The sequence below is a fragment of the Heterocephalus glaber genome, unplaced genomic scaffold, assembly GCF_053883595.1.
Source record: "Heterocephalus glaber isolate CG9 unplaced genomic scaffold, H.glaber_assembly_v1.0 deba00001428, whole genome shotgun sequence".
In the NCBI taxonomy this organism is placed as follows: domain Eukaryota; kingdom Metazoa; phylum Chordata; class Mammalia; order Rodentia; family Bathyergidae; genus Heterocephalus; species Heterocephalus glaber.
The window spans coordinates 8,921,145-9,065,323 of record NW_028258293.1 but is presented as its reverse complement, the minus strand read 5'-3'; the positions used below and the strand labels follow the sequence as shown (position 1 = coordinate 9,065,323).

The following is a 144,179-nucleotide window of genomic DNA, read 5'->3' as shown; positions in this document are numbered from 1 at the left end:
TGTTCTCGCTGTGCCTTGTGATCTGACTCACATTGACGGGATATCAGCTCCCTTTTATTGCCAGGCATGGATGTTACTTCTCACATACTTGGTCTCTTTCACTCTTGTTTCGCGTTCACATCCCAGCAGATGCTTGAGCCCTGCATTTTTATCCTGAACATAATAATGTTAGCAACACCTTCTCTGAAAACCACTATTAATTCCCATATCTTTACATTTCAATCCCTTTCAAGTTAAGCTTATTTGTTATTTTGACATAAAAAGGCAAAACAGGCCTGGGGGAAAGTGTGCTATAAAAACTTTAAACCAGGATTCAACTGATTTCAACAAGATAGGTTTTATCATTTAGAATTTAAATAAGAGAAAAATACAGGGATTCTTTTTAATACAGAAAACTGTCAAAATAAGATACTTTACAGTACCGTTTCTTTTCTGAATCCATTTCTATAGCTGCAGCAAGTGAGAAGAGGGAGCCTAATAGAAAATAACAAACAAAAAACAAATCATCAGTCAAATAGCAGAGGAAGAATGTGCCTGAGAATGGGAGAAAGGAATAACTGAGGTCTTATATGAAAAGACCATATATCTTATCAAGACCTCCCACAACTGGCTACAATTCAGGAAACCCAATCCTTGTTTTACACTGCATTTGAATAAAAAGCAAACCTGTATTTGGTCTGTTATTTTGTGTCCCCAAGAAACCTGAACCTGCCATCTAGTCTTCTTGATAATAGAGATTATGGGCTCTGGTGGCCTGCAGAGCAGTTTGAAGTTTACTCTATTTGCATATTTAGCTTGAAATAAGGTTTACTTAGGAAGGTGGACATGTGCTTTTTAAAGCACTGGAATAGATAAATAACAATTTTATGAAAATTTTCTGTTGCCTGTCAAGCCTTGTCTTAGTTACTCTTTTTCTCATTGCTGAGAGAAAATATCTGACACCCAAAGTTAGGGGGGGCGAGATTTTATTTACCTCAGTTTGTAGCAGTTTCAGTCTATAATCTGCTGGCTCTGTGGCAACATGGCTTGCCAGAGGGGCATAGCAGAGGGGAAACAGTTCATGGCAAGCACAAGATAGCAAAAGCAAGTAAGCAGGGACCTTAACTGCATCTCTCTGTTTATTTTTATCTTATCCAGACTACCTAGGTTGGGTAGCACTCACACCCTTAATCCTAGTGCCCTTGAGCCTACCATTGCACCATGAATCAATCCCAGATTCACACACTCGAGATCCAGCCATTTCTGAAAAGCCCAACCTTATGACTACCTGAGGCTTTGAGGGGACATCTAGACACAGCCATAACATTCTGCCCCTGGTCCTCCAAAGACTCATGCGCATCCCTTTATGCAAAAGGCAGTCCATCTCCAGGGGTTGCCAAAGTCAGCACTGCTGAAAAGTCTAAGTCCAAAGTCTCCTCTGAGATTGAAGGCAAACTCTTAGCTGCAAGCCCCTGTACAAATGGAAAGAAAGTTAAAACACTTCCAATATTCAATGGCACAAGTTACAAAAGTTACAAACAGGGAGATACAAAGGAATGGGACCAAAGCAAGTCCAAAATCCAGCAAGGTAAACATTAAATCCTGTAGTTCCACTTCTAGCATCCCCAGCAATCTGTGGCAAGATGTGATTCTCCAAATGGCTTCAGTTCCAGCTCCCATGGCTTCTCTCTAGGGCCGACTCTGCTCTCTCTTTGAAGTTTTCCTCAGACAGTCCGCACTTGCTCCTGGCTTCTCCAATCCTCAGGGTCTCCACTGCACCTTTGGCTTCACACTCACAGCTTCACACACTACCCTCTCAGGCGCACTACCTGGCCTCCCAGGCCTTCTCCTGAAATCCGGGTAGAAGCCTTCCTGAGCCCACAACTCTTGCATTCTGCATGTGCCTAAAACCAGCACCGTGGAGATGATTCCAAGGTCTGCAGCCAGCTGGAGCAGGAGCCAGGCTTTCTTCTCTTTTGGCTGTAGGGGTCCAGTGCCTATGAATAAATCCTGAGCAACAACTTCCCTAGACTGCCGCCCTTCTGGAACATGGTGCTCTGGGGCCCTCTTCTGAAAGCAGTCTTCCACCTTTGCAACTCTGAGGCTGCAGAGGCCAGAGTCCTACTGGTTCTTGTGATGTTCTCAAGCCATCTTTTCTGTTGTTTTCTTCTGAACTACTTGGGCTTTTCTTGCTAGTCCCCATCTTCTAACAGCTCATTCTGCTAAGGAATTCACCCATGGATTAATCCATTTGCTTAAGTTAGAACACTTATGATCCAGTCACTGGCGATAGCCCACCAGCTGGCCACTAACCTTTTGAAAGTTCTTGTTAAGGATCCCCTGTGGTTTTTTGAAATGTCTGTAATAGGAAACATGAACAGCTCAAGCTATATCATGAGTTAGTAACAAAATAATTAAAAGATAACTGATTGGGCCAAGCCAGCTAGTTAGACACTGGGAAGTTGGTGTTGGAAAGTAGCAGATGGTTAAATCCCAATGGCTTGAAGAATCATGAGTGATAAAATCCTAAACTCCCCGTGACCAAATGGGCCACAGTCTTCTGGGGTGAGTGGATTCCAATTATAAGAATCATTAGTGTTTCCTCACATTTTTTTTGGTACCGGAAATTGAACTCAGGACCTTATGCTTGACAGGCAGGGGTGGTGCCACTGAGCTAAATCCTTGGTGCCCCTCTCACATTTTAATATTCCTTTCTTAGTCCTTCTGGATAAAGCAGTGTTTCCCAGGGAGTATTCCATGGGATGTCACATGATGTTCTAAAGGTAAGGGAGAGGAGGTTCTATAGTTACTTAGGATAAATTTAATCAATTAAAAGTATAGTTAAATGGAATTCTTCCCAGGGTATATAATATATTAAAGTATAATTTGCTCTATGAATTTTATAAGATGATAGCTTCATTCATTCTCAACAAGGTCTGCTGTCATCCCCTAAGATTACTGAGAAATATATTGATTTTATAATTAATTTTTAGTATCCTATTGGCATTTAAAGGCCAAGTAGTATGGATGCTAAATGCCTTGCAATACTTGGGACAATCCCACAAAACAAATTGTAACTGCAAAATTCCCTAAAGAAATTTGACCACACAGCCTTTGAATTAGAATGGAATTTGTGGGACTAGTATTCCCTAGGTCCATTTTGGACGAATAAGGTTAAGATGTACACATAAAAACTTAGGTCGTACCATTAACCAACACTCCCCATACACATTTCTCTTCTTAACAGGGATGTGATGAAGACTAAAATTATTTAATCCTTTCAATCAAAATGAAATAGAAGACTGGACGTAAGATGCATAATCACAGGCAGAAAACCTGCCTTGTATTTTCTGAGTCAGAAAATCAACTTAATCTCTTTATAGTACTTATAGCTTCTCCTTTTTCCTCAAGTTTTAGCATGACTACAATCAAAGTTCTTCCGGATCACAGGAAGACTGCTGAAGTGGCTGCTGTCTATGCACTGGCCCTGGGGTCAGGACTTTGACCAAGGGAAGATAAGGAATTGGAAATATATTGACAGGAAATCGCAGTCTTCTCTTTTCCTATGCAGTCAGCTTTGGCACTTTACCCCACTTCCCTGCAGAGAAATGGGTCCTCACCACTGTCCATGGAGAGGTCAAAGTGCTACTACCATTTTAAGACTTCCTCCTCATCTTGACTGCTACTTGGGTATAGCTCATCCTTTGATTCTATCACTACATATAGAAAGGATTTTCTGGAGTGTAGATGGGGGATAGAGAAGATGCTTGATGGTCATATTCTTTTCACTCCGTCTTCAAATGATAGCAATTATCTTCTTCTTCTTCTTTTTTTTTTTTTTTTGGTACCGGGGATCAAACTCGGGTCCTTGCACTTGCACAGCAGGCAGCAAAACCACTGAGCTAAATCCCTGGCCCCAGCAATTACCTTCTTTACAAAGCCATTTAGCTGGGTCATCCTGGGCAAACCGCTAATACTTTAGTCTCAGTTTCCCTGTCTTTAAACTAAAGTTATTAAATATATCCACCTAAAGGAGTTTGTTTACACATGAAATGAAATCATATAGCTAAGCACTCAATAGATGATAAAACCTGTTATTTTGCTATTAATCTTAATGAAACAGGCCTTATGATTCTTCCTAAGTAAGACTTAAGCCTCTGGCTGTGAAACTCTCAACAAACTAGCAATATATTGGGCTTAAATTCGGAATGAAAGCATCTCTTGTCAGAGAGTTTACAAGACTAACTAGTACTATTTTGCAGCAAAACAAAACAAACCTCAGACCTTCCAACATGGTCCTCAGGAGCAACATCTCAAAGGAGAATTGGCCCAAGAAGTCCTCAAGCTCATGTTGGCCTTGAAGGGGAAAGAGATAGGGTATCTTATCAGGTTCTGGGGATCTTGGCCTTCTGCTCCACCTCTTACACTATTTCCTGTTGAATACTTTTATTTACAAAGGTAAAAATTATCTTCTAGTCACTTTAACACAGTGAGGACTTGCCGAAGGAGTTTATTGTCTTATCTGCATAGTTAGGAGAGGAAGAAGATTTAGGATGCTCTCCTTCATCACATACTACATATCTCTTCTCCTCAAAGGTTTTGTTGCTTTTCCAGGGTGTAATGAGAAGTTAGGGCTTGGGCATCCTTGTACTAAAATATTAGGATGCCTACTGTCAAGTCATTAGAATGACTTGACCTTCCAGATGAAGAAAAAGTTGTATCCACAGACCCATGAATCACACACTTTTCATTTTCTTCCCTCTGACTTATTTAAGGGAGACTTGCCTCTGTCTTCTATTTTTCACATCCACTGGCCTCTCTCATCAAACGCTAACTTTCCTTTCCATTTCTCTCAGTTGATGTTTCATCACCCCCACAGGCTAAGTTATTTCTCCTTTTTCTTGAGAGAAACAGAGTGTCCTCTTGGGAGGAGAAACACTGCAATTTCTGTGAATATCAAAGGTAATCAGATCAATTCTCTATTTTAAAATCATCTGAATATTCATATTCTGGCATAGTTGTAAATGTAAGTACTTGTAGAGGTATAAAATCCTAACCAAATTCTTCACCTTAATAAAACTAACTTACTTTCTGAATTCTTTGGGAGGGTTACTACTGGGTAAACTACCTCACTCCATTTAACCTTGAGTCTCTTTCTTCTTGTATTCCTTCTTAAAATTAACCTTTCCCAATCTTTAGGACAAACCAATGACCAGAGCAGTTCCCTTCTGTGGAAAGGGAATACTAATAGGATCTAACTTATCCTGTCATTATGAAACTTAAAAAAATAAACTTTTTGTGATATATTTAGCAAAGCATTTGGAATGTAAGTGCACAATAAAAGCTTGCTACCAATATACTTTTATGACAAAATTAGCTCTAGGTGGTAACCATATGGTTTTCCTTCTGGTGAAGAATTTAGCCTCTATGCACTTGAGATTATTAGGCATAAAATATATTATTTCATCTCTTTACTTTGGCTCCACCGAATATAAATTTAAAATAAAATTGAAACACAGACTCTCTTCCATTCACTTAAAAGGACCCTATTGTTAAGCCCCAGGGTAGAGAGAGAAAGGGAAAGGCAAACATTGAAATCTGGAGTTTCTAAAGTTATGAGAAATGGATAACTTAATTGGATGAACGGGGTTGTCAACTGAAGGTTATTTTCCATTTTTCTTGCTTCTCATTTGTATTCTGTAAAATTCCAAACAGAAGCATTATTTATAAATCCCGCTTCTCTGCTGTCTCCTGCCAAGGGAGTAGCTTCCGTCATGTCCCTGATTCAGGAGCTAATCAACAAGTACTGATTTATATATTCCTGTTTCTCCAGTGACCCTGTTTGAGTGGAATTACCCTGTGCTATAAAGTTCCCATCCCCTGAGACAGTTCCAATAAACATATTTTTTACTAAAAACTAGACTCAAAAAACTATACCCCCAAAATCAATAAATCAAATCCACTCAAGTAAACTGCTTGAGTGTGTTAAACACATGCATATTCTTAAGGAGCTGTCTGCCTATGTATAAACACTACAGAAAGTACTACATAAAGCACTACCTAAAATTTCACTATATTATTAAATGGTTATTGTCAATACAAATAATATTAAATATGAAACATAGCTCCAAATGCACAGCTATAGTTAGAATACCCTAGCATGAAACTCCAAAAAGAAACACAATAAATTTAAGAAGTTCCTAAAAGTAAAATCCAGATTCTGTAAATTGAATATTATGGGAGGAAAAAAGGGGGGGGCATCCAGATGGAGTCACTCAGAGCATTCAAATCAGCTCTGATTTTTTTGAAAACAACTGTGTAAAAGACAACCATTAAAGAAACAAATTGTACCAGGCAGGACGATCAGACAGCAGTTGATTTTGCTCCAATAGAATCAGCAACAGGAAAGAGAACACAGACCAAACCCGCCTACTCAGTCCCAGTGAGGAAAAGCCCCAGGGCCAGGGTCTTTAAGGGCTGGAGAGGAGGGGATCTTAGGTCCTGAGTCAGGGTTGACTAATCATTTGCTCAAAGAAAATGTGAATTTTCTTAGTCTTCATGACAGGAGGGATTTTACAGCTTGGAGCAAGACACCTGCTGGAGTTAGGCTCCTATCCTTCGGGAGCCTGGGAGATGAGGATACTGTTTATCTTGATAATTACCTGGTGAAGAAGTGATGTCCTACTCCTTAAGAAACACATTGTCTGGGTTGTAAAACTAGCAGGGGGCTGACTGGAAGATTTACAATTCAAAGGGAGCAGAGATAGTTTTTAAGAGTACAGATTTTTCTTTTTTTTGGTACTGGGGATCAAACTCGGTCCTTGCGCTTGCACAGCAGGCGGTGAAACCACTGAGCTAAATCCCCGGCCCTACAGATTTTTCTTAAGTAAATAATGCCCAAAAGAAAAAAGGAGGTGGGAACTTACGGATGGCAGGCAGCTTATTTAAATGCCGCTTGCTTTCTTTAGTGCTGGATCTAAAAACTGAGTGAAAATCCTGGCTTGGAGTTATCTAGGGGGTTTCCTTTTAAATACTACAAGCAATGGTACTTATACTGCATATGTATATTAGAAAATATATTCATATTTACTTCCATATGTATATTATACTTTATAATTTGAAACTGCATTTCAAGATTTTTAATCTACAATACTCGAGAAATTATTATCTCAGTTTTACAGAGGAAATAAATGAAGCTCATTAATGATAGTGCCCAACATCATCCCTAACAAATGCCAGGGGCACTAGGAGAAAAACGAGAGAAATAACTTACGGCGCTGGTTTTTGAGAAAGCTCCATTTGAACAGAGTTCTATTTTCCAGTTCAGAAATGAGCTGAGACGGGTGAGGGCTTGGCCCCTCTCAGCAGTGGGTTTGAGGTGTTGCTTTTGAGGTCTTTGCAATGACAGTTTCGACTCTTCATGCACAGTAGATTCTGTGGAGAGAGATCTGCATTATTTTATTTTTTGCTAAAATCCTTTTATTGGTACATTTTAGGTATACGATACGTTTACATTTATCATTGGGTGCTTGTACCTTTACATGATGCATCTTGGTTCTTATTTTTTCCCCATTCCCTGCCCTCTCTTCACCCCCTCCACCCTTCCCTATTTACAAAGACTTTGTTTCCATATTTTCCTTTTCTCATAATTTTTCCTTTCCATTCTTTCCTGTCCCCTGCCCCTCCCACTCCCCCTACACCTTTGGACCTTTTCTTCCTGTTTCAAATTATAAATTATTCCCTGCTGCGCAAGCACAAGGACCCGAGTTCGACCCTGGGCACCAAATATATATATATATAAATTATTTATTTTAATAATTTTAGTCCTTATTTACACTTTCAGTTTCTCACATCAGAGAAACTTCAGTGTTTACACATGCATCCTATTTATTTCACTTAAGAGTATGGCCTCAATATGCATCCATTTAGCTATAAATGTCTCTACTTTCTTATTCTTTATGACCGAGTAGTACTCTATTTTATTAAAAAAACCCCACGTCTTCTTCATCCAGTTTCCAGTTGATGGGCACTTGGGCTGTTTCCAAGCTTTAGCTATCACAAACTGTGCCTCTATGAACATGGGTGCACATATATCACTGTGGTGTGATTCTTTTAATTCTTTTGGGAAGATACTCAGTAGGGGAATAGCTGGGTCAAATGGGACCTCCAGCCTTAGCTCTTTGAGGTATCTCCATACTGATGAACACAGTGGTTGCATAAGTCTGCACCTCTACCAACAATGGAGAAGGGTTCCTTTCTCCCCAAAGCCCTGCCAGCATTTGTTATTGGTTGATTTCTTGATAGCAGCCATTCTTTCTGGGTTGAGGTGAAATCTCAGTGTTGTCTTCATCTGCATCTCTCCAATGACCAGTGATGTTGAACATTTTTTCATATGTTTATTTGCTGCTTTTACTTCTTTGTCTGAGAAATGTCTGTTCATTTCAGATGCCCATTTTTGAATTGGGTCTTTATATTTGTGGGGGCCCGATTTTTTAAAGTTCTTTATATGTTCTAGATAGTTGTCCTTTGTCTGAGGTACAGCTGTTAAAATTTTTTTCCCACATTGTAGGTTGTCTGTTAGCTCTGTTGGTGGTTTCTCTTGCAGTGCAGAAGCTTTTTAATAAGATGAGATCCCAGTTGTTGATTCTTTCTACTACTTCCTGTGCTACTGAGGTTTTTTTCATGAAGTCTTTTCCTATACCAATGTCTTCAAGAGTTCTACCTAACTTATCTTCCAGTAAGTTTACTGTTTCTGTCTTGATATTTAGATCGTTAGTCCACTTTGATCTTAGTTTAGTGCATGGTGATAGGTATGGGTCTAGTTTTAATCTTTGGCAGGTTGAAATCCAGTTTTTCCAACACCATTTATTAAAAGGCTATTTTTCCTCCAGTGAGGATGGTTGGCTCTTTTGTCAAAGATGAGGTGGCTGAGTATGTCTGGAGTTGTTTCTGCATCTTCCAATCTATTCCACTGATCCTCAGGTCTGTTTCTTTGCCAGTACCACGCTGTTTTTATCACAGTAGATTTGTAGTATAGTTTCAAATTGGGGATTGTGATACTCCCTGCCATATCTCTGTTGCCTAGAATTGCTTTTGGTATTCTAGGTCTCTTCTGGTTCCAAATGAATTTTTGGATTGTTTTCTCTAGTTCTGTGAAGTATATTGTTGGAATTTTAATTGGTATTGTACTAAATCTATATAGCAGTTTTGGAAGTATGGCCATTTTCACTATATTGCTTCTTCCTACCCAGGAACAAGGGATGTCTTTCCATTTTACTATATCGTCATTGATCTCCTTTTTCAGAGAGATGTAGTTTTTAGTGTAGAGGTCTTTTGCTTCCTTTGTTTGATTGATTCCTAGATATTTCATTTTTTTAGATGCTATTGTAAAAGGAATTGTTTCCCTAATTTCTCTCTCAGTGAGTCTGTTATTTGTGTAAAAGAAGGCTATTGTTTTTTGAGTGTTGACCTTGTATCCAGCTACTCTACTGAATCTGTCAATTAAGTCTAGAAGTCTTTTGGCGGAGTTTTTTGGGTCTTCTATGTAAAGTATCATATTTTCAGCAAATGATGACAGTTTAACTTCTTCCTTTCCTATCTTTATTCCTTTTATTTCTTTCTCTTTTCTAATGCTGTGGCTAGTGTTTCCAGAACTCTGTTGAACAGGAGTGGTGATAGTGGGCATCCTTGTCTTGTTCCTGATTTTAGTGTGAAAGTTTTCAACTTTTGACTGTTTAGTATGATGTTGGTTGTTGGTTTTTTTATAGATAGTCTTAATCAGGTTGGGACAAAGACCTTCTATTCCAATTTTCTGTAGGGTTTTATCATGAATCAGTGTTGGATTTTGTCAAATAATTTTTCTGCATCTATTGAGATAATCATACGTTTTTTGTCCATGGCTCTGTTAATATAGTGTATTACATTTATTGATTTACGAATGCTGAACCAGCCTTGCATCCCTGGGATAAATCCGACTTGGTCAGGGTGTATGATTTTCTTGATGACCCTCTGTATTTTGTTTGCTAGTATCTCATTGAGGATTTCTGCATTTATGTTCATTAGGGAGATTGGCCTGTAGTTCTCTTTTTGGGTTGGGTCTTTCCCTGGTTTGGGAATCAAAGTAACACTTGCTTTGAGGAATAAATTTGGAAGCCTTGCTTCTCTTTCAGTTTCCTTGATGAGTTTAAAGAGTAATGGCAATAGTTCTTCTTTAAATGTCTTGTAGAATTCACAATGAAGCCATCAGGACCTGGATTTTTCTTTGTTGGTAAATTTTTTAGTACATTTTCAATTTCACTCATTGTAATTGGGGTGTTTAGAATTTCTATATCTTCTTCACTTTACTTTGACAATTTGTATGTGTCTAGGAATCTGTCCATTTCTGCTGTGGTTTCCATTTTACTAGGGTACAGGTTCTCGAAGTAGGTATTGATGATCCTCTGGGTTTCTGCTGGGTCTGTTGTGATTTTACATTTTTCATTCTTAATTACATGGATTTGAGCCTTTTTTTCCCTTTTTTTGATAAGGTTGGCTAAAGGTTTATGAATTTTATTTATTCTTTCAAAAAACCAACTCTTTGATTCATTGATTTTTTTACATTGTTCTCTTAGTCTCCATTGCATTGATTTCTCCTCTGATCTTTATAATTTCCTCTCTTATATGAGCTTTGGGTTTGCTCTATTCTTCTTTTTCTAGGAGCTTGAAGTTCTGCATTAGCTTCTTTATTTGAGTTCTCTCTGTTTTCCTAGTATGGGCATTGACTGCTATGAATTTCCCACATAGAACTGTTTTCATTGTGTCCCATAGATTCCTGTATGTTGTACTGGCATTGTCATTTACTTGTAGAAACTGTCTAATTTCCTCTTTAATTTTCTCTGTGACCCATTGTTTGTTCAGGAGGGTGTTATTCACTTTCCATGTGATTGTGGGGGTTTTGAGGTTTCTTATGTTATTGATCTCCAATTTTATTGCACAATGGCCTGATAATATACAGGGGATAACTTCAATTCTTTTACATATATTTAAACATGCCCTATGAGCTAGCATGTGGTCTATTTTGGAGAATGACTCATGTGCAGGTGAAAAGAATGTATATTCTGATTTTGTTGGGTGGAACACTCTGTAAACATCTATTAAGTCCATTTGTTCAATAGCTTGGTTCAGTTCTGTAATTTCGTTGTTGATTTTTTGTCTAGATGATCTGTCTATTTGTGATAGTGGGGTATTGAGGTCCCCCACTACAATTGTATTAGTGCTTATTTGGCTTTTTTCATGCCCATTAATATTTATTTTGTATAGTTGGGACATTCATATTTGGTGCATATATATTTATGATTGTCTCCCTTCCTCTTGGATTGTTCCCTTTACAAGGATGTATGTAGTGACCTTCTTTGTCTCTCTTAATTAGTTTTGATTTGAAATCTACTTTGACTGCAAAAAAGATCGCTACCCCTGCTGTTTTCTGGGTGCCTGTTGCTTGGAGAAGTGACTGCCATGCTTTTACTTTCAGTCTATGAATTTCTTTTTGAGTTAGGTGTGTTTCTTTTGTACAACATATTGTAGGATTTTGCTTCTTAATCCCTTCTACCAGTCTATTTCTTTGATTGGTGAATTGAGGCCATTAACATTGATGGTTATAATTGATAAATATTGACTCATCCTTGTCATGATGTTTTACTGTTATTGGCTCTTTTAGTTTTTATTTTTCCCCCTTTCCCTTTAGTTTCTTGCCTTGCCTGGTGGCTTCCCTCAGTCAGGTCTCATGGAGTAGGACCTTCATTGTCTTTTTCTAAGATATTGTTTAGAATTGTTTGGTGTGCTGGTCTGGTGTTCATGAAATTTCTCAAGTGTTCTTTGTCGTGGAAGTATCTAATTTCCCCATTGATTTTGAAAGATAATTTTGCATGATATGTCAGTCTAGGTTGGAAGTTATTTTCTTTTAGGGCTTGAAATACTTCACTCAAGGGTCTCCTTGATTTGAGGGTTTGTATTGAGAAGTCTGCTGTGATCCTGATGGGCTTTCCTTTGTAGGTGGTTTGTTTCTTTTCTCTAGCTGCTTATAGGATTTTGTTCTTCTGTTGGGTTTCTGGGATCTTGACTATTATATGTCTAGGTGTAGATTTTTTTATTGTGGCTAGTTGGATTTTTGTATCCCTCACTTATTTGTATGTCCAATTCTCCACCTCTGTCTCTGGAAGTTTTCTACTATTACTTCTGTGGACAGTTATTTTATGCCAATTGTACTTTCTCCTGCTTTTTTGTGGACACCTATCAGTCTTATGTTATTTTTCTTTGCATCATCTAGCAGCTGCTGGATTGATTTTTCATGGTCCCTTACTATTTTAAAGAAATCTCTGTTTTCATGGTCCTTAACTACAATCCTATCTTCTGTATCTGATACTCTATCTTCACATTCCCTTAATCTGGTGTGAATACTTTCAATGGAGTTTTTAATCTCTTGGATATCTGTTTGAATCTATTTCATGGTTCCAATTCTTTCTTATGTTAGGTGATCATGGTTTCCATTTCTTTCTTAGGCTGGGCATTCATGCCTTCCACTATGGTTCTGATCTCATCTATTTTTTTTTTTTTCTGTTTCTGTTCTAGAGCCTCTAATCATATCTTTCACTCTGCTCACCATCTCTGTAGTTATCTGGGAAATTATTTCTGCTTTGGATTTTTCTAGAGCCTCATTCATCTGTTTTGTTACTTCCTGTGCTATCAGTTCAGGGTGTCCAGGTGGTTGGTTATCACACTTTTCCACCTCGTTTTTCCCAGAATTTGCCTTTGGTTTTGGTGGAAGTCTGAGTTTGTGCCTTGCTTAAATGTCTTCTCATTTTTGTTTTTGGTACTGTCCTTGGTTTAATTCCTGGTCTGATACTTTGAAATTGCTTATGTTAAGTATCTTTGTTGCTTGTGTTTAGAACCTTTATGGAATGATTGCTTCTCAGAGGTGTCTTTCAGATATAGCTGCTCTTTAGGTTTTGAGTCTGTAATGACTCTGAGGCTATCTCATTTTCATTATACCAGGAAGGACAACTGATTAGATCAATCAGCACCTTAGCCCAAGTGATACAATCAGCAACACCATAGCATCAAGCACAACTTAGAAAATGACCATTTTTTGGTAGTTATTAATCTATCACCTTTAACTGTGTGAATTAAGTCAAAATTCAGAACCAGCCCAATCTATGTTTATAGTGAAAAAACTCTTCAGTATTGTAACTTTACCCTTCAGGATGGGGAGTTAGAAGGACTTGGGGAGGGAGGGATAGATAGGCAGAAGGATAGGGGAAGGTTAGCAGTTAGGCCAGAGGACACAGGAAGATTACACAAACTCTAAGAAACTGTTAAAGACAAGAGGAAAAGACAGAATGAAAGAACAAAAATGAGAACAGAACAACCCAACAGCAATAGGGAGGCTAGAAACTAAATTTACTTTCCTTTAAAACTAATGGCAGTCAAGAGAAGGACAAAGAGAAGAAAAGAAAAATAAAGAATAAATTCAATTTAGGGCCAGAATAGGAACAAAAAGGGAGATGAAGAACAATGTGGGACAGCAAGAGAGTGAGTGAAAGAGAGAGAGAGAAAAGAAAGAAAAAAAGAGAGAAAAATAAAAATTTGAAAAAAGTAGAAAAAGAAAAATATAAGAATTAAAAATAAGAGCAAAAAAATATTAATATTGAAAATAACAAATAAAAAATAAAAATGAAGGGCCTCCTTCAGGGTATGTACCTGCTGTCACAATAGACAACGTGGATAGCAGTGTGCAGATAAAAGTCAATGAGCCTCGGCAAGCCAGTAGCAGACCTGTGAGATTCAGGCAGATTTCTGGCTGCAAGTCCCAAGTTGAGCTCCCTGTCCTCCTGCAGGGTTGAACTCTGCAAGGTTCTACTGCAGGTTCCGGCTGCCCTTCCCCTGAAGATAGTCCAGGTTCCGATGTGAGGTGATGATCCCTCCAACTTACCAAGTATGGTGGTCTGGTGTGCCCTTATTACAGAGATTCTCTTTGCTTTTCCAGTGGGCTTCAGTTTTCCTCAAGGAACCTGAGAGAGGCTCTCTCTCTGTTGTTCACTTCTGCTCTATCTTCTGGAGCTCAGGACTATGGCCTTTATACCCACTTTTCCTCTGTAGTGTGGAACCAGTAGCTGCACAGCCTGGAGGCAGTGGAGGTGTGTGTGTATGGGTGCTGCAGGCACCTGGCCAGGGTCCTCACCATCTGCCTGCTGGCTGCCGGTGGGCAGGGTGCAGATTGGACTGAGCTGAGATTTGCATTATTAAAATGCCTCTGAAATCAAAGTTGTCTACTTGAGGAAAAACTCAAATTTCACATTCTGCTGGCATGAAATTAAGACTAGATGAGAAAATGACCTTAAGATATTTTCTTGGTCTATTATTTTACAAAGTGCTTTGTAGAACTTCCTGATTTTGCCATCCCTGGTGGTTCATCGTGTCAACTTGATCAGACAGAAAAACCTAAGAAACGAATAAAACACTTTTATTGGTGTCTGTGAGGGTGTGGTCAGGAACGATTGGCATGGGGGACAAGAAATGATGGGGAGGCTTGTCCTGAACAGGGGCAGCACCATCCAATGGTGTGGGGCTTGGGTGGGACAAAAGCTGAGGGAGGAAGCGCTTCCTTGATGCCAGAGATGTTCTCTTCCACCACGTCCTCCTGCCAGGATGTTTCCATCTCCTGGTCAGCTAACAATGGACCGAAAACTCTGCAACCACAAATCAAAATAAACCTTTCCTCTTTTATTTTAGGAACAAAAACCGGAATGATACACTATCTCCTACTTCATAACTTGTTACCTAAATTTGCACATTTTTTCTTTGGAAATTTATGAGACTCAGAAGTGACCCGCCTGAGTCCGCCCCTAGTGATGAACCAGGAACAGCCTTTGCGGAACGAGGTGATTTAAACGTCGCCAATTTAGAAACAGGAAGGAGTTTCTTTCTGGCAGTGAAGTCATTTCATTCATTTCAGTGAAAATCATTTTCTATCCAAGGATTCAAAAGACACCACTATACAAGGGGGCCCTTTATACTCATTGCATGAACCCAGAAGAACTTGGCGAAGTTTCCGATGCTTCTGCACGGAGAATGGGGCTTGTAGGGATGTTATGAATCTAGAGGAACTGCTCAAAATCCATGCCCTGCCTTTATTTAAATGAGGTAGTTACTATGGCTAAAAGAAAAGGGGAAGCTTTATCCTACAAGCTCCAGGAGAGCCTTGCTAATCCTCTTCCCTGTCTTTGCTCCTACTTTGCCCTCACAGCTTCTGCTCAGCTCCCAGGAAAGAGTGTTTCCCTAACGTCCGCCTAACTAAACCCACTGCCGCACGCCGCACCCCTCAACTGCACAAGCACTGCACCAACCCAAGGCTATTAGCTTCCCCGCTGTGTTCTTCAGGACGCAGGGGCTGCCTCGAAAAATACATTCTTTTTGCTATCATTTTAAAGAAAATCATTCCGGAAGAATGTATCTGGAATTGTTTTTTAAAAGTTGCACGAACGCATCGCAAAACGTGGCTCTGGGCGGGGCCTGCGTGGGCACTGGAGCTGCCCCGTCCCAGCTCCTCACTGTGTAACGTCAGGCAAGTCCCTTAACTCCTGAGGTGGCAGCATGACCAACCGCTGTTGCAAGCAGGTACCGTGGGTAAAGAGGACTCGGACTCGGATGGCAATTCACACACTTATCTTATATTATCATAATTCATTTCAATACAATTACCACACAATGTTAAATCTGCCGATTACCACGTCCCTGTACCTGTACTGCGCAAGTCCTTAATGGGAGCTCGACGTTTCCTCCCGCAGGGTCAGAGGGTGCGATCCGTAGACGAAGGGCGTCGAGTCGGCGCTAGGCTGTCCGTCTCTCCGCTGGCCTCGTCCTCTGGTCTCGTCGGCGGCGATGCTCCTTCCAGCGGGATCAGGTGTGCAGATGTCTCCGTCGGTAGTCAGATCAGCAGAGTGACTGGTCGACTGGTCGGTGGGACGGATCGTCGACTTGCTTGGGGTCTTCAGCTCCTTTTATACTATTCTAACTGGGCATTTGTGGTATTGGTTCAGACTTATCACACTGTCCATTTCGGGGACCCTGTCCAGTTCGAGGGTACACCTTGTCCAGTTTAGGGCACACCCTTATCAGTTCCATACCGCTTAAGGTTCTACTTTCATATCTTATGGTTACACATCACTCTTACGATTGTGTTATACTTAGGTTACAGCACTCTTAAAGTCACAGCACACTTTAGGGTTACAGCACACTTAGGGTTATACAATTCCATCTTATTTTAAGGTGTTCTCCACAACTATACGCCTTGCAGCTTTTTCCAGTTATCATTTTGTTTCTTCTCAGCTCCAAACACAGCTCCTTGCAGTTCTAAGAGAACCGGGATGGGCCCTTTAAACTTATTTCCGCCCCGCTGTGGAAGCTGCACAAGGGTGACCTTTGTCACTAGAGGGCGCCGGAGAAACGTCGCAGAGGAGGCGCTCGGGCTCAGCTCTCTGCGGCTTTCCTGGCTCTCCAGGGCCCTGTTCTTTCAGCACATGCTTCCCTACGGCCACTTCCGGCTGCCAACAGGGCTGGCCAGGGCCTGGGTGCTACAGGAAGGAGACAGCTGACCCCAGGTCAAGACAACTTCCCGTGCAAATCTCCCCTTTGCTTTTTACATCTTGCTGTTCCTGTATTTCTTCCAGTTTTTTTTGCTTCTCCCTCACCAAACCTGGCTAGCTCCAGTCCCCGCTGACCTCTTTACCTTCCACTATCTCTATTTAAATTGCAGGGTAGTTTTCATCTTCTGATTGGACACTGACTGATACACTGAAGATTTGAAACTCAAATACAGTGCTAGCGACCCCAGCGGTGGTGTTGTTTTCAGGGGAAAGATTTTTATCATCTCACTGTACCAGGCCTCCCCAAGGAGCATTGTTTCTGGAATGAGACCTTGAAAGATAAACTTTCATTTCGCATGTAAAAGAGACTTCAATTTAAAATTTTAAAATTATCTGTATAATCCAGAGGGACATTCGAAAGTTTTGATTTGCCCCTGAAGAACCTGGAATTTGCAAAACTACAATGTATAAGGACTTGGTTCTCTAGAATGCCCAAGATTTCTCAAACCAACTCCAAGTTCAGGAGGCTCCCAGAATTACCCCTGGGCTTGGTAACTCCCTGCAAAGACAAACAGTTCTCACTGAAAGCTATTGTACTCCAGGGCAACTCACATTTGCAAGGGAAAGATACACATTAAAACCAAGGGAAGAAGCCTTGGGCAGAGTCTAGGAGGGGTCCAGACCTGGAGTCAGGGATGGAAACATTGCCTCTTCCTGGGCACTATGTGTTCAGTACATAGGAGTATCACCAACAGAGCACAAAGGACGCTCGCGGAGACCTGAGGTCCAGAATACTTACTGGGGTTTATTAGTTAGACACGATTGAGGGAATCGTGCTCACGCTGGACTCAATCTCCTACACCCACCCTCTCTTTGGAGCGTGGGCTGACATTAAAGGCACAGAGAGGCCTTGGTACCAGAAACTATCAGTTGGGGGGACCAGGGGTCCCACAATGAATAACAAGGGCATCATAATCACTGAGGTGTAGAGGTTACCTCTCAGGAACCCAGAATGAAGGCCAGGCCACTCATTGAACAGGCCAAATTTCTTATGCAATCCTTCTTACAAAGGCTAAAGTAAAAGAAACTATGATAGTTATTACACTGAAGGTAAACATTGCTGGAAACGAAGTTGCTGTTTACATATGGTCAGCATTTTGGGAAAGATAGCAGATTGCATAATAAAAAGATGAAACAAAAATAAATGTAAGATTTACTGCCTTACCATGTTTTACCTGGATTCTTTTCAGCTTTGGAGCCCAATGTCTCATAAAATGGCCTACAAACTGATTTAGAAGTGAAATGTGTCACATTAAATCCTCACTTATTTCCTTATACATAATGGTATTTTCATCTCTGTCCACTTGTTTGTTTCATCTTATGGCTTTGCCTCCAAAAGCATTCTGAAAGCATTCCTCTTTTTGCATATTTTCTCAATATCAGGAAGGGTTAGTATATCAAAATCTCACCGCCTCATTAGATTCTGTGCTCATATGGTCTCCGATGTCCTCTTCTTGTTCTAAATATTTTTAAATGCTCACTGATTAGATCACTATTTTACTTGTGCAAATTACACAATTACATGAGGAGTGGATCCAGGGAATTTTGACATGTAATTATATACAGTTCATGGCCAGGACATCATTCAGACTGTCTGAAATAGATGTAAAATGTTACTTCTGTGATTTTCTGCTTATTACATTTGGTCCTACTAAACTGTGGTAAAAAGAAAAATAGAATAAAAGGGAGTCAGTCAAGGAGAAAAAATTGGATACACTATAAAATCATGACAACCCTGATATACTCTCAACACAGCTAATCAATCCTTCCACATTTGTCTGGTCAACTCATATTTCTTCTATTATTTTGATCTTCTACTCCAACCTCCAACCTTAACTTCCTTTCTTACTTAAAATTAAACAGATAATGTCAACATGAACTTTATAGAGAAGATATAAATATCACATACATACATACAGACATGCACACCCTCAAAAATGCTTCCTTTTTTAAACAAATATTTAACTTTGCCATATATACATAACCTAACAATGCTTCTCCTTAGTCAGGTAGACATTCAACCTCTACTTCCTGTCTAAAAGCAGCCCCTACCTATATACTTCTGGTTTCATGATCTGGCCTAGGGAAAATTGCAGCTGATTAGTGCTTTTCTTTTTCTTTCTTATGTAGCACACCGTCACCCTGAGTTCTTCCATTGGTAGTTAAAGACACCTATGTTTTTCCCATTGAAATATAAAAATTCTTCTCTCAATGCTTCATCCCTCATCATGTGGCAGATTATCTCTCTTCTTATATTTAAGGACAAAATTCTCTAAGAAAATTTCCAACTATGCAAACTCCCTTGGTCTGCAGTTTTGCCTCAGTCATTTTACTAAACCAGATCTCATGAAAATTACTCTCAAACCACTTATTGCTCAGTGCCACAGATATTCCATTTTTATTTTTCCTGAAATTACTGTATTGTTGGGTCCTGCTGACCAGCCTTTCCTCCTTGAAACTCGTTCTCAGGATTCTAGAATATGTCACTTTCCTGATTTGGTCCAGCACCTTCCCACTGAGCTGCGGCCCCAGTCTTTTTCTGTGTTTTTTATTCTGAGTGAAGGTGTTGCTAAATTGCCTGGACTGGGGTCAGACTTGCAGTCCTCTTGCTTTACCTTACTAGAGTTCTTGGCTGATGGGTGTGAAACACCAGATATCTGGCTTTTTCCTTACAGCTTTGGCTGTTCACTTTTGCCTTCTTAGCCATTTAATGTTGAAGTTCATAACAGTTCTGTTAAATATTCTGTCACATTTTGATTTTGCTATGCTCACATCTTCATGGCTACAAACACAAAAATGACTCCCATATCTATATACCCAGCTGAGATAGAAACCTTGTCTTTCAAGTATGAAATTACAAGTCAACATGTGAACTTGTCTCAAAAGCTGACCCAACGTAACATGGCTAATCCAAGATCAAAACTACCTGCGTTCATCACCAATGTTTTAATCTTTTTGTGATAGATGATGTCTCATCCATCAAGTAGAGTAAGACAGAAAACTACAGGTTATCTTCTGTCACTCCCTTTCCCACGCACTCTACCCCCAATCAGCCACTGTGTTGGTCAATCGTATCCCTAGGAAACTCCTTGAAGACATCTATATCCACTTTTCTCTCTCCATTGACACATTTCTGTCCAAGACACCATGGCCCCTCTAATACACAATAGCAGCAGCCACCAGATTTGTCATTGTCTCCTCTTTGTGCATCGTCTCACCCATTCCAAGCAAATCCACTGCCATCCTATGGCCCAAACAATCGGATTGTGTCACCTCTGCTTGAAACTTAGTAGCTTAGGATACAGAGCAAAATTCTTGAGTAGCTCACAAGTCTCTGTCCCATCTCACACTTACCTCCTCCTTGCCCTAACACTTCGTTTTTAGTTAGAGCCACATTGGTCATAGTTCAGTTAATCAAAGCTCCATGTTCCTTCTTGCCCTGTGCTCTGCCTGGTCTGTACTTCTTCCTCGCTCTACCCAAACACTTTCTAAGTGGCCCTTAGATCCCATTTCACTCATCATCTCCCCTAGGAATCTTGAAATATTTATGTCCAGGACAAAAAGCTCATTGTCACACAGTTTTCTAGTAACGTTTACCTCTTTTCCATTCAGTGTTATCCCCTTAATAATGTTATTTTATTTAGTCATTTAGTGCTTATTCCCCTATGAGGCTGTACACTTAAGAAAGACAGAGAAGATAACTATTTATTATGTCTTTAGAACTTAAAATAATGTCTGTTTATCACTATTTTTAATTACATATATAAATGAAAACATTTTGCAAGTTTTTGAAATAAAAAAATCACTTAGAGGGAACAGACTTGCTCCATAAGAGGACAACATTTTGTGAATTTCCTTTTTGTTGCTCTTATTGAGCAAAACAAAAATATTCCTTAAGAAACTGAAAAGTCTCACAGGTTATCCAGAGGATAACTGAGGGTAGATAAAATGGAAAGTTAAAAAGAAGGAATGTTGATGCTCCCAAGCTTTCTATTCTACTCTACCTAGATGAATTTTGATGTTCTTCATGTTATATATTAGAATTCCTTGTAATATTTTATTTGGGTAAGTGTCAAATCCTCCCTTTTCCTCGAAAAAAGATTTGAAAATTACTGAAATAAGTAAATTGCAATGCACAGATGAGATAAACTAAAGCCCACATTAAACTGAAATGATCCAAGGCTGCAGAAATGGCTAGTGGAGAATCTCTATATTAGATGCAAAAATGAAAAGTCCTCAAGAATAGGGAAACCCCCTAGAAAAAGTATAGTATTTGTCTACTTGTAAGGAGAAATTGCTTCTGTCCTTCTCACCTTCTCCCCCTTGTGAGTTCCCTGCAATATTTGTTACACCAAGAAATGGCCTGCATGTACTTCATGTGAGGATTGCATTTTCTGACTTTGTAAAAGAGAGCCATTCTGCTAACTGTGCTTTAAAGGGGATTTTCATTCTTTTTCCCAAATGGAAATTCCTGGTATTTTTCAATACTTGAATTCCACCAAATTAACTAGTGAATCAGTAGCCATTCCTGAAATAAATTTAAAAATTTCAGGCATGAGCTCAATCTGTGTAGATACAATTCATGCCAAAGATTCCTAATCAGTGCCTCCCTCCAAAAAAAAAAAAAAAAAGAAAAAAGAAAGAAAAGAAAAAGGAAAGAAAGAAAGCCAAATGTAGTATCACTGTCTCTATGCAAACAGCAGAGGGCACTAAATACTGAGGAAAAATCAGTAATTCTGCAATGCGTTTACCAGTAGATCTCACTAGAGGGATTAAAGAAAAACTTGAAGTAATATACTGTATGTTCTCTAATGAATCTCTCTAAAATAGAATAGATATGGTGCTTCAGGATAGAGGAATGCATATTTATTGTAATCTAAAGAAACATCTGTCAGGAGAATATAATGAAAATCAACCAGAAAATCGATCTCTTACTCAGGAAACTTAAACCTACGGAAAAGCTACGTCTAAGCCTTACGGATTTCCTCCGATCTCTCTCTCCCACCCCTTTCCTCCCTCCTTCCTTCTATTTCCTATCATTATCTCTATTTCTCTCTCTACTCCTGGCTCTAGCTATAGCTTATCAATATACGTTTCTATATGAGCGTGTAATCTAAAACAATATTGAAAAACCCTAACATCACAATTTCAAGAAAAACAAAGCAGAATCTATAGAAGTAGCAGGGTTTTTCTGTATACAGTCCCTTCACACTGGTCCTGCTGTACTTTTTCCATGCTCTGTTTGTTTGTTTGTTCATTTGTTTTTTATCATTTCCTTACTTTGTAGCACCAGGGATAGCTCCATGTTCCTCTTGTATTTTTCCTTTTTCTGGAAAACTCTGGACATTTCCAGTCCAACCCTACAGAGCTCTTCCTAGCCTTCCACCATTTCCCATTTGCATATCCCGTTTCCTGGAGTGAAATTTCTGCTTCGGTCAGTCATCAGTGTCTTTACTCATTTGTTCAGTCCCGAAACATGGAGAAAGTAGCTTTAGAATTGTGACAAACACTCTACTGAGGAAAAATCAACCTACCCAGCACAGCTCAAGATGAGAGATGGTTCTTTTTATTTTCATATTAAGGGTGTAGGTTGCATTAAAACATTCAAAATGCATTTGGCTTAAGATAGGTGTTTAAAGTTATTTGGTCAGTACTTTTATCCTCTACAGTGTAACTATGTTACTAAGAAGATTCTGATTTACAAACATAATTACTTTTCATTAAATTTACCTCACCTGAAAAAGCCAATTTAAAGGTTCTTCTGTCCTTACTAATGCATTTTAACCTCATTTCAAATCAAAATATTATTACATTTACTCAGTTTATTTTCTAAAATTTATTTTTTGGGGAATATGAAGCATCATATAACCCAAAGTATACAGTAAATTTCTATGAGTTTATACTGATACAAATGATTAAATAAATAGATCAAAGACAATAGACACATTTCTTGTGCAGAAGAGTGTTGAACAGTTTATGTTACTTAGTCATCAAGGAGGTAGAGTAGAATTCTGCACTCTCTGTAAGCTGTGTGTGTGGCTCCATTCCCATCAGGAAGAAAAGAAGGAAGAAAAGAAGGAAGGAAGTGTGAAAAGAATGAAGAAAGAGTTAACTGCACAATAAAGAATCCACCAACATGCCCTCCAGCCAGCAGCAGTAACAATCAGATTGCATTACCTGGATACATCTGGATGAAAGCACTTTGCTTCCTCATGGATCATCTCCCAAATACACTACCTTAATCTGATCATGAAAAAAAATTCAGCCACTTTCCATTTGAGTGATAGTGTACAAAATACCTGACCAGTACTCTGCAAATCTACAGAGGTCATCAAAATATAAATTTCAATGAACTATCAATGACCCAAAGAGCCTAACTAGGGAAAACTGAATTTAAAGTGGTATTCTGAAAAGGATCCCAGAACAGAAATAGGGCACTAGATAAAAAGTATGGAAATCTGAATAAAATATGAACTCTTAATGACAATGTATCAATTTTGGCCAATTAATTGTGATAGTGTAGTAGATGCAATTGCAAAATGTGAATAATAGGAGGAACTGGTTATAGAATATTACAAGAACTCTCTCTACTATCTTTGCAATATTCCAAAAATCTAAAACTATTTTAAAATCAATTATTTTTTACTTTAAATATCATTGTAAAATATTTAGAAGATGCAAAATGTATGTAGAGAAAACTTAAATCATTTTTTCTTTCTGCATAAAATCTTATTTAAAAGTTTTAATAACTTAAAATTCTTTCTCTCTCTCCTGTTCTCTTCTCCCATCTTTCGTTTTATACTAATCCCTCTATTTCTCTCTCATCTTTTAATATTTTTAGTTGAGCTCTCTTTATCCCCTACACTCACTGATTCTCTTTGCCTCACACTCTTCGCTGAAGTCAAGCAGCTGCCACCAACACGACTGAGCGTGGAGGGAGGAATGAGTAGAAAAAGAAGAAATTTCAACAGGTACTGAGTCATTTGATTCATATCTGGAAATGGGCAAGTCCTAAGGACTGAATGGAAACCATGTTTTATACACGAAGTGATCTCTCAATTCTCTGTAAGTTAGAAATTTTTGGATTCTTTCCAAATGACTTTTAGATCCAAGAGACATTTACCTCCGTTAAATGTTTTAGGGACAGTGGAAAATTAGCATAAATTCGTTTTTAAATTGTACTAAAGCCATTTTGTCCATTATAGTCAGTATTACCTGTCTCTCATGAGCTGAATTATACACCCCATTCTCAAATTCATATGTTGAAGCCCTAACCCCTACTGAGTCAGAATGCATATTTAGAGCTAAGGACTTTAGTGGGGTGATTAAGGTTAAATGAGATCATGAGGAAGGAATCCTAATCCCTGAGCTGATGTCTTTTTATGAAGAGACACCAGGGCCATGAGGGAAGTGTGTGTACACAGAGGAACCACACAAGGGAATGCAGAGAGAAGGCAGCCTGCCTTGGGCTAGGCTAGGAAAGAGGTCCTAGGAGACATCAGACTGCAGCTTCCTTGATCTTGAATTCCAGCCCACAGAAGAGTGAGAAAAAAATTTCTATTATTGAAGCCACCCAATCAGTAGTATCTCACTACAGTAGCCCCAGGAAACTAACACCACATCTCCTCTGTACCTTTGGTGTATGTCTCCATCCTTTATGTTGCTATTACAAAACACCTGAGTTGGGGTAATTCACAAGGAAAGGAATTTAATTTAAAGCAGTTCTAGCTGCTGGAAATCCAAGATCAGGTCACCAGCAAGTCAGCAAGTCCAGGGACAGTCCATTCCCCATGGATGGCACCTTCTCATTGCAAAAATCCAAAACAGACCAAGTATCCTCCCTTAGACCTTCACATACAGACACTATTTCATTTGGATGGTGCAGCCTTCAGGGTCTAAGACCTCCTGGAAGCCTTGCCTTTCAATACTGCTACACTGGGGATTGAGGGTCAGGACGAGTTTTGGGAAGAACAAAAATATTCAAACCCTGGCACCATACTGCACTTAGTTCCCACACGTTTCCAATTCTGACTTGGAACTCATTCACTACCCTTTCTCTCACCACCTTTCCCCTGCTCTTCTTCTTGGTTTCTTTCCTTAGCTGCCATTGACATTAGGCCCCTCTCCTGCATTAGGCCTACATTTAGTCTCTATGGGTACAAACAATCAGATTTAAATGGATGTTGGCAACATTCCTAAGACCTTTCTCACAGGGCTAATGCAACCACCAGATTCTATCTTTTCCATTTTTAACCCGTGTGGCAGATGATACATCTGAGGTGCAAAAGCTCTACCTCAAAAACTTCTCCTCGACTGGAATCCCACCAAGGCAGAGAAGCACACTCCTCCTGGACAATGATGATGGTAGCAAGTCACACAACAGCTCAAAGTCTTTGAGGGCTCATGAGTACCAATGGATTGACCTGAAGAGTTGTTTGTCTCTGAAAACCTTACACTTGCTCTGTATCAACCATCTTTTCCTGCATTTCTACTCTTTTCTAGTGCATTGACCATTTTATCTGGAGTGGAGCTGCGAGTGGGTAGATGATACCCCTCGCTTTTGTCTAGAGTTTGCTTCATATAAGTTGTTAGATAGCTCTTGTTGTGACTGGAAGAGCAAGATTTTTCTGTACATGAGAGATGTAAAGGCAATGAAGGAGGTTAGAGAATAGAAGCAGTGGAATTGTGCTTGCTGCCCATAAAGTCCACCAGATTGTGCGAAAGATCTGCCAGAGAGGAGATAAGCCCAGGGCAGGAGAGAAGCTCTGACATGACGGACTTAGGAGCTTGCACTGCTGCTATGGGATTTATTTGCCAATAAAATAAGAAGAGGATCATTTCCATCCCTACTTTGACTTCCAGGGACATCATCTTTCCTTTCACTAGGTGGGTGGGTATATTATTCCAAGTATGGTATGTTGATATTCTTTCCTCTCCAGCTGTGAATATGCTGGATTATAATAAGTGTATTTAGTCAGTGTTTTGCAAGAGAGCAGATTTAATGCAGGATGCAGAAATATACAAGAGTAACTTACAATATTTAACCACAGAATCAAATGTAAAAGAATGGAAGAGATCTGTTCATGTGCTAGAGATCTGAAGAATCCAGCCGGGCACCTGAAGCCCACGGCAATGTCCCATGGAAATCCATATCTGGAGGCAGAGGAATCCAGGACGGAAGACTGAAGGATCTGCAATGGGGAAGCCCAAGGCCTGGAGTTGGAGGCTGAAAAGCCAGTGTTGGAAGCCAGAGAATCTGTGCTGAGATCCAGGAGATGATGCTTGAGGTGAAGGTGAAGACCAGAGCTCCTCCCAAGAGAACAGTAGCCATCCTCAAAAAAGGGAAGACCTGAGCTCAGTGAAGAGAATAGCCAAAGCTTCTCCAAGGGAAGTCAGCATAAAATTCTCCTCTATGTTCTCCTTTTAGGCCATTCAGACAACAATATTCTTTAGTGGGTCTTCCACACTCAGAACCTTGCTAAGGCAATTCAGCTGGGCTTTCCCACTCATGTTGATCATTAACTAATCACCACCACAAGGGAGGGTAGCACAAGATGCAGCAGATCCTAGGTGCTGCCCGGGGCTGAAATGAGAGAAGGCATTCTGAGCGTACACTATAGATGCTCTTGGAGCATCTCCGGAAATGACAAGGGGAGATGCTTTCCTGGCAGGATATTGTACAGGTGAGAATCATTTTGAAATTCTTTGCCTCATGTTTTCATGGAAGGGGATCTCTAAACCCAGGATGATCTCTTTCCCAGATCCTCCACTTAGTTATACCTGCAGATATTCTATTTCCAAATAATTTCACACTCCTAAGTGCTGGCCATTAAGGCATAGGTATATCATTCGAGGGCGGGGGGGGGGGCACTACAGCCCTCTGTACTCCCTTATGGAAGTGTTCCTTAAGTTGAGAATGACTATATTTTCTGCTCGTTTCCCCAGGCAAGATAATTGCATCCAGCTTCATTTTCTGTCATTTGCATTATCAAAACTTTAGTTTTTTATTATCTAAAAAAAATGTACTTGAATATTCTTTTTTGAAAATACATTTCCCGCTCAGTTCAGCAGCACTTATACTGAAAATACATTTCCTCTTTTCTTACTTCCTATTGCTTTAGGATAGGAAGCCCCAAATGCTTACCAGTTTTTCTGTGTTCCCCTGCTACCTACAAGAAAGATAGCCTGTCTTAGTTATGTTGTCATTTATTTTGGGAGTAAAATACCCAACACCCACAATTTAAAGGAGGAGAGATTGACTTGGGCTTATGGTTATAGAAAGTTCAGTTCATAGATCACTGGCCCCAAGGTGGGAAAAGCATGGTCAAAGAGTTTGGCAGAGGAAAGATGCTCATGTTATGGTGGCTAGGAAGCAGAGGGAGACGGGAGGAGCTGGGGAGGGAGCTGTACCTTTTCAAGACACATCCCTGGCAACCTCCTTTTAGGACCAGACTCCACTTCCTAAGGGCACATTCACCTACAAATACCCGTGGATGAATCCACTGGTGAGAACAGCGCTCCCATGATCCAGTCACCTTCCAGTACCCCCACCTCTGAACACAGGGGGCTTTGGGGGACATTCAGATTTAAATCATGATAGAGCCTCGTGCAATTCACTATGCAGGCTGTGATTGATGGAAGGGCTCCCCATCTGCCCTGCATACCATCCAGACCACATTTTCAGTCTCTATGCAGCCTGATGTGACCAAGTGACTGAATCCTGCCTGAAGGGATGTGAGAAAACCTGCTGTCTGTCTCTTCAGGTTGACCAGACACTCCCTGGGAGACTGTCACCTCTCTGCCCACAGGCTTTAACCTACCCTGAGCTGGATCTTTACCACACAGGGAAAACTTCAAAGCCATATAAGTGTTTTATCCATCTGGTCCCTAAGTGATTGAGTCAAACAGGGCTTCCCCACACTGATTAGGAGACCAGTTTGAAATTTAGTGGAGGAAGGAATACATTTTTCTTCTCAGGATCAAGTAACTGAGATTTCAAGGATTATCTGTCAGAGCAGTAAGCAGTCCATTAATTAATATAGGTGAATAAAGTGACTAAAGTGATAAGTAATCCATTTAGTTGGACTCTTGATATGTAGGAATGTTAGAATTCAGAGACAGAAAGTACAAAAGGGGTGTGTTCCACGAAAAGACAAAAAATAAAAGCCAAACATCTCGAAGGGACCCATTAGGCCCTACATAGAAAGGTCCTGTTTTCCACTCCTCCTTCCTCTCCTACACTTTACTGTGTTAACTTCTCATTCTCTCTCTCCTGGCCTGATACACATAGTGCTTTCTTTCTCCACCTAAATTACTTTTCTCTCCATTCTTTGCAAGATTCACTTCGTATACCTTTTCCTTTCTCTCTAAAATAATTCTATGCTGCACTGCACTATCCTGTGCTCTTAGAAACTAATATTCTTTCAAATCACTTATCTGCATTGTTTGATGTACTTTGCATAATAACCAACACATTTCACAAAGCAGGGAATAGCTAATGCTAGTTAAGGGTATCTTAACAGGATTGGAAGAGATGGTTTCATAGTCTGAGGATAGAGAACAGAGAGGAACTTACGATTCAACATTTAATGGGAGGGTCCAGCTTGGGAAACAAAACAAAACAAACAAAAACCAGGAATCAAAGCAGGTGCAAAGGGACAGAAAATAGGAAGGGTTTTCTGGCAGGTGTGGTCTAGCTGGGAAACCTGCAAGGCACTGTTGCCGCCCTGTGATGGAGATGAGCGCCATCCCTTGGTTAGAGTCCAGCTACCACCAAGGGGAATGGATTCTGGTATTCTTTCATTTTTGCATCATTTGCTCCAGTTTCAAAGCACTAACTAGGAGTATTTCATGGACAAAGTCTATGTCTGTGACTGGCTATTCACCTATGGCCCCATCAGCTTCTATGTTAGGAGGCAGGGGAGGAGCTCAAGTGAAAGAAGCATTTCAGAAAACCGTAGGCACTGAAGCACCAAGCACAAGCCCACATGGAGAGCAGTTGGATGCTCCCAGATCCCTGTCAGGTGAAGCAGAGTGAAGAGAAGGAAAGAATTTTGAGAGCAATAAGGAAGTCTGTATTTCAACCTGAATGAATCTTTCCTATCAGGCCCAAAGATTTGGGTGGTAGGCAAAAACATGCATGCTACTTCTCTAACCCGATAATAAGTTCCTTCAGGGTTTAGAAGGATGAACTGTTTATCCTTTGTCCCCCTGGCTCATCTCTTACTGCCAACTTCAAACCCACAGAGCACCAAGTACAGTGCTTTGTACATTGCAGTCAATCAATAAGGTCCCCTTCCCAGTACAGCAGAGTATGGGAAATATACGTTGATATCAATGTATACTAAGAAAATATAATTAAAAAACCAAAGAGCAGGGCCATCTGACAAAATTAAAAAGAGGTTTTCTTTCTCTGTGGTCTCTTGTTTTGCCCTTGGGGATCTTGGAAACACCTCTTTGGCCAGTTCTCCATAGAAGGTACACAGTAGTGGAAGAAATGACACTGGAACACATGGGTAGACAGGATTTCCAATCCAGACTTTGCTGTTTCCACCTGTGTAGTAACGGGCAAATCTATAACCTCTCTGATTTTCAGTTTCCTCATTTACAAACTGGGATCCATAATACTGGTCTCAATGCTGTGACATTTTAACCCGATAGGCAAGTCTGTTTCTGCCCCTTCTGTCTTCCCATTACCAGGTAACAAATCCAGCCCTGACCTCCCACCAGTTGTCCAATACTCCAGAGTTTAATTTCCTTCTTCTTTGCAACCCTAGGATCCTGGCCTAACCTTATGTTCTCACGTACCATGTGCATCTTAAATGAGGTTACTTGTGATCCAAATGAATGAAACTTTAATGGTGCAATTAAAGGCAGTGAGAGAGTCAACTTTGTCAGGGAACTCTCTAAGGGTATTTCTGTAACATTACTTGGTATTTTTCAGAAAGGGTTGTTACAAAAGAGCAAGCCTGGCCCCATACTGCTCTCTGCTCCTGGTACAAGCTGTAGCTGTTCACTCTTGCACACATTCCCACATTGCTACCTGACTCAAGCGAAGTAGCAGTCCTCAGCCAGCCTGTGCTATGTTGTTCAGACTTCTAGCTTCCAAAATGGGAGCTAAGTAAACCTTTTCTTCCTAAGTATGCTATGCCAGGTATTTCCTTACAATGACGAAAATCTGACTACTACAAGCATCTATGTTCTGAGGTTGTGATAAGAATTAAATGAGGCAATAAAGTTCTTAGAATAGTACCAAAGTCAGAACTGAAATCACTTGATTAAAATGATTAAGGGAGACTGACCATCATAAAAGTAAAGATGAAGGTTAGGCTGTAGCTCAGTGGTAGAGTTCTTTTCTAGCATGCCTGAGGCTTTGTGATGGATCCCCAACCCTGTGAAACAAATTCATGATCAAGAGAGGAGATATACCCTAGACTGTCATGCCTCTTTTATTCAAAACAGCTAAACCTATAATGTGCACAGATTTGTAAACTCTGACTCAGAGATAACACACCATGCTTCTACTAAATGAAAGATTGGAACACAAAGATTTATGAAGTATGACACATTAGTCTCTCACTCGTGCAATGAAAGAAAAATAGATGACCCAAGCCATCTTTATCCTCTGTCTGTCTGTCTTTCTCTCGCTCACACACCCCATCATCATTCTTTTTCCTTTCTCCTATACCAGCTCCACATCATGGTGTTGGAGGAACTTGTAAATTAGTAAACAAATTGAATTTTTAGCCACTATTAAACACAAGCTCAAACATCACATAACTTCTCTTATGTGAGTAACCCGAAGTGTAAATAATTTAAAAAACAAAATAAAAGTTAGACAACAGGAAACAGGGAGACAGATATTTTGCAAATGGAAAAGGAATCTGGAGATGGAGGGAGGAGAGGATGAGGGAATAACAATATTGAGATACGTTACAGAGCCGGGGATTTAGCTCAGTGGTTTTACCGCCTGCTGCGCAAGCTCAAGGACCTAAGTTTGATCCCTGGTACCAAAAAAAAAAAAAAAAAAAAAAAGAAAAGAGATGTTACATACATATACCTACTTCCTACCATGAATGTAAACATAATGTACTGCAAACGTGTACTATTAATAAATAAATATTTAAAAGTCTGGTTTTAAAATCTGTGTATATGATAATTAACTGTATGAGTCTTATCAGTAAGTTAATCTGATGCTGACAAAATAGAAGTGGGACAGAGGGAAGGGGGAAAAAGAATTGAAACGTGTTACGCACATGTACCAATTCTCTACAATGAATGCAATCATTATGTAATCCAAACTTACTACTAATAAAGTTTAAAAACCCTGAAAAACTATAGTGTAGTCTATTTTAATAGTTCTGATCATGATGTGAGCCACATGTAAGTTTCCTTATCCGTAAAATGGGAATATTAATAATCATAACACATACCTCTTATTACTATTGGGGGAATTAAATAATATAGCAAAATGCTTCAAACTGTATTTATTACAAAAAGCCCATAATATATATTTTGTAGATTGCGACAAAGAAATATTAAGATGCTTCCCTAAGATGAGTTGAGAGGAGGTTCTACTTTTATGAGTCTAGAATTTAAGGTCCTCAGCTCACCTAAACCTCACATAGACACTCTGAAGGGCATCGTGCCCACTTAAAACCGAGGAAACTGAGGCCCCATACTCATTGCAAGCTTGTACAAGATTATAAAGCCGTTAACTGACAGAGCTTTGATTTAAACTCCAGTTTGATTACAAAAAATGCCATGCTTTCTCCTGGGTTTGTGGACCTTTGTCATTCTGCAGTAGTTGGATTACATCATGTGAAACTGACGTGAAATCAGTAAAAATAGTCAAATTTGGTAATCACATATAGTTCAATGTATATCATGAAATAAGCTTTATAGAAATCATCACAACCATTTACTACCATTCTTGCTTTCCTACCTTTTCTTCTCTTGCTTTCCTCAACTGACAAGTTAATATCCTAGAGGTAGCAACACTGATTTGTTCAGAACACCACTAAGGAATTTGCGTGACTGTAACATGTGGTCTCAGTTTTCAGATGCATCATGGTGTAATTGAGGAGATAAGACAATCACACAAGAAACTATCAAGCACCAAAAAATGAAGGAGGAGAGATTTGACTAACCATTAGTTAATGACTGTTCTTGTGGTGAATGTAGTGAGAACTAAAAGGCCTGGTTCTTGCCCATAAAGCAATAGTGGAGAGAAACAAAAAATGAAATAAGGAACAAGCTAAATAACTAATGATTGCAGCTGTAACATGCTTTTGCAGTACCCATCAGTTCTTTTCTCTTATGGCAAAATGTACTTTCTGGAGAAGCCTGGTCATTGAGACCCTGAACTAAGGCTGATTGTAGGGCTGTCCCTGACTGTAGTGAGGTGGATGGTAACTAGTTAATTTTAGAAGCAACTTGGATTGATTCTAAAGACTCCTACTTCTTTGTCTTTGAAGATGACTTTTCTGACTATTCTGGATTAGAGCCCATCCCCTCAGTGCTAAACAAATATGTAATTAAGCTGGGTGGGTTCATTCTCTTCATGAGAGACATTTTACTTACAAATACATATCGAGCTTTGGAGAAGCTAAATAAAGATCATGATTAACAACTTTCTCCTTAAGACATGAAATTACAAACCACAGCAGGCTCAGTTAAAAACATGCCCAGCCCTTGGGGTCAGTCAAATATCTTCTTGCTGCTTCATACACCCCTGGTAAGAACCATGTAGACACGGGGCCCCTCACACAAAAGAGGGTTGAATGAGACAGATTCAACCTCAGATATAACCACTGAGGCAATGCAACTCTTTAATTTCATTCTCGTTGTACTGCATGGTGAGATTGTACAAAAACTAGGCACTTTGAAAATAGGCTGTGTGTTCTTAAACATATTTTATAAATGGTCTGGCCAGTCTTAGCATACCTAAATTGCATGTGTTCGCTAACTGGAAGCTTTTATTTGAGTGTGATCATCTATTTAGACAAGTTTCAGGGACCCTTTCAGAGTGTTAGTGGTAAGTATGATATATTTTAGGAAACATGGATTGGCTGACAGCTGTTTGAATCCAAGCATGAACTCAGCTTTTAATGGAAACCTAGTATTTCTTAGAAGCTTTTATTTCAAAGCCATGGCTCTGATGATCATGTAAATACTGCCTAATGGAGCTCTTTAATCAATATGTGAGTCCATTTGGTCTTTTAGTTGTTTCCCTTGCTTCAAGCCTTATTTATATTTATATTTGTATGCGTCATGTGTCTGATTTTAAAGTTGGGGAATCTTTGGGTTTGCTAAATCACTGGACATCCAGACTAATAAAATAAATTATCCTGTGAAAATTAAAGAAACAAATATGCACCTAGTAATAAAAAGTTCTCTCCCCTTTAATACCTTACTACTTAAACTCAACAACGTGACAGATGAAATAAAATAAAAATGCCATCCTGTGTTTTAATATTGGGAATGAGGGAAATAAAAACAAGAATTTTTATAGTTAATCAACCAACCAACCTTGTGAAGGAATAATTATTTTCTTTGTCGGGTAGATAAGAAAACTGAGACTCAGAGAAGTGGAGACTCAGCACCATACATCACACAGTTAAAAAGTGAGTAGGCTAGGATTTGAAACCAGCTCCTCAAGCCACTGCGTGATCAAATTTTCAATATCATTCCATTAGGTGGTCTGGCTTGGTAGGAAGAAAGAAAATCAAGTAACAGACTGTTTTAGGAATTAATGAGGGAGGCAGCGAGGTAATAGCATTAGGGAAGGAGAAGCAGTAATAAATTTTGGATCTCTCCCCAAAATTACCCACTGTGGCTTTCAGCTAGATGCGATTATGTTTAATTATTGATGAGTGAGATATTCTTAAAGAAGAAATGACCAAAAGCCTGAGAGTTGAGTTATATTCTTTTCAATATTGGACAAAATAAGAGCTGACTTGCTTCTACCTTAAAAAGCAATACTGCTTGGTGATGAAGAACATGAACTGTGGTGTTGGACTATCTTGGCCCCTCAGGATTGCAGGCTTTCAGTAGTAACACAGATCTGAGAAGTTACCTAACCTCATTTAGGCTCAGTTGCCTAAATGATTGTTTTAAATGATGTCCTTTTATCCTGGATTTCCCCTGATAGTGGAGCCTGAGATAAGACTTGGGTAAGGGAAGATTATTTTGGGAAATGATTCCCAGAAAGAGGAGTGGGTGCTGGGAAGAATCAAATATTAAGAGAAAGCTACCAATCAGAGAATATAATATAGAGATAAGGTAAGATGGTGTCCAATTACATGTGTTCAGAATTTACTGCCATAATAAAGACTTTAGGCAAAATCTGTGCACCCCCCCCAAAAAAAAACCCCTGATGAAGAAGTATTCAAATAATAGTAACTTTTATAATTATTAATCACTGACTTCAGCTAGTCCTAGTGATTCAAGAAGTAGACGGGGTAGGAAGCTGAACTAGTTTGAAGAACATTGATCCTTAGGATTGTTCAAGAGATAGTAAATTTTGGGCTATATTAGTGACTTTCGGATTCAGTAGGAATTGAGAAATTTTTCAATGAGACAAGAGGTGAATATCTGAGAAACTCAAATAAGCAATAGTAGAAAAGAGGAAAGGAGAGTAAGAACGGAGACTTTGGTGAAAATAAATCATGGCAAGTACACAAGAAAGATGAAAATTTATACTCATTTAAAGTGTGCCCAGCAAAGATTAAGTTTGGTAACTACATAATTTTGTGCCTATCATTGTTACTATTGTGCAGATTACAATTTAGAGACATTGAACCGCTACTTGAAGGTTACATAGTGATGAGGGGGTTGGGTAAGTCTCAAAACCAGAGCAGGTCTGCTTGCTCCAGACTGGCCTAACTTCAGGGTCATCTTCTTCCTTCTAAATGGCACTATTTGAAGAGCAGAGAGTCAGAGTTCCAGGAAGAGGCTATGATTGGTGCAAGTCATTGTGGAAAGTTTGAAAAGAGGCCCCGGATTTAGGGCAATGAAGGATGACGTTTTCATTTTTAGTTTCCTTTTTATTTTCATAGTACTGAACAAGGAACCCAGGGCCTTTGCACTGAACTACATCCCGAGATCTTCAACTTCTTATTTTGAGACAGTATGTCACCAGGTAGCCAAATTGACCAAGCTAGGTTGGAATTTGTAATCCTCTTGCATTACCATCCTACAGTGCTGGAATTGCAGGTGTGTACGAGCGCACCATGCTGAAGGATGACTTTTGAGAGAATTGTCTCTTTTGGTGACAGAGTAGGGTTCAAAAAGTTTTAAAGGTAAAGGAAATGTAGAGCCATTGGGTGTTGACTCCACTGTAGTTTACTGGTGAAAAATCAGAGGGAATTTGTAATACAGATGTATCTATCTATTCAAGGCTTGGATTCTTATTAGACACAGCCAGTGTAAGACATTAGAATTCATTTTCGGGCCCTGTTTAGGTGTATGTCAGAGAAAAATTGCAATTGTGTTAATCAGCTTTTTGTTGCTGTGATCAAACACCAGAAACAGACAATTTAAAGGAGGAAAGATTTATTTTGTCTCACGGTTTCAGAGTTTCCAATCCCTGTTCACTTGGATTTGCAACTTGCAGACCCGTGGAAATGTGGAAAGATGATGGCGTAAGAGGCCAAGTACAACATAGGCCTTTCAAAGCCATGCCCCTGGTAACTTGCTTCATCTAATTAGGCCCCAGGTCCTAATAAGCATTCTCAACTAATGAACTCATCAGTGGATTAATCTAATTGAACTAGATGGCTTATGATCCAGCCACTTCCCAAAAGCCCATCAGCAATCAGGCTTCCAACACAGTGAGGCTTTGGAGGGAACATGCTGAGTCTCAATCATAGCAACAGTGCCGTCATCTCCCAGCTAGACTCAAGGACGTAGTCACAGTACAGGGCGCTCTGCCCTGGGGACGTGGTAGCGCTACAATGAGAAAGTTCTCCGTGAGCCTCTCCCTGCCATACCCTGCCCTTGCCTGCTTCCTTCAGAGGGAAGCGAAGAGGCTGGCATTTGGTGAGGTAAATTCCTGAGTTGGGATCTGACTCTAACAACTCAAATAGTTTCTTTAGGTAAATTCTAATCACCTTTCCCATTAGGAGATTAGTTTTCTCAATGGCACTTGACAATTTCCAGAGCCAAGAGCCACTCCAAGAGTGTAGCACAATTACACTCAGCTGCTTGAAAATCAGAGGTGTCGGAAAAATCAGCTCTGAGCTGGACTGTGGCAGGAGTGATGTTAGAGTTTGGTTGCGATTTCTTCAACAGATATTTATTAAGAACTTCTCTGCATCGGGCCCAGTTCCAGGTGCCACAGATATAAGTGAAGAGAGAGGACAAAAACCTCAGCTTTTGTGTGGCTCATAGACAAATAAACATGCACTAGCACATAAATATGCAAGTTACAAGGAGATACCTGGTCTGAACACTGATGACACAGGCTGGGCAGTGCATGATGTGGCGCAAATAAGGGTGGTTAGTGATGTCCTTTCTGCAGTTCCTGTCACAAGGAGATTTGGGAATGCATGATGTCTCCTTGTTCCTTGATGTTTTGTGGGACAGTTCTATAACCTCTTTCATTTGGGAATTGATGCTGTTTTTCCAGCTACCAGGCAGAGCTGCCCTGGCATCCTCAGGCACTGAAATGTCAAGTAGGCATGCTAGTGCTGAGTATTAAATTGGCTTTTCTGTTGCCAGCTACGGTTCTCCAGATCAGCCTGTAAAGTGTGCTTTTGCTAGCAACAGAGGGAGGCACAGTGTTAGGCAGAGATGAAGAGAACAATAAAGAAAATGAGGGCTTCTTGTAAAGGTTCAGAGCCTAAAACGACAGGATTCAAGTAGTGAACTTTGAAAGCAAAGAAACTTGGGGCCGGGGATTTAGCTCAGTGGTTTCACCGCCTGCTGCGCAAGAGCAAGGACCTGAGTTCAATCCCTGGTACCAAAAAAAAAAAAAAAGAAAAGAAAGAAACTTGGCCCTTTCCCTAAGACCAGGAGGGAGTGGATGTGTAAATTCAGAAACTGCCTGAATGTTCCTCATAAATAGTTGAAGCAGCATTTTATAGGAGAAACAAAATCAGTATCTAGGGTTTCTGTCTATGCACTGGTAAATCTATTACTTCCCCTCTGGCAGTCAGTAAAACTTTCTTATGTTTGTTACATTTTTATTGTTTCCAAAGTCCTCCCGTAGGTATGATTTATTCGGCTTCACCACATCCTTGAGAGAAGATTAGAACAAGTAAATCTTTAATATTCATAAAAGAGAGCAGACCAGGCCTTGAAAGAAACCAACTCACCTGTCCATGATAATTGAGCTGCCAGAGGGCTAAAATGAAAAGACAACTTTCAAGTTAAGTATAATACTCAGTTCTGTGTTCAATTACATTAAAAAATTATTCATTAATCAGAACATAAATTCTGGAAATGTATAATTGAATGTTTCAAAAAGACAGCATGTAGTGTTGGAGGAAATGGACAGATACTAAAATTATGAATGGATAAGTGACAACAAATACTTTAGCCATTTGAATACACAGTATATTTCTCAAGGTGTAAAAATCTGTGGGTATTCAATCAATAAGCGGGCAACCAAAATGAATAGACTCTTCTCAGAAATACAAATGGCCAATAGATACATAAAAATGTTCAACATTGCTCACCATTAAGAAAATGCGGTTAAAACTATATTGTGATACCATCTTACCCCACAAAGAATGGCTATTACCAAAAAAATTAAATAGGAACAACTGGGGGGAAAGTATTACTGCTATATTGTTGATGGGAGTGTGGACCAGTACAACTACTATGGAAATCAGTGTGGAGATTGCTCAAAATCTGATAATAGGAATTCCATTTGACCTAGCTCTTGCCCTTCTAGATATCTCCCCAGAAGAGTTTAAGCCATCATATTACATGGATCCATGCACATCCATGTTTATAGCAGCACAATTTATAATAGCTAGATCTTAGGAACAGTGCATATGTCCATCATCAAATGAATGGATAAAGTAAATGTGGTATTCATACACAACGGAGTACTACTCTACCATAAAGAAAGACAAACTTGAGGCATTCGTAGGCAAAGGGATGTAACTTGAGAACATAATATTAAATAAGTCAGACACACAAACTCAAATATTGCATGGTTTCTGTTTCATGGAAAGAAAGACAAAGAGTGAATAGAAGATAGAAAAATAGAAAGCAGAGCCGGGTGTGGTGGTGGATACCTGTAATCCCAGCACTCAAGAGGCTGAGACAGGAGGATTGCTGCAAGTTTGAGGCCAACCTGAGCTGCATAGTGAGTTCAAGGCCAACCTGAACTACATAGCAAGACCTTGTCTCAAAAAGCAAAAAACAAACAAGAAACAACTATAAATGTAGAAAGTAGGAGGAATTTTAAATATTTCTTCATATTATATATTCCATTGATTCAAAACCATTTTAATATTCATTTATATTACTAGTTTCTCTTTGTTCATTGAAAAGAAAGTTTTGTCTTATGATTTGTTTGGTCTTTCCTTGAAAGACAGAGTCTTTTTTGTGTATGATTTGTACTCTGAGCAACATTTTGGACATTCTTCTAAGACTATGATATACAGTGTGTTAAATATTGTTCTTCTCTAATAAAAAAAACCATGTGTGGGTAAGATACAGACCTTTATCAAAAGAATGCAAGTGGTTTGCAACTTTTTGTTAAAAAGGTTTAAAGAAAGTTGATAAAATATTTTTAAAAATTCAGCATCAAAATATACCATGTAATTTTCCACACAGTCATTAAATAGATAATGTCTCCTCATACATGACACTTCAAATTTGGTATGGAATCGAGAAATATAAAATGAAATTACATGAATTACAGAAAAATAATTCTATCTTTAATCTCTGTAAAGCAAAGAATCTAGCTATCTGTTCACTCACAATATCAACAGCACCTTACCCATATGCTGCCTACCTACCATATTAGAAGAGGAAATAGACATTCATGTTATAAAAATGTATTAGAATTAAAAGATGCTTACTGATCAAGAGATAAAAATCAAACACATCTACAATTAGCCACTTATTATAATTATGTGTGAATCCCTACTCACATACACTCACCTTTCAAATACAATTCCCAACACACAACAAGAAGGGAATTGCTTAGAGTCTGCAGTCACTTTGCCAGACCTGATGAATTACTAGAAGGAAGGAGGGAAGAGGTAGATGGTATTTAATAATAATAATAACAATAAAAAATGTGATCCCAAGTGGGAATGATGTCACAGGCCTGCAATCCCAGCTCTCTGGGAGCCTGAGGCAGGACTGAAAGTTCTAGCCCAGCCTGGGCAACTTAGTGATTTAGCAATACCATATCCTAAAATACAAATTAAAGAAAGGACTGGAGATGTAGCTCAGTATGAAGGCCCTGGCTTCCACCCTAGTAGTGGACCAAAAAAAAAAAAAAAAAAAGATTCCAGTTCCACGGTCAAGCGTGACCATGACCCAATTACTTCTGGGTCCATTTCCTCGCATTTCCTCACTGGCAACAGGCGGTTCTGCAGTTCTGAAATGTCAGCAGAATGGGGACGCAAACAGTAGTAGAAAAGTGCCAGAAGTTTTCCTCGAGGGCCGCTGCCTTTCTCTCAAATCCCCCAGCCCTGCCCCAAACTCAGTGAGACCGTCATGCTCCCAGGTCTCTGCGGGTAAGTCTTCCGCATCCTCGGCTGGTTATCATCTAGGTTTAGACAGTCTTCCCTCCTCGCCCACCAGGAACTGGAACTGGCAGTTAGTTGACAGGGTCCCCAAACACAGACTCAGCTCCCGGGAGGGGGCACCTGCCGCAGGCTAATGTTGCACTGAGTGAGCAGAGCTCCCGGAGCGGAGCGAGGCTGCTTCTCACCCTAGCGACAGCAGCCCCTGTGTCGGCGCCCTGCTCGGCAGCCCCAGGAGGTGGGTGCCAGGCTTCCCCTCTACACCCGGGCTCAGCGGCCCCAGCGTGAAGGAGCAGAGGCTGACTCCAGTCTCTGGCCGCAGTGCAGACCTGAGGACCCTGCTGGGAGACCCTGGGAGAGCCCTGGGAGAGCCCTGGGATACCCCGCCGCCCCCGGGAGGGAGGAGGGCGGGGCAGGGCGAGCTGGGCCCTGGCCGTGGGGTGACGGCACCCGGCACCCGGGCCCGTGCGGACCGGGCAGGATGGAGGCGGGGGTCCGGGGCGGGGCGGTCCGGGGCGGGGCGGGGAGGAGCGGGGGTCCCCAGGGCTGCAGGCCCGGAGCCAGGCTGGAGGCTGGGCCGCCCGGAGGGGGCGGTGACGAGCAGGTGGGACCGCCAGGCCGAGGGCGAGGCCAGGCTGGGGGAGCCCACGGACGCCAAGGAGGACTGCAGAGGCCGAGCCGCGGGCCGCGATCCGGTTCGCTCTCGGCGCCGGGCCCGGCACCGCGTCACCGCGAGGATGGGCGAGCCCGGCCTCCTGGAGCTGGTGGAGGAGGAAGGTAGGAGCCAGGAGCCGAGGGCCGGGACAGCAGGCTGAGCCGCCCGAGGGAAAGGGCCCAGCCGGGCGCAGTTCTGGGAGCGGGGCCTCCGCTGCTCCACCTCTGCGGGCGGCCGATCCTCAGGCCCCGCGGCCCAGCGGCTCGAGGTCCTTAAACTCTTGGGGAAACGGCTGCTTAACGCAGCCTTGGTTCTGCGGAGAAATCGTTGTCCGAACCGCTGAGGGCTTTGCACAAACCTGTGCTCTGTGGATCTGTTTTCCTAACAGGTTTTCCTAAAAGTGCATGCATTTTTTGTGCTGCTATCTCAGTCCCCTCAGTGCCAGTATTTTCGTGTCCTGTTTAGTATGAGAGCAAAACCTGAAAGCAGGTTTTTAAAGTAGTGACAGGTCTGAGCATAGATTTACTCTTCGGTCTGCGAAAGGACCAGGGAGGGAGAGCATTACTGTATCCGCCCTTTCCCCCTTTAAAAACAGCTATATTGAGCTATAAAGGTCAATGGTTTTTAGGACATTTGCAGAATTTGGTAGCCAACACGACAAAGTTATTTTAGAACACTTTCATCAACCCAGACAGAAACCTCCTAGCCCGCTTTCTCCCACCCCCACCCTGACTTCTGGGAGCCACTAATCAGCCTACTCACTGTGGCCGGAGATTTGCCACCCGGGCACTTCACAGCAAGGAGGACCACACAATAAGAGATGCACTGTAGTGGGCTTCTCTCTCCCTGTGTCTGCACCAGCTCATTGTTCCTCGTAAGTCAAAGTAACATCCCACTGTAGAGCTATGCCTACCTATCATCAAGGAGACTTTTGAGTTATTTACATTTTTTGCCACCATGAATAATCATCTACAAGTTCTTGTAGGAATATGTTTCCATTTGCCTTGGGAATATACCAAGTGGAGACTTGCTGGATCACGTGGTAGCTCTATAGCGCTCATTTTGAGACACCATCACACGGATTGCCAAGTGTCTGCAATATTTTCCATTTCCGCCAGTAGAAAAGTTCCAGTTTCTCCACATCCTCACTAACATTCATTATTGTCTGTTTTTATTACAGCTATTCTAGTGGTTATTTATTTATTGTTTGATACCAGGAATTGAACTCAGGACCTTGCCCTTGTCAGACAGGCACTGTGCCCCTGAGCTAAATCCCCGGCCCCTATCCTAGTGGTTATCAAGACCTATCTCAGTGTGATTTGAATTCCTTTTTTTTGATGACCAATGTGGCAAATATTTTATATACTTATTTGCCATTTATATATATGTTGAGAAATATCTATTCAAATCCTTTGCCCATTTAAAAAGTTGAGTTGTACCGTCATTATGGATTTGTAAGATTTCTTTATATATTCTTGGTACAAGTGCTCTTATTAGATATATGAGTTACAAGTATTTTCTTCCATTCTGTTGGTTATCTTCTTTAGTTGTTTTGTTCTACGTGGGGACATGTGAAGCTCACCTCTCTGCTTTTTAAATAAAAATAATTTGAAGATGGTAGAAAAGGAAGCTATTGAAAACTTTAAGCTATGATAAATGACTCTGATAAACAATGAAATAAGTGCATTTGCTAAGGAAAACAATTATTGCTTAGCAGTGCAAAGAAAAAAACCAAATAACTTTCAGATGTATAAAACCGGAAGTCTCTTTCAATATTTACTTGATAGTTTTGTCCTTTGCTGAGAATTATTTCATGTTATACTTCTAGTAATCTGAAGGTCGAAATAGATATTTCTCCATTTAAGGCATTCAAGAATTCCTTATAGTTGGTTTTTCTGAGATAAAACTATGTGTGCTTTAAAAGTTATTCTTCACTGAAGGGAGAGTAGAGGGAAAATGTTCTCTGTATGATGAAGAAAAATATTTCAGCATGGCGTTAGAGTGATTAACCACTGTCCTCTTCCAGTTGTTTGAAATGTGATGTAATTGAGCCTCAAGATGATTTTACCTACCAGAATCTATACTTAAAAAATTCATATCACTTAAATTTGAGGTCATATGTAGCATAAACCCATCCCAGATAGTTTTAGAGCTTTTCCCCAAAGCATTTCAGTTTTCCTTTTCTTGGCAAAGGGTTTTGCAGGTTATTGATTCTTCTCCTCGTGATCAAAGCTGAGCTTCTGATTTGGATGGAGATGGAAGAACAAGTGTGCTTAGTGGAGTCTGGTTACCATCTTCTGCCCAAATTTCTGTGTCCACATCTGTTCCTAGATTCAGAACTCTGGAAACAGAAACAAGGGTCAAAGAGCAGGGCAGGTCAGGTCACTCAGAGGATGCTAACTTTTCTAAATGTGTGATCGAAATGTCAGTTATATTACTGGGTTGTTTTCCTTCTCATTGTCTACACCTCCGTTATAGAGTTTTGTGAAAGTTCATTAAAATGAAGACACGTTTCTTAATACCAACAATCCAGTGGACTTTTGGAAGCCCACTTTCAGATATGGTTCCCCCCAAACTTAATTGACACAATTATAAAGACAGCCAAAGAAGGCTAAAAATGTCGAGGTTCCAAAAATCTTTGTAAATAGGGAGGAATGGAGGGGTTGAAGGGAGGGCTGGGCAAGGGTGAAAAATAAGAACCAAGAGAGACTATGTAAAGGTGCAAATTTCCAATGATGAATGTCATTATATTGTATACCTAAAATGTACCAATGATTAGAATGAATAATCGATAATGCAAAATAGGAAGAAAAGGTCCAAAGGGGTAGAGGTAGTGGGAGGGGCAGGGGAAAGGAAAGAAGGGAAAGAAAAAATGCTGAGAAATGGAAAAAATGGAAATAAAGTCTTTGTAAATAGGGAAGGGTGGAGGGGGTGAAGGGAGTGCAGAGAATGGGGAAAAAATAAGAACCAAGGTGCATTATGTAAAGGTACAATTCCCAATGAGAAATGTAATTGTGTTGTATACCTACAATGTACCAATAAAAGAATTTAACAACAGCAAAAAGTCTAGGTTCCATAATACCTGATTTTAGGAGCTACTTTCATTTTTGCACATTGAAATGTATATAGGTTTCTTACAGTAAATTTGTCATACAGGTAAGACTCAATCTTCTGTTTACATGTTTCCTAAATCACCTTTGAAGATTAAACATGAAAGAGCCGGCGTATTGATTTACATAAGGCTTATTTCTAGAGAGATAATTAACACCTTGCATTTTAGAAATAATAGTTAATGAGGTGTCCCTAGAATTTTTCACATTTCACCTGAGTCTGTTCAATCACAGTAGAACATGTAAGACATCAGTGATCTCTAGCTGGATATTTCCCTATTATGTACTAATCCTTAACATGCAATTCTAAAGGCAAAGTGTAGTAGACACTTGAATTGTTCTGTAAGTGAGCACTCCTAGTAACATGTCAGTGTTGGAATCGAAGTCTTTCTTGGTTGACACTGTAAGGAAATTCTGACTTGCAGTATTCATTCTTTAGTTACGTTAAGAAAAATCAGGACTGAAAAAGACAGTGTAGGAAGTTAGCATTGGAAAAGGCAGTTTAAAAGTTGAATGGAAAGTTGCAGACATGTTTATAACCAGATCATGTGCCATATTGAATGAAGCCACCTGCCTTTCCATAACGTAAGCATTTGTAAAGGCCTTCATGAGCACTTTGGCAACAGGACACCTTTAGTGAGAAATGTTTAGTGATTTAATGGTTGTGAGGACATTACAGAATATACTTACACAGAGCTGTGTGGTATAGCCCACTACACACCTACGCTGTATTATAATCTTTTGGGAAAGGTGTATTGTATGTGTTCTGTTGTTGACAGAAATGTTGGTCTGTGACCACCTGACCATATTTTATTTTATGCTGCTCGTATGAGTGTAAACTGAGAAGACCATTGGGTAGATGCAAGGGCTATTTCTGGGTTTGGGGTTTGCTGAACAGTATATTCTTAGCAATGTGCTTTCAGTGAAAACTCACAGCTCAGGCTATGGGCTGACTTTACTTTTTAATGTGCATTTTCTGATTCTCCCTGGCAATTAGTGCCAAACCTTTACTAGCTCTGGTTTCTAGCCTGCAAGGAAAATACAGTTATTTGCATTCCTCTTAGAGAAAGCTGGAGAAGTACCAAGAAGCTGACGTGGAGTTGGTGGCTTCAGATCCTGCCTCTTCAGATAAGCCTGTTTCGAGAGTGGTTTGGTGATTATGCGTAGTTAGCACATCCTTCTTTTCTGTGAGTGTGAATCTGTATCTAAGACTATTCCATGAGTGTCCATGTGCCTTATGGCTCAGAGAGAGAGAGAGAGAGAGAGAGAGAGAGAGAGAGAGAGAGAGCTGCAAGAAGTATGTGTAAGAGGCAGCAGAGCTTGTGAGGAAAGCTCACTCTATGGGGTCCACTCTGCTTTTCACCAAATGACAAAACTTAGAAAACCTGCCTTTGCCAGTGCTCAGCAAAGCCTGAAAGGAGAATGTCTAAATTAACATAATGTGGACTGCAAGCAAGCATTAGCAAGAGAAGAGAACAATTGCTCATTCTAGAAAAAGTGGAGGCTTTAAAGGGGACAGTGTGAGAGGGGAAATACAGTGGTCAGGATGGGAGGTCGTCTGGAGGTTTTGTGTTTCCCCTCAAATGACGTCCAGTTCACATAACATTTGAAACTATTTTTTCACCTATTTGTTTTATGTTAAATGGAACAAAAATAATTGGAGAAGGGAAGGGATCGTGCTTGCAGGTTTTCAAATTTCTCTTCATAAAAATAGAATTATAAAATGCCCTATAAACCTAGCCTCACGCCTCTACTTATTTGACGGTCCTGTGATTGGAAATACATTTTGTTTGATGCACTGTTCTTGGAGTAATAGTGACACTCTTTGTCCTCAAGGAAATAGAAATAAATTGAGCATAAATAAATTCATGCTCAAGGACCATACCTTGAGAAGCAAAATATGCATTCTTTAGACTCCTATTCTTTATTGATTCATTATAATGTGTATTGGTTTATTTTGTGTTGTTCAACCAAAATACCTAAGCCTAGTTGTTTTACAAAAAAAGAGATTAATTTAACTTACAATTTTAGAGGCTGAAAGACCACAGATCATGTTGACCCATCAGTTCTTTCTGATGTGGCACTGGTGCATTGGAGAGGGAGGTATCAGGGACCAGAGTGACTCGGGGCAGAGCTTGCTCTTGTTATAACTACTTGGTCTTGAGGGAACTCACCAGGGTCCCTCCAGAACCACTTTAGTCTCTTCCAAGAGTGATTCCCAGTGGCCAAATTACCTCCGACCAGCCTTACCTCTTAAAAATTACCCTGCTATCTCTCAGCACTGCCGCACTGGGTCCAGGATTCCAGCACAGCAAGAATTAGGGGACAGGGTCTAACTATGCCCCAAACACAGCACAGGCTATGTTAGGTCGACATTCATTTCACACATGAAGCCAGTGTCTGGACATTGTGGAGGTTTTTTTGGTTTTGATACTGGGGATTGAACTCTGGTCCTTGCGCTTGCACAGCAGGCGGCGAAACCACTGAGCTAAATCCCCGGCAAGGACATTGTGGAGTTTTGAGATAACATCCATGGAAGAACTGCTTTCATGATGGTACTGTATAATATATATTTTGGGGGATATATTAATTTATATTTCTGTCTTTTACACCAGAAAGACTGCATTCAGAAAAGTTGTGGTACACCTGCAGTGGCTTAGTTTCCATACTTTGCTTAAAATAACTATTGACAGTTTAAGAGCAGATCTTGCAGTGGAATGTTCTGAGTCCAAAATGAATTATTTCACCTGTATTCTGATACTGTGAAAATTAGCCCAGAGAATTTAGAACAGTTTTAAATATTAATGAGGAACAGAGCATATCCTAATATTAATATCAACAGAACAACAGTTTGACCTGCTTTGTGGAAAGTATAGGTGTATGTCATCCAGTTCTGGCACAGACATGGTGATAGACATTCTGTCAGTCATGTAGGAGTTGAGAGCTTTGAATTCATATTATGCTCTTGCAAGGAAGGATAGGGAATGTTTTGTTTTCTTTCCTGCAGCACATTGCTGTGGCATGTATAGTATTGGCTCCATTTGTTGCAAATGCATTCCAAGAGTCCCAGTGAATTCCTGAAACCGTGAATTGTACCAAATCCTATATATGTAATGTTTGTTTCTCACATCATACCTATGAAGTCATTTAATTCATGAACTACATACAGTAAGAGATTGACATCAAGAACTAATAAAATAGAAAAACCATAAGAATATATTTAATAAAAGTAAGTGTATGTGGTCCATCTATCTTATGCTCATTCTTCTTGTGATTATTCCGAATCATTAGTGGGTTGTGTAATTTGTTGTAAGTTTCAATTAATTTATTTTTTTCCTTAAATTCTTTTATTGGTACATTTTAGGTATACATTTACATTTATCATTGGCTACTTGTACCTGTACATGATGTATCTTGGTTCTTAATTTTTCCCCATTCCCTGTGCTCCCTTACCTATTTACGAAGATGTTGTTTCCATTTTTTCCTTTTCTTATAATTTTTCCTTTCTCTTCTTTCCTTTTCCCTTCCCTTCCCACTTCCCCTACCCCTTTGGACCTTTTCTTCCTATTTGAAATTATCAATTATTCATTTTAATCATTTTAATCCTTCTTTATACTTTCAGTTTCTCACACCAGAGAAACTATTCAGTATTTATACATGTATGTACTATTTATTTCACTTAAGAGTATGGCCTCAATATGCATCCATTTAGCTATAAATGTCTCTAGTCTGTCATTCTTTATGGCTGAGTAGTAGTCAGTTTTATTTTAAAAAACCGCATCTTCTTTATTCAGTTTCCAATTGATGGGCACTTGGGCTGTTTCCAAACTTAAGATATTACGAACTGTGCCACTATAAACATGGGTGTGCATGTATCACTGTGGTATGATTCTTTTACTTCTTTTGGGAAGATACCCAGCAGAGGAATAGATGGGTCAAATGGAACCTCTAGCCCTAGTTCTCTGAGGTATCTCCATACTGATTTCCACAGTGGTTGTACCGGTCTGCACAGCCAACAAAAATGGAGAAGGGTTCCTTTCTCCCCACAGCCCCACCAACATTTGTTATTGGTTGATTTATTGATAGCAGCCATTCTTTCTGGGGTGAGGTGGAATTTCAGTGTTGTTTTCATCTGCATCTCTCCAGTGACCAGTGATGTTGAACATTTTTTCATAGTTTTATTCACTGCTTTTACTTCTTTGTCTGAAAAATGTCTGTTCATTTCAGATGTCCTTTTTTGAATTGGGTCCTTGATTTGGGGGGGTTTGATTTTTTAATGTTCTTTATATATTCTAGATAGTAGACATTTGTCTGAGGAACAGCTGGTAAAAATTTTTCCCACATTGTAGGTTGTCTCTTAGCTCTGTTGGTGGTTTCTCTTACAGTGCGGAAGCTTTTTAATAAGGTGAGATCCCAGTTGTTGATTCTTTGTGCTAGTTCCCATGCTACTGAGATTTTGTTCATAAAGTCTTTTTCTATTGCCAATGTCTTCAAGAGTTCTACCTAACTTATCTTCCAGCAAGTTTAGTGTTTCTGTTTTAATATTTAGATCTTTAATCCACTTCAATCTCAGTTTAGAGCATTGTGATAGATATGGGTCTAGTTTTAATCTTTGGCAAGTTGAAATCCAGTTTTCCAACACCAATTATTAAATAGATTATCTTTCCTCCAGTGAGGGTACTTGGCTCCTTTGTCAAAGATGAGGTGGCTGAGTATGTCTGGAGTTGTTTCTGGATCTTCTAATCTATTCCACTGATCCTTGGGTATGTTTCTTTGCCAGAATCATGCTGTTTATATCATAGTAGATTTGTAGTTTTAGTTTCAAGTTGGGGATTGTGATATCCCCTGCCATGTCTCTGTTGACTAGACTTGATTTTGGTATTCTAGGTCTCTTCTTGTTCCAAATGAATTTTTGAATTGTTTTCTCTAGTTCTATGAAATATATTGTTGGAATTTCAATTGGCATTAAATCTCTATAGCAGTTTTGGAAGTATGGCAATTTTCACTATATTGGTTCTTCCTACCCAGGAACAATGGATGTCTTTCCATTTTCTTACATCCTTTTGAATCTCTTTTTTTCAGAGTGCTATAGTTTTCAGTGTAGAGGTCTTTTGCTTCCTTTGTTTGATTGATTCCTAGATGTTTTATTTTTTTGGATGCTATTGTGAAAGGAGTTATTTCCCTAATTTCTCTCTCAGTGAGTCTGTTATTTGTGTACAAGAAGGCTATTTTTTTTGAGTGTTGACCTTGTATCTAGCTACTATACTGAATCTGTCAATTAAGTCTAGAAGTCTTTTGACCTAGCTTTTTGAGTCTTCTATGTAAAGTATCATATCATCAGCAAATGATAACAGTTTAACTTCTTCCTTTTCTACCTTTATTCCTTTTATTTCTTTCTCTTTTCTAAATGCTGTGGCTAATGTTTCCAGAACTATATTGAACAGGAGTTCTGATAGTGGGCATCCTTGTCTTGTTCCTGATTTTAGTGTGAAAGTTTTCAGTTTTTGACCATTTAGTATCATGTTGGCTATTGGTTTTTCATAGATAGCCTTAATCAGGTTGAGATAAAGACCTTCTATTCCAATTTTCTGTAGGTTTTTTTTATCATGAATAGGTGTTGGATTTTGTTGAATGGTTTTTCTGCATCAATCGAGTTGATCATATGGTTTTTGTCCTTGGCTCTGTTAATATAGTGTATTACATTTATTGATTTACGAATGTTGAACCATCCTTGCATCCCTGGGATAAATCTGACTCGGTCAGGGTATATGATATTGTTGTTGATCCTGTGAATTCTCTTTGCCAGTATCTCATTGAGGATTTTTGCACCTGTGTTTATTAGGGTGATTGGCCTGTAGTTCTCTTTCTGGGTTGGGTCTTTCCCTGGTTTTGGAATCAAAGTAACACTTGCTTTGAGGAATGAATTTGGAGGTATTGCTTCCCTTTCAATTTCATTGATGAGTTTAAAGAGTAATGGTGATAGTTCTTCCTTAAATGTCTTGTACAATTCAGCAGTGAAGCCATCAGGACCTGGGCTTTTCTTTGTTGGTAAATTTTTAATTATGTTTTCAATTTCACTCATTGTAATTGGGGTGTTTAGAATTTTTATGTCTTCTTCATTTGACTTTGGCAATTCGTATGTGTCTAGGAATCTGTCCATTTCTTCTGTGTTTTCCATTTTACTAGAGTACAGGTTCTCAAAGTAGGTATTGATTATCCTCTGGGTTTCTGCTGGATCTGTTGTGACTTCACCTTTTTCATTATTAATTGCATGGATTTAAGCCTTTTCTTTCCTCTTTTTGATAAGGTTGGCTAGAGGTTTATTGATTTTATTTATTCTTTCAAAAAACCAACTCTTTGATTCATTGATTTTTTTTGTATCATTCTCTTAGTCTCCATTGCATTAATTTCTGCTCTGATCTTTATAATTTCCTCTCTTATACAAGCTTTGGGTTTGTCATGCTCTTCTTTTCCTAGGAGGTTGAGGGTCAACATTAAGTTGTTTATTTGAGCTCTCTCTGAGTTCTTAATATGGGCATTCACTGCTATGAATTTCCCAAGTAGAACTGCTTTCATTGTGTCCCATAGATTCCTGTATGTTGTACTGGCATTGTCATTTACTTGTAGATATTGTCTAATTTCTTCTTCAATTTTCTCTGTGACCCCTTGTTTGTTCAGGAGGTTGTTATTCAATTTCCATGTGTTTGTGGGAGTTTTGCGATTTCCTATGTGATTGATCTCCAATTTTATTGCACTATGGTTTGATAATGTACAGGAGGTAACTTCACTTCTTTTACATTTACTTAAACATGTCCCATGAGCAACCATGTGTTCTATTTTGGGGAATTACCCATGTGCAGCTGAAAAGGATGTGTATTCTGATTTTGTGGGGTGGAACACTCTGCACACATCTATAAGTCCATTTTTTTCAATAGCTTGGTTCAGTTCTAGAATTTTGTTGTTGATTTTTTGTGTAGATGATCTGTCTATTTGTGTTAGTAGGGTATTGAGTTCCCCCACTACAATTGTATTAGTGCTTATTTGGTTTTTCATGTCCTTTAATATTTGTTTTGTATAGTTGGGGCATTCATATTTGTTGCATATATATTTATGATTGTCATTCCTTCCTCTTGGATTGTTCCCTTTACAAGGCCATAGTGACCATCTTTGTCTCTTTTACTCAGTTTTGGTTTGAAATCTATTTTGTCTGCAAATAAGATTGCTATCCCTGCTTTTTTTCTAGGTTCATGTCACATGGAGAACTGTTTTCCATCCTTTTACTTTCAGTCTATGAATTTCTTTTTGAGTTAGGTGTGTTTCTTGTGTACAGCATATTGTTGAGTTTTGCTTGTTAATCCATTCTGACAGTATTTCTTTTTTTTTTTTTTGACAGTCTTTCGATTGGTGAATTGAGGTCATTAACATTGAGAGTTATAATTAATAGATGTTGATTCATCCTTGTCATGATGTTGTACTATTGTTGACTCTTTTATTTTTTATTTTTTCCCCCTTTCCCTTTAGTTTCTTGTCTTGCCTGGTGGCTTCCCTCTCTTGGGCCTCATGGAGTTGTGATCTTCCTTGTCTTTTTCTAGGATATTGTTTAGAATTGTGTGGAGTGCTGGTTTGGTGTTCATGAAATTTCTCAGCTGTTCTTTGTTGTGGAAGTATCCAATTTCCCCATAGATTTGGAAAGATAATTTTGCAGGATACAACAGTGTACGTTGGAAGTTATTTTCTTTTAGGGCTTGAAATACTTCACTCCAGGGTCTCCTTGATTTGAGGGTTTGTGTTGAGAAATCTGCTGTGATTCTGACGGGCTTTCCTTTGTAGGTGGTTTGTTTCTTTTCTCTAGCTGCTTGTAGGATTTTGTTCTTCTGTTGGGTTTCTGGGATCTTGACTATTATATGTCTAGGTGTAGATTTTTTTTGATCTTGGCTAGTTGAAGTTCTATGTGCCTCACTTATCTGTATGTCCAATTCTCTACCTCTGTCTGGGAAGTTTTCTACTATTACTTCTGTGAACAGTTTTTTAATGTCAATTGTACTTTCTCCTGTTTTTTCGTGGACTCCTATCAGTCTTATGTTATTCTTCTTTGCATCATCTAGCAGTTGCTGGATTGATTTCTCATTGTACCTTACTATTTTGAAGAAATCTCTGTTTTCATGGTCACTAACAGCAATCCTGACTTCTATATCTGATATTCTATCTTCACATTCCCTCAATCTGCTGTGAATACTTTCAATGGAGTTTTTTATCTCCTGGATATCTGTTTGAATTTGTTTCATGGATTCCATTTCTTTCCTATTATGGGTGATCATGGTTTGCATTTCTTTCTTATGCTGGGCATTCATGGCTTTCAGCATGGTTCTTAGCTCATCTATTTTTTTTTTTCTGTTTCTGTTCTAGAGCCTCTAATTATGCTTTTCACTCTGCTCACAATCTCTGTAGTTATCTGGGAAATTATTTCTGTTTTGAATTTTTCTAGGGCCTCATTCATCTCTTTTGTTACTTCCTGTGCTATCAGTTCAGGGTGTTCAGGTGGTTGCTTATGAGAATTTTCCACCTCATTTCCCCCAGAATTTGCCTTTGGTGGGGTGGAAGTCTGGGTTTGTGCCTTGCTTAAATGTCTTCTCATTTTTTGTTTTTGGTACTCTCTTTGGTTTAATTCCTGTTTTGATATTTTGAAATTGCTTATTTTAAGTATCTTTGTTGTTTGTATTTATGGAATGATTGCTTCTCAGAGGTGTCTTCCAGATATAGCTGTTCTTTAGGTTTTGAGTCTCTAATGACTCTGGGTTATCTGATTTTCTTTTTACCAGGAAGGACAGCTGATTAGATCAATCACAACACCTTAGCCCAAGTGATACAATCAGCAACACTATAGCATCAAGCACTGCTTAGAAAATGACAATTGGTAGTAGTTATTAGTCTATCACCTTTAACTGTGTGAATTAAATCAAAATTGAGGACCAACCCAACATAAGTTTAAAGTGAATAAACTCTTCAATATAGCAACATTACCCTTCAGGATGGGGAGTTGGAAGGAGTTGGGGAGGGAGGGATACATAGGTAGAAAATAGGGAACATTTAGCATTGAGGCCAGAGGATACAGGAAGATCACGTGAACTCTAAGAAATTGCTAAAAGACAAAAGAAAAGCCTGAATGAAAGAACAAGAATGAAAACAGAACAATCTAACAGCAATAGGAAGGCTAGAAACTGTATTTACTTTCCTTTAAAGCTAAAGACAATCAAGAGAAGAAAAGAAAAATAAAGAATAAATCCAAGTTAGGGCCAGAACAGGAACAAAAAGTGAGGTGAAGAAAAATGTGGGCCTGGGAGAGAATGAGAGAGATAGAGAGAGAGAAGGAAAAGAGAAAAGAAGAAGAAAACAGAGAGATGAAAAAAGAAAAATTTGAAAAGAGTAGAAAAATAAAAATTTGAAAAGAGTAGAAAAAAATAAAAATTAAAAATTAGAGAAAAAAATAATTTTGAAAATAAAAAATAAACATGAAGGGCCTCCTTCAGGTATGTCTCTGCTGTCGCAATAGATAACGTGGGCAGCAGTGTGCTGTTATAAGTCAATGAGTCTCAGCAAGCCGGTAGCAGACCTGTGAGGTTCAGGCAGATTTCTGGCTGCTAGTCTCAAGTTGAGCTCTCTGTCCTCCTGCAGGGTTGAACTCTGCAAGGTTCTACTGCAGGTTCCAGCTGCTTTTCTCCTGAAGATAGTCCAGGTTCCAGTGGGAGGTGATGATCCTTCCAACTTACCAAGTACAGTGGTCTAGTGTGCCTTTATTGTAGGTTCTCTTTACTTTTGCAGTGGGCTTCAGTTTTCATCAAGGAGCCTGAGAGAGGCCCTCTTTCTGTTTTTCACTTCTGCTCTATCTTCTGGAGCTCAGGACAATGTCCTTTATGACCCCCTGTGCCTCTGTAGTGTGGAACCAGGTAGAGGCACAGCCAGGAGGCCAGCAGCAGGGGTTGGGGGGAGCTGCAGGAGGCCATGCAGCTTAGCTGGTCACTGGGTGCTTGGCTTGGAAGGGAGGGAGCCCCCTCAATTAATTTCATTTAATTGGTTTAATTTTTTTAAGTGAATTGCATTTCTTGGATTTTAAAAAAACTATGCAATGGAATATTTATATTTCCTATATTTTTTGAAGATATAGTGGCTTTTCACAAAATTATAGTTCCATGGATGGCCTTTAAGTGGTAGCAACATTTTATTTCATTCCTACTGTGGTATTTTCCGTCCTCTAACAAATTTTATGCAGAACGTTTTCTTAACTGGAGAAATATTTCTGAGTGTTTTTCCACATTGGAGTCCCTAGAGAATAAAAAGCAGAATTGTCTGTGTAACACATTTTAGTGTCAGAAACTTAATCGAACGCATATTTCAATCCAAAGGACTGGGCACATCATAACTACTCTAAAGATACCTGTGTGAGGAGAGAAACCAGGCCTCTTCAGAAACGGTCCTGCTCTGGGAATGTTTTCCTTCCACCTGCTCTGGTTCACTTCCTGGAGATGAGTGAATGAAGGTTCAGTCTCTCGGTTGAGTGCTGGGACCCAGCCATGAGCATGGCTGTTGAATGTTTCCTCTCAGTGCTTTTGCTCTGAGTTCATAGCTGTATTGATCAGAGTCAAATTTCTTGCCTCATGGGTGAGATTATTTTGTACCTATCAGTATTTGTGCTTTCCCCCTAGTGTATAAACAGTCCTCAGTGAGGTGCTTTTTGGAGGCTAGTTGGAACAATTTTGCTCCAGGAAGGTCTTGCATGCTTTCTTCCACTGTTTTTTTGTCCTCTAAATTTTGCTTATTTATCAATTTTTCATTTGCTCCTAACACAGATTTGCAAACATAGTCGGACAGGTTGGCAAATATAACACGATTTTCTTTTTCTAATTTTGTCTAGTGAGAAGCAACAGTCAAGACACTGGCTACACCTTCCAAATGAGTGAGGTAAGTTAAATATGTGTGTGTGAGCTTTCCTGTAAGTAAGGAGCGAGAACCAAGGCCAGGTTAGCAATGCACATCAGAGGGACAGTTAAATCTTTGCTTATTTGCTCATAATATACTGCATCCATTTTGTCTTCTCATCTATTCATTTTCAGTAAGAAAGCAAATTTCATGTTGTATGCACATTTAATATTATATACTTCTTGATGTTAGAATAAACATGTTTGAATTTCTTTTAAGGTTTCTGGTTAATTAAACTCAAATATGCCAGGGTTTGATATGCAAGATAGCAGTATTCAACCCATCACTTCGCAAGACATAATTGAGGTTAAGATGTGACAGAATTTGTAATACGTTACTAGTCTATGTTGTGTTTTTATCAGTAACTATGCCAGGGTTCAAGTGAGCAGGATAAATGAAGTAAGTACCTTATACAAGACAGCATGTAATAAAATGTAATGTGGTCAGCCTCTGTATCTGCGAGTTCTTCCTTGGTGGATTCTGTCAAGCACAGATGAAAAGCGTTGGGAAGACTACATTTTCATTGAACATCTCTACTACACTTTTTTCTTTGTTGTTTTTCCTAAATAATGCGGTATTAAAACTACTTATACAGCATTCATGTTATGTTGGGTATCATAATTAATCTAGGAGAAACCTACAAGCTTACAGAAGGTAATGTGCAAGTTATAGGAAATACTGTGCCATTTCATGGGGGAGGCTTGGGTGTTCTCAATTTTGGCCTCTACTTGGAGCTCAACTTGTGTATGTACAGACTTGTTTTAACCAAAGGTATTTTTTTATTTATATAAGATTTAAAAATACAATTCGCCAGATGCTGAGACTCCACCCTGCTCACTTCTCCTGGGTACTGTGATGAGATTTAAGTAAAAGAGACAATTTCAAGACATAATACCCCCCAAATCCATGTTTCTGTAAAAAATAACTCCACTTCCCAGAATCAGAGGGATCTCAAGGAGAATGCAGAAAGGTAGTCAGTAGCTGCCAATGCTGAGATGACAGCAAAAAGAGATGTTATACATTATCGAAATACGGAAACTGTAGAATGGAAAAGTATAGAAACTGAAAAATCTCAGTGGAAGAATTTAAGAGACAAAAGAAGGAAGCCTTGAATTTGAAGATAGAAGAATGGCATGGACAGCAGAGAAAAATGGACTGGGAAGGAAAAAAGTACAGAGCAGGAGAGATATGTGTTAGATACCAAAAGATCTAACATTTATGTCCCGGGAGGCCGACGAGAGGCAAAAGAGAAAGAGCTGCCAAGGGAGAGAAATCATAGCTGGGAATATCAGCTTGCAAAAGTCACACAGACCTCAAAGACTCAAAGAGCAGAAGCAACCACCGTGGGATAAACCCAAGGAATTTCACATGCCTCAAACTAAACTTTAGTTGTTCTTCTTTTCCTTCTTAACACGTTCATTCGTACATGTTTACAGCACAGTGGCTACGCTTCTCGTGGGGAGTTGGTACATGCCCAGAACACATTCTCATCTCTTTCACCCCTTTCCCTTTCCTCCCCTTCCCCTTCCCTCTATCTCTTGGTCCTCTTCTTTTTTGTAAAAAAGAAAAAAGAAAAAGAAAAAGAAATCCATCTCCCTGCTTCCTATTGTCTTTTATTTTATTCTTTGCTTTATTTATATTTTGCATTTCTCGTATAACGGAAGCCACATGACATTTAACTTAACATTATGATCTCAGAATGGATCAGTTTTCCTACAAAAGCCTCGAGTTTACCATTCTTTATGGCAGAGTTGTACTCCGCTGTGTACAAATACCACATTTTCTTTATCCGTCCATCTGTTGATGCGTATATAAGGCACTTCCAAGATGTAGCTTTTATGAATGGTGCTGCTAGAAACATGAGCATGCGTGTATAACTGTACACGAAGTCTTTAGCTTTTTCAGGAAGATACCTAGAAGGGGTGTAGTTCTGAAAAGCAGACTAGGAAAAATCTCGAAAATGATGAAAGAAACCACAGCTTAATATTATGAGAAAACTAAGCAAAATAACAGTAGATTTTTTTTCTATCAGAAATCATGAAGGCTGAAGAATTGATAAACAGTTTTTCAAGTGCAACCCAATTAAAATCTAGAACAGCATAGGCTAGCACTTTACTATTTAATATTGTTCAGTACATTCTAATCAGTGCAGTGAACACAATAGAAAGCTTTGCTTTTGCCAAGACACAAAAAATATTATGTTACAATTGTAGACAGTTACCTTTCTAAACAAAACTTATGTAGGAAATCTGGTTTTTAGAAATATTTCACATTCTGTAATGTATTTAACACCCCAATTCAATAATTTGGAATGCTACTGTCATCATATACTATTTCTAATATATAAGCGTACATATGCATTGGGGGGGTGTGGACCGGGGATCGAACTCGGGTCCTTCCGCTTGCGCAGCAGGCTGTGAAACCACTGAGCCCAATCCCCAGCCCTATAGGCATTTTTATACGCGCACGTAACGTTATCTCCATCCTATCCAGAACTCCGCCCCATTACCCTCCCTTTTTTCTTTCTTCTACCCTTTTCCCTGTCCCTTCCATAGTAGTTTACCTTCAACATGTTCTGAAATGCAGGAAAACTTGGGAAAATTTTTTACTAGCACATCTACCCTAAAAGATTAACTAAGGAAAGTCTCTGAAAAAGTTCTTTTTGAGAAAGAAAAAGATGAAAAATAACACGGGGTAAAAAGAAAGCACAAGAAAAAGAGTAAAAATATGGTCAATTACTTGATTTCCTTTTTCCAATTGAGGGTTCTGAATTAATACTGGAATCAAAAACAATTTTAACACTGTCTAATGTGATTTAAAATATCTGTAGGGAAATATTTAACAGGGAATAAGTAGAAAATAACAGCACCGGTATTTATGAAACACACACCAAGATATTGTAAGCTACAAAACAAACCTCAAGAAATTTAAGACTTAGCATAAGAAAGAATGCATTCTTTGACCACAGTGGAATCAAGCCAGAAGTAACAGAAATATAACAGGAGCATCTCCAAACATTTGGAAACTAAGCAATATGCTTTCAAATAATGTAAGCATCAATGAAATTATCAAAGGAAAACCAAAAACAAATAAAACTGAACTGAATGAAAGTTAAAATGTAATAGATCGCCGTTTGGGAGGTGGAACCAAAGCATTTTTGAGAGGGAAATTTGTAGCACAAAATATTAATGTTAGTAATAATGAAAAGTCTGAAATGTGGAATAAGCTTCCATCTCAAGGAAGTAGAGCAACAGAAACCCAAAGAAATCAGGAGGAAAATAAACATAAGAATAAGAGTGGAAACCAATGAATTGAGAACCAAACTGTTATTAGAGAAAATCATTGAAACAAAACCTATTATTTAAAAGATCAATTAAATAAAAAAAAATCCTCCAGCTAAAGAGAGAAAGTGGAAAAAGGCTAAGGGAACAGGAAAACATATGCTGTCTATCAGGAGTTAATGAAGATTTGTCAGTATCTGTGAATATGGTGAATTCATCGTATGGTCATTGGAATGAAAGTAGAAATTAATTTTAAAAAGCCAATCTCACTGTGTGAAAGTCATGATAGAGAGAGGTTAACATGCTCAGGATTACAAACCTTGTTAGTTTTACATAACTGAAGAAAAAGTTTATGAAGAGTCTATAAAATGAAACTATAAATTGGTATGTTATTATATCTACTAAGTTTTGGAGCTGAGATTCACAGGTCATCTGATTCTAGAGTTTGCTTTCTCAGTCACTTTATAGTATAATTTCTTTAGGAACACAATGTGTGAATGTATATAAGTATGGTAAATCTCATTCATTGGTAAAATTGATCTGTATTAATAATTATAATAATAATTTTAAAATACAAATATTTTAAACTGACTTTTCCCATGTCAGAATTACTTTACAAAATACTAACAATTAATCAACAGTTAATTTTAAAAAATACTCATCCAAGTATTGCCTTACAGTTACTCACTATTTTAAGAACCTTACGTAAAGTTCAGCTGTGAAGTCGTCCTCTTGCTGGCCTTTGTTTGTTGCTATTTTTATTTGTTTGATTTTTGGTGCTAAGAATTGAATCCAGGGTCTTATGTTTGCTCGGCAACCACTCTACCATGAGTGTAAATCCACATCTTTTCTGGTGGGTTTTAATTCTTCAGTCTCTTTTATCCCTTCCCTCACCCTGAGGATTAAACCCACCCAACAGGGCCGTTACACTTCGCTACACATCCTTAGTCATTTTTATTATTTCTTTTGTCACGGGGGTCTCACTAAGTTACTAAATTGCCATGCTAGACTCAATCATATGATCTTCCTGCCTCAGCATTCCAGAAAGCTGGGATAATATATGTGCCCCACCACCTCCTGCTATCTTCAATTTTTTTATTTTTTATTGATCTGTTCAAGTTTTCTGTTTCTCTATGATGTACTCTGGTCGTTATGTTTTTTTAAAATTCATTCATTTCCTCTACATTATAATGTTGGCATATAATTGTTTATAATATTCCCCTATGATCATTTTATTTCAAAATATCTTCACTTTTATTTCCGATTTTATTTGAGCCTCTTTCTCAGTATTTGTTGATTTTATTTTTTCAAAGAACCTTACTTTTACTGATTTTTCCCTTTTTTTACTTTCTCTATTTGATTTATTTCTATTCTTTATTATTTCTGTCCAATAACTTCTGGTTTATTTCTTTTTCTAGCTCTTTTAAATGTAATATTAGAGACTACTTATTTGCGATCTTTGTTCTTTCATAAGTAGGCATCTATTGCCTAAACTTTTCTTTTTGAACTGTATTTGCTGCCTCCCAAAAGGTTTGATATGCTTTGTTTCCATTGCTATTTGTTTCAAGATATTTTAATTTCCTTCTGATAAAATTTTTGATCTGATGATTGTTCAACAGCTTGTTTAGTTTCTAGGTGTTTGCAAATCTCCCCATCATCATTACTGATTTATAAATTCATACTGTTGGGGTGAAAAGCAAAACCAGATATGATTTCAGGCTTCATAAATTTGTTAAGACTTATCCTGTGGGCTACCATCCAATCTATTCTGGAGAATTTTCCATCTGCATTAAAGACTCTATATTTTATTATGGCTAGATGGACAGTTCTACGTATATTAGACCTATTTGATATAATGGGAGTTAAAGTATAGTATTTGCTTGTGAATTTTCTGTCTAATCTATCCATTGTTGCGAGAGGTGGAATGACGACCTTTACTAATATTGTATCACTATTTCTTCCTTCATTTCTATTCTACATGCTCTTTATATTGATCTAGCTTACTAAGATTGAATCAGAAAAAACCAAATCTCTTAACAGACAAATAACAAATAGATTGAAGAATAAATTTAAAATCTTCCAAGAAGGAAATGCCCGGGATCAGATAGCTTCATGGCTTAATTCTATCAAATATTCAAAACAGAATTGTTACCAATGTTTCTTAAACACATCCAAAAATTAGAAATAAAGGGAAAATTTCCACATATATTTTATGTAGCTAGCATCACAGAGAACCTAAGGCAAAAAAAGACAGAAAAGCACAGGACAATACTGTATCTCTGATGAATATTAGTTCAAAGATCCTCAAGAAAATATGAGGAAAGCAAATCACGCAACATGCAAAATATTGTACTTTATGACCAAGTAGGGTTTATCTAGGGCATGCAAGACTGTTTAGCATGTCTAAATCAAACAATGTGCTATGTCACAATAACAGAATGGAAAACTATATATAAAGCATCTCAATTCATGCAGAAAAAAAGTCTAATGAAATTCAGCATCTATGGTTGCTGTTGTACAGCATGATACTATAATTAATAATCATATATATTTTATTCTGGATATCTACTAAATTAATAGATTATAGCTACTTTTATCATTGAGTGGGCCAGAGAGAGCAATAGGTATCTACATGAGGTGATGGATATGTTAATTTGTTCTATTACAGTAACTGTTTTACTATATGTGTATCTTATAACATCATGTTATATATCTTAAATATATGCAAAACCAAAAGAATTCTGTGCAGAAGTTATGGTACTTGTTTTGTGAATTTCATTGTTGGAATATTGCTACTTATGTTTGCAATAGTCAGGATAAATACTTGGATAGATCCTCCAAATATTACTACATTTTATTCCTAGTATGAGTTTGTGTCACTCACCCATTTACTCATTTCATTCCATTTTGATCATTTCCTTAACTTTTTTAATGGCTGGGGTCAGGGAAGGGAGCAAGCACCTGGGATGTGAAAGTCCTGGGCACTGCTGAGGGGAACATAGAATTGAAAACAGCATGGATTCTCCTTTTACCTCATCAAGGGCAATGAAAGGTGAGACAATGAAATACTTGTCCAAAGGAGATGAATCCTGGATAATTTTATTTTATATTTATCACACTCAACATGTAATGACAAGATTTAATTGGAAATTACAGCAAGTTATTTTTACTAAAGTTAGAGATTTTAAAGTGACTAGCCAGGTTGCTTTTGGAATATTTATTGTATAGTTTCCTTATACCATTTTATAAGCAAAACAACTGATCTTTCTGTAGAATAATATAAAAATATGAGGAGTTAATACAAAAGGAAAGTATTCTATGTTTATAGTCTTGATGGTGGAAATGTAGTTGCACAATTTATTTTTAGAGTCTGCTATTTCACTAACTCTATTTGATATCTGATATTCTTAGAAGAGTTAAGGGAATTCATGCAAGGTCCACCTAGCCAGAATCATGTGTAAGTGAAGGAGGATTTGAGCATGTATTTATTCATAGACTCCCAGTCTATGAACTCTTTCCACCTGGTTCAGTATCCTTTTAATTTCAACTTTTTGTGTAATAACCTACTCTGAATAAAGTACTATGAAAATCGTTGCATGTTCAAAATCATTTCTTCGTCCTCAAGAAGAAAAAGATATTATTGCTTCTTTGTAGCATGTATGTTTCCATGATGCTCAGAAGCATTTGAAAAATTATGTCCAAGGCAATTTTTACTTCCTTTTTTTTCGAAACCTGATTTTTCCAGCATCATTTAGTCATACTGAGACATTGGTTGTCGGTTAAGAGTTTTCCAAGAACAAGGTAAGTGAGCTCCCAGCCCGGACAGGGATTGCAGGCCAATTCTGCCAGCTGCTGCCTCTCCATAGTGCTCCTCTGTCCCCAGTCACTGCTGACAGGTGAGGAGGTGTGACCACGGCAACATGTTGTGTGGCACACAGGTCACTATAACGCCAGGACTGGAAGAATCCATCACACTAGGGAAGGCTTCGTCATTGCTGTAATTATGAGAGAGTTGTGTGTATTCATGGTCACCTATGGATTTTTCCCTTTCATTATAATTGTGAAAATTCTTAAGCCTACTTGATGATGCATTTTCCAAGGTCTTCATTTTCATAATTTCAAACCAATATTTAAAGGCACAAAATAACCCATAAGCCTGCTCTTCCTTTTGATCTTGATCAGAATTCAGTATCAGTAGAAGACTAGCGCCCATTTTTATTTCTCTGCATTGCAGTAGTTTTTACCCATTTGTTGTGTCACAGATTCTTCTATTGCTTAATAAAGCTAACTCCCAATTTCTTATTCTTTATTAAGTACCCTTGCAGTTTCCATACAGACTCATGTACAGATTCCTACACCTACATGTGCACACAATTTTGCACACATGTTAAGGTGTTTCATAGTCCTTTCGAGTCCCAGGTTTAGTATTTTGGCTTGGAGATCCTCGATGTTTTGTTATGGAAACTTACTTGTTCTACTTACTTTACTTGCACTATTATTAACAGAATTATTTCCTTCCCCTGGTGCTGTTAACAGAGCCTGAGTAGCAGAGAAACCAGCTTTCTCATCAATGAAGAATCAACGGTAAGCAGTGACTAGTACTGTCCTTCCTTGCGTGGACAGACATAGACATCTTTTCGTAGTCTTCACTAAGGATACTGTTTTTCTCAATTCAGTTTTTCCAGGCCCCCACACATAATATTTGAGAATTTCTTACTCTTGAAAAAATAGTTTATTTAGGAAAAAATATATAAGGGAATGACATTTTTTATTCATTAAGTTCACTGGAACATTTTAGGTATACGATACCATGACACTCATCATTGGAAATTTGTACCTCTACATGATAAATCTTGGTCCTTATTTTTTCCCCATTCCCCTGCCCTCCCTTCAACCCCTCCACCCTTCCTATTTACAAAGACTTTGTTTCCATTTTTTCCTTCTTTTCTCATACTTTTTTCTTTTTTTTCCCCTACCCCCCTCCCCCAACTTCCCCTTCCCCTTCCCTTTTGGACCTTTTCTTCCTATTTCACATTATCTCTTATACATTTTGGTTCCCATTTACACTTTCAGTTTCTAACACCAGAGAAACTATTTGGTATTTACACATGTGTGTCCTATTTATTTCACTTAAGAGTGTGTCCTCAGTGTGCATCCACTTAGCTATAAATGTCTCTAGTTTATCATTCATTGTAGAATAACATATTTAGCAGAGTGCTTTGCTTACAGTTTTATAATTCCCAGTTTTAATGACTTGACCAAAGTTATTTTTATGTTGAAAGGGTAGATCCATAATTAAAACTCAAGTTTATGAGGCTGAGTTCGGCATCCTTCCTCCACTGTATCTCACTCGTCTAAGACTAATCGTGAAGTATAATTTATTTGAAAATTAAATTTGATATCAATTAAGAGTTTAGGAAAGAAATCAAAAACTTTTTCAAAGTTTGCTTAGTAAATAAAAGATGGTGATTGAAATAGAGGTGGAAGAATAGAGTTGATGATTTCAACATAGATGGCATTTTGTATTTCACCATCGCACTAATCTTAGTATTTCGAATTAGGATTGTGGGTTCATTGAATTGAAATAATTACAATTTTGTTGTTTTGTTTATTTTTCTTGTTTGTTTTTAGCTTGTGTAAAACTTTTACATTATTCCAAAGATAAAACCATAGATAGAATAAGGTTTAGTGAAATTTATATAATTTGCTGTCACTCCTTAAGCAAAATAATGGGAAAGTATTTCACCAACATAAAACATTATGAGAACCCTTCCTAACTCCTTAGAAGGGCAGGTGCAAGAGACTTTCTTGGGTGGAAGGTAAATCCATCTCAGGTTGAAATTAGCAGTGTTAGAGATTTTTCTTCTTGTTTGACCTCTCGGTTTTTCTGCAGTCGCCATTTTAAATGGGTTTATTCTTCCCATGTATTACACATATTGCTGCAATCAATGCCCTTCGGAATTAGTCTCAAACTACTTTTGCCAGTATATCTTCCTACAGGAGATTTGTCAGTTAAAGAATTCAGGCACATGTTCCCCTGCCCCTTACTTTCAGATTCCCTTCCATTCTGTACATATAACCAATGTATGAGTGCTAATTCTCCACTGTCGTGTTACTGGAGAAGTCAGGCTTTCTTGTCCCTCCTGCTGGTTAGTGAGAGAAGTAACATCTATCGGGGACTATTGCAGTTGGCTCAGGGTCTTAGTTTAAATTTGCATTTCTCTCAGCATGCACGAGATACTCAACTTTTTTTTACACCAAATGGGACCTTAATATATTTTTATATTACTCAATTTACATATGTTTCCCAATTTCTGTCAGTCACTTAGGTTTTGCTTTTTTCTTTTGAGCTCATTACATATTTATTACTATGTCTTGGCTTGTGATAAAATTTGCAAAGACTTTCTGTGATTACATCCTATTAATTTAAATGTTAAATTCTGAATGATATATGCCTTGTGAGCTGCTTTATGTTCACATTGTCTTTGGTTAAGCAACAAGTAGCTCAAATTGATCAGAAAATTTATTATTTTTATTAGTACATATTAATTACACAGAGGACTGGGTTATATTTTCACATTATGCATATATCATGCTTTGATTGTGTCCATATCTCTGGTTCCCTTTCCCCCTCTCCAATGGTCTCTCTTCTGAACAATAAGATTTTTAAGAAATAAATTTTATTTTAGTATACTTTTGGATTTACAGTTTTAGTATAAGTATAGTACACCAGTTTCCCTGAGCCCCACACCCATTTTCCCATTCCTTAGCCTCTTATCGTAGTATGGTGCATTTGTTACAATTAGTGAATCGATGTTGGTACATCATTGTTAACCAGAGCTTATACTTTGCTGAGATTTTCTTCATTTTACCTGAATGTCCTTCTCCTATTTCAGTATCCTGTAGAGGATTCTGGGTTGCCTTTAGTAGTCACCACTCCCTGGGTTCCCCTTGGATGTGGCAGTTTCATACACTTTTCTTGTTTTGCATAAACTTTGGTGTTTAGAGGAACACTGGTCTGGTATCATGAAAAACGAGCCTCAGTTGTGGCTGTCCTAATGTTTCCCATGATTAGACTTGGATAATGTGTTTTTGGAGGAAGACAGAGGAATTAAAGAGCTATGACGTCATGTTAAGGGTCCCTCCTATCAACGTGATTTGTCACGCCATCATTCAACCTTTCTTATCTGATTTGAAGTAATTTTGTCAGATTTCTCCTCAAGGAAGTTATTGCTTTTTTCTTTTCTTCCTTCTCACATTGTGCTTTTTGGAAGAAAGTCACACTGTGCATCCAGAATTAAGAACTGAGGTTTAAACTCTAACTCCTTAAGAGTAAATAAATTATTTGGAGATCTTAATAAAGATTTCTTTTCCTCTCTCCCTCCTTTCTTCTTCCTCTTTTCCTTTCCTTGCTCCTTTAGCATGAACTCACGACATTTATTTTATACTTTGGGTTATATAATACCAGTAGTATTTTATTCATTTTTGTGGCTCAGAATAGACTTGTGTTCTAGCTTTGGCTAACAGGAGATTTTTGGTTAACTCCTGTGTGCTTTTGACATACCCAATTATTTTGTTTTAATATTGGTGTTGTCTTCCTCCCTGACACTACAAGTTACTCCAGCGTATCTTGTGTATGTCCTGCCTCCTTCCTGGAATGAACTATTTCTCTAGGGAATGAACATTTCCTTTAATGACATAGAGATATTACAAAATGAAATCTGTATCCACCAGAGCCCTTTAAGTCATATAAACAGTAGGATAATTTGAGGAAGGCTGAATAAAGGTGGAGTGCGAGAGAATCCAGGAATGGTAAGTATGGATCTATTGTTATCCATAGGACTGAAAGGCAAAGGGAAAAGAGAAGCTGTTGGAATCAAGAAGAAAGTGAAATGCTTAAAACATTCTAGTGAGGCTTGGTGACTGTGGTCAGGGGGCCAAACTTCCTGAATCCAATTTTAGGAAGGGAGAGAGCCTCCTGCCTCCCTCTATCTGTGGAAATCCAGACATCAGGGGAGGACTTTGACTGTCATACTGGTCACCCTCAAAGACTAGGAAGCCCAGTGTAAAGGAGCATAGAAAGATCTACTCTGGCAAACAGATAATAACCAGTGGAGTATCACTGCACATATTTTATTTTTTGAAAAAAATGGAAACTGGTTGTTTTTTCACATTATTGTGATAGAGCTTCACTGCTAATGATTCTATGAATGAAGAAGAATTCACATAATTTATCATTTTGTTTGGAGTAGTCAATAGCAGGTTTGATCGGGTAACTTAATAGTTATCTAAATTCCCAGTATAGAAAGGTCTCTGACACCATGAAATAGAGAAACACAGAAAGATGGAAACAGAAGTGGCTAAGAGAACTAGTTTCAGAGTGAATATGTGTGTTTGGAGGAAATAATTTGTTAAATATATAGAGTTTAATGAAAAAGCATCAGAATTGAAGAGACTCAGTCGAAGCATGATGTAATAATGATGGATGAGCATTAACAGGTATTAAAGGAATGCAGGCCTTGTTAACCTAAGGGATTATATTCTAAATACTTGGCAACTGATGTGGCATAGACCTAAAACAACAAGAATGGAGCTTGAATAAATTGATCAAATGCCATCAGTGTGAATATATGCACAGGATTTACCATTGAAATTCTGTATTTAGATGTTATTAATGGAAGGCATTAGCATCTTAATTTAGTCTTCTAGTGATTTCATCCAGTTTCATGGCTTTCTGTACAATTGGCATACAATCAACTCTCAAATTTAACTTTCTAGTGAGTCTTACTAGAAATACTTGTAGCTGTTTTGTTTTGTTTTACTGCTGAGTAGTATCTATTTATGGATATATCAAAATTTGTCCATCTGTTTATGCACTTATAGTTATTTGGGTTGTTTTAAATTTTGGAACCATTATGCATAAATGTGTTAGAAATATTCACATAAGAAATGTTTGCATAATTCATATTTTTATTTCTTTTGCATAATTTCCTAGGAGTAAAATTTCTGGACAATAGGTAAATTATATGTGTAACTTCACATTAAAGTACAAAACTATTTTTGGAAGGGTGGCACTATTTTGCAATCTTACCAGCCATGTATAAAGTTCCAGTTGCTTTCTATTCTCACCAGTAGTTGATAAAGCTTTTTAATTTTCATAATTATAATGGGTATAAAATGACATTCTGTGAGTTTGTTTTTCATTTCTGTGATGAATAATGACTTTGACCATCTTTTCATGTTGAACATTCATCTTTTGCGAATTGTCTGTTCAAATATTTTGTGCATTTTAAAAAATTGGGCTGAATAACTTTGCAAGACTTTTGTTGTATATATTTATTGTGACTATTTTCTCCAAATTTGTGATTTGATTTTTTTCACTTACATAACAATGTTTTTAGAAAGACAGGATGAAAAAGTTTTGAAGTTCAGTTTCTTTTCTCATTTATCTTGTGATTCATCCCTTTTATGTTCTATCTAAAAAATGTATGCATACACCATTTAGGGGCTATTTCCTCATATTTTCTTTAGTCTTATACTTTAAGATTTTATCTTTAGGTCTTCTATTCCTTTTAGGCTAGTTTGTTAACCCAAAACACACAAAGGGCATAAAGTGGCCTTGGATGACCCCTTCATGTAGGACTTAGATTTCCCTTAATTCTACGTTGCATTTAGGGAAAAAAAACCCGAGGAAAAGCAGAAACCTGTAAATCTCATGAACGAAGTCTGGAAACAGAAGGACTGACATGAAACTCTTCAGGCCAGCAGGGAAATATAGTTTAGAATATACTTTATGCAATGACCAACATTCTTCTTGTATCTGTGTTATCTCTTCTGTCTGTAGCAGAAGGCTCATTACTTGGAAGAACAGGAAATTTCCCTCCGACAGTCACCAGTTGGTTAGGTCTATTCAGCCTGTTCCAGGGAAGGAATAATCGAATCAAAACTTTTCATGTCAAGAACTGAGTTCTTTTAATGCAAATTTTACTAGATTACTTCTCTAGTAAATTAGTAATTTACTAGATTGCTTTTCTTTTACTAGATTACTTTACTAGATTATTCCTCACTGAGGCTATAAGATATGCATAATACCAGCCTTTTTGTACTACAGATTGGGTTTTCTTTCAAATATTGATTATCATAGCTATTTTTAGATAATTTCTCTGATATTTTAAATAAGGACTATACAAATAGAAGATTGGAGACAAATTAGCATTAAAAATTGAGTAACTTAAAAAAATGTTGAGTAACTTTTCCTTCTTCCAGTATTTTGGGAAGCCATGTCATACTCCATATCATTTACTAGGAATTTTGCTTTTTTTGATATGTAGAAGCCTATTTGACAGAATATATATTTTTCTTAAGATTTCCATTACTCACATGTCTTGTTCATTATTTTTCCCTCTGTTTTGATGAATACAGTTTCACAATTATTTATTATTTAAAGTAATTTTGTAGGATTTAGAGAAATTTACTTTGAAATCTCTTTTTTATCCTTTATTGTTACTGTCTTTCTATTTTTTTAACTTCTTCCCTCCAGTTTTAAATATCACACACACGCGCATATTCAGAGAGTGAGCATACTGAAGTCTGGCGTGTTTGCATGCTTGTTTGAGGGGACCCTTAATGCTGGGCAGGAAGTGTTAATTCTCTATTGGTTGCTTCACAGCCTGCAAAACGATTCAATTTGTTCCTGAGGCGGCGTCTTATGGTAAAACACTGCTGAATGATGCTGCTTATGCTCTGGATGGCTGCAGTAATAACCTGACCATTTCTCTTCCAATGGAAATATTGATTTAGGGGACTTGGTCAGGGATGCCTAGCTCCCAGGAAATTGATATTTAAAAGCGGTGATTCTCAATGTTTTTTGGATATGGTGAGCCCTCCTCCTAAAATGTGTACACACACACACACACACACACACACACACACACACACACACACACACAAATACACATAGCATTTACAGTTTTAAGAGTTTGTTAACCCCTGCCAGCAAAATACATTTGTGAATTTCAGAATAACTACATCACTCAAAGAGAAGCTATTTGGATGTTTGCCTTATTATAAATGTGCATTTCTAAGAACGAACCAAATATAATACACACATGTTGAAAAATACAATCTTATGTCACATTGCGATGAAAACAAAAGAATGATGTGTTTTAATTTATGCAGTTATATGTAACCAAACTATCAGATTTTTCTGCCCTAGCTGTCTTTAATCACTTTTTGTCAACAACTGCAAGACTTGTACTTTATGGCTATTTAAAAAGCTACCAATAATTTTTCTCTATATTTTTAGAAAATTACAGTTTATAGTCAAGTTCTGACATAAACGTAGAAGTTTAGGTTTTCTCGGTAGCCCTTGATTTTCAGGAGAAGGGATGTATACATACCCATTTTGATAATATACTTAGGAAAGTATTGGAGTCACTGTTTTCTTAACTACTTTGTCAACTGTCTAATTTTCAACTACTATGCATGTGGTTTTTATTTATTTTGTATTTTTTCACTGAGATTTAACTTACCTAAACTAACACTTGTAAAAATATTAATCATTTAAAGAAAATTCTGCCATACAAAATATGGCCACCCCAGGCTTTGCACTTCATTTACATTTAGTGTAATTAGGGTTTTCTGCCCCATTGGATTTCATAAATTTTAGTGAATTTCATAAGTTATATTAATGTTATAATGACTTCTGAGAGTGCAAATGATATTTTTTTTGCTTCTCTTTTTCTTTTTGGTTTGTAGTCAAAATGTAGCATGATAGCAGTTTGCGTTTTCACTGGTTCTTTTACCAATAGGAAAGGATGATTATTACACATCCTTTCGTTGGCACACAGAGAACTCAGACATATCATTTGAGTTGCCATATTTTGACTCTTAATCTCTAGATTCCTTAGATGTTTTTTCTTTGTTCATTTCCCACTCATTTATTCCTTTGCATTATGAGCTAGCAATTTCTAAGACACATTAGCTATGAACTAACAGGTATAGTTGTTATGTTTGTAGAATACAAATGAAACGTAAGATTGTTATCTTATTTGTTTATAGTGTCTATTTATAGTTTCTAGTGTCTTTTATAGGAGGCTCACTTAGCCAGGTTTGAGTGAAAAATGGCACAGAATACCATAAAAGAATCTCATGAACTAATAAGAACACCTGTGGTAATAATCACTCTAATTTTCCATTACACTTTAGCTAAAGAAACTAGACAGTTGCCTTATTAACATCCACTGCATCATTTATTTGCATAATCCTAAGTATAATTTTTGGGCTGTTCATAAGTATTAGCATCACATATTACATATAAACTATGAAGAAGAACACATAAGTCAAACTTGAAATCTTTCTGAGTAGCCATATTGAGAGGAAGGAATTAATGCACTGCACAACATGTGAAAGTTGAACTTGTAAATTTGATTATTGTGTCAAGAGAATTCATCCAGATTTAAACAAAGGCTGTGGCTCACCTTGAGCATTTGACTTGGAAGGCAGATTTGCATGAGAATTTACTTGGAGTGAGGCCAGCCAGCTACCAAGCTACCTGCTGTCTTATTTTTAACTGCACCTGGATTCTGTTTTAATCCCTTAAAAGTTGAACTAGAAAATGGGAATTTTGTAAACATCTGTAAACTTTAAACATAAGTTTACTTTCTTACAGTGAGATTCCATTAATTGCTCTATAAGTTATTGTACCCTGAAAGATGGTGAAACTGTTATTTAGAGAACTCAGTGGTGTGCTGTTTGCCTAGGGTGACAAGGCTCTCTGCCTGAATGTGCATTGTGGACCAATGTTTGCATATATTCATTTTGTATTTTGGTGCAATTGCAACATTGTTGTGTGTGCATGCGGTTAATATAATTAACTTCCTCCTGAGTCTTTAATACATTTTATGGAATTTCACTTTTTTAAATAGGCATACTCTTTTGTTGATGAAAACTCTCATTACAGAATCTGTCTTAACTTTTCACCTCAATACTGAAAAACAAAATCAGGAGGTGAACTAATTTTACATAATCTTGATTTTTTTTTGCCATTTGAGACTAAGCAATAATGTAAAATCTTGTCATTTATGTCTCCTGCAGTTCCAAAAGAGCAAACAAAGCAAAGATTCTATCTTCTTCCGAGATGGGATCAGGCAAATTGATTTTGTACTTTCCTATGTTGATGACATAAAGAAAGACTCAGACATAAAGGCGGTAAGTGCTTAACTGAGAGAAAGGGAGATAGTTAGAGATAATAACTGTAGAATCACACCCCATAGATTGGCTTAGATATCTACGTTGAATGCCATTGTAGATGTCAGAGTCATCTAGGGTTTCACTGAAAGCTGAAACTGAAGTGACCACAAAATAGGCAGCCAAGAATGGATGTGGAAAGTTTATTTCACTTCTTAGATATTTGGGAGGCTGTTCTTCGTCTTCTTGCAAATGATTGATATGATTTTTACATACTAAATTTAGAGAATTTAAATTTTTATGTACTTATTTTAGATACTAAATATGATCTCTAAAATGTGAGGGATGTTCTAAATATTTACTTTTTGTATGAAATTTTAATTTTAAGAATATGTTTAATCCATCTGACCTGAAATCAGCTTTGTGCGGTAAACTCTTCTTAGTCTTATGGGGTTGTCATTGTTAACACTTGTCACTTTCTGAATTTCTATGCTTTACTCCCTTTTTTTTTCACTTGTTTGCTGTCTGTCATATCATGAATTAAATTCATGGGGCCAAATACTTTGTCTTCTTCCTCACTATCTAGATACCCAGAGTGGTGACTAGAAAATAACGGATGCTCATTAAGGGTTCCATATGGGAAATAATAATTAATCTATGTGTATAAGCTTATATATGTGTATGTATACACACACAAATACTTAATTAAGGTACTTACAAAGTCAGTGTCATACAAATAAATAGAACCATAACTGTTATCCCCACAAGATCCTGGACCTGTCCAGTTCTACCTTTCTTCTACCCTTTGCCTGGAAATCATTTCATAGACCACCATTATTGTTGTATTTTCTGAAATGTTCCTGTAACTCCTGGATGTTTGCTTTTCTGCTTTCTCTAACTTTCCTCTTAAGTGGTGGCTGTTTAACTTACACAGCCTTTCCATGAGATGGGCCAAATACTGATTACCGCCTTTCTTCTTTCCTTTTCCTTTTTTTTCTTGATTTGTTTGTTTTTGTGGTGATTGGGATGGAACTCAGGGTCATCCCTTGATAGTAAAACACTTGCCTAGCATATGCAAAGCCTGGATTTGATCCTAGATAGATGATAGATAGATAGATATAAAGATAGATGGATTGCCCTCTTCTCTCTTGTTGTTGATTAGACTGTTGTCCTTCTACCTTTTCTCTACAATTCCTGAGCTATGAATTTCATCAAATCAATTAGTGCCTTGAATTGTTATTATAATTGTTCTATTATCCTGGGTCTTCCTTTTGATTTGTCTACAATTTTAGCTTAGGCTCATTGTCAGTTTCTCCATCAATACTTCCTTGTAAATCATGGATGATCTCAATCCGTGCAAAGATAGTTATTTTGGGACTATGGCCTTTCTGTTCCTTGAACTTCCCTTTCCGCTAATCTTGGCCTCTATGCACTACCCTAAAACTTCTAATCACTAAAAACTGCAGTCCTTTGTAATGTCATTCCATGAGCTGAACTGTTTGATCAAATCCTTCTGGCCCACATCATTCTCCTTTCAGGCTCACCAGGACCACATGAGAAACAATTCTGCTACCACCATTTTACTGTTCTTAGGTCCCCTTCCCTATCCATTGGCAGCATAAGTCTGATAGTCAACACTTATATCCACTCTGCCTGTCAACTGTAATCCCTTGACAAAGCAGCCACTTTAATTAGACCCAGCTCTTAACCTGCTGCATGCTAGCACCCCTGCAGAAAGAGAAACCTGCAGCTTACTGTTTATCTTACTCTGTGCCCATGGACCTCGGTGGTCCTTCATGCTGTCTGGAAATCACACCTTACCACTTTTTCTCTTATCTGCCACTGTCCCAGATGGCTGTTTAAAAGCTTATTCTCTCTCCTCTCACCTCCAGTGCCTCCTCCCCAACTCCAAGGTAAGCTTTCCACACTTTTCTTCTTCACTGAGAAATCTGAAAGAGCAGAAGGAAATTCTGCACATTTCCTCTCATCAGATCTTACCACCCACCAGCATCTTCCCCTAATTAATCTGCTTCCTTCTTGACATCCTAGAAGAAGTATTTGTCCATCTGCCTAAAGCTAACTTCTCCACCTGGGCTCTGGGTCTAATTTTTTCTTCCTTACTATTCAGCAGAACCCGAGATGACCTTCAGGTTTAGTGATTCATTAGAAGACTCCCAGGACTCAGGAAACAGTCATCAGAGCTATATTTTATTATAGTGAAGCAAAGGAAAGGAAAAGCAGCAAGGAGAAAAGAGTCATGGAATAAAGTCCAGGGAAAAAGAGGAGCAAGGATGTCCTGTGGATACACTTAACTTCTCCAGCAGCAGTGTAGGACCAGGGTTTAGGCCAAGTGAGCCACTTTGTCAATTCTGGGGGTAGTAAGTTCCCACAGACAATCAAGATCCCCAGGCGCCAGGACCAACCTTTCTAAGGTTACAGGGTAGCAGTTTAAGCCTGCTTATTAACTCCTTCTGTATACCCACTTAAAGATACTGTTCTTGCAGTATTCCTCTCTCTTAAATTATGTTTTGTTGTTTTTACTAACTTATTTCCTTAAGCCAAAAAAGGCTGTTAATTTTTCCACATTAAAAAATAACAACAAATAGAATAAAAACCTATTGCTGGACATGGTGACTCAGGCCTGTAATCCCAGCAGCTTGGGAAGCTGAGATAGGAGGATCGAAAGTTGACTCCAGGATAGACAGGCCCCTGACCCCTTTTACTCATTAAAAGCATCGTGTGTGTGTGTGTGTGTGTGTGTGTGTGTGTGTGTGTGTTTCTGAAGCAGTCAGGGATTCAAAAGAATCTTTTGCTAAAAAACAATGATTCTGTACTTGGTCCTACAGATGCCCAGTAGGCAACTAAAAGCAGAACAAAGCTTGATTTTTATTTTGTATCTGTCTCCTTTATTAACTTAAAGCTTTGCATGAGATCCTTGCTCAACTCTGCACATAGTCACATTAATCATTGAAGGAGCATCTGTCTAAAAGTTGCCAACACAAGGTTGATCAGCCCTAAATTAACAACATATTTCATCCCCTTTCAAGACAGAGAACACCAATATGAGAGTTTTATAGGAACACAAAAATATCAATGAGTGTGAAGAATTCTCTTATCATTGTCCAGACATGCAGCAGCTTGGATTCAGCAGAGCATTGGCGTAACTGAGACTTTCCCAGGCACAATCTCATCTTATGGAGACCAGATTTAGCCATAAGGACTTCTGCTGGAGCCATTTTGCAAAACCACAACTGAGACAATGATCAAACATACCCTGGTTGACCCCAACTCTTTAAAAGCTGTGTCTTCCTGTACATGGAAGGGCCATTCTTACACTCTGATATGTTCCACCAGAACTGTGCTCCCTTCGGCTCCCATTTTCTCTTACTTTCTAACTCTGTCCATTACATCTGCCTATTCCTCTTACTGAAGAATCTTGAAATGCTTTTATGCAACGAGAGTCAAGAAACTATCCAGGGCAATTTGAGGTCTCCACCTACGCTTTAGGGGATCTCCTCAGGCCCCTCCAGTGACACTATTACCCATTTCTCAGGTTCCTTTCTGCCAATTTTTTCTTAAACCCTTTCCTTTCAAGCCTTCATCCCAATCACTCTCCTCATCTCCTCATATAAAGCCAAAGGTCAGGTCGTGGCCTTCACACTACCTGACCTCTAACATTTGACACAGTGGATCAGCCCTTCTTTGTTGAGTATGTTCTTCCCGAGGCTCCCAAGACTCCTCATTCTCTTAGTTTTATTTTTAATAAAAACTCTTAAACATATGTACCCTATTTATTCTGTTTCTTTGGAGAACCCTGATACAATGATCAATAACATTTTTATTTAGGGTAAAAGAAAATGTTTGTTCTTGGATGAAATGCCACTGATGATAATACCATTTGGATTATTTTTTCTTTAAATGTTAATATCCTTCTTAATTTTTTATTTTAATGTAATACAAATGCTTCTTCTCCATCTTTTCTTCTCTTGGACTCCTTGTTGTAGTGCTGAAGGGTATGGTTCTTAATTCTTAACTTACATTGATTTCTTTGATGATGTCATTCTGTCTCACAGTTTTAAAACCATTATTTGTGGTAAATACAACATTCACTTTTCCAGTCCAAACTTTTCTGTAAAAACACAAAGCTCAAAGACTAGCTATATCTCTATTTGGAAATCTAAAAGACATCCAAAACTCATAGTTCCACTCCTGAACTTTCTCCAACAGTCTAATCCATCTACAAGTCTTCTCTGTGCATAATTTTTCACCATACACTTCAATAGTTGCAAAGGATGTGACTTAAAATATGTCATTGATGCTCCATTAAATTCTTCTTCTAGTATCTACTCATAGAAAGCCAATACCATGGAAACTGGACACACACCATCACTCATTTAAAAAGTATTTGGAAATACATGTTCTTTTTTTTGGTACTGGGGATTGAACTCGGGCCCTTGTGCTTGCACAGCAGGCGGCGAAACCACTGAGCTAAATCTCCAGCCCTGATTTAAAAAGTATTTGCAGAAACTCTTTTAACAGTTGAAATTTTTATTGTTTTATTTTTTCTTCACTTAAAATTATCATTCTACTTTTCCTACATAATTTTTACAATATAAATACTTTATCCTTAGGAGCATTTTATTGTTCATTCAGTCATAAATTTGGTGTAAGAAACATAGTATGTTGATTGAAATATTTTTATTACCTTTAGCCATAACACTCTAAGCCTTAAACTTTTGATTTTACATTGAATTGTTTTTTATAATTGCATGAGTGTTTAGTTGATAAAATATCCTGAATCTATTACTAAATCTGCCAAGTGATGATTAAATATAAAATAAAAACACATTAGAAATGCATTGATTAATGAGACAGAAGGACCTAAAATTGTTCTCTATACTCATGAATGAATAAAACATATTCCTAGAATGAGGTGGTTCCAGCTTCTATTATATTCTCTATATACATATATATATGAATATGTGTTTATATATATGTTCATATATATATGTATATATGTCAACATATGTATGTATTGTATATAATATATAGATATTAATGTAGAGGAAGATTGTTCAGGTAAGTAACTAGTTTGGAATAGATATATTATTATAGAAATGTCAATATTTTTTAAATTCCTGACTTCCATCCCCAGATTACAAAGTGATTTAATGTTTAAAATTGTGTTTATTGATCTGTCAGATTGCAACTCCATTAGCTCTACCATCGATTTTGTATAACTCAGAGAATTGAAGACTATCTGATTTACAAAGGCATGTGTTTCTGTATTAAAGAAAGAGCTAATCGTTTTCTCAGTATTGAAAACAGTATATTGAATGTGTTCCCCCATTCACTGATTTTTTGCTTTTCAGAAGTTGCAATCTGCCTTAATTTGAAGAAAGCCATGTATGAAAAGTTAGTTGAGGGAGAAGAGCTTGCATCAGTATCATAAGCCTATTCTCATTAGTATTGGAGACAGATAAAAAACATATTAAAATTTTATTCCTTGTAAAGTACCGAGAAATCTCAAGGTAGACATGCCTATTTGAAGATGAATGTCCTAGAATTAATATTGGAGATTTAAAAAAATTCAGTCACTCTGAAGTTTTTCCTTCCTCAATCATAATTAAGGCCAAAGATAATTCTGACTGTCAATGCATTGCTTTTAAATCTCACAGTTAGGATTATTTGCAGTAATGACCTGTAGTAAAATTTATCTTTGCTTTTTCTAAGTGAAGCCATTCTGTCCCTTAAGAATAAGAAGTCATCTTGATAACTTAGTTTAACGTTGCATTAAAATTATAGCTTTTGAAGAGTATTGATTTTTGTAAGCATGAGTCTTTCTACCTAGGAGTCCCATATGGCTCTGTTTATGAGTATTTAAAAAATTTTATGTTATTGAGTAAATATGAGTATATTTATCTTCAAATAGAGATCCTGAATATTTCTTAGAGATTGTTTAGAAATATATTGTATTTTTATAGCTATATTTGATTATGTTACAGGTAAAACTTTGTTCATGGAAATTACAAGGAGAACCTTTATATACAGCATGGGGGGGCAGTCTAGTGGCACAGCTGTTGTGTGTCGAATCTGCTTCGCACTGAGCAAAGAGAACAGTATTTATTTTTAATAAAAGAAGACAGTTTATTTGAAGGTGGGGGAAAAGAGAGAGAGAGAGAGAGAGAGAGAGAGAGAGAGAGAGAGAACATGTTGGACAGCTATTCTGGACCAGTAGGGAGAATTTGAAAGTGCATTGCTCTGGGAATGGTATTTTGCAACATTCTGTCTTTTTGTTTTGTTTTGCCTAGGAAAGAAGAAAAGAATTTGAGCAAAATCTCAGAAAGTCAGGTCTTGAATTGGAAATCGAAGACAAAAGGGTAAATATAGTTGAAAATCTATGCAAAAATCTTATTTATTAAGTGTTGTTTTTCTTCTTCTGACCTTTGGCTAGCTAGATTTGGTGTTTGAGACAATATGTGATTCTTTTGACCACAGATTTGTGCCCTGGAAATAATAGCGCACAATTTTACAGGTCAGTAAATCAACCAACTGAGTAGGAGATGAGTAGTGGACACTTTAAAAAGTACAAACAGTTTCTGTTGAGAAAGTCAAAAAAGATGAAGACATAGTATAACCTACCATTTAAACTAGGATAGTGTCCATGAATATGCCATTTTCTTTTAACTTCACTTACTGTTTTTCTAGAATTTCCTTCAAAATTGTTTTTAAAGACCTATTTAAGATCTTATCCTGTCTATAACACTTCTAATGCTAAGTTTGATAAACTTATTTCTCTTTTATCTTTACTGAACCAAAAAATGTGTATTGTACCGCGCAATATGCAACTTATTTATTTATCTACATAACTAACCCGTGTTATCTAAAGCTCTTTCTCTCCATGTAGGCTGATACAGAAGCTGGGTAAGAAGAGTAAGAACGTCTTATAGTTTGTATGTATCTCTTATATAACCTATACAAAATTCTGAGTTCATATCTAGTCACTAAAACTCAAGAGATTACCCAGAACCACACATACAGCTGTGGATTTAGGGCAGAGTGTCCCTTGACCCTGAATTATATTCTTAAAAATATGATCTTTTTGTTTCTGGGTGCCCTTGTTTCTTTCTGTCCGCATCTATCTCTGCCTCTGTGTGTTTCTCTCTCTCTCTTTCTCTCTCTCTCTCTCTCTTTCTCTCTCTCTCTCTCTCTCTCTCTCTCTCTCACACACACACACACACACACACATGTATATCTCTTTTGGGAATTTCATTTTCTAAATTTTTGCTGAAAACTCTTAAATTGAAAATTCTGTGACATCTTCAAAAAATTTTTAACACTTTCTTTTCTTTAATCATCTCAGTAAGCTTTCTGTTTTCTTACCTCCTTTGTGCAGGATTCCGAGGATGGAAGAACTTACTTTGTCAAGATCCACGCCCCTTGGGAGGTGCTAGCTACCTATGCTGAAGTGCTGGGGATCAAAATGCCTATTAAGGAGAGTGACATTCCCCGGACGGAGCACCTGCCCTTTAACTGCATGTTCGCGCCTGTGAAGCTCCCAGAGACCGTGAAATATCCTCGCCCTGAATATTTCACTGTCCAGTTCAACAGGCGTCGGCAGGAGCTCTTCCTCATTGACGACAAAGCCACCTTCTTTAAATCCTCATCAAGAAACAGAATTGTAGGTAGAGAAGAGCTTGCGCCGGGCTCTCCTGGCATGGCATGTTGTGTCTTTGGATGTGTAATGAGGGATTCTAGGTCTGCACGGTGCTCTTGGGTGGAATGGAAGCATTGAACATTGGAAAGTCTCTTGGGTCCACTTCATCCCGTTAATCTCCCTACCTCTCAAACTATTGTTTAAGTAGTGGCTGACAGTGTTGATAGAGTAATGACAAAGGCATCATGCAATCCTAGAAGCACCTAACTGAAAGGAGAGCCTCGCTTTCTGGATAACTCTTTTAAAAATTAGGTTTATAAAACTAATGAGGCTTATTTCACTTTTTAAAAGACTTCGATTCATCTCAAAGGAAGGGAGAAGAAACTTATAATTACAAATTCTTTAAAGGAAATGGCGAAGAACAGGGAGGTGGAGGCACTTCTCTTTGGGAACCGGGGAAAACTCAGTTCTTTTACACCTATAATAAATACCCTTACAGTTTCTTTTGTAACTATTTCATAGCAATAAAAGCCAAGAGAATTCTTCCAAGTTCCCATTCCTTATCTCATCAAATGGTGAGTTGAAGTGTTTATCCCCTTTGATCTAGCAGCACAGGGCTCTTGTTGGCTGACTTGGCTAGATTTTAAGTAAGCTTCTCTCATCCTCATGGGGAACTGAGCCGTGACCCACTCAGCGGACCCACTCATGAGCACTGAGGCATAAGGCGGCTCCTCCCCAACAGGGGGGACCCTCCCTGCCCCTCCTGCTCACCAAGCAAGAGCCTTCTCTCCCTGACCTTTCAGATGACTGTAGCAGTCCCCTCCCACTTCCCATTCTCCCAGTAGTCTTTTTTTGGTGGTGGTGGGGGCAGGGATTGAACTCCAGACCTTGCAGTTTTGAGGCAGGCAGTGGAACCACTGAGCTAAGTCCCCAGCCCTCTGAATCGTCTCTTTTAACCGAAGTCTTTAAAAAAAAGAAGCCAAATCCACATTTCCTTTTGTTTGAAAACACCATACTTTACTTATTTCTATAGGTTATAATACATCTTACTGTCTGGTAAACATTCCACTTTGATAACAACCCACATCAGTGTTGTTATTTTGATGGCTTTTTAAAAAAAAATTTTAATTTTAATTTTTTCTGGTGATTGTTTTTTTAAGGAGATAATCCAAAGTATATAAAGAGGTTTTTATTTATCACATTAATCATGAAATGAAAACTGTAAATTATTGTTTCCTCATCAAAATGGAACATTAAGCTATCTTTAGGATGGATAAACTGGTTAGGTAGCAATGATTCAAGGACAAAATCTATTCCAGTCAACACCTTGAATGATGAAGTGTAGAAGAAAGATGGAAGTAAATATAAAAGAAAAGTGGGAAATATATCTCAAGTGGTGCTAAAAGGACCAAATTCAGTAATCAGAAAAGTTGAAATTCTGAACAGTTGCTGGAAGACAAGCAGCAGATGAGGTTGAATTGATAGAAATACGAGATCTGGGAATACCACAGCCCAAATTATATGCAAGAGAAAAGTGAAACAAAGATATAAGGAATCGCAAAGTGGCCATACAGAGATGATAATCTTGATGAATAAATTAAACTAAAGACAATAGCAGGTAAAGGCCCCATATAAATCATCAGAATAACTTACTGAAGAAATATCCAAAAGAGCATGGCTAAGTATTAGTTCTACCTCCTATTTCTCCAAGTGAACTATTTATTAGTAATGATATGAGACTCTAACTTGAAACCCTGATTATTGTTGGGATTCTGGCATAAAGGGCTCACAGAGAAGCTTGGGATGAAGGTAGCAAAATAAATTGAGATCCATCTACCCTCGCAGCCATCATTAGAATGGGGAACTCTCAGAGCTGTGGGCTAGAACACCTACGAAATTCACGCAACTCCAGTTTTGTCTTCTCTCAAACAGTAAAGGGACGCTTCCCACTGTCATTACCATCTGGGTCTACATCCAGACACATTCAGATACAATGTGAAATTGTGGCCAAAAAAAATGTGAAAAGCATCAAGATCTGAAAGGTGCTAGCGTCTCTTGGTATTTACCTTTTAGGTGTACTATATTCTTTCACGGTGTCCTTTTGGCATAGAAGATGGGAAAATAAAGTTTGGGATTGAAAGACTGCTAAATTCTAACACTTATTCATCTGCCTACCCGCTCCATGACGTAAGTATGATTTCAACTCTGAAATAACAAGCTTACTTCCTCACATGTTCAGAGACTGCCTTTTTTGAGAAATAAAACCTCCATTTCCTTTGTTTTTCTTTTTCCCCATCTTCTTACTTCTTTCTCATGATGGGAAAAAATCCCCAAGACTTGCTGCTTCCTAACTGAAAATTCCACTAGTCATGCTGAAACCTATTGTTAGTACCTCTTGAGATTGAGGTTTTAAAAGTGCATTTCTTGGGTTGGAAGCTACATGATATAAAATTTTATACCTTATTATTAAGTTTCACATTTTAAACCGGATACTCTTCAGTGTTGTCTTTAGCAGTTCAGTTGTCTACACAGAGAGAAAGAAAAATAATCTATTAAGTAGCTACTATGTACCCAGTACTTATATACCAGACAATATACTAGATACTAGACAATATACTATATACAATATAATAGCAATACTGCTATTCATTACCTAACAATGAGTAAAGAACTTACACATAAAATAACACTGAACCTCTCAGTGCTAAACTGTGCTGTAATATTTGAATTTGTTGGGAAGTGGGCAGCAACCATGACCAAAGAGTACAGCAAGCGTTTCTTTCTGTAATAGCTGGATAACTTGTATCAATTACTGAACTTTGCTAGGGGTTTAATTTTTCTACCTATTAAAAAAATTGCTGCATATTTCTAAAGTCCCAGCCAGCTCCATAGTGACATGAGTCTTTGAGTTGAAATGGTGCACACAGATTTCAGTAGAGAAGAAAGGGCATCCTGGGCTGAAGGAACAACCAGAATAAAGGCAAAGTTTCATGTATAAACTTGGACTTTTAGGTAATTGTTACAGACTTAATAAATAAATTGCTGTGATTATAGTTTTTGATAGACTGCAGTACATGAATGAAATTCCGTCAATGATTGATGGAATGTAAATACTAAAGAGGGCATTGTCCTAGCCCACTAGTGTTCTTTAAAAATGAAAGTGTTTATTTACTTCATTCTTATTTTTCCACTTTCTCTTTAGGGCCAGTATTGGAAGCCCTCAGAAGCTCCAAATCCTGTCAATGAAAGGCACATACTTCATAAGAACTGGGCTCGGTTTTCCTATTTCTACAAGGAACAGCCTTTGGATTTGATTAGGTGAGTTTGTGATAGGAGATCATACTGATTTAAACTTGATGGTATTTGTATTCAGAATGACATCCTAGGGCTGGGGATTTAGCTCAGTGGTGCCTCCACCTGCCTCGAAAGCACAAGGACCTGAGTTTGATCCCCGGTATCAAAAAACAAACAACAAAGAAACAAACAGAATGACATCATTGTATGTTATTTTTTACTGTCATTTTCAAAGACTGCATTTTACAGCGTTTACTATACTACTGATTAGTATTTCACTTGGAAGCAAAGCGTTGCTGTCCAAATCTATGAGAAAGAGCAGATATAGCAAGATGGTTCAGAGGTTAGCCCCTTGAATTTAGCCAGGTTGGATTCGAATGCAAATTCTGCCTCCAGAAAGCTGTTTTAACATGGGCAGTTTACTTAACCACAATCTGTAAAGTGGAAATGATACTAGTACTTTCATTGTGGGGTTATCTGCTAACTAAATAAGATGTGTGTATTTTGAGCATAGGAATGTTTTCATTCCCTATTAGTTTTGTTTTTATTTTACAGTACAAGAATTTAGAAAGTAGGAGAAAAGTAATGTATCAGTATTTGTCTGTGTGATGATCTCAGAGAGCTATAAAATCATTTCATTTGTAATCACAGTTCTTTAGAGTTGCATTAACTAAACAAAAAGATGATATTGCAGGTTCTTATATCTGAAAGGTGACTATATATATATACATTTGTATGTATTTGAGCATCATATATATGAATATATATGATGTTACGAGACTTGTGCTGTGATTTTGGTGAAGAAACAATGAAACTGCAGAGACTCCTAGAGGCTGTATTTTTCATTGGATTTATTCTTGTACTGCTATGTCTGTACAACAGCATTCCAGCATCCAGTTTATGAGACTGATTTTGATGCATCCACCAAGCCATTGGAAATGTTATTTGAACAGTTTGGATGGCAAATCTAAGAGACAAATAAGGCAACTAAGAGACATTTAAAAAATAAATAGGATCCTAGCCCGCTTAGAAAATGATGTTTTCTCTGTGAATCTTCATGAAAACTTTTTTTCTGGGATGCCTATTTGAATCATTTTGAATAACTGTATTTTAATTTTTAAGCTACAAAACAGAAAATTTATGAAAAAAATTAAGGAGTGGGGATATGTGTAAAATTTTAAGTGGAAAACCCATCTCCATTGAAGACTGAAGAAGTAACTAGTCTAGGGCTGGGGATGTAGCTCAGTGGCACAGTGCCTGCCTCGCAAGTGCAAGGTCCTGAGTTCCATCCCCGTTCCCCCTCGCCCCCCAAAATAGAAGTAACTACTCTAAATCTGGTAATATCCACTCAGTTCTGTGTGCCTGCACAAGAAATATGATTCACAAATGCAGTTTTGCCAAGGGCATTGTAGATGGGGGGTTTTGGCCACTCATAAAACAATTGTTTGTTGAAGTATCTATCATTATTTCTGACATCTTTTTCTCCTTTATTTGTGCTGAGGATTTCATTTCTCACTGCATATATTATTTATATCCTTTTCTGTAAACACACAAAGATCCATCTCATACTTTTGGAACAGAATATAGAATATTTTATTACTAATTTCTATACATCTATTAATTTTTCTATTGACAAATATTAGAGTGTCCCATATTTTTCACTTTTGGGTTCAACATTGTCAAGAACACCTGTGATATTTTGCTGTTGAGGAATATTTTTGGAGCATATGTTCAGACAAGCAAAATTTTCATGAATGGCTGCGTCTTTTACATTATTCAAAACATAGTGAGCATGTATTCACCTAACATTACTCAACTGTCTACTATACATGTTCAGTGCTACAAGTGTTCATCAGAAGTTGGTTTTCCTAAGCCCAGATATACACAGAAATGTTACATCTCCCTTCAGTGTGGTGTATCTGGAATATCTTGCTAGCAGCTGCTAACTTCCTTTTACTGCAAACACAAAGCTGGGGTGTTTCATTGAGTAGCAGTATGTTGCTCAAATTTAATAATTTTAAAAATATTTGGTCATTTTCTTATGACCAATTTGGATGTATAGCAAATTATACTGTTTCAATTTCAACCATGGAATGACTTTTTTAGTAAATGTATATTTTGAGAAGAAAATTTAATGTAAAGAAATAAAAACAGTATAAAATTTTAAGTAGACAACTGAAAAAGCAAAAGAGAAAGCCTTACATTGTCATAGAAGTAGCAATTGCAGGAAAGAGCCGTTTTGCCTGGAGTTTCTTTTCAGTGGTTATGGGAGAGAATATCTTCACTCTCAAGGATAGACAATGAAATATCCAGGGTAAAGGAACACAATATATTCAATTTATTTTCTAATGGTTCATGAAGATAGATGATAGATAGATGATAGACAGATAGATGCAAATGTAGCAAAATAATTACTTTTAAAGAACCAAAGCATATGTTGAGTTTCTTTGAATTATTCTCACAAGGTTTTGGATATTTGAGACAATTTACAAATGAAAACTTACATAAAGGAGAAGTTCAGAAATTGGCCCATGCACATATGAGCAACTGATTTACAGTAAAGGTGCCCTGCAATTCAATGAAGAAACCACAGTCCTCTCATCCAATGATGCTGGTTCAAATGTATATCCATAGGCCGAACATGAATCTCGAGCCTTGCCTATAGAAAATTTAAATTAACTGGAAGTGGATCAGAGTCAAAGTACAGGAAATAAAACTACAAAACTCTTTAAAAAGCATGTAGGAGAAAAATCTAAATGACCTGGGGTTATGTCTGATTTTCTCAGATAAGACAGAAAAAACACAATGAAAACTGATATATTTGATTTAAGCAAATCTAAAATGTTTGCTCTTTATGGGGAAGTTGCAAAAATCAAACAACAGACTGGTAGAACATATGTGCAGTTTCCATAAATGACTTTTATCTAGAATATATAAGGAAATCTTAAAACTCAGTGAGGCGACCAAATAGTTTAAAAATGGGCAAAGAATTTTCAGATAAGTCACCAAAGACTTGTGTTTAAGGATGGCCTATAAGCATATCAAATTTCAATATTATTATTCACTGGAGGAATAAAAGTGTCATTTAGATGCCACTACACTTCCTCTAGAACCGCGAAAGTGAAGAAGACTCACAATGGGAGACACTGGTGGGGACCTGGGGCTCTTTTTTTTTTTTTTTCTTTTTTGCCGGGGATTGAACTGGGGTCCTTGCGCTTGCGCAGCAGGCGGCGAAACCGCTGAGCTCAATCCCCAGCCCGACCTGGGGCTCTTGAAGTCTGCACCCTGCTGCTGCTAGGGCTTCATGTTGTAGCTGTTCCCGTGGCGGTTTCCGCAGCGGTTTGGCAGCTTCTTAGAAAGTGAAATGCACACTCTCCTTGTGTTCCAGCAATTCCAGTTGCAAGTATTTAACAACAACAACAAATGAAGCATTTGTGCGGAAACATGTTCATAGCGATTTAGGAATAATTTTTAAAAAACTGGAAACAAGCCTCCTATTCATGAACATATGACTGCATAAACAAAGTATCATACCTTCGAACAATGGAGTTCTTCAGAATTATAGAAACAAATTTATAATGAAACAACAGGGATGAAAGTGAAAAACATTATGTTAAAGAAAATAAGCAAACCACCAAAAGCTACATGCATTGTGTTTCCATTAAAAAATATTCTGCAGCCGGGGATTTAGCTCAGTGGTTCTGCCTCCTGCCCTGCAAGCGCAAGGACCCAAGTTCAATTCCTGGTACCAAAAAAAAATATTCTGCAAAGTGAAATAGTATAGGGGCAAAACCAGAATTGTGCTGGCCCAGGTGAAGATGTGGAGCGGAAGGTTAATGACAAACGGTACGAGGGAGCTCTGTGAAGAGATCTGAGTGCAGGCTATGTAATTAGGGTGCTGCTTCCATGCCCACCGGGCTTTGAACTTACTGAACTACACACTTAAACCAAGAATACTTTATTGTGTCTGGATTATATCCCCACAGATTTCATTGGAAAAAGTAAAATTAAACACTTCTCTTAGAATTTCCCTTCTGGGATAAGAAAACTGTTGAGGGCTGGGGATTTAGCTCAGTGGCTTTGGCACCTGCCTTGCAAGCCAAGGACCCGAGTTCAATCCCTGGTAGAAAGAAAAGAGAGAAAGAGAGAAAGAAAGAAAGAAAGAAAGAAAGAGAGAAAGAAAGAAAGAAAGAAAGAAAGAAAGAAAGAAAGAAAGAAAGAAAGGCGGGCATATTTGTATAGAATAAATGTATTTATAGTGACTATCATGATAGTTTTATAATGTGAAGATAATATATAGCAAAGCGAAAAGCTTCTTGTTGAGGAACGAAGCTTAAACATTGTGGAAATTACAGTTTGATATTAAGTTCTTTCATAGAATTATATGACAAGCTGTTAGGAGCCAAAAGGAATCAGCTCTGCCTGTCCAGGAAACTGGAGTCTCTCAGCTTTGGTCAAGTGGGCTCTGTTGCCATAAGGAGAGGGATTAATCAGTTTAACTCAGTGAAACTTGGATTTCTGAGGCAGCAAAAACTACATTCTTGGGTTCCTAAAGGGGACTCAGTTAAAAAAATAACAAAACTTAGATTTGAGAAGAACATTTATGCTCATTAATTCTATCACTTCTCAACTCTTTCTAAACAAAAGCAGAGCTGCGTATTTTATGGAATTTCACTTAGTCATTTTTAATTCCTTGTCACAATTCATGATTTATCACTCCAAGACCCAGACTGGGAAGAAGATGAAAATTCATACAGAGAGTGTGGTCAAATTGCCTTCTTCAGTTTCAGAAACGGAGGGAAAAGAAGAGCGTGTGCAGGTTTGCACTGTCATTTTGGTTCCTCGCATTCATCGGCAGACATTGCATTGCAGAATACACTATAGTTTATTTCAAAAATAGTTCATCTTCCTGAAGAATTGAGATGCTCTTCAAACAGTCTTACTATTCAGAATTTAAAATCCATTCAAGGGCTCCCTTCTTCTTTGTGCTACCTCTTCTAATTTCCATACCTATTCTTATACTATGGGATAAGCATCATTCTGTGCCTTATGATGTGCAAAGTAAAGTTCAGAGAGTTGAGTAACTTGACCAAAATTATGTGGGCAGAGGCAGTACAGCCCAAATGAGAACACACACCTGTCTAAATACAAAACTAAGGCCCCTTGGATTAAAACATTCTTCTAACCTCTGATTCTATTTTTACTCTCTTTCACAGGGATTATTATGGAGAAAAAATTGCTATCTACTTTGTCTTTCTTGGTTTTTACACAGAGATGCTGTTCATTGCAGCTTTGGTTGGCTTAGCTTGCTTTATTTATGGCTTATTATCAATGGGCAGTAACCCAAGCAGGTAAGGACCCCAACATGCCCAGAGAAAACATCCTTATCCTATGCTACCTGAATCTATTATTATTATTTCCTTGGTATTTTCCCGGTGTTTCCTTATGTCAGTAAATAATTGCTATTTCTGAGGATAGCACAACATACTCATTGGGTGGTTTAGGAAAGTCTCCTTCGGATTATGAGCTATGAACAATCTGTTCCTAAAAATATGCCTTGACCCCCTATGGAAATTGCTGCTTTATTTCCCCTTCTGTTATATGCAAGAAGCTATATAAATGGTTGTTCTGGAAAGAATAGCTTAGATTTTCATCTCAAACCTCATCATTTCTAAACAACTACACTCTTCTTTGGCCAGCGTGGAAATCTGCGACCCCAATGTTGGTGGTCAGATGATCATGTGCCCACTCTGTGATCAAGTGTGTGACTACTGGAGACTGAATACCACCTGTTGGGCTTCAAAGGTAAATATTCGTGGTGGTATGTTGAAAAGACTTGGAATTTCCCTTCTTTCGCACTGCATTGTATACTAAGTGTCTTTGTGTTGTTATTATTATTTTTACAGTTCTCCCATTTATTTGATAATGAGTCAACAGTGTTCTTTGCAATATTCATGGGAATTTGGGGTGAGTACATAGTCCCATAAAAACAGCTTTCTCACATTGCATGATAAATAGTTCATTCAAATAACGTATTCAGAGAGCATATTTTACATTTCAAAGGTGGTTTTAGACCATTGTATTTTTGCTATCAATACATGGATGGAGTCGTAGGCCCTTGGTCCTTGGTGTATAAAAGTCTTTATGAAAAAGTGCCCATTTCTCCAAGAAACAATATAATTTTGAGATGTGAAGTTATTAGGCTGTCACTCTGTTGCTGTGCCATAGGAAGAAAAGGTTCAGTAAGCACTTAACTCAGGAGAGACTAAACCTAAATATTTGATAACTGGAAGAAATTGAGTCAAAGGATCCTTGACTTATGAACTCGATCAGCTCCCGAGGGCTGGTTGTAACTCAAGTTGGTTGTAAGTCAATACAGCTGAGATGTTTACCTGGGCATATGCTTTAGGTGACAAGAGGCAGATGCATCTGCCATTAACCTATTAACCCAAGTGGTTCATGTGTCAGGCCGATTGTAACTTGAGGGTCCACTGTATTCTGGAACAAGATTCAAAAACAGTTGGGACGCTACTAAAGAATTCTTGACTCTCAGTTCCCTATGTCTAGTTCTAAGTCTAGCCTCCAGCTTCACTTGATAAAAATCTTCCCTATAAAGTAGAGTTCCCTTCACTTTGGAAATGTTCCACTCAGTGCTTTTTGTTTTCCATGTCAGATAGAAAATATCCTGGAGTTGTTCCTATTAACAGGCTTTTCAGGATCATGGCTAGATTCTATGAAAATCGAAGCTCAAGAATATATTTTTAGCACACATTCCTGTAAATAGTTAAGTTGAATGAAATGATACGTTTGTGGAATAGAAATGGAAAAAAGATCATACAGGTTAATGACTCAATATTGGTCCAAGGAATTGAGAGCAATAAATGAAAAATGTTTTGTAGTAGGGGGTAGAAAGTGCTTTTCTTTTAAATGTTTAGGGCATTTATAATGAAAATACATAACCTGCACAGGAAAATAAGCTAATGCATATAAGTGAAAAAAATGTTAACATCACCCAAAGTATGATCATTATTTCCACCATGATTTTTCAGAATCTTTCACTCTATATGTGTGGGCCTTATGTGTTCACATAATTTTACAGGAGTGACATAATATTGTACATACATAGCTTTAAATCTGCTTTTTAAACTCAAAAGCAAGAAATAAGAATACTCCTTCCACATCAATGAATATGTCTGAGTGTGTTGCACCCACACATGCCATATGGAAAGCTGTATTTAAAACTGAATTGAATTGTCCAGTGTGAATTTATCACATTTTACAGAACCAGTATTCTATTGTTGCATGTTTAGGCCACTAACACTTTTTTTACCATTAGGAACAATGTTAGAATAAACATTTTTTTTTATATGCACAATTTTATTTTAAGAATAAATGCTTAGGTGAATTTCTGGGGAAATTTTCTATTTACAATTCTAAAGGTTTGCTATAAATTCCTGTATTGACTTATATTAAGGCTGTGTACCCATCTAATTTTCTACGAGTATTCTGAGCTTTTTCTATGTTCCAGTCATGGATAAGCATGGAGATTCACATTTTTTTTGTCATTTACAATATAATAGATGTGATATTATCTGATTATGGCTTTTATCTACAGTTACTTGGTCACAAAGTAAGACTGAACATCTTTCTGATATTTATTGACCATTCATTAGCAATCCTAGGCTTTGGAAGTCCGGATATTTGTAGTAATTGGCAAGTCCTACTTCGTTCAGCTTTGGAGATTGAAGCCAAGTGTGCTCTGTGACTGAGCTAAGTCTCCAGTGCTTTAGATTTTTTTATTTTGAGGTGGATTCTTCCTAAGCTGCAGACTGCCCTGGGACATACCATGATCCTGCGTCCCTCCCCTGAGTAGATTCAGAGATGCCCTAAGTCAATTTTCTAGAAAACATTTTTTCCAAGTTGCTATTTATATTGCACTTTGTTCATAGTAGAAATTTTAATATGTGTAACATAGTCACAAATCTTTCCTTTATGACTTATTCTTGTTTCATGCATGTCTTTGGAAAAACCTTCCCCAAGTAAGATGTTCACCCACACTTTATTCTGGCAGTGTAATAATTTCATTTTATTTATAGCTTAAAATAATTCAGCAAGTACTTTTGAAGTTTCAATTTTATCACAGATGTTGTTGTAAAAAATAGTGATTAAAATATGCACATTTGGGCCGGGGATTTAGCTCAGTGGTTTCGCCGCCTGCTGTGCAAGCGCAAGGACCGGAGTTCGATCCCCGGTACCAAAAAAAAAAAATGCACATTTATGGCCCCATGATTCTAATTGTTTAAAGCCAATCACTAACTAGGTTACTTGTTACATTAGAGCAGTCACTATGGATTTCATCTCCACAGTTCCAAGTGTAAGAATATGTTATGTATTCAAGTGTATGTTAGATAAATGAATAACTTGGATGTTATTTGCATTCTTTCCTGAAAAAAATCAAGTCCTAGTCAAGCTCAATCTACAAGACCCAAGCCAAATGTCTGTTTAATTTTTAGAAATTCTTTCTGTGGAATACGTGACATACAAATGGCCAGCATTTATATGGAAAGATGCCCAATTGTTATTTGTCAAAAAATGCCAATTTAAGCAATAGGGAGATATCACCTCACATCTCTCAATGTGGCTGTTAAAAGAAGAGAGAGAGAGAGAGAGAGAGAGGAGAAAGAGAATATGTATGTGGATGAGAATGTGGAGAAACTGGAAAACATTCATCCTGCTGATAATAACTCAAAAGTGGCAGAGTCACTGTAAAACAGTATAGAAGTTCCTTGAAATTTTAACTATAGAATACTAGAGATTCAGGAATTATTTGTATTTATGCATGAGAAATCAGAATCTTGAAGAGATACTACCACTCTGGTGTTCATTGCAGCATTGCTTATAGTAAGAAGATATGAAAATAACCCAAATGCCTATTGATAAACAAACTGATAAAAAAATGTATGCAGTGGAGGATTATTTAGGCTTAAAAGAAGGGAATTCTATAATATGCACCAATATAGACAAAATTTGGGACCCTAGGCCCAGTGAGGTGTGGCAGTCACAGAAGGGAGACGCTGTGAGATTCAGCTTATGTGAAAGTACATGAAACAGTCAAATTAATAGAATCAAGAAGTGAACAAAAAGAACTGCCATTTGGGTGATAAACATATTTGCATTGGAAAGAAAATACATTTGATGCAGAAAGAGCAGCTAAATAAGTATGATGATCTTTTAATAAAGATATAGTTAGGACATACACATAGAATCCATTTTTTATAACTTATTTCTAGGTTAGAGGGAGAGTCAAGGAAGCTTTAAAAGTTGAATCTTTCATGCTAACATAATTTGATTTTTGTCTTAGTATTCTATTCCTAGACATATGCCCCAAAGAAGGATATATATATATATATATATATATATATATATATATATGCAATAGAGAAAATTCGCATTTCAAATGCTCATCCATAGAAGAATAAATAAAATTGTGGTTTATTCAAACAGTAGTTTTCTGCATATCAATGATAATAACGAACTTTTGCTGCACACAGTGACAAGGTTGATAAAGAAGCATGATACAAAAACTTTCAGTTGTGTGACACTGTTTGTGTAAACTTCACCATTAGGCAAAGTTTGCTTATGATTTTACTCCTGTCTGGGAAGAGTCAGAGGGAAAGTTTCTACAGTTCTGGTCATGTTCACCATATTTCATGTTGATGCTGATACCTAAGTGTGTTTATTTCATGAAAATTCTCCTAATTGTACACTGACGTTTTGTGTACTTTTCTGTATGTTATTTCTCAATTAAAATTTAACAGTGGACATACACACACACACTCAATATGTAGGAAGTTGTGTGTGCGTGTATGAAGGCAGGAGAGAGAGGGAGAGAAGAGAGAGAGAGAGAGAGAGAGAGAGAGAGAGAGAGAGAGAGAGAGAGATTGTGCTGAGAAATAGCTCTTATATTTCCCTTAAAAATGTTTCATAGAAAATACTTCTCTATGTTTGATAAAATGGTATTTTGACTTAAACGATTTCAATAAAGGCAGATGCAAAAAAAAAAAATCTTTAGTAAACTGTTAAGTTTAAATATTCCATCAAATAATTTGAATTAAGAAACAATGTAATGTGCCTGAAAACAATTCCTGCTTGATCTACTGTGTAAATTTTAAATAGGAATTATTTGAATGTTATTATATAACATTAAGCCAACATTCATAATTGGTAATTTCATCATCCATGACAGAACAGCCACCTGAAGTATAGGGGCCCCTTTGCAGCCAACACGAATGAAGATAGAGGTGGGAGAAAACTGTTTCCTCATTAGCATTTCTCTCTGCCTCTTGATCATGTTTGTTTTCATGCATTTCTTCACCGGTAGTCACGTTGTTTTTGGAGTTTTGGAAACAGCGACAAGCCAGACTGGGGTACGAGTGGGATCTGGTGGACTTCGAGGAGGAGCAGCAGCAGCACCAGCTGAGACCGGAGTTCGAAGCCATGTGCAAGCACAGGAAAATGAATGCAGTGACGAAGGTACTGTGGCCGCCGTGAAATGGGCCATGCCTTCAGATGGGCGTTGTGCTGTAGGTCGCTCCTCAATAATGATGCCTTCAAAATATTCCCCAACATAAGAGCTCTTCGAACATCCTTACTTATTTCTAGTACATACATGTACTCTTGCATGTATGTATATATATGAGAAATCTTAAACCTAAAGAATAGGAAGCAAGTACAGTATAGTAAACACCATAGACAGGACTATTACTCATCTTCGATCATTTTTATTTCATGTACAAAATACATGAAATTTTTCATCGAAGCCTTACAACTTTCTCTCACTAGATTAGTTTAAAGCAAATATGAGGCCTGAGAATATGGAATATGTAGCTTTAATACTATGTGAGAACAAGAAAAATAGTGTGTATGCTGTGGGCTGCTTTGTCTGTGAATATATAGACATAGAAGTGATGCTAATTTAATATGAAAAAATAAAATAGTTGTATCAAGTAGGATTATGAGTGAATGTTTTAGTAGAGCAAATTTTGTTCATGTCTCTTTCTACTGATTTTAGTGGGAAGATAATTGAATTGGTGGCTTTGGAAAACTGTGTTTGAGAGCTAGTCTCACTTTTTCTTCTTCCTTTTTTTTTTTTTTTCCTTTGTATTGGGAATTGAACTCAGGACCTTTGCACTGATCTGCATCCTCAGCCACTTTACATTATTTTTCTTGAAGCAGGTTCTCACTAAGATTCAAGACTCAAGAATCCTTCACTGGCAAACTAACTGTATACTCTTGACTGAGTCATTTAACTTCTTGATACCTGAGTTTTCTCCTGTGAAAGTGCAAGTTGCTTTGCCTTTGAAGACCAGAGCCTTAGCTACACATTCTTAGAATCTCTATTTTTCTATAAACAGGAATCTCTGTGTCATCTGCTCCTATTAAGACAAGGACATTTCACAGTTCGTAATAGCGAAAGCTTGGAAACAGCCCAAGTGCCCATCAACTGGAAACTGGATAAAGAAGATGTGGTTTTTTATAAAATGGAGTACTACTCAGCCATAAAGAATGAGAAACTAGAGTCATTTATAGCTAAATGGATGCATATTGAGGCCATCCTCTTAAGTGAAATAAATAGGACACACATGTGTAAATACCGAACAGTTTCTCTAGTGTGAGAAACTGAGACTGTAAATAAGGATTAAAAGGATTAAAATGAATAATTGATAATTTGAAATAGGAAAAGGTCCAAAGGTGTAGGGGTGGTGGGAGGGGAAGGGGAAAGGAAAGAAGGGAAAGGAAAAATTATGAGGAAAGAAAAAAATGGAAATGAAATCTATGTAAATAGGGAGGGGTAGAGGGGGTGAAGGATGCACAGGGAATGGGGAAAAAGTAAGAACCAAGATGCATCATGCATGGGTACAAGCACCCAATGGTAAATGTAAACATATTGTATACCTAAAATGCACCAATAAAAGAATTTAAAAAATAAAATAAAATAAAAAGAGGACAGAAGGTGAGCCTCGTGGCATGCACTTGCAACTCCAGAATTCTGGGAGGCAGAAGCAGGAGGATTGCAAGCTCTAGCCCAACTTGACCAACTTAGAAACTTACTGAGATCCTGTTTCAAAGTTATTATTTACATGTACCCACTCTCAAAGATGACTGTAAACTGCATGTGCTATACATGTACTAATAAAACATTAAAATAAAATAAATATTTTAGAAGTGGTGAGGACCTAGCTCAGTGGAAAGGCCCTGAGTTAAATTCCCAGTCCAGGAAAGAAAAAAAAAAGAGAGACAATGTCTCAAATACAAGCTTTTCTTTGTTCAAAACACTATTCTTGTAATCAACACTTACAATTATTTTTACAATTTACATATTCACCAAAAAATTTGTTTCCCTCTACTCCAAAAAGAATAGCTATCATTAAGAAGTAAATAATAACAAATGCTGGAGAGGCTACAGGGGAAGAGGAGCCCTTGTACATTGCGGTGGGAATGTAAAGTAGTCCAAGCATTGTGGAAATCAGCACGGAGATTCCTAAGAACACTTACCAGCTCCCACAATGAATGCAATCATTACCTATTGCAAACATGTACTTATAAAATAAAATATGAAAACCCTAAAAAAGTGAAACTACAAATTTCATTTGACCCAACTAATTCCTTTCTGGGTACCTTCGTAAAAGAGTTCAGGACATCATATTACAGTGACCTACATGTACTCATGTTTATAGCACTGCATCTAAAAAACCTACTTCTTGGATGTGGCCTATATATCAACTACCAGATGAATGGATGAAGAGAAGGTGGTGTTTATACACAGCCTATTACCTGTCAGCCATAAAGAAGAATGAACTTGAGTCTTTTGTAGGAAAATGGATGCACCTTGAGACCTTAAAGTTAAATAAAATACATCAAACACACAAGCTTACCTATCTATGATCCCTCTTATATGAGATACCCAAAATATAAATAAATTAAAAAGCAAAGTATAAAATAGTAGCAAAAGAGGAAATAGATCTTTTTCAGATGGGAAGGAGACCCAGAGAGGGATGAAGATAGGAGGGAGGAAAGGGAAGAGGATGAATTCATTCATTTTAATGAATGAAAATGTGTCCTGTACGTGTATCCACGACCCACAGTGTATGTATGGCAAACCTGTACTAACAAACATTCGAAAAGTAAAATTTCATTGGGAGATCGTGAAAAAATCAATAAGTGAATAGAGGAGAAAAACCCCAGAAAATACATCAATAATTTGAATGTTAGTTTGAAATTACAAAAAGGATATCGACAGAATAATGACATGATGTTTATTCCTATTTCATGATACCAAAAAAAAGAAAAGAAATTGGAAGCAAGATGCTTGCCTTTACCAAAAATTTAACATGGGAAATGGCATATTAAATGTTTTCATCTGGAAGTGGTTGAAAAGCAGTAACTATTGATTCACTGTGGTTCATTCACTTCACTTGAGTCAGGTTTGTAGATTTTGAAATCAAGAGGCAGAATTTGTTTTTTTCTTCTTACAGGGTTTTTTTGGTGTTTAAGTACCACCCCACCGGAGCTCTCTGTTCTGTGTACTGCAAGCACACTCATTACACTCATGCACGGACGGACACACACTCACAAAAATACGCACACACACACTAACCCCCATGTGTACTGTATGCATATGTGCGAACGGTTGTACAAGTCACATATGTGCACATGTGCACACACTGTGATGTTCTGTGGCCCTCTGGACAGCCTACTCTACCCTTGAGAGTTCTCTCTGCCTCCAGGCTACACTGAGATTTCCTAAAATGTGAAATCTTATATTTGGTAGAGTTGCATGGTTTAGATTTCTCTGGTGAAGTTTTTTACTGCGTGGCAGTCATACCTTTTGATGTAGGGAAGAATGTTTGCCAACCTAAAATTAATATCTTCCATTAATGAATCCAAAGCCTGAAGGTAGAAGCATCTGATCTACTGGTTGTTATGTGGAAGAGCATAGTTTATCCCATAAATACAAGGGACACACCTCAACTTAATATACGCAGAGCAATGGCATTTATTTCACATCCATGAGATTAAAATTGCCAGTTTATTAAATCATGTCTACTTAAGCAGCGACAATGAGGGTCAACTTCATCTCCTACCTGTGAGGCCGTGGACACACTCCACCTCAGCACTCAGGAGGTAGTAGCATCCCTGTCTCATCATGCATAAGATACCCCATCTAGGGGGCTGATAGCTCCTACTTCCAGGGAAGAGACCAGTTCTAGAGTGTAAATGTCCATGTGCTGGGTAGGGAGCCCTTTTGCTATGTTTCAGATTTCCCTCTGTGCCATGATTTGCTCTGCTGCTTGGGGAACCAACTTTGAGGGCGTATGTTGAATATTTCTGTGATTTCTCTGCCGTTGCAGGAGATGGAACCTCATATGCCTCTGTTTCGTCATATTCCATGGTACTTCTTATCTGGAGCCACGGTGACACTGTGGGTGAGCATTTCTTTAAAAATATTATCAGGCCGGGGATGTACCTCAGTGGCCCCATGCCTGACTGGCAAGCACAAGGTCCTGAGTTCAATCACTGGTACTGGAAAAAAAATTAAAAGAAAATTAAACAATATTAGCATCTCTGTAACAGGAAATCCATTCTGCAGGCTGAAGCAGCAGTTTCCTCGGGAGTGTCTCTGGTTCTCCCCTTCTCCTTCTCCTGGTCTTTTTACCTTATTACACTCTCATGTCAAATAAACTTGAATCGTGTGCATTTTCTATAATTTAACTTTGTGGAATGATCTAGAGTTACAGAGAGATATGTTATCTTATATCCTGTGCCTCCTCATCTCATAATACTTCTCTAATTAAGCTATAACTTGAAACCAGAATAGAATAGCAAACTTATTTTGATTGCAGATTCTGGTTAGGTTATCATTAATTTATCTTTATCTCCATCTACTTAAAGTATCTGCACGAATGAATACAACTCATACTGTTAAATTTCATCCTCTTGCTGAAATAAGCAGAAAATGTGTCTTCCATTTGAATTATTTAATTAACATCTTCTCTTGTGATGGAGTCTATTTTTCTCCAGGTCTTTTTCCTAAGTAGATCTCTGTATCGCCATAGTCTATTCCCTTTCCAAATTTGTGCCCTGGGCCTATACTTTTAAGAGAGAAACTATGTGACCTTCTAAGGAGTTAGTGTGTGGAAGTATAGATCATAGATCAATTAATAAAGCTTTTTCAAATGGGAAAGGGAGTAAGAGTAGGAGGGGGCAGGAGGGATGGGAGAAAGAGACAGAAAACGAATTTACATGTGGCATGTGCATGTACAAACTCCCAGCGATAAACATAGTCATCATATATTGCAAACAGGCACTAGTAAAATACAGCAATAGAAAATAAAATTAACTTTTAAAAATTAGCAGTTGTAGACTATAGTTTAACCCCTTTAGTGCATATACATGTTTTGCTTTTAACATTTCTTGCTAAAGTGATTGTTTTTCTATTTTAAAAACACTTGTAGAAGGGCCAGGGATTTAGCTCAGTGGCACCACACCTGCCTTGCAGACGCAAGGTTCTGAGTTTGATCCCCAGTACTGGAAAAAACCAAAAAACGAAAAAACCAAACCACTTGTAGAAATGTATTTTCTTAGATTACATAACAACCAAAGCGGAAACGTGAGAGAAGAAAGGAGGACAGTAACCAATTCAGGATACTCCATAGGAAAGAGTCCGGATTCTAGGCCCAGAAAGACTATTCCAATTTAGTTTCTAGTTCTTATTCAATCTGACTTCTTCGGCTTTTAGATTGAAATTCTCTAATTACTGATCTAAAAGCATCTTTGTGCTTTTGCCGTGTTGGGAATGCACAGAATTTATACAAAATCTATGGAACTATAAGAGGAGGATTCAGCTACTGTTCTGTAAAGAGGCCTCGTATAATTTTGGATTTATGGCCACATAAAGTTTCTGATACATAATCGTTTTTCTTTATAACCTTTAAAAATGCAACAAAAAAATTTAACTTGGAGGACACAGAAGGGCAGAGGAGACCATGGATAGGATTGAACCTTCTGGCTCTCTTTGCCAATCCCTGCTACAGGCTGAGTCATGAATACTCTTGCTCTCTTTATACTTAACCTCTTGCCAGCAAATGATTCATCTTCAACCCCTGTTACTTTGCCAGTGTTCCTTTCCCGCCATGTATTAATTTGTTAAATGACAAGCTCAGACTGACTCAGTTGACTTTGGATGCCAGAGCTGGTGAAGTTAATATATGATGAGAACAGTTTGTGCTGCTATCTGAATGCATCACAGAGATCCAGAGCCTGAGTGGCCGATTTGTTTTCTTTTCCCAGATGGCTCTTGTGGTCACCAGCATGGTGGCTGTGATTGTGTACCGCCTGTCAGTCTTCGCTGCATTTGCGAGCTTCATGGAAAGTGAAGCATCCTTACAGGAAGTCAAGAGGTTCTTCACTCCACAGTTAGCCACGTCGCTCACTGGATCCTGCTTGAACTTCATTGTCATCTTGATCTTGAATTTCTTTTATGAAAAAATATCTGCGTGGATTACAAAAATGGGTAAGCTAGCCAAATTTTGTGATCAGAAAGTGGGTTCTTATCACTGCAATACATCTACTAGGATCCCTTTCCACAGAGCTCATTTCCTAAATGCATATTTTAGACAGTTTTGCTCTCTAGGCAGAATCACACCTGATACCTCAGAACCCCCTAAGAGCCCTACGCAGGCCTACCCTAAAGGAAGTAGGAAGAAGAAGAAAAAAAAGAAAGCATTAGGACTCCTGAAGTCATTTTGAGTATTCCTGTCTTACTCTTTCTGTGGCAGATCTAGCTCTATCCTGAGTAAAATGGTGAATGCAATCAAGACACAGAGAATTTGATTTCATGTGAATGACTCTTAGGAGATATTTGGCTTTGGAACTCATCCTGAGAAAAACTGAACATCAAATCCTGCTAAAGAGATCTCAGTCAGTTCTTTGTTCTTCAACTGCTATCTCTTAGATCAGGAATCACTGACCTTTTAAGGTATTAGCATTTCTCCTGAAGCCAAGAGGGAAGGTAAAGGGAGTCACAAGCTAGGATGGGATTCAAGAATAACGCAGCGGAATTGCTTCTGTTCTTGTCCTGGGTGAGGCAGGGATGACATCAGAGGCTCGAGCCAAGGTTTCACATGTTCTTTGAGAGCAGGAGGACATGCTTTCCCCAGTCTGAGCACTAATACCAGGTCCTCTGTGGGCAGCAAGGGCGCTGTCTCCCCCAGCACCAGGTGAAACCCGTTAACCTTCCTTACAACCCATCTGCAAATTGGGAGTTTGATTTCAATTTTATTTTATTTTTTTTCCGCTAGCAAGAGCAAGAAAATTATAAAACATAAATTTTTAAACCACTTGAAATGGCAGAGCTTTCTTCAATGTGAAAAATCATTTGAATTCCTATTAGAGAATTTTTAGGAATGCAACAGGACTACGCTAAAACGGAGCCATTCTCTGTATTTTTAGAGTAAGTTTGTTGCTATTTCAGTATTTCTGAAAGTATCAAAGATTTGGCTGGGTCAGCTGTGGTCTTGGAAAATTATCCACTCAGAGAAACACATTCCCTTCCTCTTTTGTGCTTCATGTTGCTTCAGTGTGGTGTGAAGATAATTTAACATTTCCTTATCTTCAGAATTTGTTAAATCACAAATCGTGATCATGCGTTTTTAATAAACAAGGAAAATGTGTACTCTTTTTGCCACCATTTGCTGTCATATAATTTAATTCATGATAGGAAAGCCCAGTGCAATTGGAAATCATCTCTACCCGTGATGTAATTATACAGTTTAAACTTGATTGATAACAAAGGGTAAAAATTTGAAATATTTACGTGATCTCAGTTTCAGGGGATAATGTGGAGACTTTTGGGGGGATTTCAGTTCCAAATTCTGACTATGACCCCAAGAAAAGTATTTCATTATATAAATGTGACAATCCTGCTTTCTAGGCAATCTCAGTAACTAGACTTACACAAAGGATCAACAGAAACCCCAGGCAAACTCAGATATTCCACATTGCTCTTCTGATTAGAGTGAGGAGATTTCCGTAGACCTTCAGAATAATACTACTGGATGTCCCTTGTCCCCGTGAGAACAAAATTCAAGAAAAAACTGGGAAGTGCACTAAGCCTTGGTGTTTTTTACTTAACAGAACTCCCTCGAACTTACCAGGAATATGAGAGCAGTCTTACTTTGAAAATGTTCCTGTTTCAGTTTGTGAATTTTTACTCATCCTGCTTCTACGTAGCTTTCTTTAAAGGGAAGTTTGTGGGCTACCCTGGAAAATACACATATTTGTTTAATGTGTGGAGAAGTGAAGAGGTAAGAGTTCTCTTGAGAGCTGAGCTATGCGACTTCAATAGCTCATTACTAACTAGAACTTTCTTTGTGCCCAGCACTAACTCAGATGTTACCCAGTTGCAAGAGAAGTCTAGACAGCCAGTGTGCATGGACGAGTCTTTGCATCTGTTAGAATTTTTACTTCCTTTGTACAACGGTTTATAATGATGCCTGTGGTCTGGTAGTGAACCATCAAGTGTCAAATCAGTAATCTTCATTCCCAATGGCTTCCTACAAAGGATTCTTGATCACTTTCTGGAAAAAAGCCTTCACTCTGAACTACAGCGTTAGACAGTCAGTGGTTTCCAATCCTGGTTGCACATCCGGTTTACATGGAGAATGTCCTGACCCTTGACCTCCACCACAAAGAGTCGGTACTGTGTCAGACTTAGACCCCTTAGAGAAGTCTGCAGGTGAATCTAGTGTGGTTAGCCTGGCCCTGATCTAAGATTATGCTTGGAACTATTTGGCCAAATATCTCTTTAATCCCTTTACTATACTCCCCCCAACTAAAATCTTAAATATTAAAGTAATGCTTTAGAGTTTCTTTTAGTTGCCAAATTCCATCTTCCATCATTTACTTTTCTCCCCTCTTTGCTTCCAACTAGTGTGATCCTGGAGGCTGTTTAGTGGAACTGACCACCCAGCTAACCATCATAATGATTGGGAAACAGATTTTCACAAACATTAAGGAAGCAATTTATCCGTATGTATGGCTTACAAGTGTTTTGCTTTTTTTGATTTAAGTAACCAGAAGGCATTTCCTTGGAAGAGGATGAAATTTGCTTTATCTTGGTGCCTTTGTTACTAAATGTTTTAGGCAACGAAAATCTTCTTAATCAACAGTGAAAGATGCGCTAAGATTACATAGGCTTTTGATCGATTAATTAACCAATTATTCAAATCCATGGTTAGCAAAGTCTTAAATTGTATTTTATTTTTAATTGAATGTAACTATGGAGTACAATGTTATGTGTTCTATGTGGGGTCTATTTTTCGCTTGAAATTGAGAAAAAAATAGTTATCTCTGTCTTCTACAAACATTTGACAAGAAAATCTAAATGTAATACACTCTGTAGATTATTCTACATGCTGAATTGTGTTTCATAATGTTACTAAAAGTTGAACTTTTAAAAATATCTTGTGATGTCGTCTAGAGATGCAGATTGGCTGTAAATAAAACACTGGAGAATTTTCAGTGTGAAAGGACTCCTCTCTGATCCAAAAACAAAGCAATCATGAATACATTATAAAAAGACAAACTAAAATGATAGTTAATCTCAAATATTAGGTGAACTCTTTCTAATAGATGAATGAAAAGAAAGGAATTATATAACCGTAATTGTACGGTCCTGCAGAGCTCTTAGGAATGACAATAGCAGGGTTTGGCACCTGCAGAATAAAGTAGGCTAAAAACGTCCCACTGAAGACAGGGGACTGCCTTGAAGCTGGGCACTGGGTTTGTTCTCTTATTTATGAGAAAATGTTGAGAATGTTCTCCCTGCACCCCTAACAATGCACACAGCTTTGTAGCGCTGTTAGATTCTGCTTCATGAGCTGACGCCAGATAAACATGGACTTATTTTTACAGTGAAAGGTGTCAGCCAAGCCTCCTTCCAGTTTCTTGATTGGATGTAAGGAAAATAATTCCAAACTTTTATTGGTAACTCTTAGCTCTAGATTGAGAAACCTGAGAACCGAATGGAGGCGTCCTCTAAACCAAATAGAAGAGGGGGATAAATATGCAGAGAAGGAGAGAGACAGGGGAGGTAAACTAAGGGGTTTTTTTGGTACTGGGGATCAAACTCGGGACCTTGTGCTTGCGAGGCAGGCGCTGGAATAATTTTTTTAAATAACCAAAATTTAAAAAAGAAAATCCTGAACCTGTATACAAACCAAATTTGCAAAATACTTATGACAGTTAATTGTATAGAGACTTAACAAAACTGCCTTTTAGAAAGGGAGATAGTCTAGATGATTATTTTAACTAGATGATTCTGGCAAAGCCCATAAACATCATGTAATTATATTAAAAACAAAAGGGGAAGTGATACTGTCTTTAAAAAGGATCAGGAAATAATTAAATAAAATGTAGCAGACATGAAATAAAAAACTATCTGTGAGGGAATTGGTTATATATAAATAAAAATATTGCTTTAAATACTAAGTACAATAGATGAGACAATTCCAAAGTATAAGTCCAGACTAGACACAGTTTAAGAATGAGTAAGTAAGCCAGGCATAGTGGCACATAAGTGTAATTACAGCCCTTTGGGAGCTGAGGTAAGAGGATTATGAATTCAAGGCCAATCTGGGCTACATAGTGAGTTTGAGGCAACTCCGTACTACATATTCAGTTCAGGGCCAGCCTGCAATCTAGCAAGACCATTGACTCAAAAAAGAAAACAAACAAAAAGCTAGTGAATTTGAAAATGTTACAAAGTTATCCCTATGTTGTATAGTACAAGATGAGGTTTTTAAAAAATTAAAGGGTAGAGGTTGCGGCTTAATAGTAGAGCATCTGCCTAATATGCAAAATTCCCTAGGCTCAATCACAAGTACTGAAAAATAATCAATAATAGTAAATTTAAGAATTAAATCCAAGGGTCCAGGGATTTAGCTCAGTGGTTTCGCTGCCTGCTCCAATACCAAAAAAAAAAAAAAAAAAAAAAAAGAATTAAATCCACAATAAGATAGATCACAGCTTTCTTCCTTAAAGTACCTGTAAGCTTCAGAAAAAGATAGTTGAGAAAATCCTGGAGGGGAAAGATTTTTTGAACAGGTAATTGCTGAATGTGTTTCAAGAGTTTGAGAAAGAGAAATACATTCTAGGACTGATGTAAGATAAATAGAATTCATTCTCTTATTCGTATGGTGAAACTATAGAACATTAAAGGAAAACAGAATCTTAAAATCTGTCAGAAGATGTACTACCTACAAAAGTATGTGATTTTACTATCAACAGGTTTCTCATCAGTAGCATTAGATGTTAGAAGACAGTATTTTCAAGATTCTGGGTGAAAATGTTTGTCTTAGCTATCAAGGTCCAGGGCAATTATTACTGAACATGTAGGTGGGATAGACATTTTTAGAGATAGAAACGCTAACAGTTTTTATTCATTGACCATCACAGCATAATCTACTGGAAGTTGTATTTGAGTAAAAAGAGGTCACAGTGAAAGTGTGCAATGCAGGAAATATGGGTCAACACACAACTCGTTAGCTCCAATAAGTTGTAACACTTTGGTAGTAATCTAAGAGTCATACAGAATTTATATGGTGAAAACTACAAAATGCCAAAGAAAGAAAGAAAGAAAAAACTATACAAAGAGCAATATATGCTCATGGATTGGAAGACACAGTATAGCAAAGATGTCTATTATCCTTAAGTTGACTTACAGATTTACAGTTATTTCATCAACATAGCAATAGGGGTTTTGTAGACATACACAAATGCATTCTATCACGTCTTTGGGAGGCAAAGAACTGGATCAGCCAAAGTACTGCTCTAGAAAAGTAAAGCTGGACGAAGTTCTGGATAAGATGGTAGATAGAAGTATCTTTTCTATAACTCTGTATTAGAAGAATACAAAGTTAGAAAAAAATTACAGTCCTCGGAGAGAGAGACAGAGTTCTTAAAATAAAGAGATGGCAGGAAAGCTAAAAGCGTGTACAAAGAGAAAGGCAAGGCAGAGAATAATACGAAACTGTCCACAATGCCAGCCGAGGCTCCTAAGGTGGAGGGGATCCGAGGTAACTCAAAGAGGGCAGCAGCCCCGGTGGGAAACAACTGAGCATCAGCCCCAGCCGCAGGAGAAACCCGTGGTTATCACCAAGCCCACTGCGGGAATTCGCCCGAGAGTGACTCCTGGTGGCATCCACCTGTGGTGAGGCAATCCCCTGCGGCACTTGCCGTGTCTCGTCTTGGAAAGCTACAACCAGGAATCGATTTGCCGTGGGCGTTACTGTTTGGAACTGAGCGGCTCTGGGGACCAGAGGTCACACTTTCGGGAGCAGCCACACCTGGGGGTGCCTGAGCAGGCCCGCCACGTGCGTGGGTGAAGTGAGGGAAAGGCTGAGCTCCAGGCAGACGCTCTGAGAAGGGGAAGTGGCGAAGAGCTCGGCGTGCTCTACGGCGGTGCGCAGCTCTGTGCGCAGTGGGGAGGAGACAGCCCTGCGGAGTGTGGTCTTCTGACGGGGCTGGATCCGGAAGGACGCATCTGGTCAGCGCCCCCGTCAGGCGCGAAACACGGCGGTCTGTTTTCTCCTGCCGCTCCCTGAAGCGTTGGGGATGCGGACGCTGGTCACAGGCCTGCAGAGCGGGGAGCCCGGCTCTGACCGCCGCGTGCCACTGCCACGGCCGCGTTTGGAGTCGGCAGCAACTCCGGCTCCCAGAGCAAAAACTGCGACGCCTCTGGGCGGGCAGCCTCGAGACGCGGATCCACTGAACGACCCCCCTGCCTCATTTCTTACTTCTATCTAAATTCCTTTTTAAAATTCTTTAACTGAGTGTTTATACCTATTTCCTCCTTTTCCTCATTTTCTCTGCCCTTTTAAAGAAAATCTTGCCTCTACTTTTTTCCCCTTTCCTTACCCCTTTCACATCATCATTATTACTTTATTTTTATTACTTTTCTTTTTTTGGTACCGAGGATTGAACTCACAACCTTATACTTGCAAGGCAGGCATGGTGCCCCTGAGCTAAATCCCCAGGCCTTATTTTCATTACCTTTAATCTTACTTAATTTTATACCTTTAGGCTACTTCATGTTCCCACTGTCCCTTTCTTTTCCAATATTTTTGTAGTACAGCTGTTGCTTTTAATTGGTTTTTACATTTCAGCAGTTGGTTTGTCTTTGTGTTGTCATGGTTTCTGGAGTTTATTTCCTCCTCTCTGGCTGATACTGGGGACCAAGTCCTCAAAAGAAGGCTGCTCACTAAGACCCTCACATGAGAGTGGGAGCAATATCTGACCCTACAGATGTGCATGTCCCAGTGCAGAAATGCCACCAATATACAGAATAAGGGAGCATAATTCCTCCAGGGTTCATAACTCTTCAGAAACTGAATCCCAGGATATCACAATGGACAAAGATTCAGAAAATTGATTTTTTAAAAATGATAATGACTTTAAAGAAGCAAGTAAATAGCTGAATGAAATAAGGAAGATAACGAAGAATATGGAAAAGAAATTTAACAAAGAGACAGCGATGCTGAAAAATAATGAAACAAATCATGGAAATAAAAAGCTCAGTACATCAAGTACCACAGTCAGAGGATAGCGACACCAATAAACTGGGTCAAGCAGAGGAAAGAATGGCAGTCAAAGGCAAAGCTGATGAATTATTAGATTCAGATTATAACAAGCAAAACAAAAAATTATAAACAAAAACATCCATGAACCCTGGATCTCAATTAAAAGAAAACATGAATCTTCAGTCTGGAAGAGGGAGCCAAAATACCGACTGAAGACATGAAAATCTATCCAGGGAAATAATGCAGAAAACTTCCTAGATTTGGGGAATGATATAGATATATAGGTAGAGGAGGCAATGGAACCCCAAACAGGCATTATCAGAAAGGAACTTCTCAATGTCATGTTATACTTAAAAGGTCGATAGTACAGGACATGAAAAGAATATTGAAAAAAACATGAAAAGGACATGTAAAGAAAGCTGTAAGAGAGAAATCCCAAGTCATTTATAAAAACAAATCCATCAGAATAGCAGCAGATTTCTCTGCAGAAACACAAGCGGCCATGGAGTGATGCATGTCATGTCCTGAAATTAAATTAAATTAAATTAAATTAAAATAGGTTACTAATCCAGCAAAGCTATTATTCAGAATTGTAGAAACAACAAAGGTTTTCCAATACGAACACAAACTAAAGGAATTTATGAACATTCAGTCAGCATTGCCAAAGAATCCTAGACACAGAACAAGATGAATAGGTAAGCAAATGAGCATCTGGAAAGAATCAAACATGAGAAGCACAACAAAATGACTAGAATTAATACATACCTCTCAATAATAACTCCAAGTGTGAATGGTCTTAATTCTCCAACTAAGAGACACAAGCTGGAAGATTGACTTTAAAAGCAGAAACAGACTCCGGTGCCCACACTAGGAAAGTCATGCACAGAGCAAAAAGGAAAAGATGGAAAACAGTATTCTGTCCAAACGGAATCTGAAAGCAAGCAAATGTAGCTGTACTCATAGCCAAGAAACCTGACATCAAGCAAAAATTGGTGAAATGAGAAATCAAGGGCCTTTTGGCAAAGGGAACAATCTACCAAGAAGATATAGCAGTTATAAATATTCATTCACCAAACTTTGGTTTGTCCAATTTTGTAAAACAGTCATTACTCAAAGTAAAGAGATGTACAAACCCCAATACAATAATAGTGGGTGGCTTCAATACTCCACTGTCACCAATAGATAGGTCATTCAGACAAAAATTTAACACAGAAAAGTGAGAGTTAAACTACACCATAGATCAAAGGGTCATAGACATCCACTAAGCATTCCATTAAACTACAGAATAAACATTTTTAGCAACTCATGTAGCATTCTCCAAAATAGACCATACAAATACAAAAAATTGAAATAATCTCTTGTATCGATCCAAATGGAATGAAGCTAGAAATTAACAAGAGAAACTAAAGAAATGATGAAAACATAGGAAAAATTGAACAACTCATTTTCAAGCAGTCATTTAGTCATTGATGAAATCAAGAGGGAATTTTAAAAATTCCTGAAAGCAAAGGAAAATGGGAACCCAACTTCATCCCAGAACCTCTGGGATTCAGTAAAGCCAGAACTCAGAATAAAGTTCATACCTGTAAATGCCTGCCTTAAAAATGAGAGAAAACTCAAATAAGTAATCTAGGAGTACATCGCAAAGCATTAGAAAAACAAGAACAAGCCAAAACCAAACCCAATAGAAGGAATAAATAGTAAATATCTGAGCTGAAAATAAGGAAATAGAGAATAAATATAAATACAAAGGATCAATGGAACAACAAATTGATCCTTTGAAAATATAAACAAGATTGATTAGCTGTTAGTCAAACTAGGCAAAGAAAGAGAAGACCCAAATCAATACAAATAGAGATGTAAAGAGTGTACAACATCATACACCATGATCAAGTTTATTTGATTCAAAGGATGCAAGGATGCTTCAACATAAACATAATATACCACATAAATAGATTCAATTATAAAAAACACGTGATCTTGCGAATTCATACAAAAAAAGCCTTTGACGAAATTCAATATATTTTCAGAAGAAAAACCTCAAAGAAAGTGGGTTAGAAGGGTCATCCTTCAACATAAGAGTGGCTATTCATGAAAACCTCAGTTACTATAGTATTGAATGGAAAAAAAGCTGAACACTTTTCCCCTCAATTCAGAAACAAAGATGTCTACTCTTGCAACTGTTATTCAGTATGGTACTTGGAATTTTGACCAGAACAACTATGTGAGACAAAGCTAAAACAGATCCAAGTAGGAAAGTAAGAAGTTGAATAATGCTTAATTTTAGGTGATACCAGCCTATGCTTAGAAGATTCTGAAGAAGCTACCGAAAGACATTTATATCTGATAAATATATCAAAGTATCAGGATGCAGAATCAACCTTAAAAATCAACAGATTTTTCTATGCACCAATAGTTAATTAGCTAAGAAAGAAATTAGGAAAACAGTTCCATTCACAATAGGTTCAAAAAATTTAATAAAGAAACAATCTAACCACGGAACTTAAAAGCCTGTACAATAAAACTGATAGAACACTGAATGAAGAAATTAAACAAGATATTAGAAAAAGGAAAGAGCTTCATGTTCACTAATATTGTTAACAAGGTCATGTTACTGAAAAATGTTGCCTAGATTATTTGCAGTCCCCACCAAAATATTAATGACGTTTTTCAAAGAACTAGGGAAAAGAATCCTAAAATTCATATGGAATCACAAAAGACAGAATGGTCAAAGTAATCCAGACAGCCCCTAAAATTCTGGTGGTATCACAACACCTGATATCAAAATATACTACAAAGTCATCGTAACAGAAGCAGCGTGGCACTGGCCTAAAACAGATATGTAGAACAGTGTGTCTGAGTAAGTATAGGTCAGTGAGAATAGTCAGTTGTCTTGTTTTCTTCATCACCCAGATAAGGAGCATGTGTGATGAAATGAACGCTAGATTTTGAGATGGACTTTAGTTCAAGTCATGTATCCTCTTGTTGTTTGATCTTAAGTTATTTATCTTTCTGTGGTGTCATTTCAGATCTAACACGTGAATTTCCTGACTTCTTTCTGTCTAGCTCTCTTTCATGTGTTTGCTTTTATCACTTCCGACAGCTTGGTTTTGAATTGGTGGAGACGTAGAAAGGCCCGGACCAACTCTGAGAAACTGTATAGTCGTTGGGAGCAGGATCATGACCTTCAGTGTTTTGGACAACTTGGGTTATTCTATGAATACTTAGAAACAGGTAAATTTCAACAGATGTTATGAAGTGTAGAGCCAACCTGAATAAAATAAATGTACTTTTCATCTTAACATTTCTTTCTGCCATGCACACAGTAGATGCCTGAAATTGGATGGTGGGTAAAAGGATGAATGAATGGAGATCAAGAGAATGATTCATAATTTCCCTGTCCCAGTAAAAAGAATGAAGAATAGTTTACTTTCAAAACACCAACCTTAGGAATATTTTTCTTATCAATAGAATATCAATATTGTTGAACCAAATCCAGTAAAAATGATATTTTAACTTCTTTCTCTAAGATGTTTTAATGACCATTTTTTCTTTTATCTGCTTCAGTGACTACTTGGAAAGAAAATAAATTAGAAAACATTTCCAAAGCCTGAAATCATTTAGTGTATACCCTTTAGGTTTGGCTGAAAAGAAAGTAGCTAATGCAGTTAGGTAAGGTAGACCCAGGCTAAAAATAAGAAATGCATAAAGTATTCCAAGCACTGAACAGGGAAAACATGTTGAGGTGAAATTTTAGGAGAGATCATTCTGGTGACTGCTCTTAAAATATACTCACAGAATTCACACTCAAGTCACTTTACTTCTCCAGTGGAGCTACAGAGAGCAAATTTTCTTCACTCAGATCTCCTAATATCACAGTGAAATGAACGCAATGATCCAAAAACTGATTCTTTAGTATAATACATGAATGTCGTACTTCAAATGGAAATTGGTATATTTAGTAAGTCTGGTTTATACAGATGCATAAAACATCTACTTTGTAGGGCAGTAAGTCTATAATTTTTATTAGTTGTATAATTTTTAAATAAGTCAGTGCGTACATGCATCAGGTACTAGTATTGAAATTATAAGAGGAAATGAAGGTTTTCATAACAAGATTAACTAACATTTTATGAGAAACAGCTAAGAGTAAATTTGTCCTGGCAACTTTCCTACATTATCTCTAATCTTGAAATAATTGTTTAGAGTAGTCATTACTTGGTATATTTTATTTTTGAGGACGCTGAAAGTTGGATAGTCCAATAATTTTCTATGAGCCACAGAGATTCTAGCTAGAGAGCTGAGATTTGAACCCCTAATTTATGCTGCCTCTACCTGATGTCTCCTCTTTGTTTTATATTTGTTCAGTGAGGAGAGAAAAGAGTATGTGTTTGTGCACTTAATAACAAGACTGATGCAATCTCGCAATAAAGCTGAAGTCCAAAGATACTGAAGATCCACTTAAAAATAGAAGAGCAGTGGCAATGATCTTTTTTCCTTACTGGAAAGCCATTTCTATGTCCTGTTTTTCCTTGGCTCGTGTGGACAGTCCAGGCTGTCAGTTGCCTGGGTTCCCTTAGTCTAAGCATTGTTAGAATCAAAGAACAAAAATGAGAAGTCAGCTTGCAACCCCCAGCTAAGTCTCATGAGGTGAAAGAGAACAACTTATTTAGAAAGATGTCAAGGACGTGTAAAATATTAGGGCCTTAACAAATACCTTATTCCATAAAATCTGTATTTTATTTCCTTTAATTTATTGTTAGCATATGCTTGTAATGCATAATGAATACACTCACCAAGGGGCGCTGTGACTTATCCATGTCACATCTCGATCACGTCCACGTCCCCTTCCACTGCCTTCCTCAACTTCCCCGTCCTCAGATACCCTCCCCATCTGCACAAAGTCTGCCTCTCCGTTTCGTTTCCCACCATCTTGCTTATATTTTGCTGTCTAAGTTATTTATGCTTTGTCCTTCCTCCATCCCACTCTAAAAACTAAACAAATCACTGCCTCCTTTGTTGGGAGGCAGACAGAAAGAAATCTGAATGATGCGACAGTATCGATCCCTTCCAAAGAAAGAAGTAGTAGGAGTGAGCAGAATGTTCCCCGTCCCCTCCCTCCACGATTATAATTTTGTTTTTCTTGTTCTCTCCGCAGTGATCCAGTTTGGCTTTGTCACACTCTTTGTGGCCTCTTTCCCGCTGGCCCCTCTTTTCGCCCTCATAAATAACATTGTGGAGATTCGCGTGGATGCCTGGAAACTCACCACTCAGTACCGGAGACCCGTGGCCGCTAAAGCGCACAGCATCGGCGTCTGGCAGGACATCCTCGCCGGCATGGCGGTGCTTTCTGTCGCAACCAATGTGAGTAGCCTGTCTCCCTGGAGCCAATTTGCTTTTTATTCACTTCCTTGAGAACAGAGACACACAAATGATGCTTAGCTCATTCTTTATGTATATGTATTCCCTCATGGAGATAGACCATAAATATAAAACATCCTAAACTTTTATGCACTGAGAAATAAAGAAATCTATGACATGCAAACTCTTGAAAATACAAGAAAAATTATAAAAACATTTATTTAAATTTCACAATAGTTTTTTACTATGTGACCAATTAGATAAAAATAAATAATGATTTAAGATATTTGAAAGCTGGGGATTTAGCTCAGGGGTGCCGCCGCCTGCCTCGCAAGCACAAGGTCCTGAGTTCAATCCCCGGTACGAAAAAATAAAGCAAAAAAAATAAATAAAATAAGATATTTGAATAATCCAGTTGAAGATTGATGATGCATGCATTTGTAGGTCACAATCAGAGAACGAACATTTACTTATGTCTACAGTGCATTTACATAAAAATAGTAAGTATCCCAAATTCTCAAAACTACAAATCTTACACTGCATACTCATCTACAACTGTGCTTTAAATATTAAATTTAATGAGATAATCAAAGGAGAAAGTGCAACTATTTAACACTTATAGTACTTCATCAAGAAGAAATAAAATTGAAATTATAGGCAGAGCTTATAAAGTGAGAACCTATGTGAAAGGATCACCGAAGAAGGGGGCACACACGGGCGTCGAGCAGCAAGCCTTTACTGGGGACGGCAGTCTGCAGCCTGCCAGGACTGACTCACAGGAGGGAGATCAGCCCCAGTACGGGCTGAACGGGAGGGGGGGGGTGTATATGGGATCTTGCAGGTGGGAGAGCACTAGTCCATCGGTGGGGGGTGGGTAATTGGGGCTGGGTGTGCAGCAACAGGTTTCCATTGAGGAATGGAGTAATGGTTTTCGGGAAGCCCCTATCTTAACTGGAACACCTGACCACAAAACCGGTGGGGCGGAAAGACCTTAACTAGGCAGAGAGTCACTAACAAAGGGAAGTCAGGCTTTAGTTATGCGGAAGCTCCCTGTTCCCCGTGGCCAGAGTGGGGCTGGGGGAAAGGAGAGGAGGGGGCTTGCTCTGTGGGGCTCTGAAGCATCTAACACTATAGGAATGAGCAGAACGGTAATTACAGAAAAATCCACAGTTATAAAAATGCTTTTATTTGAGAAGGAAACGGAGAGTGGGGAGAATACTGGAAATCATGAGCTGAGCAGTGATTTAAACACAAAGAAAATATGTAAAACATATTAGTAGAAAGCAGTGAAAAGAATAAAAATCGTAAGTCAAATTAAAAAAAAAACAATAATACAATTGCTAAGTAAGTCAAGAGTTGCTTTGTTGAAAAGACATAAAACAAGCAAAACCCTGAAAGACTATGAAAGGCTGCTATGTACTCCTTTATTTTAAAAAATTAATCTACTTGAAATTAGCACTTTTATAGAAAATAAAAACTCCAGATTTATTCAGTAAGGAATAGTTAATTGGAATGGATAGCAGCCATAAAAATAATAATGAATTTACAAATTTTACCACTAAAAATAAGGACGGCAGAACCAGAAAGTTTACAGTTTATTCATCTATTCTAAAAGAAATGTGCTATTTACACAATTTCAGAGCTCAAGAAAGCATTGGAAAATACTGTCCTCGTGGAGTCAGACTGTAGTGGACTGTGGAAAGTTTTCAGTAGGTGGACTTTATCTCTCCACTGTCTCCCCTCAACACACTCTAGCACACCCATAGCTTGTGGAGTTGGTCCAGTGAAGAAAATTCAATGCACAATAATAGAACTGTAAAATGACACACATAGAAAAGTAAGAGATAGTGAGGAAAAGGCAAGAGCTTTGTCAGAGACAGAAATATTTAGTTTTAATTCTCAATTTAGCCACTTTGTAGCTATGAAATCTCGGAATATTTATTCAATATCATAAATGAGCTGTTTTAGGTTGTAGAGCAAAGAGGGGCGTATTGCTATGATTAATAACAGTGTTTTAGTCATTTTGTACCTATAAGACTCGTGACACTGAAGGTTACGCAGATCCCATGTCTTACAGCTCTTTCTCTGCCTCTTGCTCCATCATTCAGGCTTTTATTGTTGCCTTTACATCGGACATCATCCCCCGTTTGGTTTACTACTATGCCTACTCTACAAATACCACACAGCCTTTGAGTGGCTATGTCAATAACAGTCTGTCAATATTCCTGACAGCAGATTTCCCAAACCACACTGTACCTTTGGATAAACGAGACTTCACCACTTGCAGGTATGCTTTTTGTCTAGAATTTAATTTTGCCATGTAAGCATATTTCTTAAGTTATTCAGTTCTTTCATGTCTTATAATGGCAGGGATTTACTTCAGGCAACAAAAATCCTGAATAAATAGTGTGATTCAATTACAGATTTCACATATTGCATCATTCTGATTTGGAATGGAGCAATGTACAAAAGAAGAGACTATTATAGGTAATGACCATGTTGATTTTGCAGTATCTTATTTTTTATGTTTTTCAAAAAGTTTCCTTACCAAAAAATCCCTCTTGGTCTCAAGTTGTAATATCTATGTGTCATACACCATGATCATATTATATGTGGGTTACTTGAATTTAACTATTCATTCTTAGAATAGAATGAGGAAAAACCAATAATATACCATTCACCAGGTATCCTATTTAAAGGTGGATTTTTTTCTATATAGGGAATATGAAGTCAGATTGTGTGAACTGCTGTTTCAATACTCTGTATCTCATGAAGATCTTTATACTATGGAATTTTAAAATGATACATAGGTAGTCACCAAGGTCACTTAAATCTTAAATCAAGTGCTTGCTTCCTTTAGGATGCCAATAAAAAATGATAAAGTTATAAGACAAGCAGATAAAAATATTGTTATATTCTATATTTAAATATAAAAGATTCATAGCATAATGATTGAGCATAAGCATTAATGTCAGATTTATTGATTACATCATTTTCTAGTGAGACTCAGTCTGAGTATCAGTATCTAGGGACTTTATAGAAAAGAATGAGCTTACAAAGTTAGTGTCAAGAAAAGTCTAGAAAAATAATAAGAAAAATAGAGTAATGCAGTGGCAATCCTTCCAAGAGAAAATAGAGGTAAAGAAAATAAAAATGGTTGACAATACCACTTCTATTCTGGAAAAGTCAAACAGGATAAGGGTTAAAATGTTCCTTCCATTTAATGATGGATGATAATCATTTTGGGCAGAGAGATGAATAGAACTAAGTGTCTTGAGGATTAGAAGAAAGGAAATGGAAGACTGAAAAGCTTTATAACTCATATGAGAAGTTTCTCTTTGAAAGACAAGAGAGAAGTTTCACTTATCATTTCCTGTTAGAGATAAACTGCATGCAAGTGTCATGTGGCCCTGATTGTATATGAAGAAGAAAATGTTCTGCATTTTCCATTGTCTTCATATGACCTGGTTTTTGAGATCAATGAATAATGAGGCTTTAGGCCTAGTCTCTCTAGTTGAAGCTATGGCTAATTTTTTATATTTATTTCCATTTTTCCAGGTACAGAGATTACAGAAATCCTCCTGGGGATGAGAATAAGTACCTTCATAATATGCAGTTTTGGCATGTCCTTGCTGCCAAGATGACATTCATCATAATTATGGAAGTAAGTGTTCTTAACTTTTATTCCAGTTACTCTCTCCTCTCTCTTTAGATACCTTTGTAAAGGTACTTGTAAATCAGGAAAAAGTTAGCATTATCTCAATAAGTTGTTTTGATGGAATTATTTGTTGTGATGAAAAGTGATTTAGGGACTTTTTCGATGCAATGGTGCTACCTATTATTTATTTACTATTGACCATGGTGACAGAAAAGGAAAAGAAAAATGTAGCCTTCTAGCTCAAGGTCAAGAAAAGGGAAGAGAGTCCATTGTTTTGCAAAAAAAGCCTATTATGTTCTGGTTCCAGCAGCTATTTTAAGTCTTAAAAAACTTGTAAGGTAGACTTCATTATTTAAGCATTGAAACAGCAGTTTACCCATTGTATCTCATACTCAGCAATCATCATCAGTTGGTTTAAGTCTAATAGCTGATATTAGAGGGACATTTCAATGACAGACACTAAAGGTGATTAAAATATATAGTGAATGTTTAAATAAAATGTATCATGGTTGTCATCAATCCTCCTGAAAACACTCCCCCTTCCTTTGAACGCACTTATTCCATCATTCTTGCCACTTTTTAAAGCAGTTCTGGAAGTCCTCTTTCATGAGTCTCTTTACAAGGTGTGATCACAGATGCTGTGAATGCTGCTAAAGCTTCGTCTAATGGAAAGGCAGGCTTGGAAAAATAGTACGGTGCTTCCTCATCCAGTGTATTCACTGCCTCCAGCACTGTGTGACTTCTGGCTCATCCTCAGTCAAAACGACCGTGAAAGGGAGAGATTTTGAATTGATTCAGGACATGGAAGCAGCCGTGACAGAGCAGCTAAAGACACTCATGAGAGAGGACTTCCAGAATTGCTTCAGAAAGTGGTAAGAACCAGAATATAAGTGTTTGTTAAGTGAAGGGGAGTATTTTGAGGTGGATTAATGGAGATGTGTCTTTTGCTGTGATTTTTGAAAATGTGAACAATCACCGCATGTTCCAATCACAGCATGTGTGTCACCCTCCCAAGCCCAGCTGTCCACTGCCTTCTGCCTCCTAGCTTGTGGACTCTCTAGTGTAATTGTGGAGAACAGGCGTGGAAGAAAATGTAACCAAAGCAAAGGTGGTATTGACAAACTTACAAATTGGTTGCTACAAATTATGATACAGGAAGAACAATAAGGGAGAGAGAAATAAAAATAAAACAACTTTTCATGAGCAAAGGAAAGCCCAATGCAGTAATAATTAAAAGTTCTAGCCTTGGCCCATGCAGCCCCAGTCTGGTACTGTTGTTGAATTTGTTTTATTATTATCAAAGTTAAACTTGTACATTAAAAAATTAAATAGTCCTACATGTCTAAAAAGAGAGTAGTTCTATACATTTCTCCATATTCTCAAATCCTTATCTCCAAAGGTAAACATTTCAACTCTTAAAACTAATTTTTCTTATAGCTTAGTCTGGCTAAAAACATCTCCATGAAGTATTTTTAGATATTAGTTGTAGATTTCCTTAGTTTTAGATATTAATTATTCACCTCATTTTTCAGTTTCAGATATTAATTTTTAATTTTCTACTATGGTAGATCTTACACATTATACCCACATATATACACAAACACACATCCATATATATATATATACACATACATATATACATATATATATACATATATATACACATATATATATATATACACACACACACGGAGAAATATATCTTTCTCTTACCTCTCAACATAATGGCAGCATAAGTTTTTGCTTATACAAGCCATAATTTTTTATTCTGAAAACCAGTATCTCAAAGAACAGTATTTTAGTAACTTATTAGGTGTCTCTACCTGATCTAATCTGATTTAAGACTATGGATTGATTTGTTTATTCCCTTTAGAGTGAGTTGTCATTTATTTTGCTGTAGAAATATTCAGGTGCTTGATACAGAGCCACCACCATGTGTATTATTAATACTCAATCACTCTCAACTCTGAAATATTTCTTTTCACCATCAGAGTTTAAAATACGGGATTAGAGATGAGAATCGATAGTCAAAGTGTATGTTATGACTATAAATAATTAGAAATCACATCTGTTTCATGTGTTCTATTCTGAATGCATTTCCCACATTATAATCTGGTTTTCCCTTCTCTCTTCCCCTCTCCCTCTACAGCCCTTAGTTCTTTATGAATTCGTCACTCATTACCATGTTTTTCTATGGGAAATTGAGGTTGTCTTTCAGTTTAGTAAACACATCAGAAATCTTTTCTGGTTTACTAGCCTCTGTTGAAGTACATCTTTCGGTAATTTTCTCTGGAAAAATTATGTACAGTCAAGTTTTGAGGTCTTCAATATTGAACTTTTTCTTACATGTAATTGTTATAGAACTGAACCCTAAAAGATGTTTTCCCTTAAAAAAGTCAATCAAATTCATGTAGGTATAGTTGAATTTTTTTAATGCTTTACTCCATTTACTTGCAGTTTGTGGAGTTGTAAAATGCAGGTCCAGTTCAATCTCCCAGTCTCTGTTTATGATCTTTTTTCTTTTAAGCTCCTTGAACTTTGACAATTCTCTCACTAGTCTTGCTTTTATGAAAGTTCCTTGCTATTTGACAAAATAGTCATTTTGGATAATCCCTGAAACCCTTATATATGAAAACATTCATACTTTTCAAATTGAGAAAATTGGTTTGAATTATTTATTTGATAAATGCCCCCATCTTTGTTCTAACTCTCTGTTCTAACTTCTATTATCCAGATAATACACTTCCTCTTGTGAAATTCTAATTACTATTAATTTTCTCTTCTTTATAAAGAGATAGATTCAAATGCTTATTTTTCATTTTAAAATAAAATATATAAAAATAATGCAATATAAAAATAATTATATTCTTTGGTTCTTTATCTCTCCTCTTTCTTCTTGTTTTGTATATTCATGTCAGAGAATTCATTGCATAGTTGCTAGTTCTGCTCATCCTTAAATGTAAGGCAGTGAAAAGCTGACTGTAGGCTTCCTGTGAGTACTGGAAGGTGTTTCTTTGATGAGTTTCAACACCTTCTCATTGGAGACCTGTGGAATGTTGGTACCTATATTTCTTCTTCCACAAGCGGGTTATTTTATCCAAGGGAAAATCCTCTAACCTCTTGTCTGTTGATGATTTCCTGGCTGTCCGTGCTTTGAGGGCTGAGGAAGGTGAGTGAACCTGGGTCCCAGCAATTCACTGTGCTGAACTGCATGTTTTAAACACGTCTGTTTTCAGTACATGCCCACCTCTATCCTCATCTGTGTGGTATCTAAGTGTGCAGCTTTCTGGCGTAAAAATACAGTCTTCCCTTGCTGCTTGGGCGGGATTTCAGGAGAGACCTCAAACCTGGGCACAGATGGGGAGGGGTCCTGATGATTTCATTGTTTCTCATGCAAGTTTAAACTAGTGCTCTTCTTTCCAAGTCCACCCTAAACTAATGCCTTCAAAAGTCCTTGCTGCCGAAGTTCCTGAATTCTTCTGAGGTTCTAAAACTGTTTTCGTCTTTTTAGTTTCCACTATCAACCACTGTATCACCAACTATAAGATTAACTGGTAATTTCTTTCCCATCAGTCCAATTCATATACAAATATTTTATTAGGCTTTTGAGAGGGATCACAGATAAAGAGTATATTCAATAACCATGTTCAATTGGAATTTAATGAGATATTTAAGTCATTGGATGACAGTGTGTGTATGAAAATTGTAGGGCACGGGTAATATAGCTTCTTGGTTATCCTTGAACTTTCTGTTCTAAAAAACGAGTGAAAAGATTTGCAAGCACTTCTTGCTGAACTTTTTGACAGGTCTAATAGTGTCTGTTATATTTCTTTATATTCCCTCTAGCACATTGTGTTTCTTGTCAAATTTTTGTTGGCCTGGATGATCCCTGATGTTCCGAAAGACGTTGTGGACAGAATCAAACGGGAAAAGCTAATGACTGTCAGGATTCTTCATGATTTTGAACTCAACAAACTAAAAGAGAAATTGGGACTTAATCCTAATGAATTTTCCAAGCATGTCATGATTGAGGAAAACAAAATGCAGCTGGCTAAATCCACAATTTAATCAGCATAACGGAGGAACAGCTGGTTGCCCTCTCGGGTTAGGGCCGGAGGCCAGAAGCCATGTGTCAATCTACCTTTTCTCTTAGCTTTAACTCAAAGTTTTTATATACTTTTAAGAGGCCAACTTTGTGTTGTGGGAGGAGTACCACTGTTTACATCATATGCTGGGCCCTTCCCAGATATTCTTTCCCAGGATCCTGTAAAGGACTGTTGGAAATCCACGTGGAATTGCAATACAGGAGGTCATGCAGTGTTGGGGTTGAGAAGGAAACTTGAACTTGAATTGTGTCCCCATTTTCCAGGGCATCTGCACATTTTATGTTCTTTCATTGTGTTGCTTCTCTCTCCCTCTCATGAAGAAAAATGTTCAAGGGAGAGAGCAATGAGGCCTTCTGAGTCACATAAACCCTGCTATTTTAACTTATGCAAATGAAAGACCAAAATCATATAACATAAGAAAACTCACACATTAAACCGTGTTGGGTAAATAGCATAGCAGGAGTTTATTCTTGAAATTGTCTGGTACAAGTTAAACTTTTAGCAGAATCGGAGATACTCTTGAAGAGTCTAAATGTTTGAGTTTCAACAAAAGAGTAACATCAAGATTGATAAAGATAGCATGCTGGCAACAGTATTTTCAAGATTTGTGGTTATCTGTGGAAAATACTATTGTGAAGGAATTAGACTACTGCAGGTCTTCAAGAAAATGGAAAGTATTATATAGAAGTAAATGTATTTTCTTAGTTAAGAATGCAAGACAATACATCTTGATTAATTTATTCACTTTAAAAAGTTGTTGAGTTTTTGAAAATTATTTTTTCTGTACTGTCTATTTTGTATCATGAAGCCCTTTTGAGTAAGTTAGATACAAGTTCTGTATGAAATTTGATCTCTTTGCTTTGAAGAGATTCCACATCTTTGAATAAGTTTACAGCCTCTTCATATTGATGCATCTCCTTATCCAATGCTCAGTGCCTTCTTCTATGCCTGTGACACATGAGAAATGGTAGTCTTGGCCATTAGTTCAACAAGATGTAACATGTCAAATACTAGAGAAACTGATGGTGTAAAAACCACTACAGTTTAGCCCTGAAAACTCAACCAAGTAACAAAAAAGATGATGAACTTGATAGTTAACTGAAAAATATATTTTTTGAATTATTCCTCTCAAATTTAAGCCTACAGACATGTACAATTAATTCGTGTTCCTTTTTCACTTATAAAAAATTATATAGGGCTGGGGATTTAGCTCAGTGGTTCGGCTGCCTGCCTCGCAAGTGCAAGGTCCCAAGTTTGATCCCCAGTACCAAAAAAAAAAGTTGTGGGCCGGGGATTTAGCTCAGTGGTTTTGCCGCCTGCTGCGCAAGCACAAGTGCCCGAGTGCAATCCCCGGTACCAAAATAAATAAATAAATAAAAAATAAAACATAATAGTAAATTATATATATATTCTCACTGGAGTGAGAGATACCATCCAATTGTAAAGTGTTTGAATCCAAAATTTCAAATTGGATTTTAATTCCAAAGGAAAAGCCAATGGGCTCTTTTATCACACACATCCAAAGAAATTTTATAACAAGTTTTTTAAGCTGGTATTTCTTTATCTAACCCTAATAAATTTTATGGAACTACTGGTACTTAATATATGGCAAACAGTATTAACTACTGATCAATATTAAATATTTAGAACTAAGGATGATTTATTTTACAAAACCTTGAGACACTTACCCCAATATTGTCAGTACTGATTTGCCAAGTACTGCTTAGATTTTATGAGAATTTTTCAAAGATGAAATGATCTGCTAATGGAAGTAGGATTTCATATACATAGAAGATGTGTTCTTGCTAGTGAAACCAGTCAGTTGCCATGGACTAATCCCCATTAATCTCAGCATTACTGGGCTGAGAAATCAAACTCGGTGTAATGACGACATTGCCCCTTATACACAGCTCATTTTGCTTCTGCCTTGGTACTAATAAAAATAAGGAAGAACAGGAAATATGTTTTCTTGGATGTACACATTAATTTATATGGTTCAAAAGTATGTATAGAGCTGTATTGCAAAATAAAAACAAATTTAACTCAGAGTTATTTGTACAGTAAAATTTACAACAAGCCAAGTGTTAGGTTTCTAGACCATATAGAGAAACTAGCAAAGGAGGAAATTATTTTTAAGATAAATAGGTGATTCTTATGATTGATTGGTAATATCCTTTTAGGATGTCCTTGACAAATACTCTTATTCACCTTGTGATTTCCTATTGAGAGCTTCTCCATGTTTTGTCAATTATGCAGTGAAATGCTGGCATTATCTTTTTGAAAGTATTCTAACCATAATCAGGAACCAGATTTAGGTAGATAGATTTGTCTCATCTAATAAAACCAATTGGTTATTATGGGAGGACTCAGTGATGAGCATCTGGCCATCAGATGCCTGTCATTACCAGCCTGGTGATCGTTTTTCTCCTCCAATCCAAACCATAGTTGTTGTTTTTTCCCAGGAATGTTCTAGGGAACATTCGAGATCTTGTGTGACAAAATTTTAAGTGCCAAAACCAAAGGAACACATTACTTTTTTCAGATATCTTCTCTCGTCCTTGTGCTCATCAACTTTGTTTGTACACAAGAGGCAGAACCATTTAAATTGTTTTAGAGAGATCCATCCAGAAAAGACTGCTGTAATTAAGTAGAATGTTGTCTTCATTCTGTTTCATCTCGTGATGTGGCTTTAATGATCTTTGAGTCAAGCTAATGCAAGCTACCAAAAAGAAAAGGGGAATTAAAGGGGGAGAGAAGTGCCATGCTGGGGGTGGTACACACTGTGTGGGAAGTACCATGTCTCCTCCACTGGCCGGCTAGTGAGGGTGAGAGAAAAGCCAGACAGATTTCAAGCTGAGAACAAGAATGTGTCAAAAATAAAACTTTCATTCCCAAGTGATTTTGTAATTTCAGATACAATTAATAGCCGTGGATCTCTGTTGATAGACTCCAGTTAAAGGTAAAGAATTTGTACTGTTTATTCAATAGGAAATCTAAAGTTTTGAAAGAAGGACTTTCATACTTGTTTTAACCAGTAATAATTATGATGCAGTTGAAGGATGTTATTAAGGAAGACAGCATTGCAAGAAATACTAATGCCCAAGCTTAGACATCTACCAGAAGGAATCACTGTGACTATTGTGTTATTCTTTTTCTAAACAAATTTTTCCTACTCAACTTTTATGCATAATAATTTAACTGTGTCAGTTACTCTAAAATTATGTAAAATTGAAGAAAGTGATAAAAATATATATACATCATAGTTTCATTTTGTGAGATACATGTTTCTGAAATTTTTAACTAGACGGATCTCTCGTATATGTGAGATTGTGTAATTGACTCAGAAAATAAGTGTTCTGTTCTGTATTTTCTTTCTTCTGTTTTTCTTTTGAAAGAGGGATACACAAGTATGCAGGGAAAGTGATTTGAGGAATATGTCCTTATATATCAGGAGGTTTAGGTTCAGTCAGTGAATAAAGTAATAATTTTAAACTACATTTTGACATACACTCATTTATTCTTAAAGTTAAATGCTGACATAATTTTTCAGAGTTTGAGTGTTAAAAAGAGTTTTTAAAATCACTTTTGTTGTTTAGAGACATTAAGATAAATATGCACATACAACACAGCCCAGGAAATTACACATTTGACAAATATAGAGTTGTAGATCCTTTAAACCTTAAGTTGCATGGCACAGAAAAATTGGAAAAGGTGGTAGTTTATGTTCTATTGTTTCCTTGCTATTTCTACTTTGGAAGATGATGAGGCTGAACATAAAGGTGCATGAAGAAAAACAGTATGTTGAAATAATTGTCAACACTATCTTTGCCCAAAGCAGGGCCCAGCCACCTTCACTGAAACTGTCTGGACAGACTGTTAGGAATGCACACCCCTGGGCCCCACCTCAGCTCTCTAGGAGCAGAGTCCCTGGGACAGTATCTTTTCAAATCTCCAGCATTAAATCTGTGAGGTGATGAAAATTTCTTAAATGATAAATTGCCTAAACGAAAGCATTGCTATAGTGACTTGCAAATATTAATTTATCATCCTAGCTTATTATAGGATTATGTCAAGGCAAGTACAGTCTGGCTTTCCAAATTTGTAGAAATGCTCTAATCCTATATGGTATGTAAAAATTATGAAAACCTTACTTCCTAAGAGTTTCCACTTATTAAAAAAAAATCAAGTTACATGTATTTTCTCTTTCCAATATATTTAACAGAAGAAAAATGCAGACTGATGAGACATTAAGGTGAATACATCACATCCTAACTATTTTATAGAACACATTATCATATAGGATTTAATCAGCAAAGAAAAATTTCTACGAATATTATAAGGGAAATTGAGATTGTCAGAGGAAATTGGCCTTTTGGGATTGTAAAAAGCCTGGGGAGCAATGGTCTGGAAAGAAGAAAGGAAAGTCAGACAGAACGTACCATTAAGGCCCCCTGAAACACTGCTATGAGGGGACAAATTGTAGCTAATAAGTCCCCAAGTGCTGAAGGAGGCCTGGGACAGAGCGCTTGTGCCGAAGTCTATGGAAAGGTATTATTTTCCTGCAGCTCCTGCTGCCACAAATGTGCAGCTAAGTTTTGCTCATGGCCTTGGTGCCCACTGCTAGGTGGGAACAGGTGGACACAGAAAGTGAGGACCGCCAACAGCCCACTGGGTGCCTCTCCTTATCCATCCTCAAAGACGGTCAGAAAAAAGTGGCTGCTGCGTGCGTCTTTGGCAAACGTAACCTGACTTCACAGAGGGAAAAGACTTCTAGGAAATAGAGCTCCAGCTTCGCTAAGTTGACACAGTACCGACTGCCTTATAGACCCAAATCAAAGTAAGCCAAAGTTAGCAGCCCTATGAAAACACGATGAGCAAAGGAGACTTAATTTGCCTTCATGAAACATACTCCAAACGGAAGAATAGAAATTTCCTTTCAAGCACATTCTCAATATTCACAAGATTGGATTAAATACCAAACCATAAAAGCAAAAAACCCAAAATGAGCAGATGTCAAATGACTGAAATCAACCAGGTAACTTTCTCTGCCTACGATGAAATAAAACTAGAAAAGATAATAAAACATGCCTGGAAGAATTGCATAACAAATTTCAGGTTATTTCGTGGATCAAAAATGTAATCAAAATGGAATGGTTCCAAAAATACTTCACTGCTTATTTTTATGGGGTGCACTAATTATATCTGTTGGGTAGTTTTTAGGGGAAATGTATAACCTTTTATTATTAGGCTATCTAAAAAAGAAAAAAGTCAAGCATCTAAAGAAGTTAGAGAGTGAAAAAAAAAGGAAGTTAGAGAACAGCAGTATGAACAAAAAAGAATAAAAAGAAGGAAAAATCAGATTAACAGGAGAAATAGATGAACAGCACACAGGAAACATTTCTTTTAATGGGAAGATGTTATGACTACTCTCTTTGTAATTTGCAAAGCAAGTTTCAGTTTCCAGCAGTCACAGCCTGGGTTTTGTCTAGTTTGTTTTAACCAGGGTAGAATTAGGAAAAAATGGGTGAAATATTTACAATTTTAAATGAAAGCATCAGAAAATTTTGGAGCAAAGAAACCTCAAAGAACCAATAACTGAGAAATATAAACATGAATTTTGGGGAGTGTTTCCCTTGAAGAAATTAGAGATTTGAAAGCAAAAACCATACCTGACAGGAAAGGAAAAGGTCAGCTGAGTTTTCAACAGACTTAAAGTTTGAGGAATTATTTAAAATTTAGGCTTCACAAAGGATCAGACCTCCAGTAAATCCCCGAGCTGTCTACTGGGACATTATATGGAAGGACACAGAAGGGATGAAAGATGGGAAAAGATACTTCTTGGAAAGCTAAAATAATTGAAATAGATTTATGTTAGTATCACACAAAGTAGGTCATGTGACAAGACATAATTCTAGAGATGGAGAATAAAATATGTAACTATGCATTCATATAGCAATGCATGGAAAAAATATAAAAATATGTTGACATAACTAAAAGGGATAGTGAACCCATAATTTTATTTTGAGATGTTAATATGCTCTTAATGACTGATAGACCCAACAGAGGGAAAAATGCAATAAGAATATAGAAAATTTAAATGATGCATCCATTCCCCTTGACAATTAACATTACATCTCATGATGGTTGAATACATATTATTTTTCAAGTGTTTGGGAAATATTTTTTGAAAAGGAACATATCCTTGGCTGAAAAGCAGATGAGACTGATCTCAAAGGACTGAAATCATTGAGAGTATTTTTCTGATTATAACAAATTAAACTAGATGTCAATAACAAAAGATACTTAGAAAATCCCCCAAATTTTCAAAACTTAAGCAACACAGTTCTCAGCATGGCTCAGAGGAAATTCCAGTGAATGTTGGATAAGATTTGAAAACAAAAGTAAAAATTAACATTTTAAAATGTGGGAAATGCACTACATCACAATAGAAAATATTTAGAGATATTAATGTAAAAATAGCAACAATTATGGTGCTACAATAGTATATCTAGTTAACAAACAAAAGTAACTAATATTAACTACTCAGGGCTTAGTTCCTTAATAAGAAATAATATTACACAGCATTGTATAAAAATAAACAGATGGTGTTTTAATGGACTTTAATCCCCATCTACAGTAAAAACAAAATTACTAAGATGCAAAGCTTGTAATGAAAACTTAAAACAATACTGAAACAGAAAAATTAAAAGGGCATATATATCTATGAATGGATCAAAAAACTTTACAAATATCTGTTTTACTCAAGATGATGTATGTTTTATACAAATAATACAAACACCATTTTTTTCTTGGAGTGGAAAACACTGATGTACAATTTTCCTATGAAAAATAAGCAAGGAAAATGGTAGAAGCAAAAATAGCAGAAGTAGCAACATAATTAGTTAGACCATGGTAAGAAAATGCAACACTTCATATGAAAGAAACTTGTGTTGTTCTCATGGAAACAGATGCTTGTAGAAGAAAAGGGAATGCAAATTTAAAAATAAGCAATTACATTAAAAGTGAATACATCTTCTGAAGTTCATAGGAAAAAAGGTATAACCTATGTAACTCTGGAAAAAATATATGACTATATACTATAAGGATAAATACAAGTATTTATGTACTGTAATATAGTTAATTTGTTTTTCATAGGGTTATGGGTTAGCAATTCTGAAAGTTCTTATGTGCATATTAGAGGTGAGGAAATATTTGAATGATTTAGATAATGAGAATAAGAGTTTTCACTCTCAGATAAAGAAGTTGTGACTAAAAATGAGTAGGTAACCCACGAACCCTTTCATGTCAGACTGAAACTGAAGGTAACAAAATAACTCAGGTAGACAGGATGTAGATCAAGGTGTGTACAGAGATGTGGCAAATAAATGACATGCTGGGTCCTAGGTTTGGCTCCCAGACTTGACAAAAGGGTGTCAGTGGGGAAATGGGTAACATTAAAATGAGGTCAGGGCTGGGGATTTAGCTCAGTGGTTCCAGCGCATGCCTTGCAAGCACAAGGACCCGAGTTCGATCCCTGGTACCAAAAACAACAACAACAACAACAAAAACTAAAAAAATAAAAAAAATAAAATGAGGTCAGTAGTGTCATTTGTAGGATTATATCAATGTAAACTCCTTTGGAAACTTGTACCACAGTTGATTAAGACTTTAAAGTGGAAGTTTGAGTAAATGGCAAACAACTCTGTACTGTATTTGCAATTCTTTTAAGTCTGAAATTCAAAATGTATTTTTAAAAACTAATAAAATATCATGGACAATTGAATAGATTATAATTACTTTAATCACTGTCTAATGTATTAAATTTGATTAATTCTATTAATTCTGGTAAGCATACTTTGATTAAATAGGAGGAATAGCCTTTTTCTTAAAAAACATATTGTAGTCAGAGGTAAAATGACACATCCCTGATATAATGTCAAATGGCCCATCAAATACATAAATAGAGAAGGAGGATTGATTGGAATTATTAAAAATTTGAATCTACACAGTTAAGTATATTGTGTTATTTCATTATACTATTTTCAACTCTTCCTATATTTGAAAATGCTTAAAATAATATGTTAAGAAAACATGCAGTACCCCTTCTGTTCAAAATGCATGTCCTAGTCACAAAACAGAAAGAAGAGGAGAACTTATAATAGCCACAAAGGAAGAAATAACTAATATTTTCAGCTTTAAGCAGTAACTATCCAATGTTTATCCTAAAATGAATTGTGGATCATTTTATTTTTTTAGGTATGATAAAGGCTATAATTTTGAGAGCTCATTTCTTTTAGCAATACATCCTCAGTGTGTGATGGCTGGAAATTCCTCCTACAATTCTGGGTGGGGCAGAGCAGGTTAACTCAGAAGGGGACCTAAATAGTGTATGATTGCCAGGTGTTATATTTGTTGAAGTTTAGGTTTTAAGGGCCAGGTGGTTCTACTTTTGCAGAAATAATTTTCAAATTAAAAACACATACCTGCATGTAAAACTGCACATGGTGTGATAGGTAATTTCGCTCTGGAAATCCAATCAAAATATCTTTATCTTTAGAAATAAAAATTTATAAACTACAGAGATGTGGTATGAGTAGAAAAGCGACAGTGAAAATATATTCTATGTATTGCAGCATTGTTTTTAATGGGAAAATATAGAAAATAATGGAGATTCTATTGTATTTCTTGAGAAAAAACAACTTTAATAATTTTTCCAGTGCCTCTGAGTACAATTGAGTTCCTCATTTAACTTAGACTAGAAATGGAGGTAAGCAGCAGAAATATTTTTTGTCTGTAATTACAACATTCTTTTCGTGATCTCCCCCTGCTGGTCGTCAAGGAGAAATAGACTTGTTATTTCTCGGTTTCTGACTCAGTGGGAGTCAGTCAAGTGAAAAGGCCCTGTAAGTGGTTTCGTAATTCTTGGAAGAAAGCGCTCAGTGTCTTGTGCAGCGTGTGTTCCCTCATGCTTGTGTTTCGGATATGGCACGCCAGTTTACTGCTGGGCAGAAGTATGGCACAAGTAAAGAAGGACGTCTGGCGAGCTCACTGTTTCTCGCCAAAATTAACTTTCTAAATCTCGTCACTGGAAGCCCTGCTGGCATTCTCTGCAAGTGAAATTGTAACATAGTCTTTTGACTTGGGTAATACTCTGAGCATGAGCGAGCATTCTATTTGTCAATTCTATTCTCCTTTGGATTTTGCTAGCAGAGATCCCCTGCGTTTTTGTTGTATTCCCCATCCACACTCTGGTCCAGTGTTGAACTATCGGTATGCTCTACACAGTGCACCTAAGGTCAGTTCACAGGTTCTCATCCCAGAATGCACGCCACAAAATGTTAAAGGGGCATGGCAAGGACATCTTACCAGAACCGCCCAGACCTATATGAGGCTGCCCGTATTAATATGAGCCCTCTGTAAAACTTCCTAATTTCCTGTTAAAATCCCCAACTTAAAAGTAAGGCAACATTTCCCCTGCTCCTCTACGTGTAGAAATTGCGGAAGGATGCCTACTTAGGATGAGATACCAAGGACTGAGAGAGTGGTAGAGGGAATGGAGAACATGTTAACCAATGAGGTATCATTATGGGAAAACAGAGTTCAATTCAACAGAGAAAATCTCCAAGAGACTGCTTTTTTAAAGCCTGGAATTATTACACAGAGAGACGAATGAGAGAGACTCATGATCCACCAACTTCCACGGCTCTTGGATTTAAGATTGCTTCTAGGAATGACAATTTCCCAGTGCACCTAGCTTCCCAACCAGACAAGCACTTCCCTCTATAAGGTCTCTGAGGGAAGGAGATGCAGTGAGAGTGCTGTCAACATCCATGAAAACTGTCCACTGAAGCCACAGCTGCTCTCCGCCTGAGTGAGCGGGTGGGTGAGGCATCAGTGGCGTTTGCTTATCTCCTCGCATGCCATTAGGACACATAATGCCCTCTGTTTGGAAGCATAGAAAGAGGAAATTCAGATCTATGTCTCATCAATGTGCCTTCCTCCTCTGACTTCATTTGAATCACCATTTTCCATAGCTGTACCTTGTTTACACCTTGCTGTTTCCTAATGTGAAATCCTGTCTTGCATAAGTTTTAAGTTGTTTGCTTTATGCCCTGGGGGCACTCTGTGAACAGCACCTTAGATTGAACTCTTGATTTGTTAAAGGGAAGCCGAATTTATTTTAAAACACAGTCTAATTGACATAAGAATATATATCATAAAATTCACCAATATAAAACCTCCTGGCTTTTAGCTATCATTGTGCGAACATAGCTTTCATTTCTTTTGGTTAGAAGTGGAACTGTTTCTTATGGTTAATCTCTTTCATTGTTTGAGAATCCAAATGAATTTAATAGATATTATTTCACTATATGTAATGCCTGTATTTCAAGATTATTAGGGTCCACACATTTCATTTTGAATTTTAGAAGTTGGGTATATTATAGTTTGTCTTTACATGCTTTTTAAAATAAATCTTAATTATCTCAGCTGAACAAACACCTTGTTCTAAAGTAATTTTAGAAGTTGGATATATTATAGTTTGTCTTTACATGCTTTTTAAAATAAATCCTAATTATCTCAGCTGAACAAACATCTTGTTCTAGAGATATGAAAAATCTCACAAGTAATTGTCAAAATATTCTCTTTCCTATAAAAAACAAGTGTTTGTATGACTCTAAAGATAAGTGAAGATATCCAGAAAATGTCATTGGTGGCTTCCACAGAGCAGGATGAGGGAGTAGGGAGAATACATTTTCATTTTTAATTATCTGAAACCTGTCATTTCAATTTGCTAAAATGTGTATAGAATATATTATTAATATTTAAAGTCTAGGTAATCCAAAATGGTGAAAATTAATCAAAACATTATGAAATCGCCTTCCAGGATTCATGGCTTTGGACTACCCAAAGTCAAAAGCTTTCAGCCTTACATAAACTCAGTTGCAATTTTGAAATGGAAAGCTAGAAACGTCCTAGTGAAACTTACACTGTATTTCTGTGAAACTATTTGAAGTCATAGATTATAAAGCCATTAAACTTTTGAATAGGTTCTGTGTGTTGTTTCCCCCCAAAGTACTTTTTATCTCAAGGTTAATGCCACATCCCTTGTAAACTGAGTATGAAAGCTATAAAACACAAGATTTCCTTTGGCCCCAGAGGGTAGGAAGCTCAGCTACAGATTGGCAATGTAATTCCCCAGTTCATTGCATCATCGTCATCAACATCTCCATCACAACAACTGTTTGCTGATTCTTTGAACTGTCTTTGTGCTTCACTAGCAGACACTAGCCTTGGAACTAAATGCACAATATTTTCTTTGACCTTCTTGAGAACCATGTAAGATAAGCTTAATTATCTTTATTTTGGCCCTGAAAACTAAGGCTTGAAGGTACTAATTATCCTTCTGAAAGATGCATAATTCATGTCAGAGCAAGAATTTAATCTGGGTGAGTCTCACTCTGTGGTGTGTCTTCTGAATCAGCTAGGGACTTTTATGTTGCAAGCAATAGAATACCTTAAACAAGCTGGAATTTTAAAATGTTCAATAAACAAAATACTTCTCTTCTATATCCACTAGAAAATCAACAGGCAGCACTGTGGTGAATGCATGCAAATGAACCAATGTGTCAGTACATCCGGGTATAGACGCCTACCATTCCAGACCCTCCGTCTCCCTTCAGCACTCCTTTGTGCATTGTTCATCTCATCCGTGTATAGTGAGTGCACTTAGAAATGGAGTGGTTGCCTCTGTACTGACACATACTGATGTTTTATCTTGTCCTTATTCTCTAAGCAATGCAGCATAATATAGCATTTAAACTGTGTCAGACACTATCAGTAATCTGGAGATGATTGGAAGTGTCCAGAAGAATGTGTATGAGTTATAAGCAATGGTACGATGTTTTACCCAAGAAACCTGGGCATCCATGGATTTTGGCATCTGTGAGGGGTTGGGAGAGTCCTGGACTCCATCTCCTGTGAACATCAAGAGATAACTGTGCACAAAAAGGTGCAGATGATTACATGTTGGTGGAGAGTTAATAAAATAAATCATTCCATTAATAAATGGATAAAAAAGAAGAAAAAACATAATAAACAAATAGGAGAAACAGAAAAAAAAGAAAATAGTAGATTTAAACAGAATTATATTGATAATTACCTAACTACAGCTGTTATATGTAGCTTAATTAGGAACCAAAGATGGCTAGATCACAGAGAAAAGCAACACGCATATGCTGACTCCCCCCCAAAAGTTTTAACATAGATTTTCAAAGGCTAAAAGTAAAAGGTTGGGGAAAATAAATGTTATGAAAATACTCCTCTGAAGAAAAGTGGAGGGGCCACATTGATATCAGGATGAAGAGGTCAAAACATGAAGATGGACAAGAGATTCTAAAAGTTCCAAATGTATGTAAATTTAATGGAACAACTTCAAAAGTTTTGAAGCAAGTTTTCAAAACTCAAACAAAAATTATAGTTGAAAGTCTTAATAATGCATTTCAGTAGTTTACAGAAGAGACAGGAAATCAGAACATACAACACTGAAAATTTAATCTACTTGCTGTCTTTTAGACTACTGAACTAAAAATGGCAGAATATCAATTCTTTGGGAGAGCACATGGAATGTTTAATAAGACAGGCCATATACTGGATTATTATGGAAGTTAATAAATTTAAAATATTTAAAATTATACAAAATAGTCTGACCACGGAGGAAAAAAAATAAATTGCCAAAACATATCTAGAAAATTCACATGAATTTGGAAATTAAACAATACATTTCTAAATAATCTATATGTAACAAAACACCACATGGGAAATTTAAAACATTTCAAACTTAAAGCACAAAAAAAATTCAACATATTAGAATTAGTGGGATATTGCTAGAAGAGTTTTTGGGAGAAATTTGAAATTTGAATCACTTCCATTAGAAAAGAATGCAAACAGACTATAATCTCAGCACTTGAACCAGAGGCAGGAGGATATCAACTTAAAGGGCAGCCTGGGCTATGTAGCAAGACTTGGTCTGAAAAACAAAACACAGACATCAGAAAGAAAAAAGGTAGACTAAAATTAATGATTTAAGTCTTGTCCTACCGGTACTAGAAAAATTAAATTAATCCCACAGAAATTGGAATTGGACAAATAAAAGAATTAATAAACTATGGGATAAGAAAACAAGACATCATTGAGGAAAAAACTAGTTACTAGAAATGAGCAATAAAATCGAACACCTAAGCAGGATTTTAAAAATAGGGACACATGGAGAGAGGGAGAGAGAAAGAAAATAAATATAATTTGTGTGTGTCAGAAATTTTGTTCCAGCAACTAGAAAGTAATTAAGACAGAAGGTATACATTGGCAACATCAGAAACAAGGAATATTACTACAGTTGCTATAGATACTTCAAAGTAAGTCAGGAAATATTATGAAAAATTTGTGAATTTAGATTAAATTATCCAAGTACTTCAAAACAAACATTGCAGAACATGCACCAAAAGAAACAAAATATTAATAGTTTATTAAAACATTAACTTTGAAATTTAGATTCTTCCCACAAAGAAAATTGGAAGCCCACTTTCTTTGGTGAAATCTATTAATCACTGAAGAATAGAATATTATTCTTACATAAACTCTATCAGAAGTAGAAAAAGAGAAAATAGACCTGAATTAATTTTATATAGCTAGAATTACCCTGGAGCTAAAACCAAAAGAAAATATGGCAAGAAAATAAACGTATAGGCTCATATCCTTCATGAACATAGACAGAAAAATCTTGAACTTGATGCTAACATATCAGTGACATATAAATGATATAAAGCATCCTGACTGATTGAATGGGGTTTATAACAGAAATGTAAAGATGATTTCATGTTCAATATTTAATGAATGTAATTAGCCATACTTAAAGAATAAAAGATAAAAACCCATGTGGTTATGTTAGACTAGATTCAGGAAAAAATTATGACAAATTTTAACATTTATTCCTGGAAAGCACAAGGTCCTGAGTTTGATTCCAGGTACCAAAAAAAAAAACAAGGACAGTATGGTGTTTGTATGATACTAGATATACCAATGAATGGAACAGAAATAGGCCCACACTTAGAGACTGCATTCAATTTTACAAAAAGTGTCAACTAATTCAATAGGGAAATGATATATTCTTAAATATTGCTGGAGCAATTGGTTACTCACATGAGAAAAGAACTGCAACCCTAATCTTACATTTGCATAAAAAGCAACTTGAAGTAGATTGTATACCTACCTAAAAGCTTTAAATTTCTATAACAAGAAAAAAATAGAGTAAACCTCTAGCATCCTTGGCAGGGGCAAAAATTTCTTGGATCACAAAAATGCAGAAATCATTAAAAAAACCCCTGAAAATTAGACTTTATCAAACTTAATGACAACTCCTCCAAAGATATTGTTAATCAGAGTTCTCCAATACGAGATGAAAGATAGACAAGTAGACAAACAGATCCATCCATCCATCCATCCATACATACGTGCAAGCATACATACAAACACACACGGTTGGAGGAATGATAGATAGATAGATACAGACAGACAGATCATTAGAAGGTATGAGTTAGGGCTGGGGACTTAGCTCAGTGGTTCCAGTGCCTGCCTGGCAAGTGCAAGGTCCCGAGTTCGATCCCCCTTACCAAAAAAAAGGTGTGAATTAGTGGAATTGGCAATTGAGATAATGAAGGCTGCAAAGGTTTGTGGATTGCCACCTGCAAGCTATAGAATCCAGGAAGCTAGTGCTGTGGCTCAGTTTGAGCCTCAAGCCTGAGAACCAGAGGGGCTGAGGATGTACCTCTCTACCTGAAGGAAGAAGAGCCAGAACCTGGAGTTGTGATGCACAAGCCTGGATAAGGGTCTGCCAGCTCCTAAGAGAGGCGGTCTGTCTGTGTTTCCTGTGCCTCTCTGTTGTGTCTAGGCCTTTGGCAGACTGAGTGGTGGCCACACACATTGTCTCCTGATTGCAGTCCCAGCATACTCTGCAAACTCACAGACAAACCCAGAAGTGATGCGCTTACAAGCTATCCGAGGCTTCCTTATTCTAGGCAAGTTGATACCTAAAATTAGCACGATAGACACTGTTTAGAAGCCAAATAGGCAAGCCACTGGCGGAGAGAAGATACAAGTCTCACAATGGATATGGAAGAATGTACCTAAAATGTTTGCAAAGAACAATAATACTAATTGCCTGGTTATACCGCATGGTATCTCTCATATATGAAACCCAAAATACAAATAATTTAAAGAGCAAAGTGAAAGAGAGATGGTAAGAAAGAGGAGAGTAGACGATGGAGATGGGAATGGGATCTGAAGACGAAGAAAGAGGAATGTGGGGAGGGGAGGTAAAAGTGATCAAGATGCAATATGTATGTGTATAAATTCCTGAAAATGAATGTAATTATTATGCATCACAAATACAATATCTGAAATTCATAAAAAACTCAAAAAATTGCAATCCCCAAATTTAAAGACATGATCAAAAAATGGGCAAAAGAATAAGTACACTTCACAGAAGATGTACAAATGGCCAATAAATACATGAATAAATGCTCAACATCACTGGCCATTAGAGAAAGACAAATTAAAACAACACTGAGGAGGCAGCCCACTTTCCGGTCCCCCTTCGATCTCTGAGGCAGAAGCTTCCTTTCTCCCAATAAATTTTTTCTACACTTAGCCTCCATTGTTCCTAGAATTCATTCTTCAATTTTAGAGAACATGAACTCACGTTTTGGCTATCAAGCAGTGTAAGACCGAGGGCCTTACCAAACGCTCCAAGGAGCTGACTGCAGTGAAGAACACCCGGGAAGGAACACACCGGACAAGTTGGAAAATAAAACAGACCTTTATTAGTCTGGCCAGACAGCACTCCCAAAGCAAAGTAGCTTAGAGAGGCAACTGGCTCAGAGTCCGAGGCTGTTTTATAGGGGGTTGAGGGGGAGGTTAACATGTAGATTTACGAAAAAAAGGAACAAAGGTTAGTGGTCGACTGTCACGTACTGATGGTCAGCAGACATACACACTAATGGTCACGACCGTCACATACTGATGGTCAGCAGACACATTGATGGATTGTTCTACAGGTAGTGGGCCCGGGAACATTCGTTCTCCAGACAAACAAGGGGTTGAGCAATTTTACTTAGGAACTCTGTTTCGTTACAGATTTTATTATCCCAGAACTAACAAGCACAGTTTAACCATTAATTTACAAGTACAATAGAGGCTAGGGGAATAATTGATTTTGGAATCATGCAGTCCCACAGCAGGTTTGGGGGGTTACATCTCTTCCCCCTATATCATTTTGGAGGTCTTCCACCGAGACTACTGGTCAGAGGTAAGAGTTTGCTTTTGTTCCATAGGTTCTAACTTTTTGCTTCACAGATTGTTAATTTTCATTTCACAGGCTCTGGCTATTTGTTTTATAGATTCTGTTTTTTGTTTCATAAATTCTGGCCTTTGTTTGGCTTTTGTTTCAAAAATTTCTTAATTTTGGCCAGGGATTTAGCTCAGTGGTGCCGTCACTTGCCATACAAATGCAAGGTCCTGAGTTCGATCTCCAGTACCAAAAAAAAAAAGTTTCTTAATTTTAAGTTGTGTGTTTTAAATGTTTGCAAATTTTCTGTCTGTCTTATGCATTGTCTTTTGTTAAAATTATGTTTTATTCTTGTTTTGTATATGGTGCATTTGGACTTAGTTGCTTAAAAATGCTGTAAAATGGGTCTCTTATAAAATCACCTCAGATAAAGATAGTTCAGGTTTTTCTCTGTCCCTTATAGAATGCCAAACAGTGGTTACTCTGCCAGCTAGTAATTACCTTTAGGGCAGCTGCCACTCTCGAAGCAGAGGACAGGTTTCTCCAGTTGCCCTCGGGTGAATCCCCACTCCCACTGACACCAATGGCAGGTGGAATGTTGACCAGATAGGCAGTTGGGTTCCTTTCAGAGGCAGATCTCTGATTGCATGGAACTAGCAGAAACTGAGGTGACAACTGAGGGGTCATGGCCAGGGCTACTCTCTGGCAGATACCCAAAGCTCCAGCAATCTGGGTGATCAGCAGAAGATCTCCACATCTTGTCCCTATCTGGACTCCTCAGTGAGGTGAAAGGGGAACTCTGTCAGTGATCATCAGATATCCTCTGGCTCAGAGTGATCTGAAATGATGCTGTCAGAGTCCTTTCTTAAGCCCCTAAGAGTTGAGTTACAGGTTTGGACTGCTTTCTCTACTAGTAAGACCTCTAGACAAATGTACAAAACAAATCTTTGATAGAGTAAAAATACCTGAACCTTTTCTCCCACGTAGGCATGGTCTTCATCGTTTATGTGTGTAGGGGAGAAAAATGCCTTTGCTGATAGGTGATGGACTTTGGAACATTGACTGTGGACTTCTAAAATACTGTATGGTAATTTTTTGGGATGTTTAAGCAGCTTAAGCTTTATTTGTGTCTTTTCTCTCTGCTACTGACTTAAAAGCTCCCCTTAAACTTTTCTCCAACTTGTTGGGAGTTCATTTGAGAATCCCTTGTAGTCAGACTGCTCCTTCTTCCAGAAAGTCAGACTAAAGCAACTTGCAAGAACTGTTTTGTCTTACACTAGGGAAAATAGCAATCGGTAACTTGCATTTGTGTTCACGTGCTAGCTAGAATATGGGACTATTTTGGTCAGCCTTTCTTTTCATTCTTGAGTGCTTAGAAAGTTGATAAGAGCACCTTGACTATGTAGATTGTCTTTGCTAGGAGGACCTAGGAGTTTCAAATACTTAGGGAATTTAGAATGAGCCTTAAAGGAGTAGCCTTGTTTTGCTAATAAAAGTCGCCTAAACAACTGGACAGACAACAGAAATTTCTCAGAGCTTTCTCTGCCCTAGGGCCCAGGGTAGAATCTCCGATTCACCATCTCTGGAGGTGATCTCTTTAGCAGGAAAAGTGCCCTAATTTGACTGTTGACTTATTTTCCTCTCTCTCTTTCAAGAAACTAGACAGCAGTGGTTTAAATCTCTTGGTTTTCTAACAATACTTCCATCTCTAAACATGATTGTTATGGTTGAAGTCAATTGTAACTTGCGCTTTCAGAGTACCTACTGGAGTAAGGATATGAATTCCTGAGGAAGATAAGATTGAGTGCTGGTAAAGGGTAGATAGTCCCATCTGGTTTTATTTTCTGGCTCTCTCTCCAGGTGGTAGCTACCTACCCTGGAGTGGTATAAAACTTGGGGGATGCCCTGGTGATGCCCTAGGGGGCACAGGAATCAAGCAGAGACTTATGGGATGCCATATTTGTTTCTCTTTTTTCAAATTGGGACTCTATATCTGAACCTCTTACTCCTTTGGAATATATTAAGGAGCAATTTAGTATTTCTCTACACCCACGTGTGGTGTGCCTACCTCCTAAAGCCAAGTACCCAGAGGAAGGTACTATGATGCTATCTCACAATTAGAATTATACTGTAAAAGAGCGAAAATGGTCAAAATAATCTTATGTTGAGATTTTCTTTACATTAAGAGGTAATTCTTGCTTGTGTTCAAATATAAATATGGGTCATAGAAAAATAAGAGACACCTTACCCTTAAGGCATTCAGTACCTCTAACCCTAAGGCCACTCCTCACCCTAACCACCAGGTGCTGAGGGTGGAATTTCTAGGCCAGCTATATTTAATCTCCATGAGGCTATATCCATCCTTAGCTAAGTTGTTGAGGTCCCTCAAAGACAACATCCCTTGCAGAAAGTAAATGGCAAATATGAGACTGTGTTCATGTGTCTTTTTCTCTCAGTTATCTAAGGCAGATCAAATGAGACTTAAAAGTTTTCAGATGATCCTGATATGTACATTGAGGTCTTTGAAGAACTTACTCAGACCTATGGACTAGATTAGAAAGATGGAATGCTGCTCTTAAATCAAACATTGATTTCTCATGAGAGACAAATAGTATTACAAGCTGCTACTACATATAGAGACAGATATTTTAATTTTGGAAGCTCAAAAAGACAGGCAGCCAGGGGAACAACTGGTTCCTACTGTAACACAAGCAGTTCCTATACAAGACCCCCACTGGCCTGCCAATCAGATAGGAGATTAAATAGAAGACATTTTCAGGCATATATTCTTGAAGGTCTAAGAAACATGAGAACTAAGTCCTTCAATTATTTTAAATTGCCAACTATTTATCAGGAAAAATAGGACATCCCTACATCCTGATTTGATAAAAGGAATACTATAGTTTCTCCTAAGTCACAGTCTTGCAATATGTAGATGGTATGCTGTTATGTGCCCCCTCAGAAGAGCTTTCTAGCCAAGACATCTGCTCTGCTGAATTTTCTGACAGGGGTTATCATATTTCTAGATCTAAGGCACAACTTTGCAGCCTTGAGGTAAAATATTTAGGCCTTATATCTGAGGGAACTCAAAGCCTGGGGAGAAAAAGAATTAAACCAGTTCTTTTCTTTCCACAGCCCAAGACTCTAAAACAGCTAAGGAGACTCCTGGAAATTACAGGCTTTTGTGGCCTTCAGACATCAGGGTATAGTGAGATTGTGTGGCCCCTCTGCTAGCTTATAGAGAAACCCAGGAGACAGACACCTGGGGACTTCATTCCCAGACTGCACTCTAGAAGTTCAAACAAGCACTTCTAAGTGCCTGCCACAGGACACCATCTCAGTTTGTATGTTAATAAAAGGTGAGATATGGCTTTGGGAGTGTTGTTACAACATGGGGGTGCTGCTCAACAGCCTGTAGGGTATTTCAATCATAAATTAGATATTATAGATTCAGAGTAAGTCATTAAAAGGGTAAGCCCTAAACAATATGGTTAGAACACTGTCATTGTCTTTCAAGAGGAAAAAACCAGCCATTTGGGTTCTTTGCTTATTGGTTTGATTTTTCTGCTTGGCAATGCAGTTGGAGTCAATCATAGCTTTTGTCTCCGGAGACATGTTTTTCTAAGGATCACAGATCCACTCTGGAAAAGCTCCTGATCTTAATTGTCCTTCTACAGCTGAAAGAGTTAAGATTTAGTTCTTGTGTCATACTTAAAGGCACTCTTCTGTCCCTTCTCCACTGCCCTGCTCCTAAGAAATAACGCAGTTTGATTCAAGGCATTTCCCTCCTCTGTGGCTGCTGGATTTCAAGACAAGTTTCCAAAATGGTGAGTTTCCGCTTGCTGGAATCGTTCCATTTAAAGCCAACCTTCACTTATCTCTGGGCCATAAGAAAACTCATCTGGGTTTAATCCTGGCGCTCAAAAAATAAGTGTAAAAGTTTGTAGTTCAGATTTATCTGTCTTTCAGCCCTCGGGAAAAATTAGAGAATGATAAGAACAGCTAACCTGGCTCTGGCCACTTCCTTGCACCTCTAGTCTGCTGCCACTGGCACTGGATGAGATAAGGTCTAAGGGACACCTTAGGTTGGGCACAGAACAAGAGGGATGGATAGGGGATGCCTTCTTTTCCTTTGTTTCTTTTCAAAATGGAAAATACTGTCAAAGGTAGACACCTACAGCACAGCAGGTTGGAGCCTTGGGAGGCCTTCTTCCCTCACTGCTTGGAATTCATGCTTAGCTCCAAAGGGTGTTACCCAGTCTCTTCTACATGCAAACCTGACCTGAGCAGACCTTGCTGGAGATAATTAAAATCACCTTTAATGGTCTGTCCATTTAGAGGAAACAACTATGGTTATCAAAGCAACCATGAGAAGCCTGTGTAGCTGGGTATTCCAGTCAGATAAACCGTCAGTTTAGGGCCCATCTTAAAGCCATTTTTGCTTTCACAGGTATAGAAGATTTTTATTCCTTTTGATTTGCATTACAAGAGATCTCTGTTAATTGATCTACAAAGTTCTGACTAGTCTTTTTTATAGTTATAAACCTAAAAATTATAAAAGTTATTTTAATTCAACTTGGCCAAATATATCTGAGTGCCGTCTGGTTTATAAACAAGTTGTCTTGTGTGTGTCTCTGTCTGTTTAATTTGTAACAACACATACAGCTGTTATGTTTGAGCTTTTTTCTTTTGGCATTTTGGATTTTTTAAGATGTTTGAGCATAACTCAAATTGGCTTAAAGATAAATGTAATTAAAGACATGGTTCCCCCAGGTTGCCAGATGATCCAAATAATGCCAACTGGTTTTACAAATACAGTATATATTGTTGTCTATGTATAATATCAGGAATCTTTCATTGGTCAAAAATAATGTGTTAATTGTTGTGATCTGGCTCTCATAGGTCATCTAAAAATTTGTTAAGATAATTAAATAAAAACTCTCAGGTTTAGGAAAACTATTGGACAGGACTCCCTTTGGTAAATAAAGGAGCAGCTGCCTGGAAAATAATTTATTCCAGCCTTTGTTCACAAAAGTAATCCAATAATTTCCATAGCCTTGTTTTCCCACAGAAAACTTAGACCATGACCAGTGTATACATATCACAATAATATGTTTGGCAATGTATTTCCCACAAGGCTATGGAAATTATTTATGGTAATGATCCTTTTTGACTCAAGTATCTGTCTTTCTCTTGCACTCCAGGTACTTGTGGTAAGAGGTACATGTCAAACCAGCATGAGATAATCAGTCAAATAGTAGTTATCTTAAAAACTTATGTGATGTATGTTATATGTGTCACCACACTTAGGGATGTTCAGTCACCAAACAGTTGAAACAATGTCACACACTAAAATTATAGACTAAACATTATGAACTCCTAAGGTGCATTTATAGGCCAATATGTGTGTTCTCTTTAGATGGCATCCTACTAAAGTATAACAAATAAGAGTTTTCTTTATGTCATTTAATGTCTTGGGATCAGATGGAGGTGTTTGACTGAAAGACTATTCCGTACTAAGATGGACATGTAAGTCTTACAAAGATGTCATCATGATTGTCATGCTAAAATTCTACATGTCTCTTGATCTTAAGTTTTTCTATGTAATCCATAACCGTTGTCTGTTAAAATTGTGCAGGGATTCAATTCAACTACTAAAATGACTATGGTTGATAAAATGTATTTTACATGTGCTTAATGTCCAGATGAAATTATAATATTTAGCTCACTGCTCCTACTGAAACACTTATATCATTGATCTTCTCTTCTGGGTGTTCAACAACTGAAGTTTGGAGACCAAAACTAGAAAGGTAACTGGGCTATGAGGACAGCCAACATTTTGGCCCTGGCCCCTCAAGGTCAACAAAGATCCAGGACACAAAGGAAGATTTCCTACAGGATCCTACATCTTTGGTAAGTCACTCAACCTCCTGAGCAGGGAGATTTCTGGGCACCAGAGGACAAATGTACCATGTGCTAAAGGAGGGTCACCAAGAGGGAAAAGTCTCCCATGCTTTCATCGAAAGCAACATGGTCAAGCAAAGCCGTGACCCATCTTGACGGCTGACACTGACAGAGGAGCTGAGAGGCTCTATGCATGGTTCCAAAGTAATGTCTGAAGAGACTTAACTGACCTTGATAGATAGCAAGAGGTTCATACTGATTGATACAGGTCTCATTTTAACTTGGTCTTTAACACCCAGCAGAAAAGAATAACTAAAAGAGGTATAAAATAATGCCATAGTAATAAAGCTGATATAAAAAGGGGCTCCAATTGGTGACCCCTTCTGGCAGTTGCTAGCTGCACCAGTAGTTGACCACAGTTATGGATCATTAGGAAAAAACTATGGTAAAATCTATAAGAGCTCAACTAGTTTTATATTTCTTAGGGAGATTTGTTCTATAAATTGTCTCTTATCTTCTTACAGCTAAAACTAGAGAGATTTATGATGAAGTATCAGACTTATACATAACCTCTATCAATGAAAGAATCTAAGAGTCAGCAGGTTACAATCACTATTATAGTATCTAAATGTGACTTTCTCCCCAACCTGCCCTTCCATTCTAGTGTGCTTATGCTTAGATTATACATGCTCTAATTTCTTAAAAGTTTTGTTTATTCTTGCCTAGAGGCTGCAAAACTCCAAGCAGTCATACAAATGGAACCAAAGACAAATATGCTAGACTTCTTTTATCGGGATCTACCAGATTGACCTGGTAAACAGCTCATAACTGCTCAACTATATAATATGACTTCTATGTTGGGATTCTGAGTCCCCTGGACCTTCTTATCCTCTTTGTGGGAGGCTATTACTAGTTTCTCCCAGTGGAAACACTTGTTGGCTATATTCATAGCAGTCCTGATGACCTTATAATTTGGCCCAAGTATTCTTAACTGTTTCTTTGGCTTTTGTTTCCTCCAGACTCAAAGCTATAGGGCTACCAAGATGACAATGCCTGGTGCCTATTGAAGACCTTTAGACAGACTCTGTAGAGTAATTCTTCACTGCTGATCACAACTCTGAACCTCTTCAGTGGGAAGTAGCCAGACTGGTCTTTGCCCTTCACCCCCTCATGGCAGTTAGGGGTACTTCTTCAGAGGGGGTAATATTGCAGATAGGTAACTTAATTAGATATCTTGTAGGCAGCTAGACAGGGCCAGCCCAGGAGGAGCCAACATGGAGGATAATCAAGACACATTCACTGAAGCCCAGAACTGTAAAAGGAGTGAAACTACACACCCTTGTGCTTCTCCTGGGGATAAATAGCAGTGACTGATATTCAAAACAGGTATCAATCACCTGGGTGGGGGTCCAAGGTCTTAACTCAGCCTCTCCAGGAAATATCCCTGACCCACCCTTACTGAAAATCCTTGTAAGCTTGCTATATGACTTGCTCCCTCATTTGACCCCCATTTAATCAATATTACCTGGGTGACTGTACTTGTAATCTTATTGGTTGGTCATGGTTTTGTCCCACCTCATGCCCACCTTGTAAATTTCCATTGGATCTTACAGTTTTGTCCCACTTTGTAAATGCCTCACCACATGGCTTTGGTGTATAACCTTGAAAAGTGGGGTGGGCGGGCAACCCACTTTCCGGTCCCCCTTCTGTCTCTCTTAGGTGGAAGCTTTCTTTCTCCCAATAAATTTTTCCTACTCTTAAAACAAACAAACAAACAAAAAAAAAACAGAGGTTTCATCAACACCAGAAAGAATGGCCATCATTAAAAAATCAAATAATGACAAATGATGGTGAGGCTGTGGGGAAAAAACTCATTCTACATTGTTGGTTTTCCAGAATGCTCCAATGTTCTGAAAAAAATTAAGCTTTTCTTAAGAGCATCCATCCTAGTACCAGTGGGATCAGGAGGGAAAAGCCCGTATTTCATTGTGTGCCAGACACAAGGCTAAAGCTCATTGTATATAGTAACTTTTTATTTGTAAACACAACTTCATAAAGTAGGGATTCTTATTCTCCTTATGTCATATATTAAAAAACCTGAGATGTGGTAGAAGACATAACTCACAAATAAATAACAATGGACCAATTGTTCTTTTGTGTGTTAGTCACTTTGGGCTCTAGGACCAAAGACTGACACTCATAACTTAAAGCAGAAGTTTAATTTGGCTCATGGATTCAGGGGTATCAGTCCATGGTTGGTTGGTTTACTTCCTGGGAACTAGAAAGCAAAGCAAGGAAATAGTGCCAGAGATGGGCCAGGACCAGACACAATACCAAGGTGTCACCTTTGAGACACATCCAGCAGTGTGCTCTGCTAATCTATTAGGCAGCTCCCAATCCAATCCAGTTGACAACCCAACTGTCACATTCGGAAAATCTACTCAAAAGTGAAATGAACTAGCTATCAGCTAAAAGCAATATAATTACTTCGGGATTTCAGGTACAATGCTAATTATTTTTGAAGGCTATTCCAGAAAATATGTGATGTAGGTCGGCATACTGGGTCGGGGTGATTAATTTTTTACTCTCACAAACATTGTGTGGTGAAGATGCAGGATTCTAGAGGAAGCCATGCTGAGAGAAATCAAAGGTACTGACAGGAGGCATCACGGTGGCTTCAGAGTCCTGACACCAAAAGCCACGACTCTCGCACATCAGAAGGGAGTCCCCCGGTGAGTCCCCATAGATCAAGGAATCTGGGAGGGTGGGGCTTGCTATGTGGAAAGAAGGTGTCTGGAACACTGTTTGGCTCAGGAAGATTTCAGGCTGAAGAGGACTTGGGTGGAAGCCTTGTGTCTTGCAGATGGGGTCTTGTCTTGATGGAATTCTCTTTCTGCATGGTGCATCTTATGGAGGTCACCTTACATCTATGGAGTGATTAATGTATTGAGGAGAGAGAAAAATTCTAATGTTAACTGAAATATTTTCAAGCTGACTAAAGAGGGTATATCTTGCAAACAAACACATTTTGTTCAATCATAATCACTTGCTTTTCATGCTGGAATTTGAAGTCACTTCTTTATTTCTTCTATCCTTTATCATTTATGATTGTTTATTCTCTCAGTCTTTCATCCTTTCCTTCCTTTTAACCCTTGTTTTCTTGCTTTACTTCTCCTCTCTTATAATTATCTCATCAAAGCAACCCAATAACACTTCATATAGCACTTCATTACACTCAGTTGTTCTTTGAGAGAGATATAAGATGTCCTAACTGTCTCTCCCAGGAAAAATTCTGCACAGTCAGAACATAAAGTTCTGAAGGAACAACGCAGACACAGACACAAAGCACTTCTTACTTGAGCAGAAATATGGCCTGAAGTAGATAAGAGCAGAAATTATCATCAGCTTTTGCATAGTAATGTTACCATCTTCTAATCATTTTACATTTACTGCTTATCGATGTATCCAAATGCCTTCTCATCTTTTACTAAATTCTTACCAAAAAACTATATAAGGGACAAATACCAAAAAAATAGCAGGAAAACAGTTCAAAACACAAAAGAACAAGACACTGGAAAATAGGATGGACATCCAAAGAAATTTACGATTTAGTATCACAAATGCTGTCAACTACTTTATT

The 144,179-nt window shown here is 37.6% G+C and overlaps 1 protein-coding gene across 13 annotated transcripts; it reads left to right on the top strand.

Annotated features, from left to right (window-relative positions):
• The first annotated feature begins 39,208 nt into the window (after window positions 1-39,208).
• On the top strand, window positions 39,209-120,344 carry Ano5 (anoctamin 5). Of its 13 annotated transcripts, none has more exons than XM_087211534.1 (22): window positions 39,209-39,364; window positions 54,048-54,094; window positions 61,930-61,977; window positions 68,063-68,104; window positions 70,489-70,602; window positions 76,893-76,961; window positions 77,978-78,262; window positions 80,312-80,425; window positions 81,441-81,556; window positions 86,749-86,883; window positions 87,232-87,337; window positions 87,439-87,499; window positions 91,914-92,065; window positions 95,944-96,018; window positions 97,883-98,105; window positions 99,728-99,897; window positions 100,524-100,621; window positions 108,275-108,405; window positions 110,330-110,535; window positions 112,641-112,819; window positions 114,091-114,196; window positions 118,037-120,344. In XM_087211534.1, the coding sequence occupies exons 2-22, from the start codon at window positions 54,086-54,088 to the stop codon at window positions 118,256-118,258; spliced, it is 2,661 nt and encodes an 886-aa protein (XP_087067660.1). In that variant the 5' UTR covers window positions 39,209-39,364; window positions 54,048-54,085; the 3' UTR covers window positions 118,259-120,344. The 13 variants fall into 13 exon arrangements, with proteins under 13 accessions (XP_087067660.1, XP_087067663.1, XP_087067662.1 ...); XM_087211536.1 differs by lacking the exon at window positions 39,209-39,364 and adding an exon at window positions 39,415-39,611; XM_021263924.2 differs by lacking the exon at window positions 39,209-39,364 and adding an exon at window positions 39,918-40,150.
• The last annotated feature ends 23,835 nt before the right edge of the window (window positions 120,345-144,179 follow it).

Excerpts from the sequence above, each read along its gene's own strand:
- Ano5 (XM_021263924.2), top strand. The coding sequence starts at position 40,111 with ATGGGCGAGCCCGGCCTCCTGGAGCTGGTGGAGGAGGAAG. Across the intron at positions 96,019-97,882 it reads GAGCCACGGTGACACTGTGG|ATGGCTCTTGTGGTCACCAG; the intron begins GTGAGCATTTCT and ends TTCTTTTCCCAG. Across the intron at positions 98,106-99,727 it reads TGCGTGGATTACAAAAATGG|AACTCCCTCGAACTTACCAG; the intron begins GTAAGCTAGCCA and ends TTTACTTAACAG.